Source organism: Erigeron canadensis, chromosome 1 (assembly GCF_010389155.1).
Source record: "Erigeron canadensis isolate Cc75 chromosome 1, C_canadensis_v1, whole genome shotgun sequence".
NCBI lineage: Eukaryota > Viridiplantae > Streptophyta > Magnoliopsida > Asterales > Asteraceae > Erigeron > Erigeron canadensis.
In genome coordinates, this window is record NC_057761.1 from 50,230,445 (window position 1) to 50,374,623 (window position 144,179).

At 31.9% G+C, this 144,179-nt stretch overlaps 10 protein-coding genes and 1 long non-coding RNA gene across 12 annotated transcripts; 6 read left to right on the forward strand and 5 right to left on the reverse strand.

Moving 5' to 3' along the window:
- Positions 1 to 2,384: 2,384 nt before the first annotated feature.
- Positions 2,385 to 11,091, reverse strand: LOC122601753 (beta-adaptin-like protein B). Its single transcript, XM_043774495.1, has 14 exons — positions 10,853 to 11,091; positions 9,158 to 9,355; positions 8,014 to 8,127; positions 7,652 to 7,902; positions 7,105 to 7,240; positions 6,856 to 7,035; positions 6,466 to 6,770; positions 6,311 to 6,374; positions 6,048 to 6,227; positions 5,586 to 5,678; positions 4,475 to 4,878; positions 3,814 to 4,003; positions 3,527 to 3,730; positions 2,385 to 2,928 (listed from the first exon to the last, which is right to left on the reverse strand). Exons 1-14 carry the CDS (start codon positions 10,937 to 10,939, stop codon positions 2,629 to 2,631), a joined length of 2,706 nt encoding a protein of 901 aa, XP_043630430.1. The 5' UTR covers positions 10,940 to 11,091; the 3' UTR covers positions 2,385 to 2,628.
- Positions 11,092 to 18,458: 7,367 nt separating this feature from the next.
- LOC122585440 (pentatricopeptide repeat-containing protein At1g73400, mitochondrial) lies at positions 18,459 to 20,537 on the forward strand. Its single transcript, XM_043757572.1, has one exon. It carries the CDS (start codon positions 18,556 to 18,558, stop codon positions 20,380 to 20,382), a length of 1,827 nt encoding a protein of 608 aa, XP_043613507.1. The 5' UTR covers positions 18,459 to 18,555; the 3' UTR covers positions 20,383 to 20,537.
- A 465-nt stretch (positions 20,538 to 21,002) lies between these two features.
- Positions 21,003 to 27,441, reverse strand: LOC122584669. Its single transcript, XR_006321576.1, has 4 exons — positions 26,851 to 27,441; positions 24,916 to 25,017; positions 22,443 to 22,506; positions 21,003 to 21,771 (listed from the first exon to the last, which is right to left on the reverse strand). It is a non-coding gene; the product is annotated as an uncharacterized LOC122584669 (long non-coding RNA).
- Positions 27,442 to 45,570: 18,129 nt separating this feature from the next.
- LOC122594252 lies at positions 45,571 to 47,436 on the reverse strand. Its single transcript, XM_043766729.1, has 4 exons — positions 46,825 to 47,436; positions 46,487 to 46,666; positions 46,187 to 46,321; positions 45,571 to 45,909 (listed from the first exon to the last, which is right to left on the reverse strand). The coding sequence occupies exons 1-4, from the start codon at positions 47,434 to 47,436 to the stop codon at positions 45,790 to 45,792; spliced, it is 1,047 nt and encodes a 348-aa protein (XP_043622664.1). The 3' UTR covers positions 45,571 to 45,789.
- A 4,343-nt stretch (positions 47,437 to 51,779) lies between these two features.
- Positions 51,780 to 53,627, forward strand: LOC122607518. Its single transcript, XM_043780510.1, has 7 exons — positions 51,780 to 52,040; positions 52,147 to 52,168; positions 52,388 to 52,526; positions 52,634 to 52,729; positions 52,826 to 52,950; positions 53,037 to 53,055; positions 53,160 to 53,627. The coding sequence occupies exons 1-7, from the start codon at positions 51,938 to 51,940 to the stop codon at positions 53,388 to 53,390; spliced, it is 735 nt and encodes a 244-aa protein (XP_043636445.1). The 5' UTR covers positions 51,780 to 51,937; the 3' UTR covers positions 53,391 to 53,627.
- Positions 53,628 to 60,727: 7,100 nt separating this feature from the next.
- Positions 60,728 to 61,523, reverse strand: LOC122607407 (brassinosteroid-responsive RING protein 1-like). The gene has a single exon (XM_043780377.1). It carries the CDS (start codon positions 61,457 to 61,459, stop codon positions 60,959 to 60,961), a length of 501 nt encoding a protein of 166 aa, XP_043636312.1. The 5' UTR covers positions 61,460 to 61,523; the 3' UTR covers positions 60,728 to 60,958.
- A 16,132-nt stretch (positions 61,524 to 77,655) lies between these two features.
- LOC122585732 (BTB/POZ domain-containing protein At1g63850) lies at positions 77,656 to 81,400 on the forward strand. The gene is made up of 2 exons (XM_043757859.1): positions 77,656 to 78,694; positions 80,298 to 81,400. Exons 1-2 carry the CDS (start codon positions 77,741 to 77,743, stop codon positions 81,222 to 81,224), a joined length of 1,881 nt encoding a protein of 626 aa, XP_043613794.1. The 5' UTR covers positions 77,656 to 77,740; the 3' UTR covers positions 81,225 to 81,400.
- Positions 81,401 to 90,208: 8,808 nt separating this feature from the next.
- Positions 90,209 to 93,785, forward strand: LOC122606761. Its single transcript, XM_043779620.1, has 3 exons — positions 90,209 to 90,562; positions 90,666 to 92,428; positions 92,510 to 93,785. Exons 1-3 carry the CDS (start codon positions 90,539 to 90,541, stop codon positions 93,699 to 93,701), a joined length of 2,979 nt encoding a protein of 992 aa, XP_043635555.1. The 5' UTR covers positions 90,209 to 90,538; the 3' UTR covers positions 93,702 to 93,785.
- Positions 93,786 to 116,675: 22,890 nt separating this feature from the next.
- On the forward strand, positions 116,676 to 122,253 carry LOC122585473. 2 transcript variants are annotated; one of them, XM_043757602.1, is made up of 5 exons: positions 116,676 to 116,916; positions 117,240 to 117,783; positions 117,874 to 118,167; positions 118,286 to 120,438; positions 120,518 to 122,253. In XM_043757602.1, the coding sequence occupies exons 2-5, from the start codon at positions 117,781 to 117,783 to the stop codon at positions 121,938 to 121,940; spliced, it is 3,873 nt and encodes a 1,290-aa protein (XP_043613537.1). In that variant the 5' UTR covers positions 116,676 to 116,916; positions 117,240 to 117,780; the 3' UTR covers positions 121,941 to 122,253. The 2 variants fall into 2 exon arrangements, with proteins under 2 accessions (XP_043613537.1, XP_043613538.1); XM_043757603.1 differs by having other exon boundaries at positions 116,676 to 117,783.
- Positions 122,254 to 122,365: 112 nt separating this feature from the next.
- LOC122585474 (phosphoglycerate mutase-like protein AT74H) lies at positions 122,366 to 124,826 on the reverse strand. The gene is made up of 4 exons (XM_043757604.1): positions 124,265 to 124,826; positions 123,161 to 123,280; positions 122,708 to 123,002; positions 122,366 to 122,622 (listed from the first exon to the last, which is right to left on the reverse strand). Exons 1-4 carry the CDS (start codon positions 124,722 to 124,724, stop codon positions 122,523 to 122,525), a joined length of 975 nt encoding a protein of 324 aa, XP_043613539.1. The 5' UTR covers positions 124,725 to 124,826; the 3' UTR covers positions 122,366 to 122,522.
- Positions 124,827 to 126,190: 1,364 nt separating this feature from the next.
- On the forward strand, positions 126,191 to 129,043 carry LOC122585785 (ubiquitin-conjugating enzyme E2-23 kDa-like). Its single transcript, XM_043757910.1, has 6 exons — positions 126,191 to 126,326; positions 126,416 to 126,495; positions 127,348 to 127,462; positions 127,567 to 127,619; positions 128,445 to 128,573; positions 128,867 to 129,043. The coding sequence occupies exons 1-6, from the start codon at positions 126,274 to 126,276 to the stop codon at positions 129,001 to 129,003; spliced, it is 567 nt and encodes a 188-aa protein (XP_043613845.1). The 5' UTR covers positions 126,191 to 126,273; the 3' UTR covers positions 129,004 to 129,043.
- Positions 129,044 to 144,179: the final 15,136 nt, after the last annotated feature.

Below are 144,179 nucleotides of genomic sequence, written 5' to 3' on the forward strand. Positions count from 1 at the left end.
AATAAAAATTTAGAAAACTAAAAAACATGTTAGAAATGTGAGGTGAATGGGAGGAATGAAATGAAAAATGGAAATGAAATTGGAAAACAAGAAAAAGATGTATTCAAATTATCTATGAAAAAATGAATAACATTGTTTTTGTTTTCTTGGAAAACATTCTTTGAAAACTATGATTATAACGTAAAAAAAGTAAAGTAAGGTAACTCCCAATGTCGTTTTCCACGGATTTTGGGTCCCAATACCGTCTTCGACGGTGTATGGGGATGTTGATATGTAGACAACCTTACCCTTACCAAATGTAGAGAGGCTGCTTCCAGGTTCTCCCATAGGTAGAAAAGGATCTTCAGCCTTGCTAGGCATGAGGATCGAATTCATGACCTCTGTTTCCAGAGGCATGAGCTCCAACCAATGCTCCAACCCAGTTGGTGTGTTTTCTGCAACCAAACGCCCCTTAATATTTTGTGTCCTGACAGATCTTGAGCCCTATATTAACTCTCCTGTGCACGGCCTTGCCCGATAATAAGAAGATTAGAACATGGCCTAGTGATCTATATGATTACGGTAATTAACCCATAGGATATTCAATATTAGTGGATAAAAACATTCAACTACTAAATGAGAAAAAAGTCCCAATTATCTGCATGGACTTAGGTCACGTATCAACCGTTTAACCCAATTTGGTTAACCCGTCAAAGTTAAAAGGTGACCCAAGTTGACCCATTTAGGGTATATGGGTCAAAATTGACACTTTTACACTATATGGTCGGTTGTACAAAAAGGATTTGCTCCTCCATTTTTCCCCTTTCTTTTCTAAATATGCCAAGTAATTATATATACAAAGCAACGTTACAAACTATTTTCAATGTTCAGTTTGACATTCCCAAACACCTAGTTAGACAACGAAAAACTCCTATGATATACATCAAATCCAACAAAAAAACAAATACAAATCAGTACTATATCTACTAACACCAATCCGACACCTATATGCCATAAAACCTTAACCAAATGATTTTCAACAAATAGCGTTCTTCACTCCATAAGCCCATGCCAAATCTTCACAATTTTAGCGATAGAACCCATAACCTGCAACCCCTTCCAATAGTCTATCCTTTCAATTTTCACACTGCGCATATAATCAATAGCCAACCAGTAACATACATTGCCCAGCTATGCCATTTTCCATTTGCTGAATTAAATCATGAAGCATCTTCAAACATATCGCTTTCTTTAATCATTTCTTACATAATTTCTTATCAGGATTTTAATTACATTCTAGATAATAATTGATTCCAAATGGCCAAGAGGGTTTGTTTCGGAACCAGATTTGCAAGGACGAGAACCATTCCCGTAGGAATCTGACAAACCCAAAGACAATTCAAATCTCTCCAAACCAAGCCTACCTTCACGGTTGGAGGAATTGATACAAATATTTTCTAACCAAAAGTCAATAATTGTATGGGCTAGTGGTTAGAAGGGACGATACATTGGACAACTCAAGAGATTGATAGGTCCACAAACTCAGTTCTAGACGGTGCGAAGAGTAGAAAGAAACATGTTAAGATATCTATACTTATGGAATCAATGATGAAGCGATGCAAGCAGTCACTTCTTTTATAAGATCGTTGACATTAAAGTGTACATATTGTTTAAACTTGTTTACTGGTTATTTTAGTTGAACACGGATGACTGAGTGCTCAGCTGGCAGTTAAGATTTCATACTGATGACATTGTCTTTAAGAATGGTTTTTCTGTTTTATCAAAAGCGAACGGTTTCATTACTCTAATTTTTATGCATATATTCGTGTAGTATTCAAAAAAAATTTGGACTGAACCTTCTAGGATGCAAAAAAATTTGGACTGAACCTTCAAGTACATAGATGGTGGCGAAGTGAAGATGATACTCTGTTTTGTTCAAGTTTTCTAACACATACATAAACACAAAAACAAAAACAAAACGAAAAATAATCTTAAAAATGAACCAAAAGACAATTTTCTTTCATATACGTACGGGACATGCCCACAACTAGAGGTGAACAAAAACCGGTTTCTACCCAACCCAACCCGAAACCGAACCCAAACATGTTTTTTGGTCAACGGAACCAAAACCGGGTTTGACCCAACCCGACCCAGGTTGAAACCGGTTTGGGGTCAAACTTTGATCGGTTATTGACCGGGTTTGACTCGGTTTTTTTGGCTAAAAACCGAACCCGACCCGATCTCAACCAGGTCTCTAACCGATAATCAAAAACGAAAACCCAAACCGGTTAGTAACCACCGGGTTGGGTCAAACCCAAACCGGTTTGGGTCAAACCCGGTTGTTGACCAGTTTCGGGTCGGGTTCCAACCCGGTTTTTTTGTACACCTCTACCCACAACGGTATGAGCACATAAAACAGATCCAATCAGCATCCCACAATATATATATGTTGCATTTCTGCCATCTCACTCTTCCCAATTCAGTACCACAGATATTACAAATCAACAAAATTCACCAAAAACACGGTGAGATAAAAACTTTTCATCACCAAGTCAGAACTAACTATGCCTATACATATACTAATACAGAAAGCGAAGACCCTGGGAAAGAAACCCAACAAGAAAATCCAAGATGGGGCCAACTGAGAAATCAACTCTTGAAGACGGTTTCCAGTGCTTCAAAAAATAGTGGAGCCATTTCAGGGTTCGGAGTTTTGATGGCACATTTAAGTCCAGGAACACCGAGAACTGCTGTAAGCTCAATCAAGAAAGGGACAGCTTGAGGAATTTTGGCTGATAAGTACAAGACATCTTGGTTGGCATTTTTACGCTTGGCAATAAAGAACATATTTGAAGCTGATAACTGTTCTAAGGTTGTATCAACATTGTTTATCACAATCCCTGGAATGTCTCTTGAAACCTCGTTGGAATCGGGCAATGACTTCCATGTCTGCAATCACAGAGACAAGACTTAGTTTTGTTTCACACAAGTTTCAAAAGAAAATCAGGTACACCTTTGACCTTTAAAGTCAAACGTAATTGATGCTATAAATTTGTCGTGATAGGACTCATGGCCAACAATTCTACTTTTAGCTTACATACAACTTAGATCATGACTATAAAAAGCAAACGGGTCACTGAATCTCGAATTATTTTACTTGGATACACAGCAGATAAACCACTGTTCTAGTGAAATTGTATGAAATTGACACCAACTGCCAAAAACAACTCAATTTTGGTAGGAAAAGTATTTTACATAATTACATTTCAGCTAGGATAGTTCCTATTAAGAAAAGCCAAGCACCATCATTCCAAAGTTAAACCATTTAATACTAAGATATTTTGATAGATGTATATGAACAAAAGCAAAACATCTAAAATTAGCCTAAAGATAAAGTGCATCTGAAGTGTGAGATCTAGAAGATACTGTACACCTAGTGATGATATACTAAAATTCATTTAATCTCCAAAGTCAAAATTTCGCCTTTATGTATTGTGCTTCTCTACAGAGTATATTTAAAAACCAAAAAAAGGAAAAAACATATTACCTCAAGGAAGGTGGTACGTTCCATTCTTCCATCCTCCATAAACAATGCAAGCAACGAGACTCTATCATTAAAGTACCACACAGGCTGTTGATTGTTCTTTACAGCAACTTGCAAAAGCGAGGTTGGGGGACCCGGTGCTATATTCTGAAACAGAACCATAGGAAGAAGGGTCCTTTCCAATGTTCCTGGTTGCACTTGGGGTACCTGATTACAGATATATGTCGTTCATTGACAAGATATAGAAATAGTAGATATACATATTGGAGTCAATACTCAATAATGGATACCTGGAGGGGTCCACCAGCTGCAAGACCAAATGTGTTCTTATTAAACTGAATCATAAATCCATCTAGTGGAATTTGTGTGTTGTTCTCAAACATTAAGCTGTAAAATATCTGACCATCCCTTCGTACCATTTGAGCACTGATTTCCAGACCTTGACCAGTTGCAGCTGGCAATAAAACTGGCAGTGGAGGCCTGCAAGGTAAGTGTTGTTGTAAGACAAAATTCCTATTGTTTGAACTCATTTAGAGGCAGCAAATTTCACCCCTTACTCATAAATCAGGCAATTTGCGTTATGTTTTTATCTCTATAGTCAAATGAGATGCTTTTCAGCTAAACAGAGAACAGGTCAACGGGTTGAAAGTCTCCGAAAGTGTATTCTTAATACATCAAACTTCCTTGAAAATTTATTCAGGAAACTAAACTATCATGTACATATATATAATATCATCTTGATAATCGCATTTCAAACGATTACTGCTTAGCAAACATTTTGAAATTTTAGCCAAAAATTTGTTTCAAATTAATACAACCTGACCAGTTTCAACCCAGGCAATAAAAAAGCCCGTTGTGACTATGTACCCAGCATACCCATTTTGCCATCTCTAAGTTCAATCATGTATTCTAACAAGCTGATTCTGATCTGCATCTGAGTGCCTAACTTACCCAGTAGGCTTTACTGGCTGGTCGACTGCTACAATAGCATTATCTCCACCAGCATCACCGTCAAGACCCATAAGATCAAGTAAATCTGGCACGGGAGCAGCAGGAGCTGATTGCTTTACTGCAGCAAACTGTGAGGTGCCTGAAGTAAGCGGCGGTGATGCACCATTATCAGCAACTTGTGCAGATGATGTCTCTGAATTCCCTCCCTCGCTACCTTCAGGAAACTCCTCTTCTTCTGTTTTCTGTAAGGTCCTCACACGTGTTACAAATGTTTCAGGGGGTTTGTGGTACACAGAAGACAAAGTAGCAATGTTGGCGAGCAGCTCATCAAGGAGTGATGAATCAAACTGATTTGAGTCATCACTTATCACTGGCTTTTCAGCTAAAACAACATCTTTTGCAGCCTGAGATATGAAATGCAGGTCATGATGTCAGATGGTAATAGCTTGTGAACTGTTATATTTAAGATATAGAAAATGCAAAAAACTGACAGTCAGCTACTAATATACATAAACGACACAAGAGACATGTAGACAAACATTCTACATCCCCTATAATTTCTCGTAGATGTAGCATAATGTGTGGGTTGGACAACTAGTGTAACCCGTCAAACAAGTATTTTTGGTACAGGTTAGAGTACGGTTTAGTTGCCCTTGAAAACTTTTTGTCCAGTTTTCTCCAAGTATTCATAAATATATAAATCTGAAAAAAACGAATACAAATATCATATTATCTCGGTATTGATCTACTATTCAAATAAAATGATTTAAAAGGTTTTATGAAATAAAAGTACACTATGGGTAACTTTTGCAGTCAAACACAAAAAACAACCCAAATTCGACCCACTTATAAGTATATGGGTCCAAATTTCCGACTCTAGTTTCTAGCATAAGTAATGATCACTTCATAACTGCTCGCCAGGTGATGCATACAATGTTGCAGGTTTTAACAAATTTAATTATGAAATTCCGTATATTTTGATTTAGAGACGATGGACATGAGATTTTTAAGATTTGAATTTTTGTATGTTATGGGTTAAAAGCAACATGGATGTTGAGTCAGTGGCTTAAGAAAATAATATCCAGCAAAATGTGAAAAACTGAAAACCAACCTCAGGATCTGTTGAAAGAAGACGCCAATATATATATGCCCGATCTCGTAGATCTGGATTGTCAGTCTCCACAGTGGCATTATTCAATACAACCTACAAAGACAAGAGTAGACTGTATACCTTGAAACTATACATATGTAAATAGAAATATATAAGTTTGAAAGATTCACTTGGCATGCTTTGATTAAGATATCGTACACTTAATATAGTTGACACCTTAAAGGAAACTGCCTGTTAAAGTTTTGAACTTTTGGGCATCTACCATTATCATAATCAATGGGTAAAAATTGAGGTTGATGTTTTCAAAGCAGCATGTCATGCCTCCATAAATATATCTAAAGATTACATCCTTCATTTCAAGAGGTCTTAAATACGATCATTCTCAAATAGACAAAGTCTTCTTGTGATTACTATAGATCACGTTTGCAATATAGCCCCATAAGCATATAACACGAAGAATACCTGAATCATCTGTTGGGGTCCCTCAGTTGGCTTCTTAAGAAATAGTTTGACAGTTGCAGTCAACAGCTGTAACTGGACTTGCGCAGGTTCTTCGGGGAAACTCTCCAAAAAGCTTTCAAGAAGTTCATCAGCATTATCAATTCTTTCTGCATATTCACCAATTATCCAAATCATGGATGCCTGAGAAAACATTAAGAAAAAAGTTTATTAAAGCTTGCTAAGTTTCTATCGTTGCACAAGACCTTTATAATTATCCACAATACCTTAGCCTCCGGTTCATCTAATGTGTCCAAACTCTCACAAAGTGTGGCGATGATAGATTCATAGCTGCAAGGAGAGATCCAATTAAGAGTCATATGTTATACTCACCACTTCTATGAGCATAGTGGAAAGACTGGAAACAATTTCAATAACGTACGTGTTCGGATATCTTCTGAAAATATCCTTGATCACTATAATAGCTTCTTGAACTACATAGTTAACTTTAATTTTAATCAGCTCAAGAAGAACACTAATGCAACGTTCAGCTGCTCTCTCTAACTTGATGGCACAACGCCCGATGGCACGCACAGCTTTTCTGACAAAATCTACATCTACTTCTGTGGCGTATTCTTTGAACTCCAACAAAACCTGGTCTATATTTCTATCTGAAGCGAGTTTAATCATGATCTCTAACTTCTCCATCTTCACATAGATGGGATCATTGTACTTACAAAAGAAGACCTAGAAAATAGGCAGTTTAGATGCTAACCTCTTCAACGACCAAGTCAACCAAAAACGCAGACGTTGAATCATTTCAGTATTATACCTTAATTTCATGGGCAAGGATTGTAGGCCGCTTTTGTACAATGAGGTTGATGTTTCTTAATGCAACATATTGAATCTCGGGTTCTGCGGAAAGCAATGTTACAAGAGGAGGAGCCATTTTCTTACACAAATTGCGGACAACATCGGGACTAGTGATGAGTTCCATTTGTTGAAGGATCATCTACGAAGATAATGATAATGATCAGGATCATGAAAAAGCAGAAATTTAAGATAATACAAAATAAAGTACCTTGACAGCTGAAAGAACTACAGCACAATTTGCATGTTGCAGCCTTGGAGTAACTCGTTCTACGATATTTTCAGCTTCACGGGCATCAGCTGCCTTGTACTTGGAAAGAGCATCTAATATGAAAACTTGACCCCACCTATATTATAGTAAAGAAAACTAAAAAATATATAAATGCACAGGTTGTGTAATGATCATAACAGGTTCAAGTGAAACAGGTCACTTCTAGTACTTGGTAGAAACGGTCGGTGCCAGATTGGGTTACCATGTGTCCTTTTTATATAATACGTTAATCATGAGTTTATATATAAAATGGTTACAAAAAAATCAAAATCTTTAAATAAAAACGAATTGGATGTTGTATACATTCAAATTGACTTTGGGTGAGTTTCACCTATTTGACCACTTCAAGTTTAAGCTATGTTATATAGGACCTATTTGAGATTGAACACAACCCAAAAAAAAAACATTCCAAGTAAATGGACTAAATTGTCACTTCTAATAAGAAAGGGACAAGCCATTTAGAGATGTACATAAGAAGAACACTCACTCGGTGCACTCGTTTAGAGCTGTAAGCAGCTTTGACAAAGTATGGGTAGTTATCTCGAAGATGGGTGTACTGCTGTTATCTTGAATTTCAGCAAGAGCTGCAACAGCATTTGCAACTACCATAGGATTATTGTCAGAGATTAGATCCTTGAGAGCATCAAGAAAACCCCTGTCTTCAACTAACTCAGCATTGATGTCATACAGTTTAGCAACACAAATAGCTGCTGTTTTTCGAACATAAGGATCATCATCCTGGTGATAAATAACACAAAAAACATAGCGTTAGAAAATTTCTAATACATTAATCATACTTTAAATCATTTAATAAATGAAGATGAACAAGATAAAAACAAGAACATTGACCTTAAGACACCTTTGGAGGGGATCACAAAGATATTCCGTAATTTTATCAACTCGGATGCATCCCATTGTTCGAACAGCCAAAGCCCGGATTAAAGGATTTGGGTCTTGTGTATCCTGTCAACACACATTTCATGCAATCCTCTTAGGAAGTAGTGCAAAAGATGTGCACCCTTGTTATTGCAACATATACAAGATGCAAATGCAAAGTAATTAAAAAAATAATGGGAAGTAACAAATGACACATTTTAGGAGTCAAGCAAAGAATTACAGAAGGCCTGAAGATATGTAGCTTGTATGCATAAAGCAATAAAGATGTCAAATAGTGATGCCAGTGAAACTGGTTAAAGGCACATACAATACAAATGGGAGATTTTGGTAATAGATACAAGCCCTGGGTATTATCAAACAAAGATTCAATCAACTTAGCAATTGAAAAAAGAAGAGAGCGAGAGAGAAAAGGGCAGTATAAATTTGAAATCATTCGCAGAGCTTATAAAATGTCCGATCTATACGTGTTCCATATATAGAAAAGGTTACTTTTTAGACTTGTCGACCATAAGCTAACGCCACAACAGTGAAATCCGCTAGACTAATTTTCCCTAAGTACTAATTGTCTAGCCAATCGAGTTCAGATATTTATAAACATGAATTAAAACCAGATATTGACAAGCACAGATATATACTAATTCTAAATTGTAAGGCCACTTGTTGCATAACTTGTCATTATTAAACATCCCCCAAACATTAAATGTGGTGTTCAACATGTTTTCATGGTGGAGGTTGTAATTTTCAACTTTTTATCACAAATTTCCCTTAGTAGGATTTCGAAGAATATAAGAAAAATGCAACTACCAAGAAAATAACAGATCTTTAATCGCACAGTCAGGAAACCAGTTGGGCTGGACCAAGAATGAAGCTCACTACAACTTATAAGATAGCAACACCTCTCGGCCTCAAAGGGTTTCAAAAAACATGAACAGCCTATGTCCAAGTAATCTTATGCAGAAGCAACTCATACGATATATTTCACTTGTTCAAGTATCTATAATTACTTCATGTCAAAGTTTGCCTAAACTGGTATCGACAACTCTATAAACGGAAACCACCGTGTGGAAGTGAAAACCAAATTTATCTTATTTCTTACCTTCACAAAAGTATTAACTGCGAGTATTGCCAGGTCAGGTTGACTCTTAGCATAATTAATGAGATACAAGTAGACAAGCTTCTTCAACTCTAAAGTTTCAGTCTGCATACAGTTCAAGACATCTGTGAAAAGTGAGGAAACATCCTTCCCAACCGTCATAGCTGCAATCACCTTCTTAACTGCATCCTTTCTCTTATCCTAAATAACAAAAAAAATTTAGATCAAATCAATGAGCTAAAGGTAACCCAATTTAGTCATCAATAAAATCAACTTGATATACAGTATCGGGCTGTATGCAATAAGCAGCAAGTATGATTTTTTTTTATTTGAATGCCAAACTATCCTACTCATACCCCTAAGGTAACTCGAATGCCTAAGATAAAACTTGGGACTTTCACAAAAATACTCGAATATATTATATATCCCCTTCACAAGATCTGGGCCCTAGTGGGAAACCCCATTGTCAGCAGCAAGTATGATGTGACACTCGCATTATAAGGCTTGGCCAGTTTCTTTACTTTCACATTTCTGATATAGTGATATGTTTATGTGATCTACATAGCAGAAAGTAGAAGTAAGCCACTCATGTCTAGGAGCCATCACAATCATCAAAATGTTAATGAAAGTCTATAATAATTATGTACAGGGCCAGTGATTTAAGAAAATCATGGAAAATCTACACAAAGTAACATAGCTTCAATCCATATTCACTTACTAACCTAGCGATCTTAAAGCTCCACTCATACAAAAGAACGTTACAAAAAGAAGCACACTTGATCTGGTTAATACATGACTTGATTCCGAAAAGAACGCATTTTAATTACCAGTTTATCTCACTCAAGTAATTTCAACTATGCTTTGTAAAAGGACTATTTATAGCGCTAAAAGGGCATGGAAGCCAGTGTCCAAATTATATAGCTGAAAGTTTAATTAATTTGCTGTTTTTGCTCCAAGATCCTGACACATACATGTGCCTCAAATCACATAAATGAAGCCAAAACACCCCAAAATGCAAAAGCTTTTCAATATACCAATACGTATATGCAAAGAGCTGTGATTGACATCTATGATAATTCAAAAAAATACAACAATCTAGTTCAACTTCCCTGTAGTTGCAATCGTTAATTACTTCTCTATGGATGAACTTAGAATAGTGCAGATAACTAGTGCAACTACACGTAATTAAGCCTGACGATGTTCCAGTTTCGCAATACCAATCCATCACACCTCGCAATGCACACCAGTACAGGCATTAAGAAAAGCCCGTTTCGTCTAAATTATGCGTGTTTTTACTTCACTGTGACATGTAAGCTAAGACTTTCGAACGACATACTCTTATGAAAAAAATAAGTCACAATTCAAGTTAGTCAAAATTTTGTTTTTAGATTGTATTAATCACATAAAGTCATTACATTACAATGTTTGAATAGCAAACCCGATTCTACTAAATACAACGTTTTGGGCCCAGAACAAACACTTGAAATGCATTCTCATCTATTAACTCATTAATCAAAATAACAGATCTGTCATTATAACCAGCGGATCAAACCAAATTTACAAAAATTCCGAATTCTAGCTAACAGGATATCGGATCAAATACATAAAAAAAAAATTTTATCATAGATCTATAGATATAGATAATTAGTCACTGTATACATCAAACATACGTGAATATATATATATATATATATATACCTTGTACTGAGAATTGAGTTCTTCTTTGAGTTCAGGTATTTCTCCTTTTTTGGTTGTTGAGAAGTACTTTGAATCATGGCCGCTCATATTTTAGCCGGATATCGGAATCGACGGAGCTGAAGACGATTTGAGAAAATCAGGACCGACTTAAATGTAATGAAAACGAAACGGGTTTAAAGTTAACCCGGTATGACGCTGATAAACAGGCTTGAGCCGTAAATGATTCGAGCGGAACAATGTTTTATAAATCGGTGTTTAATGCACTTTTGTGGCTTGGTAAGGGGTATTTTTAAAAGATTCTGGTGTTGGGTTTCGTTATTTCTTACGTGGAGAGGATTGGAGGTCCAGCAAATAGCTGGCTACAATTCTCTTCAACATGTCTGAATCTGAATCGAAACTAACTTTATAATAAAAAAATAGTAATAATAATGAAAAGGCCGGGTTCAAAAAAGGATAACCAGCGGTTGATTTAGATTGACCGCTAAACATATATTTTTAGTATTAGACTAGTACCCATGCGTTGTAGACACGCTAACGCGAGTAAATTTGTAACGGAAATAATTTACAAGTCGTTTAATTTTGTTCTACGACATGTGATAGTACGTCATTTTCAAGTGGCTTCAAACCGTCTATCATCATAAATATTAGTTGTTAGATTATATGTAATGGAGCATTCGTACAAAATGAATTAAAACATAAGATTCAACAAAAATGAGAGTTCAAACTTCAAGTAATGAAACATTCATACAAAAACTATTAATGGGAGATATTTATATGTATTTACTGTATCATATAATGTAGTTACATATTCATATATAAACTAAATTACAACATAAGATACAAGAAAAATACAAGGCAAAAATAATGGTTACAAATGTTGAAAAAGATGTAAACTTAGAACTAATCATTTGTGGTTCATTTTTTGAGGAATATAAACTAAATTACAACATAAGATACAAGAAAAATACAAGGCAAAAATAATGGTTACAAATGTTGAAAAAGATGTAAACTTGAACTAATCATTTGTGGTTCATTTTTGAGGTGAACACTCCATGTCCTGTAAAACTTTTGCAAGATTGACTAATAGCTTTGTATTTTGCCATGAAATCCCTCTTGATAACACCACATAAAGTTGTCAATGTGAAAATAGAAATTATGGAAGATAAACACAAACACGCGTTTGACTTTAATATTTATTAATCGTCATGGAAAAGTTAAGTCGACAGCTGGAACGAGAACATGTCATCTTCATAAAGACTCAAAGGGATTCTCGGCAAAAATATTCCTTTCCGGCATATTCACCCACCGCAAGTTTTGCATCAATAACATTGTATTAGAAATCTTTACATATCCATCGCGTCCATTACATAGGCCATGTGACAAATACTCTGCAACAACTTAAAACAAACACTATTTATGATTCTCAAAGAATTGCACAAAATTTAATAGGTTAACCTTCTCCATACATTTTTTGTTATCAGGATCCATACTTCTCAAATCAAGACCCTTTATGATAAAATGAGCTAAATGCATGTCAACTAACATACAAACTCCAACAAAACACACATATAAATCCTAAAAATAAAAAATAAAATAAATTCAAAAGTGTTCACATTATTGTACATTACTAATGAAAGAAACATCTAATTGAGACCAACCATATACATAACAAGATAGATGATTTTTAATTTTTTCTTAAACAGGAAGTGTTATATGTTAATGATTTAAACTCGGAGGACAATATGCTGGAAGTTGAAACACGCACACTCTTGCAGAACAGGAGTAATAACACGTATGCCCACACCCTCAATGGGTAAATTCATGAAACCATGGGAAATCAATATTCGATCTCAAGTCTCCAAGACTAAGGGGGTATTTGGTATGATGGAATGGAAAGGAAATGAGAAAGACTTCTCATGTTTGGTTACGATAAAGAATGGGAAAGAGAATCAAGAAGTGGGAATTGATTACATCCCCTCAATTCTCTATAAAAAGTAGAGAATGGATGGAAGTGGAAATATATATATATATATATATTTGTTTTAATGATGTTATATGTATTAAAATTAATTATTATTTAAATTTTTATATTTTCATATATTCATTCTCTGTTTGTATCAAACGACGAAATTCATTCTCTTTCCCACTATATTCATTTTCTATTACATTTCCATTCTCTTTGATTCACTCCTATTAAACACCCCGGGTTCAGGTCGGGTTAAGTAGGAACCGGTTTTTGTACACCACTAGTCGTAAGTTATCTAGTATGCAAAAGTTATCGGAGTCATGGATCATTACTGCCCTACAAGTAATAAAGTTTTGAAAATTTCCATTTTAGTTTTTTTTAAGCTTTATTATAATAAACTTCGCATTTTATGGCTGGTGATCCTAAGAATAAGGGTATGGTATAAAGTTTTTGTTCTTAACGAGACCCATAATTAGATAGATATTTTGTTTTATAATTAAACCATGATTACGAACCATAAGAACAATTGAAAACCATCAAATATATTGTTGTTTTCCGGGTTACGGGTTGGCCCGCAAAAAAATCGATCCCGCATGCTAACCCGGGCGAGGCCGACCCAATGAAACATGGGCCACTCCTCAGTCCACATATTTTGTATTTTTCGGGTCCCGGGCCAGGCGGGTTGAGGCTGGGTCGGGCCGGGCTGAGCCCATGATCAACTCTACCTCTTAAATACGAATTTAACATCAAAATAATTGAAACCCATAACATGATATCATATATAAATTCAAAATTCACACCCTTTACTCACAAGAATTCAGACTAAAAACTCACCAATATAAGAAAATTGAAAGAGAACACTACTCAACTTTTGTTAGATTATTGCCAGAGGGATTTTTCTTTCAACCTTCTTCTATATTTGTTCTCACCTGTAGTCTTGAAAATGGTTGTATATATGATATCACATGGAAACATAATTAAACAAAATTCCAAGACTAAAATTTGAATTTGAAATATTACATATAGGGGAAAAAATGAATGGTTGGTTGGATTCAATAAAAACTAGCATATTCGCAAACCCACGTTGCGGGGTTTGTAAGAAATCAAGAAATAACATGTAGTAGAAAACATGAACGGGATGTGGTGTGACAAAATCCAAATATTGTTACGGCCACAGGTTGTAACTTACGAATAGTAATTCATCATTGTTAAAAACTTTGACATATGAAATAATATATGTACTTAAAGGCACTACTACAAAGATTATATTGAAAGAGAAAAATATGTAAAAACCAAGATGTAACTTGTAGTTTCATACCTAAATAGAAAAATATGTGATAAAATCCGAATAGTGGTAAAATTTGAATGAAATGGGGTGCAACATAAGATAACCTGGAGGTGGATGTTTTGCTTTATTATAAATTGTTGTAGGAGACTAGGAGTAATATACGTAATTTTTTTATAAATTGTTGTAGGATAAAAATAACGGTTTTTAAAACTTAGTGGTTAAATCTAAAAGACCTAAAGTTTACTAATTTTATAGATTGTTGTAAGATCAAAAATAAAATTTAAAAGTTTTGTGGTTAAATTTAAAAAACCTAAAGTTTACTATTCATTCCTTTTTCTTTTTTTTTTCGTATAGAAGTTAATATAAAAGTCGGGCTTTTTGTCTTATACTTAAAAGGTCTTTGACTATATATATTATGTTTTGCACAGCCGAATATCACTATATCAAAACCATCATTTTAAAGCACAACAACCTTGACATAATACCCACTATTTTGTATTAGAAATTAGAAAATTAGAAGTATAGTTGACCAGAAATGAATCCTCTCCTAACTAATAGATGAAGCCATATGACAAAATCAGAAAGGTAAAATTAGAAAAGATAATTACTAGATAATACATGTTCTCTTCTTATAGTTTTAAGAAGATCAAGGATTTATCATTTTCAACGTAACCGTGATATATTGTTAAAGATCTATACACAGGCAAAAGGACTTCCACAACAACCAGTCATCGAAAGGCATAACACATTGATTGGAACAGGCCATTGATATAGCCTCTCAAAATGAGATCTGAACGTCTAGAACTGTTCTTTATGTATACAGCAATCCAAACCCGAAGTCATTGTGATACCTTTGAAATTACAACGACAAATCACATGGTTATCAATTTTACGTCCTTGTCTAGTTCCTGTATAAGTTCTCGTTTCTTTGTTCTTAATATTCAAGATCCCCGGTTTAGTACATTTTCCGTACTTATAAATCTTTATTGTTTATAGCTTTCTCCTAGACAGTGACATTTTCAAATTCATGACAAGTAAACTGGCACAGCCTAAATTTCAAGGCTAATGACTACTTACAAAAACTCAAACTTAAATGCAGAAGTCTTACAAATTCTTGAAACATCATAAACTAACCAAATCATAATCTAAATAAATTAAAATCTCTGAAGTAAGATAAAGTCTTGATCGTCTGCTAAATTGTCTTTCCTTTAAAAGTTTGACATCTTATCTTTTCCTGAGAATCTGAAATACATGCTACTAGATCAGCTAACGCTGGTGAGTTAACAGTTTAACTATAATAAAATACTTCATTCAAAAATATATCATGACGTTTTGAAAAACAGTTTAACTAGCATGCAATAGTATACATATCATTATGAACAAATATTATGTATACTATTAATAGTATACATATCTTATCTTTTCCGGTTCAGGATCGTGCTTTCATGTCCATGTTCTGGTTTCCTTTTGCCCGCTCTAGTACACCAAATTCCTGTCCTGGATCATGTGGTTCCGGTATAAGTTAACGGTGACTGGACTAAAATTCAAACTCACTCTAACCTCGAAGGGTTTTAAAAAAACATGAACAGCCTAGATCCAAGTAAATCTTATGCAGAAGCAATGAATACATACAGCGTATTCAAGTATCTATAATTACTTCATGTCAAAATTTGCAACACTGGGTTATCAAGTATCAACAAGTCTATAAACGGGCCACCACTGTGTGGATGTAAAAAAACAAACTTATCTTTATATTTTACCTTGACAAATCCAATATTAGTTTGATTACAAGTAAATCTACAATATTTGATACAAGAACAGTTCACGCATATAATCAGTGTTAATGTAAATCTACAATATTCACTTGCAATGTGCAAAATCCACTATTTGGGTATTTTTCGCAATTCAAAAGTTGAACAACTGGATCACCAGGACTAAATCATATGAAAAAAAAACTTGTATAAATTGATCACGTTATTCAAACAAAGTACGAGTTAATTAGTAGTAGTAGTAGTATATAAAATTTTTAAAGAAGAACCTTCAGAGAAATCATCACAAGGTCCGTCCAAAAGAAAGAAGAACGATCACCAGACGAATCAGAAAAGAAAAGAAAGCGAGCAGCAATCAATCGAGACAGATATATATATATATACACATAGAGAGAGATATAACAATATCATTCTTTTCTTTCTTTCGGATTGAAAACTATAACCATCATTTGAATTTAAGATTATATAAATTCATCAGCTATTTTTATCCACAAATTAAAAACAATATTATTTATCCCCCAAATATATATATATATACATCTTTCTTTCGATTGCTGCTTCCAGCCAACTCTTCCATCAATCGCCTGAAGCCGCTCTTCCCCTTTTGTTGAACCCTTTATGCGTCTCTTTCGATTTATATACGGAATAAATAAAATTAGTTAGGGTTTACCTTTTAATACGACTCATTGCAATTTAACACCCTTTGTTTATGTCTGCTTTCTATATCTGACCCCTCAGTCAACTCACCTAAGTCGGTCAATTAAAAATCATGTGGTATTTGTATTTCTCATTTTGAATGATGACGATAGTGATGGGTGACGGCAATGGAGGTGATGGGTGGCGGTGCATATGTGGTTATTAATGTAAAAATACTTGTATAGTATAGATATTAAATATTAGATGTATTACTCATAATATTTGTAATGCGACGAAATCATACAAAAAAAACAAAATGACATTTCAGAAGTATTATATGTCATCATCAATGCAATGTTGACAACCACTTTCGTATCAACATCCACGTCTTGAAGAGTGTGTTTTCTCTCCCCATCAGAGACACTTTTACGAAGACAACTGTTTTTGTTGGTCTTAGTATTTCTAACTGTAAATTCTTGTTTTACAATTTGCATTAGCTGTAATATTTATAAAACCAACCGGAGTCTTAGTACGTATATGACTCAACTCACTAATTCCATCTGGTGATTAAGTTAAGCTTTGTATTTCAGATAAGCTTTGACTTTGTTTGTAACCCTCATTCATTATATAAAAGCGAGCTCATGCAATTGCTTAATGAGTAATTAACTAATTTAATTTTTGAGACTAGTTATGTTTTAAATTTCTTTGACATATTGTATTCGATGCTGCTATTTAAAATTTTAAAGATATAAATAAAGGGAAAATCAAATATGCTGTTGAGTGTTGACTGCAGCTTCCATGGCTACAGTCACACATACATACAATTAAATGATTGATCTATTACAAAAATGTCCCCTAATTTTTATGGTAAAAACATCAACAGGATGCACCTTTCCCCATAAATAAATGGGCTTCTTTGATTTGGGGCGTTATAACGTGACAAATAAATTATGGGGTTTGATAAATTGACCCTAATTTTTTGTTCAGTAGACCCAAAAGTCAAGAATCAATATTTTATTCTATTATTTTCTTCGGTTTCTCTACTCCCCAAACTTACTTTTACTTTTTTAGCTTTTTCAATTCAAATACATTTTGCAGTATGAAATTTTCTTTTACTTTTTATTCTTATAAAAATCTTTATCCCCCAACAACCACCATCACCAACCACATCTATACACCACCAACTATATCATCCACCACCGCCAGCCACTTCCAGCCACCACAGACCACATATATACACCAACAATCACATCAACCACCACAGCCAGCTACTTCCGGCCACCAAACCCGAGCGCTAAAGCCCACTTTCAAACCCCAACAACCACTAACATTTTTACAACCATCAAATAAACACAAAAACCAACAAATCAACACATGATTTGAACAAATCTAGCCGACAAACACATAAAGATAAGAAAATAAACAGATGTACATGATTTGAAAATACATTAGTGTGAGGTGGTGGCGTCGAATGGGACATGCGCCGGTGGCTTGGGGGACAGTTTGGTCGGAGAAGAGAGAAGTGTGCGATAGTAGGGTGTGAGAGACGAAAAAATAAAGAGATATAAAGAGATGTAAATTCCAATTGCAAGATTATATGTAAGAGTGGTGTAAATTCCTTTACTGTAATTAGTGTATATATCCAATCTGTAAGTTTTTCCTATTTGATAGGGATATGAATTAATCAAAGTTACTGTAAAAACTAAAAAGAAAATGAAGATTGTGAATAGAAGAGAGAAAAAATAAACTATTGGTGTTCAAGAAAAAAATAATTAATTTTTTTTGCTTATAATTAATAATAATGTTAATTAAAAAATGAAAAATGGATTGACTTTTGGTACCATTAACAACACCCTAAATTATAAAGTAGTTTCTTTCAAAGAAAATCCAGGCTGCAAATTTGAATTTCTTATAACATTTGTTTCTTTATCCTTGAGGGTCAAATTGCCTTTTACTTCGATGTTCATATGTTAGACTCGAAAAATCCCCCAGCAGCTTGAAGAACAACTTCATTGATCATCAGAAATTTATACATACGCTTCAAATGTCAAGGATTAATATAAACAATCTCATTTCCAAAATCCATCACTGCAATATCTATACATACACTTCAAGATTTCATCATCATGTACTCTCACAATCTATATCTATAGCTTCATATATACCTCTATATAGTATCTATTTCAATGCACCCATCATCAATACGTCCCACAAGTTATTAATCTTTAAACCCCTATTCACCCACGATCCATTTGCACAAAATTTGACATCAATTAGCTCTAAAACTCTTATGATTTTCAGTCAGGCATTTCATCAAACATCTGGTGGGCATGTTTCAGATATGAGTGACTATGATGAAAAAGATTGTCACTTGAATTATAAAAGTGATACATTAGATAAAAAGAATACTGGGGTTTATCCAATTTCCTGCAAAGGCGAGATCTTGTATAATATTGTTATAGATTGTAAGCCTAATAACCCCGAAAATAGTAACATGGAGGTATCTTTAAACGAAACGGGTGTTGAATTGACTACACCGTTGGTTCTCGAGGTTTTGGGTAGTCTTAGATATCAGGAGAAATCGGCTTTTCGTTTTTTTACATGGGCTGGGAATCAAGAAAACTATAGTCATGAGCCCGAGACGTATAACGAGATGATTGATATACTATCAAATACTAAATATAAAGCTAAGCAGTATCGTATTGTGTGTGATCTGTTGGATTACATGAAGAGAAATGACAAGAGATCCGTGCCCGTTGAAGCTTTGTTAAAGATTTTAAGACAGTATGCAGATAAGCATTTGAGTCATCTTCATAAGTTTGCGAAGAAGAAAAAGGTTAAACTGAAAAAGATGCAGCCTGAGATCGATGCTTTTAATGTGTTATTAGAAGCTTGTTGCAAGTGTTGTTTGGTTGAAGAGGCTGAAACTATGTTTATGAAGATAAAGAATAAAGTCAAGCCCAATGCCAGCACGTATAACATCTTGTTTTTTGGTTGGTGTAGAGTTAGAAACCCGAGTAGGAGTATGCAAATTCTTGATGAAATGATTGAAATGGGACATACTCCGGAAAACTTTACATATAATACTGCAATAGATACATTTTGTAAATCTGGGATGTTATCAGAAGCTGCTGAGCTTTTGGAATTTATGAAATCAAAGGGTACACTCATGTCTGCACCAACAGCTAAAACATATGCTATCATGATCATTGCATATGCACGTAATGATAAAATGGATGACTGTTTTAAGCTTGTTGATGATATGTTGTCTAGTGGTTGCCTTCCTGATGTTTCAACATATAGAGAAATTATTGAAGGGATGTGTTCGGTTGGGAAAACCAAGGCTGCTTATAAGTTCTTGGAAGATATGGGGAGTAAAGGATACCCACCTGATATCGTTACATATAACTGTTTTCTTAAGGTTCTTTGTGATCATAAAAATAGCGAAGAAGCACTTAGACTTTACAAGAAGATGAATGACGTGGGTTGTAAGCCGAGTGTCCAAACTTTTAACATCTTAGTGATGATGTTTTTTAAACTGGGTGAACCAAATGAGGCTTTTAAGATTTGGCGCGAAATGGATTCAATGAGATGCGTTCGTGACACTGATTCATATTGTCTAATGATTGAAGGGCTTTTCGGGTGTGAAAGAACAGAGGATGCTTGTGCTCTTTTGGAAGAAGTCCTGAATAAAGGTATGAAATTGCCTTATCAAAAGTTTGATGCTTTCTTGATGCAACTCTCGAGCATTGGTGATCTACGTGCTATTCATAGATTATCTGAACATATGAGGAAGTTTTATAATCCTGTCATGGCCCGTAGATTTGCATTAAACCAGAAAAGGAAGAGTGTTAGTCTAAGAGGGAAATGATTAATTTTGTGGTTTCAACCAAAAAGTTTGTAAATTGTTTTTCTTGTTGAGTTGGTTGATACTGGGTTACATTATTTATACCGGCTAGTTTTCAAGTTCCAATGTTGTTTGTAGCTTATATGGAAATCAATAATGTTTACGATATTAATGATGCACATTAGAAGCCCGCTATTCTATTCATATGTCGTAGTCATCCAGTATGTGTAAATTTTTAGGGGCCCGTCCATATGGTTAAGCCCTTCTCGAGCTAAATTCTTAAATTTGAATCGATGTGTAACTGCTACTTTCCACTATATAGTGTATAAATCAGTGTAGCAGCATGTCAACATTCAGCATTCTCTTTTGGCCCCTTTTGAGAGCTGAAATCCCATATCTGGTGCACCGTGCACATTACCCTTAGAACACGATGTATGAATGTCAAAAACATGATGTACAAAACGTTGTTTCGGCTATGAACGCAGGGGTCATTGATTTGGCAAAGTAAACAAGTAGTTGGCATTTGGCAATATGGCATTTGTTCTAACATGCTGGGACACCAAGTAGTTGCCATTGAGATGGGCCCCGGGCAACAAGCATTGATTTTCATTTTCTACTCTTTCCAGCCCAAATGCCCAATGACATATTTTTAAAAGGGCAAAATGCTTTTATTACTATACAAGCAAGTTACTGGTACAAGGGGATCTATATTACAACAACAGACACCGGAGCATAAACTAAACTGTAAGTTATATCGACAAATTGGCTAGGTGGAAGCTTTTCCATCTATCCCATAATTGTAACCCAAACAAAACTTGATACTTTGATCTTACCAATAACCAGGAACACTTGCAACTTTGTGATTAAAAATCTGTTATTTCTACCCTTCCATAAGACCCAAGCAGCTGTGCATAATATTGTGTGAATATTTTTTTTCCATTTAGACGACCTGGAATAAATCAGTTGCGCAAGATCTTTTATCCCAGATAAAAAGATTCTACACCAATCTGAGATATTATTCCAAACATCCTGAGCCATTGAACAAGACACAAAAATATGATCAGCAGTCTCCACGTGAATGCCACAAAACAAACATAATAAGGAGTGCACCTGGATAATTCAGCTTGCTAGTGCGACGAGAGTAGGCAGCCTCTCAAGGTCTGCTCTCCAAGCCATAAACATACCTTTTTGGGCACCCTATTATTCCAAAAAATGATGCTTCAACAGAGGAACGTAGCTGAGCTTCCAGTTGCCTTTTGATGCTTTTCAGTTTTCACCGAAAAAGAGATGTCTTGATCTAGCTCCCAGCACCACCTGTCATTAATAAGCGAAAGCGGGCCAAGTATTCATCAGATACTTGCTGCACAGAAGGAAGACAGGTCCAGGAGAATCTATACGCAGGTCCATCTGTGGCTGGCAGTATGCGGTCAGCAACATGGCAATATTTGTTTGACTCTAAGTGAACAAGACTATATTGATTTATTATTTTATTTAATTAAGAGTCGCAGAAATTTCATGGTGTGAATTAAGCAAGCAAGGAATAAACCAATAATCATCACAATAAGTGAACAAGACTACAGAAAAAGAGCACGCTATTTCAAAAATTTACTCAAACAAAAAGGGGGCACAATCATACCATCTTTCTATAAACTACATTCTTTATTTTTCCTCTTAAAAATGATCAACTCGGTTAAATACATTTCCACAATATGTTATTAGCCATAACTCCATAAGAAACGTTACAATTTCTACTAACAATATCTGGAAAGGACAGTGACTCTTTCTTATAACCAATGGAAAGTGTACATACTACAAACAGGCAATTACGTGCGTCCCTTTTTATTACATGGATGGCCTTCACAAGGACCACCTACTTTTCTTTCAAGTGATACTTAATACGCAAAGAGTACTTAGATAGACTAAAAGACAGATGATACACATCAGTATATCCTCTATGCAACAATATCATTATCCAGGGATAATATAGGAAAGAAATGAAATTCCCTTCTTAAGCTTTAATTAAAAGGATATGTAGAACTTAGAACACGTATCTCCTTTCTTACATAAGATAGTAAAGGACTTACATTTTAATGATCTGCCGGCTCACATGATTTCCTCAAATTATTGCAAGTCTATCTCTATAACGAACTGAGATAACAATCTGATTAAAATAGTCTCAAAAGAAATATTTTATTGCTCAAAGTAGTAAACTTGAATCAAATGTACTTGGAATATGGAGAGAACCAGTTCAATACGCAGGTAAGTATCATTTCACATAATTAGCACAATAAATTCATTAAAACATGTGATACTAAAACTTGAAAATATCTTTCTTATTACTACCAGTTTACAAGTCAGCAACACTTCACTTGATAACATGATGTGACTTTCAATTTTCCATTTAAAAGAAAATGGGATATTATTGTCATTTTCCAATTTCATTGTTACGAAGGCAACAAAAATATAACTTTAGAAAACTATAGACTGTGTCATTCAGTTTCAACTACAACAGGGATCGTTTTGGTCCCTAACAAATAACGTGCACAATGTATGAGCAGAAAATGACCCAAGTAACCTCATCTCCCTCAACTAGAATTTGTACATATGTTGAAACCCACATGCATAACAATCAAGAAAACCTAAAATCAAGAACAATCATCTTCATTACGATATGTTAAGCTAAAATCAAGAACCAACCCTCCTTTTGTACAAGAAAATTCAGTAAGGGTTAAGTTTGATTCATGCTTGGCAGGTCTGATCAACATCATTACAGGCATAATATAGAGTGGAACTTAAAAACTTTCTGAGCAGTTTCCTAGTAGATTGGATCAAACTCCGGGAACAAATCAAGAGGAGATGGTAAACCAGGAAAAGATTCAGGAATGCCATTTGAGGTCAAAGCAAAATCCCAGAAATAGGCCGAAAATGATTTGGGTATCTTGGTCATTTTCCAGACACAATGGTACGCAAATGGAACACAGCTGGAAAAATACGGATGATCGTTGTAGCTAATGAAGTTTAAAACACGTATGATTCATAACTTTCGATATAACATGGCCATACTGAGACGAAGAAGTTACCCTAAGAGCTAGATTAGTAACCAAGCAACATACAAAGATGATGATCAAATCAACTCCAAGTATGTGAATTGTAGCATACACACATTAAATGCAAAATAGCTACAAACCACATCCTTTGTGTGGGACCATAAGATAATTTAGGGTCACGGAAATTTCAAGTACAAACAAGACCACTAAAGCAGATACCTAGATCTTCAATTTAAATCAATAATTTAAATATAAGTGAATAAGACTAGAGAAAAAATGCATGCTATTTTTCCACTAGATATCGAGTTATCGGACACAAAGGGGGCACGTTCATATCATCTTTCTATAAACTTCATTCTTTATGTTTCCTCTTAAAAAATGGTCAACTCGCTTAAATACATATCATGTAAATAGCCATAAGAAACATTGCAACTTCTACCAACATCTGAATTGGAAAGTGACTCTTAACCGATAAGTGTCATCTCCATATTCCTTCATATCGTGGACGAGCACAAGTGGTAAAAGAAAGAAAAACACCTAATTTTCTTTCAAGTGATACTTGATTGTCGAAAAATACTTGGATGGACCAAACAGGTAAAATATGTAGGCAAAGCACAGAGAGTCCTTGACATACTTGTGTATACTTCCACAATATACATCGGAATATCCTAGATGACACAACATCGCTATCCAATGTGATTACCATGGATCAGCTACCATACCATTGGGTTGACATGGATATTGTAAATCACCAATGTCATTGCCATGGACCATGGTGATAAACATATCAGTTTCTCTGACAGAAAGGGTCCATTTCTACACCTTAAAGCATACCGATTGATTACATTTTAAGATATGTTTATCTGTGGCCCATGGAGTCATGGAGACTAAAAAACAAACAAAAAACCTACAAAGAAAGTACAATGAACTGCATAATTTCGAGGGATGCCCAAAACAGATAATCATATGAAAAAAACGTATCCAAGATCACCATTTTATATCAAAAAAACCAACGAACTATCAAATGGCATCAAATCTATAAGTGGCAACTGTATTGCACATCAGGTGGCTGTTATTGATGGTTATTCAAGAAAAATGGCAATGATTGAAGATGTGAATACAAATGAAAATTAAAGAAAACTAACTGCATACAATAGAAACTGGAATAATCAATGCTCTTGTGGGAAAACAAACTGGAATTTACACAAAACTCAATTATATAATTTCAGGGGAAGCCCAAAACAGAAAATCACATGTAAAACACATCTCCAACATTACCATTTATATTAAAAGACCAACCAACTATTGAAAGGCATCATATTTATAGGTGGCGATTGTGTTGCATATTAGGTGGAATTGACTCAAGAATAGTCTCCAAGATTACAGTCTATATAAGAAAACCAACCGACTATCGAAAGGCATCAAATATGTAGGCGCCAACTATAATGCGCTGTAAATGATAGTATTGTGAATACTTTTAAGTTTTAAACCGAACAAATAAACGACTTACTGTTTGGGACAAAACTGGATATCGTCAAAATCAAGTCCAAACAGTCCAACATGTCTCATAACGGGTCAGAAGTTACGCTGCCTTTCCCAACTGGCCATCAACCTGTTGACTAAACGTGTTAGGGTCATATACAAGTCAAAAACACATGCTAACTTGTTTTATAAACGAGTCATGTTATTTCAGATATCTCAATAGCCCACTAGAACCACAAACCAGTTACTAGACTATGACCAAAACCAGTTATGTTTTAAAATTTTCCTTGCATTGTGCTAACCTCTGGCTAGCTGTATTTTCCAACAAAATTGAAATTTGCAGTTCACAAAAAAAGACTATGGCCAAAACCAGGTCGACACATGCTACCAGGTTTGGCTACCTTCACAACCCACAATATCCGTCAACCAGTTGACCAAACCAGTTAGGACCAAAAACAAGGGACCATCATAAATGGGTCAGGTTATGTCATTTTTCCAAACTCTAAAACCACTACCGGCTGAAAATGATAGGATCACAGATACTTTAAACCAAACAAATAAACGTCTAACCGTATTGGGACTCAATTGATAGGGTCATAAACGGGTCCAAACAATCCAAGACACGCCTTGTAACAGGTCAGAAGTTAGGCTGCCACTCCCAACTTGCTATTAGTAAATGCTAGCATTGCGTACACTTTTAAAGCAACCAAATATACAACTTACTGTTTTAGGACTAAACTAGGTAGGGTCAAAAACGAGTCTGAACAGTCTAACATGTCTTTCCCAACTAGCCATCAACCCGTTGATTAAACAGGTTAGGGTCATAAACAAGTCAATAACACATGCTAACTAGTTTCATAACCTGGTCATGTTATTTCAGATTTCTCAATAGCCCACTAGAACCGCCAACCTGTTACTAGATTATGACTAAAAAAACCTGGTCGACACATGCTACCAGGTCGGCTAGGTCGACCTTCACAACCCACAACATCCATCAACCTGTTAAACCAAACCAGTTACGACTAAAAACAAGGGCCGTGCATCATCAACGGGTCAGAGTATGTTACTTTTCCAAACTCTAAAATCACTACTAGCTGAAAATGCTAGCATCCCAGAGAGTTTTAAACCAAACACATAAATTACATTGTTTTGGGACAAAAATGGATAGGGTTAAAAACAAGTCCAAATAGGCAGACATGTCTCATAACGTTCAGCCAGATATGTAACTAGACGACAATCTCGTTAGAGAATTTTATATGGAAATTTAAATTCAATAAAGCAAAATCTGTCCAATTGCAACTACTTAGCCGATTGGTCATACCTAGATGTGTTCCAAACCATGGTAAACGACATCATATAATAATTGTAAAACATGTCTCCAAGATTACCGTTTTATATTAAAAACCCAAAAACTATCGAAAGGCAACAAATTTATATGCAGCTAGTGTATCGCACATCAGGTGGTCACTGTTGATGGTTTTTCGATATAAAATGGCAAAAGATTGAAGAAGTAAATACAAAGTAAATTAAAGAAGACTAAACACATACCAAAACAGATAATCACTTGTAAATTTGTATCCAAGATTACCGCTTTATATCAAAAAACCAACTAATTATCGAAAGGCATCAAATTAAAGGTGGCGACTGTGTTGTACATCAGCTAGTTGTTAATGATAGTTTTCCGATATAAATGGCATTGATTGAAGAAGCAAGAATACAAATCAGATTATATAAAAAGCCTAAATGCATACCAAAACATGTAATCACATGGAAAAATATTCTCAAAGATTACCATTTTATATCAACAAGACCAATCAACTATCGGAAGGCAATAAATTTATAGGCAGCGACAAGATTGCATATTAAGTGGTCGTTGTTGATGATTTTTTGATATAAAATGGCAATGATTGAAGAACAAATCAAATAGAAAAAAACTAAATGCATACCAAAAACAGATAATCACCTTCAATAGTAATCTTAGGCAGCATAAACTCTTGTTCTTGCATGCATCAAAAATCTTTTTAAGCATATAAATGGGTTAGGTTATGTCACTTTTCTAAACTCCAGAACCACCACCAGCTGAAGATGCTAACATGCGGATGCTTTTAAACCAAACACAATTTGGGACTAAACTGGATAGGGTCAAAAACACAGGTCAGAGACATCTCATAACAGGTCAGAATTAGGCTGCCTCTCCCAACTTGACATTGGTAAATGCTAGCATTGCGGATAATTTTAAACCAACCAAGTATACAACTATTCGTTTTGGTAAACAGGACATGGTGAAAACCAGGTCCAAACGGTCTGACATGTCTCATAACAGGTCAGAAGTTAGGCTGTCACTCCCAACTTGCCATTAGTAAATACTAGCATTGTGGATACATTTAAACCAAACAAATAAACGGCTGGCTGAAACGAGTCCAAACGGTCCACTAGGTTTCGTAACAAGTCAGAATTAAGGTTGCTTTCCTGAGTTGGCATTAGTAAATGCTAGCAATGTGGATACTTTTAATCTAAACAAATAAACGACTTCTAGTTTTGGGACTAAACTGGATTGTTTGTAGTTAGGCTAGCACCTTGACTTGCCAAGTTGCCATTGGTAAATGCTAGTATTGCGGATACTTTTAAACCAAACAAATTAATGACTTACTATTTTAAGTCTAAACTGGATAGGGTAAAAAACGAGTCCTAATAGTCCAACATGTCTCGTAACGAGTCAGAAGTTAGGCTGCGTTTCCCAACTGGCCATCAACCCGTTTAATCAACGGGTTAGGAAAATAAAAGAGTCAACACATGCCAACTTGTTAAGCAGGTCATGTAATTTCAGATATCTCAATAGCCAACTAGAGCCACAAACCAATAACTGGGCTATGATCATAGCCGGGCCGACACATGCTACCAAGTTTGGCTAGGCCAACCTTCACAAGCCACAAATTCTGACAAGGCGGCAACCCATTGACCAAACGAGTTAGGACCAAAAACAAGGGGCAACAACATAAACGGGTTAGTGAATGTCACTTTTCGAAACGCCAGAACCACAACCAGCTGAAATTCTAAAGAAAACAGATAAATGACTTCCCATTTTGGGACTAAACTGGATAGGGCCAAAAACAATCGAAGAGATGTCTCGTAACGATTTAGAATTCCCAACTTACCATTAGTAATTGCTAGCATTGCGGATACTTTTAAACCAACCACATACACGACTTAATGTTTCAGAACTAAACTTGGTAGGGGCAAAAACGGGTCGAAACGATCAGAAATGTCTCATAACGGGTCAGTAGTCAGGCTGCTTCTCCCAACTTGCCTTTAATTAATGCTAGCATTGCGGATACTTTTAAACCAAACAAATAAACGACTTATTAAAATAAACAACTTATCATATTTGGGACGAAGTTGGATATGGTCAAAAACAGGTCCAAACGATTAGACATGTCTCGTAACGGTTCAGAATTTAGGCCGCCTTTCCTGACTTGCCATTAGTAAATGCTAGATACTTCACAACCAAACAAATAAATGACTTATCGTTTTGGGACTAAACAGGATAGGGTTAAAACTAATCCAAACAGTCCGACATGCCTTGTAACGGGTCAAAAATTAGACACTTAGACTGCCCCTCCAAACTTGCCATTAGTAAATGCTAGCATTACGGATACTTTTAAACTAAAAAGAAAAAAAAAAAAAAAAAAAGGACATAGGAAAGACTTATCAATTTGGAGCTAAACTGGATAGGGTCAAAAGTTAGTTCAAACAGTCCAACATGGCTCAAAATGGGTCAGAAATTAGGCTGCCTCTCATGACTAGCCATTAGTACATGCTAGTATTGTGGATACTTTTAAACCGTTTTGGGACAAACTGGATAGCGTCGAAACGACTCCAAACAGTCAACGTCTTGTAATGGTAGGCTTCCTTTCACAACTAGCAATCAACCGCATTGACTAAATGTGTTAGGGTCATAAACAAGTCAACAACACATGCTAACTTGTTTCATAACCGGGTCATGTTATTTTCTATTTCTCGATAGCCCACTATAACGACCACCCCGTTACAGACTATGACTCCCGGGTCGAGACATGCTACCGGGTTTGGCTTTCACAGCCCACAACATCCGTCAACCTGTTGACCAAACCAGTTAGGACTAAAAACAAGGGGCGAGCATCATAAACGGGTCAGATCATGCCACTTTCCCATACTCTAGAAACAGGATAGTGTCAAAAACAAGTCCAAATGGCCAGACATGTCTCATAACGGGTCATCCAAATATGTTACTAGACTACATTCATGTTAGAGCATTTTATATGGAAAGTTTCAATTTAAGGAAGCGGAATCTGCTTACATTTGCAACTAATAAGCAGATTGGTCATACCTAAATATGTTCCGAATGGAAAACATCATTAAATTATTTTGTAAAACATGTCGCCAAGATTACCATTTTATGTCAAAAAACCAATCAACTATTTAAAGGCCACAACTTTATAGGCAACTACTTTATTGCACATCAGGTGGTCGTTGATGGATGTTTGATATGCAATGATTGAAGAAGTAAATACAATTCAAATTCAAGAAAACTAGATGCATACCAACACAGATAGTCACTTGTAAAACAAGTCTCCAAGATTACCATTTATATCAAAAAATCAACTATCGGAAGGCATCAAATTATAGGTGGCGACTGTGTTGCCCATCAGCTAGTTATTGATGGTTTTCCAAATAGCAATGGTTGACGAAGTAAAAATACAAATCAAATTTAAAAATATAACATAAATGCGTACCAAAACATATAATCACATGAAAAACGTGTCTCAAAGATTACCATCTTATATCAATAAACTAATCAACTATTGGAAGGCAACAAATTAATAGGCAGCGCAGTAGTGCACATCAAGTGGTCGTTGTTGATAGTTTTTCGATATAAAATGGCAATGATTGAAGTAGATACATATCAAACAAAAAAAAGAACAAAATGCATTCCAAAACAGATAATCACTTGTAAAACATGTCTCCAAAATTACTGTTTTATAACAAAAAACCAATCAACTATCGGAAGGTAACAGACTTGTAGGCAACGACAGTATTGGACATCAAGTGGTCGTTGATGGTTTTTCGATATAAAATGGCAATGATTGAAGAACTAAATACAAATCAAATAAAAATACTAAATGCGTACCAAAACAGATAATCACTTGTAAAACATGTCACCAAGTTTACCATTTATATATAAGAAAAACAATCAACTATTGGAAGGCAACAAATATTAAGGCAGCGACAGTATTGCACATCATGTGGCCGTTGATAGTTTTTCGATATAAAATGGCAATGATTGAAGAAGTAAATACAAATCAAATAAAAAACAAAATGCATACCAAAACAGATAATCACTTGTGAAACATGTCTCCAAGATTACCGTTTTATATCAAAAAACCAATCAACTATCGGAAGGCAACAAATTTATAGGCAACATCAGTACCACACATCAAGCAGTCGTTGTTGATGGTTTTTCGATATAAGTGGCAATCATTAAAAAAGAAAAATTACCAAATAAAATCAATATTCAAGTACAAGTGTTTCCAAAAAGATACCATTTACAGTATATTTCATCAAACTAATCAACAACTATTATTCAAATTTACAGGAAACAATGATCAGTGCAGATTCTGGGTCTGTTGATGATAGTTTTAATTATTTGATGAAATATATATATATATATATATAATTGGTATCAACTAAAAATTCATGCAAAATTTATGATCGAAATCGATTATATAAACGATTTTACAGAATACAATATGAAAGAAATAAACCGCACAATATAAACCCTAAAAATTACGACAAAATCAACAAGACTTTTAAAACCCTAAATAAAATAAAACCCTAAATAAAGTACTTGAAAATAGAAATTATAATCGATATAAGAAACAAGTTTCAAGTTATATAAAATTCGTTAAACATCCCCTGGAGAAATCTATCTATGTAATGTAAGGTAATAACATATCGCGGTTAATTTTTTAAGGCGGTTTTGATTTACTGCGTGGATGTAAAGCTACGCGCTTTACGCCTCTTTTAATTTTTATTTACCGTTTGGAATTATTTACGCGGTTTTTTTATATTTTGTTTACGGTAATAATATACTCATAATTAGAGGTATTATTTGTTTACGGGTTGTCGATAGTTTTCAACTATTCATTCTTTTAATTAATTAAAGCATAATTTCACCACCACAATGATGTAAGAAGCAAATGTGAATAGCCTTAGCTTTGCTTTTCGTTTATGGGTTTTGTTTAGATCTGTTGGTGCTTATTAGAGGCTCCCCAATTGAGGCCACAAATCCACCTCAGACTAGTCCCTGTCAGCGTTACATTAGCAAAAAACACTCTAAGGACTAATTCCCCCAAAATGAGCCCAATAGACTCATCCACCTAAGACTAGTCTTGGACCCATCAATTATTTAATTCTACCAATTTATCCAAACTTTACACTTTTAACCATCTAAAATTATAACAAACTAAAACATATAAAATAAAAAACATTTCATTAAAAATAAAAACATTACACAATCTATTAAAAAAAACACATTACAAATCAACACATTCGCCCATCATACCAAATCGCTCGTTAGCACCATATCGATCTCTTTCAACGACGCTACGGGGTATGTATGGTCTTGATGATTCACCTTGTTCAAGCAACTCAACACATTCGACCATCATACCAAAAAGCTTTTCATCATCGTCTGCAGTAGGAAACAAATCGGGTCTCATGTACGTTGATAAACTTGAATGAAACTGGTTGTTCATGATGATTTATGTATACGAAAGTGTGTTTTGGTATAATATAGCTGAATATATGCAAGAGTGGTGTGAAATGGTGGTTCAGATGAAGTGTATATATAGCCATTTTGAAAAACTAGCCGTTAAGGACTAAAGTTGTAACTTTTTTGAACCTGTTTTGAACCATATAACCGTTTAGGGGCTAAAGTTGCCAAAAGATGAAACTTATGTTTGTCTTCTTCCTTTGAATTTATAGCCGTTAACATTCCAAAAAAAAAAAGAATAATTAGAGGCGAGACTAGTCCCTTGAGGGACGAACGTGCCGGGCGAACGACCTGAACGAGAGGGGAACGAGTCCCACCCAACGGTGTGGACTCGTCCCTGTGAGCCGGACGAGCGAGAGAACGAACCATTGGGGACCTTCTTATTGTTTTGTCATTCATTATACGTTAATTTAAGGGAATCATATTAAAACCAACATAAACAAACTTTGTTAATTCAAAAGATTAAGAATGCGGTTAGCTTCTTTAGCATTTTGACTGCCTATACTCCTATAGCATATGCCTTGTGCTCCCTTGGTTACATAAAGCCATCCTCCCTTATTTTTGAAGACCACTAATTGAGCACCTCTATGACACTCTTTTTTTTTTTTATTGTCTAAATACATATACGTAAAATATATGTGTCCGTCAATAGGAGAATTGTGTAACCGATCAAAACATTTAGTTTTTTTTTATAGTCATGGGTCATGTAATTTATAACGTGGAACGACTTTAGAGTCAAGGATGTGCTTTGTCACATCACCACTACACTGAACCACTAAACTCAATAAACTCTTACCCACTATGGTTACAATGGTATTTACGGGTAATAAATAACTTCACACACACATACATATGCAGATTACATCACATTGAAGCTATCGACCCACCATGCTAAAACCCACGATGGTCTTGGAATGCTTTCACGCCATATTAGCTAGCTTGATAACGAGGACCACAACATGGGCAGACCCACACGGCCCATCTAAAAGTTTAAACGATAATAAGATATGTTCTTGTATATTTTAATGAGTAACTTACCACTAAAACTTGAACAAGTCGTAAAATACAGTTTTATTTTCATAAGAATAAACTATTACATGAATGATTTGATGATCACTTAATCATTAATTTGAGAGTTTGACTCGCCAAATAGTATTTTGTGAAAAATTATAAAAATGTCCGGAAAGACGTTATAATCATGAGCTACGTTTTAAAAAAATAACAAAAATCTTAAAGGTTTACTGGTTCTCGGTTTCCGGCGATATTATTTGGTTAATTTTTATAAGCTATATACACGTAGATCGATTTAGAATTCAATATTGTTTTATTAACTTTCGATGATTGTGGAAAAACACAGTATTTGGCTTCACATGGGGCACTTGGATTGCTAGATAGTGGGAGACAATATGAATTTTAAAGAATTATTAAATATTTGCAGTAAAGTTGGACTTGTCCTACAAATCATAGGAAGTTTTGAAAGCATCATTTTTAGTATTTGGGCTTTAAATTAAAAGTGATATTTTGTATTTTGGCCCACTTATTGTTTACTTTAGATAACAAGAATTTAGTATTAGCAAAGTTAAGAATTGAATCATATACATACATCCTCAATTCACAAAATTCTGTTAAGTAGTTTACATGAGCAACATTAGATGTAATAGCATAGTATCTATGTGTTGCGACGAAAATTTATAATTACTTTTTTGAATGAATACATTGGTTACAGAGTGTGTCAAAAATATAAATTATGAGATTTTATCGATTGTTTTAAAGTCATATAAAAAGATCAATGTTAATTAAATTCGAATCAATTACAAATTGATAACAAAAATAGTGAATAAATATAATAAAGCAAAAAACAAACCAATATAATATTTATACATACACTAAATAGTGTTGTAGTATGTGGATGAGCATTTTGAAAACTATAAATATAGGGCATTTTGGAAACAAAAAATATGCTTAAAGTCTAAATCCAATTTTCTTTATAAGAGTTAAAAGATAAAAATTAAAGATATAACAAATAACCGCTAATGGCTTTTTGATTAAAATATACGATATATCCCTTGTAATCATAAATTCTCTTAAATCATAGAGTAAATCATTTATCATTTATTCGTTGATAAGCATTTGCACCACATCGACTACTACAATGAAAAAAAAACAAGAAGAATACATTGATTTTCTACATTAAGTGATATTCCCCACTTGATTAGAATCAAAACCTTCATCATCATGACATACAGTTCCCTTTTACATTTATGCCATTCGTGCAAATAAACTAATACTAACAGTATTAAACACAATGATTTGATTGTGGATTTTTCAACAAAAGCAAGCATCGGTTTTATGTTACAAACAACGAGTTGGGGTTATTTGAGAACCCTTAAAAAAAAAAAAACTCAAAACCTCTCTCCATCCTTGAATAAAAAAAATGAATGTATTAGATTAAAAACAAAAAACTCATCCCAACACTAGAGAGGTATTTGTGTCACTCTCTTTACTTTTTTCTTTCTTACTTTATTAAATTAATATAATTTTATCTAATTCATTAAAAAACTTTTATCTCACAAACCGTAAATCGTTAAACGAAAAGAAGAGCATGGGTAGTCTTAAAATTTCGTCATCTTTCATTAGAGATGCAATTCGACATACTTTTGATGAGTTTTTAAGTTTCATTTTTTTTTCATCACGTTCATCTTCCACATGTGTAAATTATTATTATTTGATGTTTACATATGTGTAGGATGAACCATTTAGTGTTTTCCACTTGTCCTACACATGTGTAAGATGAATGAACATATGTACACAACAATCAAGGTTAAGGACGGAGCCCGTCAGTCCATGACGGAGCCATAGTAGCTAAGGGCGGAGCCCGTTAGGTAGACCACCCATCACCGGTCACCCCCTATGACCTATTACCCACTATGACCTATCACCCTATGACCTATCACCTCAATGACCTATCACCTCCACTAGCTTTGGTTTATGAATATCCTTAAGGGCGAAGCCCGTTCCGAATCATAATTTTTGTTCAACCTACACATGTGTAGGATGAACCTTTTAGTGGTTTTTATTTATCCCTACACATGTGTAGGATAAACCTACACATGTGTAGGATGAACGGGATGAGGAAACAAAAACGAAATTTAAAAAGTCTTCAAAAGTATATCGAATTGCATCTCTAATGAAAGATGACGAAATTTCAAGACTACCCATGCTTTTTTTTCGTCTAACGATGTACGGTTTGTGAGATAAAAGTTTTTTAATGAATTAGATATTTTTATTAATTTACTCCGTAATAAGAAGATAGAGAAAGAGAGAGATGTTGACTTTTTATAATGACAATCATACCCTTCTTGATCTTGATGAATGGAGGGCTGAGATTGGTTCTCGCGCTTTTTTTTTTTTTTGGTTCTCAAAATAACTCACTCCTACAAACAATAATGTAGCTTTCTTGTACGACAGTAATATCGTACTTAATAGACCTGTATACATTTTTATATCCTGTACTACTTTATAATAAAATTAATATGACTGTAAACAGAAATATAGAGTGAATGTAAATAATTTTTCATTATAAAAACTAAAGAAATATAGGTGTCTTGTTAACTCAATAACAAAAATATGGTTAAGTAGCATAGTTTGATTATATGTATTGTAGTACTATGTAATTGTTGTAAGAAAAATGGTAAATCAACCTAACTCATATGTTTAAGAATTAACTTAAAATCTTAAAAATTTAACACATGTATTCACTATTTCTGTTTCATAATCTTAACCCTTAATTTTTACATATGTATGTCATCATCCTATATTTAAGTTGATTTGTAGACATATTATTTAGGTTGATTCATCATCCTTATTGTAATCATACGGGCAATGATAGGTGATAACATATAAAATATACTTCTTTTACATATTGTTTTGGTCAAATATTTCATGTTGAAATCATTGTAAGTTGGGAGAGCCAAAATCATCAAAAGAATTAAGCATTCCAAAGTCCATTATCACTAAAACAAATATTTAATTAATTATTCTCAATCAAAAAGTCACATTACTAATATCTTTATACTTTTTTTAAAACAAACTTATATCATTATAATTTTTTTTCTTACATAATTAACTTGTATCATCGTACAAAATTGGTGCTCAACGAAGTTGAGAGTCCATCACCCCATCCTTTGCTACGTGTTATTGTTGAACGACTTGAAAAACGTCTAACTACTATGCATTGTGCGGACACGTTCCTAGTCAGCCACAAATCTATATACACTTATACATTTGCCTTATGGTTTTCTCTTCAAACACAAGTAATTAATAGTTAAATACTTAAATACACATTTTGTTCATGTTGGGGCTTAATTGATTAATAATTTATATGTAACAGAATTTGAATCCAGAACTTGTTAATTGTATTAGTGAACAAATCCGACATCACTAGGATAAAGACATGTTAATTGTTAGAATTTGCGGTGTTACCTTCTCTTCTTCTTGTTCTTTTTTTTTTCCTTTGAATACTAAAACTAATAAAGTAATAATGATTAAACTGGTAAAAATCAAAAAGGAATAATATTGGAAGCTATGAATCAATGAGATTCTTATTGGGGTTTAGTGCAATTCCAAGTGTCAAATTGGCACCAATTGAAACTAGTCCTTAGTTTTATATGATTTCTTTTTGTGATTCTTTTACTTTATGATTCAAGAATAGGTCATATTGAATGGTTTCTTTTCATAAATATAAGCTTTCTATCTTAGGGATATGTTGCGAATTAAAATGGAAATGAATTGGAATGAAAGCGAATCTGTTAGGATTGAAGATGCTGTTATACTATATGTTATTTTATTTTATTGTTATATATATATAAGCTAAGACAAGAAGTGTGAGTATTTTAGCTTGACAATCAAGAAATTGCTGATATTAGATAAGCATAGAAGATAATAGAATGTATTCCATCGTAGGAGATATATATGTTTTTTTCTTCAGAAATATCGAACGTGTCATTAATTGCATATGATTTTCAAAAGTCCAAAAGTAGATTGGTTTTTGTATTGTTTCACATGGTCAAGCTCGAGGTCAGCATATACAAAATGTGGGTTATAATAAGTCTTGAAGAATGTCATCGCGAAGTCACCTTGGTCGGGCTTATCATTTCATAGAACAACAATTTTTAACAATAAGATATAACAAATTAGTAGAGCAAGCTAGCTAGGTTGAGGAGACTCAACGTAACCGATATTCAAAAGGTACAAAACAAAGAGAGGATTCCTAATTCACTCGTGTCATGAAACACTGCAAATTAATCTTGTTCTTATTTGAGAACCAAAAAGGCGACCTACGGATAACTGTAAATAGTATATCATCACGTCGAATAACTAGAATATTGGATGAAAAGTCTCTTTGTCACGAAACATCTATAACGAGTAGCATGTGGTGAAAACAAGAGCTTTTGCCAAAGAGCGTTTAGTAGACGAGCTAGAAAACATCTATAAATCATTTTATCCTCTCTTTTTAAGGGATTTAGACGTTTCAAAATTTCTTTTTAGAACGACAACAATAATCTTATTACTATAATAAAGGACTAACTAGCAAGATACTAGCAGTCAAAGGTACAATTACAGTTTTACAACATTCTAGATAAACAATACTTAACACTATTTAGAACCGTCCCAAAACTTTAACTGTTAAGATTACAAAAAGGTTGAAAAAAACTTGCATCAATTCTTGTAACTTGAGACACAAGAAAAAACCTCATCAAATTTTAGAATATACATAAAATGTCATCTTCCGTAATATACCCCTAAAAGAGATACAATAATCTTTCAATAGTACAAATTTTTATTCTTAAATCACAAACCATACCCACAACTCGCCACCTTCTCCATGGCTCCATCGCCGCCACCACCATCAGTTGTCACTATTGTCTCATCGCATTACGCGAACAACTTGCCAGTCATTTAATGAATTATTAACCAAAGTTTTCAATCTAAAGCTCCAATTCTTGTAATATATATATAAACAATTATACTCTGTAAATGTTTTAACATAAATAATTTAGATTATATTATGTATACACGAGATTTAGATCTAGCCTAATTAACATGTATTGTATATTGTAAAAGTGCCTGGAATTGATTTTGAAATCAAATGAAAAAAATTTGATTTTAGCATATAGGTGACATTAGCAAACCAATTTTACTACTTCAAGTGTTTTTCTCACTGCCTTCATGATTCTTGTCATTGTTATTCTAATATGGTCATGGAGCATCATGATGGAAATATTTGACTAACATGAAAAGGTTACAAGCACAATTAAGTGATTAAACAATATATTAATCACTCCCTCCTAGGGTATAGGTTTGGAATTCCTTTGACTAATGCATTTTATTTACTCGTGGCTTTTAGTTGAAGACAATGACAACAAAGTTTTGGCTACTTTTAGGTTATATTCTTTAGCTAATCTGTTCAGGAATTTTTGCTACATTTTTGGTTAACAATTTTACCTTACTCTTTATTAGTTCAATTTATTACCGTCCTAGTTTATTTTCAATCTTCACTTAAATTCTTATATCTTCACCCCAGTTCTTCAATCTTTATTTAATTTTCACTTAGTTTATGTTACATATAGAAAGTTAATAATAATTAGGGAAATGCTAAATACAGCCCTAAGGCTGTATTTGACGTGTATAAAACAACTTGTACCTTCCATATTAAAAGTCCACCCCCTGATTTTCATGGTAATGTACAAATAATTTATGCACCTTAAACACAGCCCTAAGGGCTGTATTTAGTAAACCCCTAATAATTAAAAACTTACATTTTAATTAAGTATCACTTTCCGTTTTATGATCCTAGATAGATATGATGCCCGTATCATGTGGCGTTGGTCATGGCTCGGCAATGGTGGTGGTGGTGACGTGTCGTGACGAAGACAACAAGTAGTGTTAGTTATTGATGAATAAAGGGGTAATATAATTATTTTAAAAGTTAAGAAATATATGTTATGCTGTTAAAACAAACAAAAAAATATTGTAGATAAGTTTATTAAAAATATTTTCGATATATTATGTCGGTTAGGTACATTGGTTCATGAACTTTATGATTTGAGAGGAAGGGTCAAATGTTTTAATAGGAAATAAAAATTTGTAAATTCCTTATAATCACTAATTGCTTATATATTATACATGGTGATAGTGAAGTTATTAATATATATATATATATATATATATATATTAAAAACAAAAGTATGAAAAAACGTGTAAAAAATAGTATATTTTTTATTCTTTTTATTTTAACCACATAAGTTTCAATATTTACATTTTACGCACTAAACTATATTATTTTTTAGGCCAGAATAGTATACTTTTTATTCTTTTTATTTTTACTATAAAAGTTTCAATCTTTACACTTTTAATACTAAACTATAATACTTTTTAGTAAACTTTTTATTTTTTCTATTTTCACCACAAAACAAAAGTACGGAAAAACGTGTAAAGAACAGTGTACTTTATATTCTTTTTATTTTAACCACATAAGTTTCAATATTTACACTTTGCGCACTAAACTATAATACTTTTTAGTAAAGAATAATATAATTTTTATTCTTTTTACTTTCACTACAAAACTTTCAATGTTTACACTTTTAGCACTAAACTATGATACTTTTTAGTAAACTTTTTATTCTTTTTATTTTCATCACAATATTTGAACTATTTACACTTTAGCCCTAAACTTTCATACTTTTTGATTTTTCTTTTATCTTAAAGTACGGGAAAACGTGTTAAGAATAGTATATTTTTTATTTTTACTTTTTATTTTCACCACAATTGTTTCACTCTTTACATTTTTAGCACTAAATTTTCATAATTTTTAGTAAACTTTTTATCTTTTTATTTTGATCACAATATTTTAACTCTTTACACTTTTAGCACTAAACATTCATACTTTTTGATAATCTTTTATTTTAGTTACAACATTTTAGCCTCTTATATATTATGAACAAACTTTTTAACATATATATTAAAAAGAAATATACAAGAAAACGTGTAAAGAATAATAAACTTTTTATTCATTTTATTTTCACCACAATATTTGAATTTTTTACATTTTTAGCACTAAGTTTTTATACTTTTTAATTTTCTTTTATTTTCACTACAACATTTTAGCCACTTACACTTTTAGCACTAAACTTTTATGCGAACTACTTTTACTTTCGCACAAAACTTTTACTATTTATTTTTTAATTGACAGATGTCAATTTTGTTGTATTTTTAATCATTTGAATAATACATGTTTTCTTCAAAAAGTTTGTGGTTTTTTAACCTCGGTTCATGAAAGCATGCCTATTTGTAACGCATTATCTCTTGAATAATTCTTTTCTATTAAATCGTTAACAAATGTAATGTCTCTTGGGACAACGCCCGGGTGATATATCTTGTTCATATCTATTAGAGCACGATATCATCCAGTGTTTCACAAAGTATATCATATACAAGATGGTCAAGTTGTAAGGATGATTTAGCCATTAATTTAGGTACATTGAACATTTAAAATGACAGCATTAGTCACAAGTTGAAACCCGAAAACGAATATAATTAACTTTTTTTGGCCTGCAAATAGGTGCTCAAAGGCTACAAATAGATCCGGTGGGTAGAAATTTATCATTCCATTTGTTTCATTTTAATAATTGCATAAAGGTTATACTCCTCTTCTAAATGAAAAAAGGAAACTTATTAATTCCTTTTTGTTTCATGAAACAATTGTAACAGTTGAATATTTTACCATCATATATGTTCATATTTATAGTTAATCTGGTAAAAGCAAATATCATAACTTGATGTGAATATGGTTAATTAGATTTGCAATGATAACTGAAAATCTATTAACCTTATATTCATAATTCATAAAAAGTACTAGCAATTGAAAATCTATTTTAGAGATACTTGATAATTATTAATTACACATATACAATAAAAACATGCATAATTTTGGGGCTTTAAAAATCTTAGGACCTAAAGCGATTGATTTGTCCGCCATAAGGTCAAGACGACTTCAGATTAAAAACATATAACATATAATAAATGGAAGTGTTTTAATTGATACATCAGATGAGCGATTTTGGACATATAGTTTATAAATGATAATATATGGTGTGGTGGGGGTTTAAGAGGGGCCAACTTTCATTTCAAAATTTAAATTTTGTCATATAATTTTAAATTTTTTATTGATTTTTAATTTTTTTTTTACAGGTTTTTAACTTTTTGCCTTCCTATTAATTTGTTTTTCATGAACCTTTTATATCAGCCCATTTCAGATTTTTTTTCAGTACTATCTCTGTATATGGTTACAAGTTTCTTGATACTCTATTGGTTTTACATTCTTTTCAAATCTCTATTTGGTGCTTATATATATACTTTCACCCTAGTGAGACTTGAAGAGTTACGTTAATTAGTCAAAACCTTCTAATACCGTTGTTCTGCAATTCGCTAAAGCTTTATTAGAAAGACAATACTTAACTTCATCACCAGCTTAATTAACTACGCATATCATGGAAGAACTTTACATCAAATAGACATCTATTCTATACAACCAAAGGCAAGGTAGGATGCCCTTTGTAAATTAACTAGTACTATTCAAGAGAGGGGATATTTAGCTTTTAGAAGGAGAGGGCATAATCCCCACTGGCCTAATTGGGTTAGACAATAGACTTTGATTAATTATATATCAAAATTAATCAACAAGCTAGTCTTTACAGGCTTGCTTTCATGTAAAGGCTTGTATTAACAGTTTTAAACAATTCTTGTACGTTGTTTTAAGTTCATTTGATTTCACCATTTTCTGCTTCTTTTTTGACAAGAATTCTAGGAAAGTCAACATTCTTAAAGATAATCAGTGGCTTTCTTATATTTATATATATATTGTCTTTGCCACTGATTTGATTAGCCTAGGTGATTATTAGAACATATACCTTGATCAATATATTAATCATTCTGCATACTCTATAGCACATTCTTACATTAAGTGGACTAAAAGTACAAAGGTGTGGCATGAATTCGTATATTTAAATATACAAGCTAGAAGTAAAATATCTACTGCAAATGTACAATTGGTGCATTTGTAGTTATATAGGTATAGTAACGGTAGATTTAACATAAGGACATACCTAATTTCAATTTTCAATAGGTATAAGCTTTAAGCTATATCTTTATTTACCAAAAGTTATTTCAAGTAGGTAATTTACTTTTTCATGAGCTACAGTTATAAAAAAACCTCTTTTTCAGATGGGTTGTGGTTTATGAAACAGTAAAAACATAAATATTGATTGTCATGGGCCAACTAGTATCAGCCAAAAGATACTGTTTGGGATTTGTATTTTAAAATGATTATTTAATTATTGTGTTTACATAACATAAATATTATAAAAAAATGTTTGATACAAAACTTGATTATTTGTGATTTCATTAAAAAAAAAACCATTTAGAAAAAATTGGTTGAGACATACATCATTTATTAAAATACGTTTTTAAACGCAAAATCAATCATACAAAAGTTGTATAACGCAACCAAATACGTATAAATACCACAAAGGTACAATGCACACTGCACACTGCACACTGCACACTGCACCTCTATATATTGATTGTCATGGGCCAACTAGTATGCCCCCTGCTTCATGTAGTACACAATTGAAAATGAAACAACATATGAAATGCATTTAGTGCTTAAAAAGCTCATTATCAAATGTATAATTCATATACTTTATTCCCTTTTTGGTGAAGCTTTGACTGAAATATCAAGCAACTATCATCTCTCTCGTTGAAGTCAAAACATAATCAAGTTATCATTTACCATGGCAGGAAAAAAAGAAGATTAAACAACTAATACTTACTGTTTAATTAAAGCAAATGTTAATTAGTTTTCTGATAGATTTTATAACCATTTCTATTCTTATTTATAATATATTTGACCATGACATTTTAAAGTTTTGATATTAAGTCAAACCGATCGGAATAAATATTTTATTTAAGTTAAATAGTCAACTCGTTTTGCGAGCCGACTAATTTTATAACTAATTTCAACCGCCGGTAAACATCCACGGCTACAATCATGTATATTTTTTTGTTATCAGGATTTGAATTTAAGATTTTTAGGTATCCTCATACTTAGAGACCAAATCGTTACCATCAAGTCAGCACCCATGTGATTCTAAACAAATTTAAGCGAAAATTATATTTTTGGTATCTCAAGTTGACAGCTTTTGTACTTTTAGTCTCTAACTTAAAAAATTGCAGCTTTCATGCTTAAAGTTTTGTGTTTTTTCCAGTTTTGGTACCACGTTCATACGACATTAATTTTTGTCGTTAATGCCCTCACGTGACAAACACATGAGGGGTATTTTAGTCTTTTGGCCCCCTTTTTTTTGAGAAAATTACACTTTTGATACCTCAAGTTGTCAATTTTTTCACTTTTGACAAACATCTTTTTATTACACTCTCCAATTTTTATCTCACATATTAACATCTATCAAACAACACACTAAAAAATATACACATATTTTATTTTTTCACGGCTCTTAAAAAAATGCCCAATGGTGTGTATCCATTCTTGAAATATTATATATTTATATGTTGTTGGTGTAATTATGGGTGATGGTGGAAAAACTGAATGCATTGGTGGATTGATGGCGGAAAAAACTTATGTTGCCGAAATACGCACCCACCATCGATCTATTTTCTACATATTATTGAAAACTCTCTCACCCCTAAATTACCCTATTCTTCAATATCTTTTCTGGTAGTGTATGATTCATATAAGAGATTTGATTTTATTTACGCATGTTTATGTATTGGATTTAGTATGGTATTGAGATATAGGTATACATGGATATATGGATGATCGCAATGTGTGTTGATTTTTAAGTGTGTGTTGTTTGATAGATGCTAATGTGTGAGATGAAAATTGGAGAGTGTAATAAAAAAATGTTGTCTACTTGAGGTACCAAAAGTGAAAAAATTGACAACTTGAGGTATCAAAAGTGTAATTTTCTCAAAAAGAGGTGAGTCAAAAGACTAAAATACCCCTCACGTGTCACGTGTTTGTCACGTGAGGGCGTTAATGACAAAAATTAACGTCGTATGAACGTTGTACCAAAACTGAAAAAAACACAAAACTTTAGGTATGAAAGCTGCAATTTTTTAAGTTAAAGACTAAAAGTGCAAAAACTGTCAACTTGAGATACCAAAAGTGTAATTTTCTCCAAATTTAATTAAATTTTGATTGATGTTTCTAAAATCTGCCTCCTATACAAATGCTAAATATTATAATGGGGTTTTGTTATCCACATTATTCCGTCGGACTAGTTTATTTAGGGCGCATTTGATTCACAGAATGTTTTTAAAAAAAATGGAATCTATCAAAGGAAATGAAATTCGAAGGAATAGAATTTGACGGAATGTTTTTGATTTTTTGCAAATTCAAGTGTGTGAAGGAATGAGATTCCTTCAATTCCTCCATCCCTAAGGATTGAAGATTCCATCAAATGATGTAATGTTTACATTCCTATGGAATGTGATTTCTCTTTCTTTGAACAACCAAATGCACTAAGGAATGAAATTCAATTCCAATTTTATCAAATTCTGTTAATCAAACGCGCTCTTAGTATTTATAAAAGAGAAGAAAGTCAAGGATTGGAAACGAAACTAGGTAGAAGCTAAAGGTTAGAACAATTATTTTACCATTCAAAAAGTAAATTTAAATGGTTAAAATGATATGATTATTGAATCAAAGTTAGATGATAATAACATTAATCTTATTAACCTTACAAAATAAAATACACTTGAACTTTTTTCGTCCATATGGTTAACTTTAAATATTTTAATAATTACTTGATATTATATATACTGGAAATTTTTTATATACATTTTAGGGTGAACAATTTAACAAACTTTTTCATATATATTTTCTAAAAGTATAAATAACAAGATACGAACAAATGATATCTTAATTGTAGTGTTTATTGCTCTTTCTTTGTGTGTCGACTCAAACATGCATATGTATTATGAGCATTCCTGAGTACTTGGAGTTAAGGACACTTTCCTTTGCTTAATTTTGATTTACATACGAGACATGCTACAACCATTAACAATCCTATAAATATTTTAAAAAATGTTATTGTTTGTAATTTGTGTGTGTGTGTGTGTGGGTGGGGGGGGGGGGGGGGGGGGGGGGGCGGGGGAATTATTATTAAGGGGGTGTACTTTTGAGGTTGTATTCAACAAATTATTTTTTGTTTTCAAGACTTCATTTTAAAAAATCATGTGTCTATTTTTTTTAAAAGAGCGTTTCCACTTAATGAAAAAAAAAGATAATTATTTTTCTCCAAATACTTTTATAAACGTAATCATAAGATAAAATAACATTAATCGCTGTTAAACATAATTCTAAACCACCAAAGAAACAATAATTTGATTTCTTCAACTAGAGTCATGCATATTTTGGAAATTGCATATAGTTGCTATGGAATATTTAAAGCAAGGGAAACAGGTATAAATACTTACAAAAGCAAAAATTGGCCTTTCAAAAAGTTGTGTTATTTAGGAATGTCGCCTTTACAAACTACACTAAAAGTTGTAAAAGAAACCAATATTCAAGAAAATAATTGATGTAGACTTATACATTTGCAACAAACAAAATGTTTCGAATAATTATAGTCATGGTATATATATAAAGTTACATGATACAATAACGGGAAGTGATATATTCACAACAAAAATTTGTCATTTACAACAAGTACAGACATTTAACGCACAATGTACAACTGTTTGAAACAAGCAATTGTTGTAGATGGCAAATTTGAGTTGTAAGACTTCCCTACAATAACCAATTGGATAAGCTTTATTAATTCCGTTCGTTAAGAACGTTTTAATCTCTAAATTCTTTTCTTTCTTTTTTTTGGTTATTAATTGAGATGGGTAACAATAATCTAAGTATACATTTTTGGGATCCTATATATATGGAGCTACTTCTCGAAAAAGTTAAATATAACCATCCTAAGAATTCGTGAAACAATAGTAGTGATCAATTGAATCGAATCAGTTCTGAATAAAGCTGAAGTGATGAAATTGGCCTGCTATTATTGATGGGTCGTAAGTAGTACTGAAGAATTGTCCCCGTCCTTGATGATCACCTTCTTCATATAAACCCTGTTCCATCTGAATAAGAAATCACCACTATCATTAATTTAGTGTGTAGGTACTACTATTGTGATCGATCAAGAAACGCGCGAATTTGATTTGGCTATCAAAAAAGGGAACAACTTTGCCTATCGAATTAATAGATCAATTGGACGACAAAAATAAAATAAAATGTTTTTTGGAGGGATGACATGTAGGACCTCATATAAGATTCACCTTTTGATTAGTATATAAATTTGTATGTTTTTTCGTTCATTTCTAATAGTAATAGTAATAATCATGGTTAAATACGTACCCAAAGTTCATCTTCGTCTCTACTATAAGGGTTATAAGGTGTGGTCTTGGGAAGCTGATCTCCAGGCTCATCATTGCGTGCAAATCTACCTCTTATTCTTGGACGATTGTCAGCAAGGGTTTTTCGACATGCATACTACATCATATCAAAGTTATTAGATATATATAATCCATTAATTAAGCTATTTAACTAATAGATATCATACCATGTACGAGTAGTTAAACAAAATGTTTGATAGGCCGGGTTGCATTTAGCATTTTCTTGATAGTAAGTGAAACGAAGATCAAATTAAACTGTTACCTTAATTGTCTTGTTGAAATTTCTTTGTGTTCTCTTTGCTCTATACCTCGAAATCTTGTCTTTTCTTTCCTCTGCATTGTAACGTCCCACTTTGAAATTTGCTTCCTCCATGAATGAAGTACTTTTGGTTGCTAATGGGCTAGTTGACAACCTTTGGCTTGTTTGGCTCACATTTGGACTCTAATTAAAACAAGTGATCGAAAAGCCGCCATCAATTTCAAGTACCAACGTAAAAAGATTAATATGAAAATCTTGTGAAAATCTTGAGAACTAAATTATTTGGAGTGTTAGCAAGTTTTTTGGACTACATATGGATGAAATAATTAAAGAAAACTAACTTGTAAATCACCAGTGCTAGAAGCCCTTCTCATATGTGTAGAGGAGAAGCTATGATCATGTGAGGTAAGGACTTCATTTGGGAATGATTCAATCAAGCCATCAAATTTTGGTTGATAAAGCTCAATACCATTAATATTTGGTTTCTCTGCTTGTTGGAAAGAATTGCTGCTATAGCTCCTTTGCATCATCTTTAATGCATTATTATGAGGCCCACCATAGTAATTATTATGATCATATAAAGGTAGTCGTTGTTGACCTTCTTCTATTTTCACATCCAAAGAGCTAAAATCAAGAGTTTCATCATCATTTGATGAAGTTACAGAAATGCCCATTTGGTTAAGGGATAGGTTTTCAAGTTGGTTGCTTGGTGGGGATGAGGTAGAGTGTTGTAGGGAGGAGGTAATTTGGTCAAGTTCATCAAATGGGGTAGTGTCAAAGTTTTCTTGGGTGGTCAAAGGTGGCGAAGATGTAGATGATAGAAAAGGGGTATAATTGTAGTTGTTGTGTTCTTGGAAAACTTGAAGGATGTCAATGGTTGATGAAGAATCATTGAATGGTGAGAAAGGATCACTAAAGAAAGACCCTTCAAGCTCATAGATCTCCGAAGTCATTGATGATAATATGAAATCTTGGAATACCTTTCGGCTGATAAATAAAACGTTACTAAAAAAGTTACACGTTTAGAATCAGAAAACTCTACTTAAAAGACAATGGTCTCTTCAAGACGTACTCTATACAACAATCTAGCTATCTGCTCTCCAAAAGTTCTAAAAATCTCTAACAGTCTCTCTCAGAAAACGCTTTCACAAAGTTGAGAAGAGGACTAGTTGAAAAGTCCAGCCTCTTGTCAACTAACAACACTCAAAAATAACTCCAGACGTTAGTCCACTTCAACTATAAATATAGTGTGTTTTTCTAAACAACACCCTTGAACTATTCGTATTTTGGCAAAACTTACCCTATGTTATGGCTTTATGGGTATAGCTTTCCATGCCCTCAAGTTGTAAGTTGCTTTCCTACTCTCTATAGAATTCGCGAACGACCTATGCATGAGGCTATGAAGGCATCTCTTAAAAACTAATTATTTAACTTCTTTTCTTTTTTGTGATTGATATATAAGTAATGAAAATAAGGAATTAGGATTACTTTTACGGTTTTCGTAAAATTTGGTTATTTACTTTTAACTTAATAATTAAAGAGAAACGATATTCGGGAAATAACAAAAATAGATGTATGTTATAATTTAGAATTTCTTAATATTAGACCATCTATAACACAAGCCTTTGCCCTGGTGTGCTAGCCTCTAACAGATTGAACCGTGGCGTTTTAACCATAACAATTTAAAAGGGATTAGTATTTGTGTGTGTGTAACTTATGACCAGCTACTATTGTATGAAAGAAATTTTAGTCGGGTTCATTGTATGTAAGTAACCTGCTAAAACTGAACGAATCGTGTAAGAAATCGACGTGGCACCACCAGACATCTGATACATGGCCCAATGAGAGAGACCTCCTTATCAGCTTGTTTACACGATTCATTCAGTTTTAACAGGTTACTTACATACAATGAACCCGACTAAAGTTTCTTTCATACAATAGTAGTTGATCACAAGTTACATACACACACAGATACTTTTCCCCAATCTAAAACTATGTATATATGTGTATGTTTTACAATAGTCTATACATACATTTTTTTCATCATGGAAACGTCACTTTCAACCTATTTGGCCATCGAACAACAAAAGGCACGAGGCACACAATACCTAACTTGACGACTAGCTACTATGTTATGTAGCTAGTTATTTATTTAAAATAATTCTTGTGCCTTTTATTTACATGTTAATTACTTGTATAGATCAAGATAGACAAATGTATATTCTAATTAGTCAAATATCCTGGTTCGTGATATTATCTTGAATTCTTGAAACATATGATCCATTTATCTTAAAACTTAGTGGAAACATTTACCAAATGAGCATATTTAATTAAATAGTAATTTTTGCTGCACAATGAGTGAGATTACGATTACAATGTAAGAATGTAACATAATTAATTCTTAGAGTATAAACTTTATAAAATCAAAAAATATTGATTTGGCATCGATTCAAGTTTTGAGAATTTGACACTTCATCGTTTTAAACCTTTTAAATAAGAAAATAGAATTAAAATAAAAGATGAAGTTTTCAGGAAGACAATATAAAGCTAACCATACTACTTTTATACGTTTTAAAACAAAGTACTTATCAATTAATGGCATAGTTATATATGCTCCCTTTAACCTAATCAGATATATTCTTTCTTTGTTAAAATGTTATTCGTTTGACCATAATTTATGTACTCCTGCAAAAAAGTATGCTTTTTCATTACAAAAATGTTCATTCGTTTCAATGATATGTTGTGAGTCATAATGAGTTAATGATTGCATAAAAAATGTACTTTTATTTTCTCTAGTTACATATAGTCAACTAAAGAAATTTAGACGTGTATGTCTTACTTTAGTTTTGCGATGAGAAATGTTTTTGACTTGATGTATATTATATAACCGGAATAACATTGTGACCATTTTGAACTCTTAAAATCCGAGTATAATTTAAGGGTGATAATACGTATACAACTTACTTTTAGCCGTACATAACCAAATGTTTTTAAGGGTATTGTATCGTATAATAACTTGAAGCATATTTGGTGGTGTACGGCTAAAACTAAGTAGTGTACTGATAATTTAGTAAATTTTAGTTAAAAGTTATATACTAATAGAAAGTTTGATAGATTATTCATATAAAAGTTTGTTTTTATTCATAACGCATTTACGTTTAAACTTTAAAATATCCACCAATATCTAACCATGGCTTTGAAGGTTGACCAGTTCAGGCTCTTTAGGGCCCAGAATGATAGATGTGCTGGACCAGCCCATCTAATTCTGTTAATATATCATTCGGCCTAACTAAAGGGTTGGTTAGCCTCCAGTTCTTGTTAATTAAAATTTTGTTTTATGTATTGGCTTGTTTTACGCTTTGCTTTACTCTAGTTAGTCTCGCCTTTATGAATATCACCGTTGTGGAACAGAAAATAGATGGAGTACTACCTTAGGATTACATTTATCAGAATATGGTGGGCTATTGAGTCTGAAGTACGTAGCTAGGGACATACCTTGAGTACAGAGGTGTTCATGTTGTTGGGAATCTGGATTTTGATTCCCATTTGGTAATCATGGCAAACTTTATAGGTTTCAGCAGTCTCGAAGACATTCAAGAAATGTCTAAGGGTAACTAATTTTCCATATTTGATTTTAATCCGGGATTTTAAAATAAAACTAAAGTGATCAACTTTCTTCTTCTTCTTCTTCTTGATGTTGGTGAAGTGGTTTGAGCTTGTCTGAAAAAAGATCTGAAAGGATGGGGCTTTAAGTGGTTTGCTGAATAAGTTTTTCTTATGTCCTAGATAACTTAAACTGGTTTCAACCCACAACAAAATGTTCCTAGATAACTTAAACCGGTTTCGACTTGTTACCCACTCCGTCTGCTTGCCCACTCTATATTATCCTTTCGAAGACTAGCTAGGTGACTAAAATTTATGGATCGGTATTTTGCAGAAACAACTGCAAACAGTACTTGTCTAGTCTCTGTTACTTAGCTTTGATTAGTATAGATGACTTAAATGGTGTAAGGTTCTATATAATTACCTTTCCTACATGGAAACAGTTTTATTATTAAAAGGTTGCACCTTTAATATGTAAAGAAAATAACTTAAAGGAATTGTGTCAATTCGGTCGAACCAATTCTACATGTCAAAAGTCACCTTAAGTCTTTAAGTGATTTTCTTATAAGCTTCTAAATCATTTTAGTCACAAACTTATATTATTACAGAGAATAATATAAGTTTTGAAGTTGTATTTGACAACTACTTATTCATAAAGTTTGAAATTGTTGGACTAGATACTTAAAGGTTCAACCAAGCCTGTTTTGACCCAAATCCAACCCGCCACATTTACCCATTATGTCACTATTAACTAGTACTCTTAGTATGTGTTTATCGATCTAAACAGAAACATGCTAATTGTTGCTCGTTTCAATTCCACAGATACTACAATGCCTCAGGTTCAAGTTGCAGTATGCTTAAGAATGGTTAAAGACATTTAGTTCTCAGTTTGGGGAACTACATTAAAGTTAATCTCAAGGGACCGTTCCCAACAGTGAGTTCTGGGATTCCTTAAGGCTTGCTATGCCAGAAATCCGTTTTCTTAATAGTTGTCAGAATTCCTTTTACCTGCCTATAGATCTCCTAGAAAATGTCCTGGGCATATTTTTATTGCTTGCTTTTCAATATCGGAGAGTTGGGTATCTCAGAAAATGTTATGTTTATCTCTTAAGTATTTGAAAATTTTGGACAAAATGCATTTGGGTCGATCCAACTCGTTTTGACCCATTACCCAACCTGCCCATTTTGTTGTCTCTACCTTTTGTTGTTATGTACTTATGTAGTCGTGTAATCTTTAGTTAAGCAGACCTTTAATTCAAGGAGGTAAAAAGCTGCCAATATTCATAAGATTTCAAGCTAGATGATCTTGTGCAGATGTTGTGAGAGTTTTTTGAAGGGAAAACAGCTAGTAAAACATAATTTTGCGTTTTTTAGAATCTAAAATTGCAAATAATATAACATTAATTAAATAGGTTAAAGTGTTCTTATTTGTTTCATATACATTTCTAAGACAACTTCTGTTCCTCTAAATAAATCTCTCTTGAACACAATTGAAAAAACCCAACTTAATGATAATAAAGAAAGAACTTTGCAATTTTGAAACTTCAACGCTTAATATTGAATTTGTAAATAAATTGAACAACATTCAACTCTATTGCATTAAATCAACGTCAATTTTAATTAATGAGTTATTTCTAGAAACTTTAGCGTTGTATTAAAAAGTCATAAAATGTGTACTCTTATTTTTTATTTTCCAATATACTTTTCTCCTACTATAGTTCACAAAGTTTGAAGTCCAACAACATTCCACCATATTCATTTCATTTTTTTTTCCCATCAAACTCTACTTTTTTCATCTTCATTTCCATCAAAACTGTTTGTTTGTTCTTCTTGAAGCTCAAATACTCAACTATGGCAGCTTCTCAAGCTCAGTTAGAAAAGATGCAGCTTCGTCAAAACTACCGTAACGTTTGGCATACTAATCTCATGAGCACCATCACTGCTGACACACCATGTACGCAACTAATAACATTTCATTCATATAATCAAAGTTTTTCCTCTTAAATAACATAGTTAACTCGAGTTTAATACCTTTTTATGCGTGTCTTGATTTTTTGTAGATTGCTGTTTTTCGTTATTCTGGTAAGATCCTTATTATACTTAGATAGGAATTTTTCAGTTTGTGTAGACTTTTGATGATGATAACTGATTAGGGTGTTTTGACTTTTGATACTCTTATAAAAAGTTTTAAGTACACTGAGAATAATGTCTACTACTGATACTGTTATTAAGATTTGAGAGTTTTCTCGATGTGGTTCGTTGCAAATACCTATCTATATATTTGTCATGAAATTTTGGCAGTGGACCTTGTGTATCCTACTTGCTTCGAAAGCGAGCTCTGTACAATGATATGTCAAGGTATACTTGTTGTGCTGGATACATGCCCTGCAGTGGAAAATGTGGTGAAAGTAAATGTCCTGAATTATGCCTCTGCACAGAGGTATGCCTAATTGCCTAATCTATGCATATTTATAAAAATATAATTCTCCTTCAATTATTTCACATTTTTGCTTATCATAACTCTTTGTTGAGTTTTGTGATTATTAGGTGTTCTTATGTTTTGGGAATTCGGTTGCATCGACTCGCTTTCTATTGCAAGATGAATTTGACATCCAAACAACACAATGCGATAACTGCATCATTGTAATGTGTTTTATTCAACTCTACTATTGTGTTGATCGAGCCTTTTACGTTAACTAGTAACACTCAGTCTTTGAATTGACTGCTTATGTTATGAAGGGATTCATGTTTTGCCTTCAACAACTTGCGTGTATTTGCTCCATCGTTGCTTGTCTTGTTGGAAATGATGAACTTAGTGATGCTTCTCAGGCTCTCAATTGCTTAGCCGACGTGGTTTACTGCTCGTAAGTTAATTAATTATCTTGATACTTTTTACTTAAGCAGCAAATGGCCCTTTATTTAACATGTTTATTGTGCTTTAATCTCGCAGGGTTTGTGCATGTATGCAGGTAAATGATAATTCATTCCTAAAATTGTCCGGCTCTTAAATGTTTTATGATTATATTCTTTATCCGAGGACTTCATTTAACCAGTTTTGGACTTAATTCTACAGACACAACACAAGGTTGAAATGGACAAGCGAGATGGTAAATTTGGACCACGCCCAATGTCTGTTCCGCCTGCTCAGCAAATGTCAAGGTTTGATCAGCCATATCCTCCCAATGTTGGATACGGACACGCTGGTTACCCACCAGGGCCGCCTCCTCCTGCTCCGCAAGCTCAAGGCTACCCACCAGCCGCCTATCCACCACAAGGCTATCCAGCTTCAGGTTACCAGAGGTGATGTGTCATTCTTGAATGGCAGGTAATTAACCAGAAGAAAACACATACTTTTTCATTTGAACTTATTGATTACTGAGACTAATTTTTTCGGTGTGCTGTGGATATGATTAAGATTGCATATGTTTGAATACTTTTTTACGTTTGGAACATTGTTTGTAAATAAAACTTTCATTTTTGTAGACACATGGGTTACAATGTGAAAATATATATCTTGTTAAATAAAAGGATGGTTAGTATATATATGGGACGTCGTGATCCTACCAAATATTTTGCAACTACTTTGGCATAAAGATTAGAGAGGTATTGGATATCAAAATTGTTTGTATTCGTGCTATCATAAATATATATATATACTAAAAACTAAAGTTGGAATGTTAGGGAAGTTAGTGTAGTTAAAAGTACTCCCTTTTAGCATAAGGTACAAGCCTTTAAAGCATCCAACATAATTAACGGACTTAACAACGGTTAGGTAACAAACTTAACGACTGTTAGGTGACGGACTTAACGACCCTTATTTTCTTTTTTTTACTGTAGCTAAAAGTACTCCCCCTTTAGCATAAGGTACAAGCCTTTAAAGCATCCAACATAATTAACGGACTTAACAATGGTTAGCTAACAGACTTAACGACTGTTAGGTGACGGACTTAACGACCCATATTTTATTTTTTTTACTACATAACTTTTACTTTTTAAACTTTCCACCAAATTTTTTTTTTTTTTTACATTTCTCCTTTTACCTTTCGTCACATAGCTCTTGCTTTTTAAACTTTCAACATACAAACTTTGTTTTTAGGTATAAAGTTTATTAACTTTTGTACTTTTTTCATATAACTTTGTTTTTAAACTTTGCTCTGAAAGTTTTCTTTTATTTTCTTTTACGATATAACTTTTGATTTCTAAATTTTATTACCAAAGTTTCATTTTCTTTACTTTGAACCACAACTTTTATTTTCTTAACTTTTGTCACGCAAATTTTGTTTTTCGGCTTAATGTTTTTGTAATTTTTATCACCAGAGTTATGTTTTTCTCCCGGGGCAACGCCTGGGTAGAAATACTAGTTTGATCAATAATGTAAATAAACAGGGAAAATAATAGTCCAGCATTAGCCGTACCCACTTGGGTATTGTTAAAGCCATTTCTAGAAACGGAGACCAAACTTTTTAAAATGGGAGCTGATATTCGTACCACAACAGTCAATAAATCTACTATAACTGTACAATACATTTATTGTACAGTATGTTATAAAATTTATACATTGTTGTATATTTATCATATTTTGTGCTATATTTATCATTTCCCTTTTAAAATATACAAAAACAATTTATCATTAAAAAATTTATAAGAATGACAACAACTAGCTTAAAAACAAGTGTGGTGCAGATCATTTGCCTATAAACAAATGTTCTAGAGCCAATGGCTTAATAACCTGATAGTATGTTGGTGACCATAAGACTAGAGAAGTTTTTCCCATATTTATTGAGTTTCCCCATGAATTGGTGCATAGAGATTATACCTAATGGGGATTGATCCGGTGATACCATTGGTAACATGACGATACTCTAGTGATTCAAATTTTTCGTTAAAAAAAACAAAACAAATGTCATATACCACAATTACTATATTTGTCATTATAATTTAAATTATGTTTTAAGATATGTGTATTTAAAATAAAAAATGAAATAAATTATGTCAATTAGATTTCCTTTAAGATATAGGTTAGTGAATAGATATGACAGTTAGCTCGATGTTGGATTGTTGAGTAAACAATTAGAGATGAGTACTTTGCTTTAAGATCACAAGATCCAAAATTATTGTAGTGTATTATTTACATAGATTGGAAGTATTAATATATTGCCAATAGATTAATTCTTTAGAATTTATGTCTTTACAGAAAACAAAAATCTTCACTCAAACCAACTAGTTGATTGCCTTCACGCATTAAACGTATATCGAAGAACATGGTGAGATACATGATGATATGTGCTAGTGATGAAAATGGGTTATGAATGTGATATCTATATTTATTTATTTAAATAAAATGATCGAGGCTCATGTCAAGGTTTCATAAAGTATGAAGCACAAGGAATTGGCTTTTCATTTTCTGTTTTTTCAAAAATGAAAATTCTATCAAGTAAAAACAAATGAATGGCTATGGCGAGTTGGCGACTACATTTAAGAAGTAAAATCAAACGTAGAGAGGAAATTTCTTGCAATTTTTTTTTTTTTAAAAAAAGAACCTTATTAGTTATGTTACCATTATGTATTAGTCTAGTACTCCGTATATTTCTTAGTTGTGTAAATTTGTGATATCAAAATATCAAAAAATTTATTATGGTTTTTGACACGAACAAGGAAATTTTATTCCCGTACAGATGGATCGATATATTTTAATAGGCCCGAGCTTCACTACGACTTTGAATACTAATATATACGAGGATAAATTTTAGCCCGTTAAACAAACCGATAACTTCATCTTAAAAGATAACAAAAAAAGTTTGTTTAGAAAAATAGGCAGTCAGGTTAATAAGCAACGCACTAGAAAGGCTGGTTCACTCACTATTTACTTTAGGAAAATGATTAATCATTTCAAAAATTAACCTAAAAATTATCTTAAAAACCTTAAAACAAGACGAGTGTTATCCTTGCCACATGTTTTCATCTAATAGTTAAGAGGATTTTTAGCTATTATTTTAAGATGATTTATCATTTCTCTTTACTTTAACTTGTTTCCGTCTTTTGCATATGTAAATTGATGTAGTTAGCAAAATAATAGTAATAATAAGTAACAAATTTATTGCATAGATACAAGGAGAGAAGGTTGGGTTAACATTTAATTGGAAAATTGTTGTAAATTTGTAATTGTAATTGTAGTTGGCCAATATTTCAAAGTCCTGTAATGATGCTTGGATCATGTGAGACCAGGGTTCGAGTCTGAGCAGGCTAGATTTTACCTCTAATTTAACGTCGTGTCTTCTGTAGCGGTTAAATTGGTGGGTTTTTCCTCTCCTGTGGTCCCTGACTTTGTCGATCTATAACGGCTAACCGTCTCGTGACACGAACATTATAAAAAAAAATTGTAGTTGTAAATGAAGGATATGAAAGTGAGTTTGTTCACATTTCAAGACAAGATCCTATTAAACCGGTTGGATTCAAGCAACACTCAACAAGCTGTGCTTTGCGTAGGACCATATAACATTTTGTACTCTTTTGTATATTCCTAAGCAAGTTCGCAAATTCAGATTCTCAAATACTACAAAAGAAAAAGTTACTCCTTAACTTAAAGTACTTAATAATATTATTCTTTTTCCCAGCAAATTACGTACATAAAGTACATGACAAAATAACTAAAACTGTGACTATGGAAGTCATTTTAAATAAGATCACAATTTCAGTTTTGTACTCTACTACGGCCATTGATTAGTTTGCAACATATAACAAGTTATCTGGCTATCAAACTCATTAAACTTTACTTAGGTGATACGAATAAATTTTCTATTTTCCATATTGTATAAGAGGAATTATTATTTTTTTGGTTGTATATGTACTTGCATTAGTTTCATTGATCATTCTTATGGTGTCGCTTCTTTAAAGAGTAAAAATCATCTTTCGGTGTCCTTATAAATATTGGTCTTACTTCAACTAAGTAAAAATGCATTGTTCCAAAGGTAGAAAGAAAAAAGAAAAGAAAACATACATGCCTATCTTTATTAGTACTCCATGGATATTGTTACTAGGTTGGCTTCGATGTGACACATTAACATGTCTTTGTTACGAGTTTGGCATACATGTTACTATGTTAGCGATGTTACTTTGCTTTTTGAAAGTGTGCATTTGAGTCTTAATAACTTGGGCCAAACTTGTAGGACCATTTTTACTTTTCTTTACAAAACATTTATTGATTATCAAAATATATATATATATATATATATAGAAACATATAATTTAGCGTTTTTCAATTTGCTACTAGAGGTAATAGTTTTTTTTCTTTTAAAAAAAAAATAAAAATAAAAATACTTTTAACTTTAAAAGAGGAGACTTGAGAAACTATCATGTGGCTGGGCTTGAAAAACTAAACCAACCATGGGAATTATATATGGCATCCATCCAACCCATGACACACTACTACGTTCTTTGTTTCAAGACTAATGCGCTAAGCATTTAATGATTAAAAAAAATATTATCTTAAATTTATTAAAAGTGACAAACACGGACTAAAAAAATGCATAAGTACCAAATAGACTTCTTATAAGATACAAATGAAGGCATGAATTAGGTACTATCATTGTATACACTACAATTAATGTTGTATTTGTCCATACTTTTAATTAGTGTGAATAAATTTAAAATTGTCACGTTTTATGTGTGTAAAAATATGTATAACTAAAAGTGTGTATCCACACTAAACAGTGTGAACTTGTGGACTTTCATAATTATTTTATAACACCACATTTGTCCACGTTAACTTTTTCGTTAGTGTGGACAAATGGGGTGTTACAAATTAATTATGAAAGTCCACACTAAAAAGTGTGAACTTTTAGTTCTACATACTTTTTAGTGTAGACAAACTTCTACACAATTTTCATTCCGCATATTTTACACACATAAAAACGTGACAAAATTTTTAATTTGTTCACGTTAATGAAAAGTGTGAACAAATACAATATTACAAATAATGATAACATACAAATGGAAGCAGACTAGACATACCCATCTTTCACCGTTTAAGCTTCGACTTTTGCTTCTATAATCTATACGTATGTAGTACATTAAAGAAATATCCATTGGATACAAGGGAACATATGTCCATCTTGAATGCTTTGGACTGCCTAATCATGTTAATATTAATATATATATATATAGGGGTGAGATATTTTGAAACCATTTCTTATTTTAGGACTAACTAGGACCATTGATTTTTGTACACCATCATCATCTACTACGATATACAAGACTTTTTTGTAAAAACACTAAGACTTTTCGGCGACGGGCCCACAGAAAAATCATGTTACACATGTGTAAGTTACACATGTTACACATGTGTAAGTAACTTACATATGTATGTGTAACTTACACATGTGTAAGTTACCTACACATGATTTTTCTGTGGGCCCGTCGCTGAAAAGTCTTAGTGTTTTTACAAAAAAGTCTTGTATATCGTTGTAGATGGTGATGGTGGTGTGTAAGTTACGAAAATCAATGGTCCTTTTTTGAACTTTTTTTAGTCGGTCTCAAATTATCTTTCCCTTATATATATATATATATATATATATATACACAATGTTATTCCGCCATTTCCATATAGCCCATATAGCCAGTTCCGAAACCCCATGGAAAGCTTTGTTTGCAGCCGTATTACCCAAGAATATGTATGTACATCCACAATCTGACCGGCCCAAAAAAAGCTTGTTGGTGTAGTTTGTTTTTAGTAAATGATAAAACAAATGTTATTGTTGTCAGTGGCGAAGCTAGGTTATTTTTAGTGGGGTCAGAATCTAAATTTTTTTTGTCCATGACGCTATTTTTTGGGTAAATGGGAGGTCGAAACCGAGTATATCAAAATTTTTCTACACGAAAACAATATACCTCTTACATCACAAAAAAAAATTCGGGGAGTCGGACGCCCCTCCCCGCCCCTTAATAGTTGCGCCCCTGATTGTTGTTTAACAAAATGAAGAGATAAACTTGGCTCCTATTCATTTATTTATGTACGTGAAGCTTAACTAGTTTACGTTTGCTTGTGTATGTTCATAATTATAATATTTGAAGTTTCCTTTTTGAACTACTTAAATGTCTTGTAACATTTATTGAGAATCACAATTGAGCATACTAGATAATTATTTTCATGTATAATGTGTGGGTTTTGCTAAACGAAGGTTTAAAGAATTGTAGTTAAGAAAATTAAATCGTTATATATTTAACATAAAATTTAAAAGGTATAAATAACTATTAATATAAAAGATACAATTTTATTAAGGGTTGCATTTTAACTTTTTTATAATTTTTTGAATGTGCATCATATTTGTGTTCCGTTGTTTCCATTTTTGTCTGCATTTGTTTATAAATAAAGACTATATATATGAGGCATGCGGAATGTCGGTCGTAACCGTACTTCAGAGGTCAAAACTTAAATTTATGTGTGTGACAAAAATAAATTGAACACCAAATATATCGACAAATAATACTCTCAAGTGAGAACCTTAGAAAAGTAGAGTAACCATTAATGTCATTATCCTGAAAATCACACATACTTTCTAAAAAAGATAACAAAGCATATTAAATGAACTAATACCGAACGTTCACCGGATCAAGATCACTAAACAAAGGGAAATGATATCGTATTATAATCACTATACTGGATGAAAGAGTAAGTATATGAGAAAAAAATGGATTTGAATACTACGGGCCACGGGGTAATAAATTTCAACATTGAAAAATCAAATTTACCATGATAAGGTATAATAGAAGATAATAAAAAAAGACTGTTTAATATAATTCAAAATACTTTATCTTCATAAATTAATATTTGAAGATTAGTTTTATTTTAGATTACAGGAAAAAGATAGATGTTATTCAAAGATGATTTTCGAAACTAACAAAGGTGTTTCTAGATTTAGAAGATTCTGAATAGAAATGTGATAATATGAGAGGGATCAAGAGAGAAGAGAGAAATGTTGGTAACCATCGAATCCATCACTATTTCGGATAACATTTCCATGGACATTACGAGTATTTTTTTTATTTCTTTTTTAACAATCAGTCGGTATGCGACATCAGATAAACCCCACCGTATAATGGTGAAGTCTTTAACGTACCCTAAACAACGAGATGTTGACCATGGGCCGTTACAAGTATTCGGAGAAAAAACCTCAATACTTGTCCTCACTAAGGATAGAATACATTTACATATCAAATCCAATATCAATAAACAAAACCATGTTTATCATTGTTAAACCCAAACCCCATTCATGAAAAAAATTTTAGCAAACAACACCCTTATCGTTTATTTTCAAAAGCTACATGTTTCATTTAACAAGCTATGTACTATGTTAATCCATTTTGATAAGCTAACTTTTATCAACCAGTAACATTATACATTTACCATTTATTTATATATGTTATAATTAAGTAATTAACCATCACTGTTGTTTTCCTTTTATATTACCGTACTATGACATTACGCTTAACTTGTCCAGTATTAATTAATAAAGATGGTAATTTGTGCATTCATACAAGATTTTCTTTATCCTTTTTGAAACAATATATTTCCATCCAATAAACTTGTACAGTATCAGAAAGGGAATAATAAACAACCCATATCAAAAAGTAAAAAAAATAAAGTGGTAAAAACGAACAATCAACATTTCCATTAACTCTTTCCAATGTCATACAGTAAGTATGTCTATACAATATATATGTAATATGCTTCTCTCTGTTTTTTTTTCCTCTCTCTTTTCATCTTCTTTTGATGATACCCAAATATACATTTCTATCCACATAACAAAAATATCAAAATAGAAAAGAAAAAAAACTATACCTACAATTATACCACTAATTACTTTTTATATGTGATTATAAACTAGTACTAACCAAAGATGAGTCAGCATAGTAATCAGTAATCCCAGAAGCAGCCCATAATCTTTCATTAAAAGAATCTTGTAAATCATCAGAAATAAAAGGTGTCCGACAAAGAGGGCATGTTTTTTGATCATGATCCATCCAACGGTCCAAACAACATCTATGAAATATATGTCGACAGTTTGTCAGCCGTCGGATCTCATCACCCCCTTCAAACTCATACAAACAAACCGCACAACTCTCTGGTGGGTCCACCAGGTCCGAAAATTTGACAACGGGTAGAAGCTCACGTATTAATACAGCTGATACTGAATGGAAATGGGTCGTGGATTCGGTACGGGTCGGGTCATGTGAGAATTCGGGTTCTAGGAAATCGCCTAGGCCCACAACGCGAAAAAATGTGGAGATGAATTTGCGAATGAAACCGAGACATGTTAGGAATTGGAGAAATAGTTTTGGGAGGAAGAGATCTGTGTAGCCAACTGGGAAACCCATATTTTTTGTTAAAGATTTATATATATGTTATACGTATGTGTATAGATTTTGTGAAGATGAGAGATTTCTAATGGAGATGGCAGGGGAAGAGAATATAGTGTATTTATATATGAAGGATGAAGGGTGTGAAAGTGAAAGGTGAGAAAGTTGAGGGGTAACAGATGTAAGTCGACAATGAAATCATTGAGATTGATCATGATTGTCATGCCAAGTAACTTTTAACTATCAAGATCATGTGAGGTAGTTTACATTGGTAAAAGGAAAAGAACAGGAAATGATTAGTTACCTTAATAAAATAGTTTAAAAATTTTCTAATTATTAGTGGAAAAATCAGAGATAAAATTAAGAAAATAAATTTGTGGATAACACATGTCACATTTTTAAAGTTTTAGGAGAGTTTTTAATCTAATCTTTAGGAGGATTTATTATTTTCCATATATTAATGGTAGTTTTTTTATTTCTTTTTTTTTTTATCACAGTTTTATTTTTCTTAACAAACTGTTTGAATAGATAATGCATATAGAGCTATACTCCTTTCGTTTTAATTGTCCTAATTTGACTGGTCGAATCTTTTTATTTTAACTTTGACCGTAAATATATGTGTTTGTGATATATCAGTTGAGGAAAATTATATCAATAAAAAATATATTTAAAACTCAATCAATTCATATATATTAATATCAAATGTTATATAACACAAACAAAAATATTTATGGTTAGAATGAAAAAAAGACTAAAAAACTCAAACTAAGACGGTTAATATGGGATAAATGAAGTAGTACATATCAAATATAGTGGTTTCGATCTCTTTCCATATGTGTTTCACTTTGTCTATGATTGAATTATTATCATTTGATTTATTTGTTTATTATTTGAAAAAAGTGGTTCCGATAAAGCTAGGAAAAAATTGGTTGTGATAAAGCAAAAGAAGAAGATAAGAAATTGGCTTATTTTGGAATTAATAACAAGCAACACTTAAAGTGAAAAGACATGTTTGTAATACGTTTTTCAATGTTGTTATTATTAACTTAAAAGTATCTATATCTATATATTTTATAAAACAAATTGACCTTTTTTATTTTAGAAAATTTAGCATTTTTTTATATCCAAAATATTCTTATTTTTTAATTCTAATTCTCCTAAACAACTCTTTCTTAACATTTTATATGAAAAAATTATATAAAATACTATTAATGATTAAATTACACTATCAGTAATTTATCTTTTAAAATATTTTCATTAACCTTTTAAATCAATTACTTTTATATCAATTATCAACACCACTCGACGACGTCTTCACCACCGCACCATCACCGTCACGACCACTGTCGCATTGTGCGGGTACCGTGCTAGTTTAGATTATGTAAATTGCCCAAAACAAGCAAGTCTTATCTTTGTTTAGTTATTGTTGATCTAGAGTCAAATCAAACATCATTTGAACATAGCCTATGACTTTGTAATATTCGTGTTTTATAATTTTTCGAAAGGAAGATAAAAGTTTGAAAAAGATCCAAGAATACTTATCTTATAAATCATGTACAAGAAAACAACACAAATTCATAGCAAGACAGCTGGTGGGTCAAATCTACCATCAAACACTGGAAAATCTATAAATTACTACCAAAATTACCAACGATTTTCAAGACATGGGACCATATGTTACAATTCATATCTATTTGTAATTTTGTATTGCAATGTGTAATGGCATCTATGGTGGTGGGATCCATTGGTTCCACCGTGAATCATCTTTTGCATGAATGAATACACCCAAAAATAAAAATTATAAATACTGAAAAATTAGGAAGTAAAAACAAACAAGCCAAAACAAATGGAGCATGGCTAGTGGGTTTTCGTTCATTTATGGTGTCATGGTTGGTCCATAAGGTTTGGCTTTGTTGCATCCATATTTGGTGGGTCTCTTGCCAAATTATTAGGTTTGCCCTTATTTCAATGTTTCATTAAAATTCTATGCTGAATTTCCTCTATTTATTTATTATTATATTTATAAATAAGTTAAGGATAATGATATATATGTCTAATTTATATGTCTAAAAATATGCATACCCTAATCAGATACACATATTTTCTACTTATTCTTTTTCATAATTTTTACCTTTGATCTTGTCACCTATGTAGCACCGAAACGGGGACGACAAAGGGGTACAAGAACGATACGGGAACAGGGAACGACAAAACTAAAAAATCAAGGATACGGGTACGGCAATAAAAAAAATACAAATATAAATTATATCAATTTTTTATAGAGAAATACTTGATACTTGAGAGATTATGTATAATTATATATGTATAATTCAATAATACATGCTTGGTTAGTGATCACTCATTGAATGTTTAGTTTTTAATTTTTAGAATAGAAAAAATTTAATGTTGATCAAATTGTATACAATATAACCTGTTTGGGTTTGGGGAATGGAAAAAGTTCATTAAAACCTTGATATTAATTAGAAACCGAATGAAAACTTCAAAGAAACGTTTCGGTATCTATAGAAAATTCAAGGGAGTGTTTCATATATGTTTCGTACGCGAAAACGTTTCTATGGAATTTCAGAAATGAGTACGGCTACCTGTTTGAAGTTTCGATGCTTCATAACTTGTCACATGACTTAAACTCTTTTTTAGACCTAGTTTTAGAAATATAAATTAATATTCATGTAAAATCAATCCATGGGGTCGACAAGTGCAATTATCATAACGCTATTCATCATGTAAGGTACGGACGGACCTATGTGGTCGAATAGATACCATAAACATTCTCACTAGAAAATTATTATTATATTATATACTACATTATTGTAAGATAAGATAAAATTAAAATATAACACGTGTAATTATTATTAATGTTTTAAAAAGCGGTATTTTAGTCATACCGGTGTGGAAAAAAATTTTGGTATTATTGAAATTATCGAAAATACCGGTCGGTATGACTATTTTAGTTTATTTTACTATATTATTATTTTACAAAATTTGTAACAATTTAACGAAAATAGCCAGAAAAACAAATATAATTCACTCAAAAATAATACTAAATACGTATTTTATAACAAAATATAAGGTTTAAATTCCACAAATAACAAAAAATAACATTAAAGTATCATAAAAAAATATTTAAAATTTTATTTTTAAAAAAATGAAAATACCGAGAATACCGGCCGGTATAAAATAGTGAAAATACCAAAAAAAATACCAGGATTAAAATACCGGAGTACTCTAGGATACCAGTAATTTACTGGTATTTAAAACATTGATTATTACTAGTACATAGTAGATGTATTTACCAAAATAAATTGTCAAATTGATAAGCCATATAAGACCAGGGTCGTCTCATGGATTTCAAAGGCTATGTTTTATACTAAAATAGGCCTCATATTTTAACAATCATTAAAACATAAGCCATAATTGTTCATATTCTTTTTGTTTATTTCGATAGATAAAAACATCATTACATAATAATGATAAAATAAAAATAAAGTAAAGATAATAATGATAAATAAACAAGAAAAATTAATAACAAACTCTCTTGACATTTTATTGGAAATAAAAGGAAAAGATTATGTAATTAAAAAAAAAATCACACTAGTTATGTTAGGTTCGAACGCATATGATTAAAAAAACTAGAAGAAAAAAACATTATCAATAGGCTAAATATAACATTTGGTAATATCCTTTTATATTTATTCAGATATATGGTTGAACCAAGAAAATTTTAGGCGTTTATAAAACATTGGGCTCTGCTCGTTTGTGCAAGTTGCACGTGTCCAAATCCGGCCCTGTATAAGACCAAAAGGAGTAGCCATTTAAGGGAATGTCCTCCCACCTATCATGTGGTGACATGTGACACTTACCAATCATGAGGGCATTCCACCCATTTTTTTTATATATATAATTTATATTGATGATATACCCTATATGCAGCCCTACCTCTGCATGTAAATCTACTATTACGAAGACTGCTTAAGGATGTTTTTGCCAAAAATACGAAGCTCACCTCAGTCAGGATAACGGAGATCAACTCCATCAGAATAACGGAACTCATCCGTCAGAACAGAGCTTGATGGTATTTTTATTATTTTTTTTGCTTTTAAATTTATAAAAATGTTGTACAAGTAATTATCTAAAAACATGCACACACTTACGAGCAGAGAACCCGGTCAATGTAGTATAGTTTAAGTGATAAGTTATAGGATCGTTTGCAAGGACGTTTGCACTACCTAATCTAGTAATATATGTAATTCTAATTGTTTTGGGGGTTGGTCACGATTTCCTAATAAACTAATACTGAAAAGTAAATATCCGGTATTACCGGGGCATGCTGTTTTTGAAGAAACAACGTAAATAATTGGAAAACCTAATAACAGTTTTAAATTAAAATACTTGTTTGGCATCTCCGATCTCATGGTACGACCGAATACTATTCTACCCGTTTGCTAGACTGTTGGAAACTTAATCACGACTCAGATTCTCGTTAGATTCACTTAGGCTAATTACCAGTGCTATCGTTAGACTCACACTGACCTATAAACAAATTCTCGTTAGATTCATTTTTTAAGCAATAATGACATAAAGTTTGTGTTACTAATTCATCTTTTAGTTACCCGACTTTTAAGCCATGACCAGATAATAATTATCTTCGGTGACCACAATGCTCGTTTCCAAGTCAAAAGATCGCGTCTAACATTGTTAAGTATCGTGTTCTATTCATCCTAATTACTATGGTTCTGGATCCCTCGGTTACAAGTGCATCACCTTTTACAACTAGTTATAGATCGACTAGTGTTTTCCATCCTAGCATATTAGTCCTAGTGTATGATCATAGACAATCATCAGAATTAAACTACTCCCTCCGTCCCAATTTAAATGTCATAGTTTGACATTTTGGGTCTTTCGTGCTTAACTTTGACCGTCAATATTTTTGTTTTTGTTATATAATATTTGATATAATATATATGATTGGATAGGGTTTTAAATGTATTTTACATTGATATGATTTTCATCAAGTAATATATAACATAAACAAAATTATTTACGCTCAAAGTTATGAAAGAAAGACTTGACAAGTCAAAATAAGACATTTAAATGGGACGGAGGGAGTAATATATTTAGATATAGAACCGATAATAATATGAAGAACTAGTAAAACATAGGTCTACGATGAACAGTAAAACACACTCCAACAGATTCTAACAAACAAAGTAAAACATTAAACGTCTACATGATCACATTGATCCAAACAAGTATTCATCCTACTAGTCTGACATTATTAAAGGAATAATAAAGTCTGAAAAAAAAGCAAGACATTGTTTATCAAACGAAAGTAAAATAAAGAGTAGATCTAGATCGCGAATGAAGATCGTAAGGTGTTAGAAGCTCCAAAACCTTTTTGGAATCTGCAACTACGAACTAGGGTTGAACAGGGGCGGCTAGGGCTCCTGAAGTGACTTAAATAGTGATTTAAGTCGGTTGCTGATATGGGCCTCCCATCGGCACTGGTTGGGCTTGACAGCAGCGCTAGGACCGGGCCAACGACGCTGGATGAGTGGGAGTGGCGCTGGCTTGGTTGCCAGCGACGCTAGGGGCTATTGTTTCATCTCGTACGTCTTTGTTTGGCTCTCGAATCACCTCTTTGTATCTTGTAACTTCATATGCCTTCATCTTGGGTTACTTGATGTCATTTACCCTCTCTCGCATCTTCCGTTAACCTACGTAAACATACGACTCATTAAGTACCCAAAGTTCCAGAATAATAAATCACTTTAGACATAGAAATGACTCAATGAGGCCTTTCGATAGGGATTTTTATCACAATTTGGATGCTCATCAGAGCTCCACCAAATATGGAGGAAATCTCTTATTTCTTCCTCCTAAATAAAAGGTATGTGTCAATATCCCTTAACCATTGTAAAATATTTAATTATATGACATGTAAATCCCTTAAACATGTCCATCGTATCTTTTCCTAAACTCTAGGGTAAAACCTCTATGACCTAACTTATTCCCCAAGGTGAGTTCCCCCTATAAATAGAGGTTCTCATCATTAGATGGAGACATGTTCTCTTCACCCTGAAAACATCTAAGGTGGTCGGCTTCTTTACCATAGGAAGTCTCCATCGCCAAACACAAACACCCCTGATACAATGGCGTAAAGCGGCTCCGTAGCACTCTAACCCGAAGGGAATCGCCAATAAATCATTCAGAACCCCTCCTTGTTCCTTATCGAAGGTCTATTCGATTCTTGGATCAAACAATTATTTTTAAAAAACTAAATAAAAATACTATTCTTTATTAAATAAAAAACACACCACACTAAAAAACTTTACATAAAACATAAAAGAAACTAATCAGAGTCGTCGTCGTCGGTGCTAACATATTCCCGGAGATCTGCGAGCGGATCGGCTGGAGGCTCGAAGTCATGTGGTGCGTTTGCCTAAAGTTGGTCAACCAAATCTGTCGTTAGCATGTTGTGGGTTTCACGGTTTTTTACGGCACACGGATTTTTGATTCGAACTTCCATTGGAGTTTGGTGCCTCCAATAATCCGGATTTTGGCTCAGTTCTTAGTCGTTGTAGTCTTGGCATACGGCCTTGTTTTCGTCCCCTAGGATCATGTTATGTAAAATGATACAAGCATAACAAACATCCTGTATAGCTTTTTTGTCCCAATATAGTACCGGCTGTTTTAGAAGTACAACAAAATCCAGCTCAATACCCTTCCATGCCGACTCTTGATTTTTCTTAAAATGTCTTCTTTTTTCATCAATCAGGTCGGAAAAGGTCTTCACAAATGTAGCATATTTTGAATAGATGTCGTCTGCCAAATAGTAGCCCTTCTCGTAATGGTTTATGTTTGCCCAAAACGGTGTTGCAAATAAAACATTTATAATTAAACACTTAGAATTAAACATTTAGAATTAAACATTCGAATTAAACATTTACCAGTGGGTGTCAATCCGTTTATAACTTCTTCAAGAATCGGCAATGCTTCGAACACATTGATATCGTTGTGCGAACCTTGCTATCCAAAGTACGCATTCCAAATCCATAGATTGTTGGATGCAACAGCCTGCAATATCAATGACGGTCTAACACATGCCCGCTTGTGTAAGTACTTCACCACGCCGCCAGATACATCTACCATGGTCAATGCATACAATCGATACTACCAATCATGCCGGGAAAACCAATAAGTTGTTCATGGATATCGTATATACGTTGCAGATCGGTCGGAGTTGGTCTTCGTAGGTATGTTGGTCCATAAATTTTCCAGATACCATTTTATGATAAAATGTGTTATATATATATATATATATATATAGGGAAAGATTATTTTGACAACTCTTAAAAAGGCAAGAACTTTTAGGATATGTCGCCTTTTGAAATTTAAAATTTAAAATTTATATACCATTTATACCCTTATAAGCATATGCCGCCTTTTCTTTTTCATTTTATTAACACTTTTCCCATTGTTAAATCTTGGCCCTTGGTAAATACAATTAATGGTTTGGATTTATTTAAAAGGTTTCTAAAAGTTCTTGCCTTTTTAAGAGTTATCAAAATAACCTTTCCCTATATATTATATATATATGTGTGTGTGTGTGCGCGCGCTATATATATACATAAATACGAATAAGTATATATATGTACTTTAAATAATTAACTATATATAAGTATATATTGTAAAAATATAATTACCAACACAAAATCGTAGGCATGCTTCCTTTGATGTTCGCTCAAACATCTGCAAATACTCTTCAAGAAAATCACTATTCACGTCGGATGCCAATTGACGATCTGCAGATGTACACTTTTGTACCCCGACGAAACCTCATCTCCCAGCACAGTCATATCTGGTCTGAAAATATGGTTACCTAGCCTCCAAATCACCGACTATCCGCTCGAATAAATTTTTTTGTCATACGAAACCTTCTTCTGAAATGTCTTGCGTTGTATCGCGGTTCATCAGCAAAGTAGTCATGAATCAAACGCGTGTGTGCTTCAATATGATCACGATCAAGTGGTACCATTCGGTGAATGATTTGGGCAGGTTAGTCAGCAATCCGCCATCTAACTAGTTCGGCAGCTCGAAGAATCACAATCTGGACATGGTTTTTGTAATCGACAGACCCGTTAGAAGTTGCAGATGATTCATCGGAATCCATATGGTGATTTTAGAAAAAGATAAAGAAAAAGATGTGTAAATATGTATGTAATATTTGTTGGAAGAACAAGATGAAGAAAGAAGATAGATAGATAAAAATGTGTAAATATGTGTAGATATATATATAAAGGTGGATGGTTAATTTTTCTTGAAAAAAACATTTTTTTGTGTTTTCAAAGGCAACCAACGGCCATATGGCCACAAAATGCCAAGACTCCGATTCAGACGCGTTTGAAATGAAACTGGGCACACGAATTAATGGGGCGGAACGCCCCCGGGACCGAAGTGGGGCGTTCCGGACGAAAAAGACAAAGAGGAATGGGCTACTCCGTTCGGTCTAATGTTGAAATTTACGAAATGTCTTTGCCTCTGTGAAAAAGTGAAAGTAAAACTTTTTATGAACGTTTTGTATATTAAATCTAGCTAGGATTTTGTTAGGTTTAGAACTATGTTTTTTATTTTTTTTAATAGCGAGTTAGTAGTTAGCGTTAACATTCGAGACACCAACTGGACAGTATGCGAAACTCGAACTCTGCATGCCTAGAATGAAACTCATGACTCTCGTGCCCCCCCTATATTCATTTGGTATTTGTATTTTGACATAATAATATATATAAATTACTTATACGTATGATAATTACTACGTATTTAATAAGCAATGTTCGGATCAAGTGGTTGATAATTATATATATATATACTAAAAACTAAAGTTGGAATGTGAGGGGGAGTTACTGTAGCTAAAAGTACTCCCCCTTTAGCATAATGTACAAGCCTTTAAAGCATCCAACATAATTAACGGACTTAACGACGGTTAGGTAACAGACTTAACGACTGTTAGCTGACGGACTTAACGACTCTTATTTCCTTTTTTTTTACTACATAACTTTTACTTTTAAACTTTCCACCAATTTTTTTTTTTACATTTCCCCTTTTACCTTTCGTCACATAGCTCTTGCTTTTTAAACTTTCAACATACAAACTTTATTTTTTGGTATAAAGTTTATTAACTTTTGTACTTTTTTTCATATAACTTTATTTTTAAACTTTGCTCTAAAATTTCTCTTTTATTTTCTTTTACGATATAACTTTTGATTTCTAAATTTTATACCAAAGTTTCATTTTCTTTATTTTGAACCATAACTTTTATTTTCTTAATTTTTGTCACGCAAATTTTGTTTTTCGGCTTATTGTTTTTTTAACTTTTATCACCAGAGTTATGTTTTTTTCCCGGGACAACGCCCGGGTAGAAATACTAGTTTTATCTAAACTCTAGATACAAAAGTCACGAGGTTTATCCTTACTCTTTGTAAGACCAAAGTTTGTTTTCGTAAGACCAAAGTTTCTTTTTACTTTTACCTTAGGTATACATTGAAAGTACTTTGTCTACCACATATATAGGTAAGACTGTTTCTCCTACGTTGTTAAAAATCATATTATAACTCATAATCCATAAAAAAACGATTAATTACTTTACATAGCAAACCCCATATAACCATGCAACTAGTTAATTACTTTCTAGTTATATTTTGTTAAGTTCAAATGATACTATGCATTTTTATGAAATTTGGATTTTGGAGTATGCGAGATTGATTGTGTGTAGGAAATAAGAACCAAGACACCTCACCCCATGGGGTCCGATCTAAGATATGTCTAATAAAACCAAAACATAATGACCCACATCAACCGATAAAGGTTAAGCGAAAGTTATAAAGGCATTGATTATTGATTAAATGATATATAATAATACGTGACATATAATAAAAAAAATAGACTGTACATGGATACCTAAATCTACATCAAATGCCCGACCGCTTGGACCGAAGCTCATCTTACCACTCCACTCCACTCCACCGGTCCACTCACTTGTGCTTCCTCTTTCTTTTTGAGTTTTGTCTTTTCCTTTGTCTTTGTTTTCATAGTTCCATACACATGACAATGGAGTGGATACGAAATGAGATGGTTTTTTATGTGATTCTTGTAGTATTCTACATATGTCCTTTAATTTATTATATTCCATATATATCTATACTATATAATAAAAGAAATAGCCTCTTTTATTTCACTTAACACCCCTTAAAATATTTTAACATATACTATCCCATAATATTAATGATTAATTTACACTACCAATCCTTTATTCTTTAATATATTTTCATTAACTATTTACATCAATTATCCACACCACTCGACGCCGTTTTCACCACCAACACTCAGCCCCCCACTACAACGGCATTGTCACAACCACCATCGCATTGCGCGAGTAACGTGCTAGTAATCTTTAATGTGAATTGACCCAAAATCTTTGTTACATGGTTGATAACTTGATATTAGTAAAAAAATATTATCTCGCTGGGTTTCTTTTATAAATAGGAGAAATTGTTAATGGCTTTAGTAATTTTTTTGTGTGTGAAGAATTATTGAGATTTGAGAATTTTTAGATTGTCGAAAGTGAATATCTCTATAATTGTAATCCAACGTTATCAGTGATATTTATGGCAGTTGATAATCAAGTCAAACCCAGTAAATCATTGCACTATTTGCCTTTTGTTGTTTATTTAATTATCAGTCATATATTTTCGTGTTGATTTTTTGTTTGTGGTCATTGATCCCAACATAATGTAACCATGATCAAGATAATTTAGTGTTCACACATCTTTTCTTTTCTCACAAGATTCAAAGTCGATATATTGTACGACAAATATATGAAGAGTACGTGGAGAAAAAAAATTATCCGAAAATGATTACGACGACACTTACTTAACTAGCTAGATTGCTTACATGTGAATCCGAAAATTATCCCAGATAATTCCTAAACTAGAAAAATTGATCATCACGTACACATCAAACTATACAGCATCTATATGTACTAGCCTTCCAATATATATAGCATTGAATGTATCTGGGATAGGCGGGCTGCAACCAAACCAAGTTTTAATCGACCAATTGAACTTGAATTATTATCTGTTAAAGTCTAATTAATACTCTACTCTTTATTGTTTATTTTAGTGTTAGAATTGAGTTTGAGAATGTTATTAGTATTGATATTTTGAAATAATAACATTATTATTGGTGGAGAATAAATTAAATATTTTAGATACCTCGTCCCAAAGAGTAGTTGGATTCTAGGGTACGTTTTAGACTTATAATTCTAGTATTTTTTTTTTTTTTTTTATCATAATATCTCCTTTTTCGTTTTAATTATTTTTGTCATAATTTTTGTCGAGTGTCTTATTTTTTAATTAGACTCTTACTTTTTGTGACTATCAGGTGTCAAAAAGTGGTTTCATTTCTCAAGGTGACTTGAGGATTTAACATCGCACACCACCTATACATGGTTGGTGATTGAAGGGCAATATTTCGTTTCTAGGGTGTTTGTTAGGGTGGAATGGAAAAAGTGAAAATGGAATGAGAATTACTTTCTTTGTTTGGTTACACAAGAGAATGGAAATGAAGAGGTAGAAAGGGGAATCATTTTCATTCTCATGATTCCTCCCAAAATGATGAAGAATGAAATCAAATTACCTTTTTTTTCTTTTTTTCTTATGTATTTAATTATTAATTTTAATTATTTATATTATGATATTATAATTAGTTTTTGTTAAAAAAAAAAAATTCATATTAATTTGTTTATTTTTTATATTTCTCTTATTATGATTATCTGTTGTTACCAAACAATGTAATTATTCTCTTTCCAAATACTCATTCTCTTTTCTACTATTTATGTTCTTTATTACATTTTCATTCTCAATGATTCCCTTCTACCAAACGCCCCTTAAATCCACCCTATAAAACAAATAACGTAATGGTAAACCATCTTTAAATGTAATTATAACGACGTTATAATAACCTTTAAAATCTTTATTTGCAATATTGTTCATATGTTATATCGCATGTAAAGTTGGTGGTAAAAGGAAATGAAAAAACAAAAATAAAAAATGTCACGTTGAATGTGACTTGGCTAAAACACTGTTTAAACATCATGGCAAGTAAATAACATTATGTAATCGTGTTTTTATCTTTTTACAAACCTTGCTAATTAAAAAGTTAAATGAGCAAAACGTTCTTATCTTGATTAAGTAAAAAAGATCCCACTTGCTTAATCTTAATTAATATTGTTCGCTTTCCAGCCATTGAACACATGTATAATCTGTTTATAATTATAAACTAATTAAACAAGGTTATGTAGTTTGTTTACTTCCAAAAATACCCCAGCTTTTTGTTAACAGGGTTTGCCTGCCACACCTTAAACTCTGTAATCAAAACATGGCTTAATTGTCATCTGCTAATCCAGCTTAGTTCACCAGAAGTTGTCTCACCACATGGATTAAATTTAATTGCCACCATATATAGTACCACTAAGTACCAAGTTGCTTGGTAAATGATGATTAAGCATGGATAATGCGGGGTAATAATAAGTACATACAATATTGATGCATTCTCTACGAGAATGAAGAACTAACTTTTAGTCTTATTATTATGTGTATTAGATTTTGGTCATGGTATACACACAGGTAAGATTATACTAACTATATATGCTAACATGTTTATTGTTTAACAGTTTGATCTATTTTTATCAAACGTGTAAGTTAACGTATAACTTAATCAACTCTATATTCAAATTAATAGTGTAAGTTCAATACATTATATATAATTTTTTTGAAATTTTAATGTGAATTGCAATTTTTAATTAGTTCATTGCGATATAGATTAGAAAATATACAAGATACTGAAGATGCCAGTTTTTTAAAGATTCTTCAAGAATCTATCGATATTTTGTAACATATTCAACATATATGTATGTGTATGCAACTCATAATGATACGCTACAAACATAAATAGCATTTAGTGAATAGTTTTTTACTATGACGTCCATTATTTGGTAAAAATAATCTTATTTAGTGGTCACTTGTCACAAAAAAAAAAGTTGGTGACTACAAAATAACCTTTACTTATCTATAGTGACAATGTATCAATAGTGACAATGTAAATTAATTAACAACTTAAAATCTGATCGATCTCAAAATAAATCACTTCCAAAATAACATTTTAAATATCAATAGTGACAATGTATCAATAAATCACTTCCAAAATAAACACATAATCATGTAGATACGCATTTTACAAATATTTCGACTAATTGTCATTTTACTGCATCTCTGTTTGACTTAAGCATTCCAATATTATTTATTGGGAGATGATAAATGTATCATATATTTTTATTAATTTACCATATTGTACAGGTTTTGTAATAGAATGTACAAATAAATAATGCAATAGTGTGGTTGATTTATTAAGTTGTATAACACGAATATTATTTCCCTTATTTATTTAGTAATTAAACAGTATGCAAATGATTAAAAATAAAACAAAATTATGCACCAAAGAACTGTAAATTAAATTCAATGCATTACGAGGAAATGAGTCAGAAAAGTCGGTTAAATGGCCATTTCTCATGTGAGCATGTTTGGTGTTCATCCCTACTGAGCCCTACCCTTTACTGAAAGCTTCCCACTTCACTTGTCTCTATGGCAAATTGGCAATCATATGACAATGGTTGTCTCTAACTAACGAAATTATTTATGGGCTACGTGTTTTTTTTTTAAATGAGTTTATTTTTATTTTTTAAATTAAAGTTAGATATATAAAAAAATATGATGCTATATCCACATATATCATTTTTGAATAAAATTGATAATAATAATAATAATACGACAAAATAAATCTATTATTACTACAATTCTACAAATATGATCATTTATATGTGTTACGATTAAAGCCCCCTCACACATTCTAATCAAATTTTCTAAAAGTCTATTCTTCTTAGTTTTTAGAGGTTGATGTTTTATTTTCGAGCTATCCTAAAAAAGAAGTAGCTAATTAACAAAGCCACATAGATCAAACAATGAAATTAAGAATTTTGTTAATCTTAACCTCTAAGACTATTAGTAAAATAAAATGTAGTATATCAACATACAACTATCTTTGAAAAGAAAGAACTATAACCACCATATATGATATTTTACCTATATGTAGCACTGAAACGGTACGGCAAATAGGCACGGAAACGATACGGGAACGGAAAACGGCAAAACTAAAAAATTTAGGATACGGGTACGGCAAAAATACGGCAATAAAATATATAAAAATAAAAATATATTTATTTTATAGAGAGAGAGAGACTTAATACTTGAGAGATTATGTATAATTATATATGTATAAAGTTATAATATATGCTTGATGGTGACCGGTGATCACGAATGAAGTTTTTACTAATCAATTTTCGAATAGAAAAAGCCTGATGGTGATCTCAATTGTATAACGTAGTTGGTTTGTGTTTGGATGTATGCATAGTTGCAAGCTAACAGTCGTTTTTGGATCATAAATAACTCATTGAAATCCTAATATTAATTCGATACGGTATGGAAGCTTCACAGAAACGTTTCAGTATATATGGAAACTTCAAGGAAGCGTTTCATAAGCGTTTCGTACAAGTTTCCGTTCCCATGGAGTTTCCGAAACAAGTACGCCTACCTGTTTGAAGTTTGGGTGCTTCATAGTGTTTTACTGCATTTTATCCATAGATTGTGGTGAATTATAAACTCTTAAATTAGTTAATAGTAGTTGGTAGTTACTAGCACATGATCTATCCCAATCTAGGGGAAATACGAACACTATTTTTTAGGGAAATTTTGGGCTGAAATTGGTCTAAAACTCCAAACTCTAATAATAAATATAATGGGCTTTTGTTTTGTTTAAAGTTGGGCTAGCTAACTATTAAGATGGGGTTTGCGTACATCTTGTCACTTGTTACTGAATCAAAGCCCACCAGGCTACTTAAATTCGAATAATAGCCGCATATTCATTTTATATAAACAGCCCAAGCACTCCAACTTCTTGCAATTCATCGAATACATGAAAATGAAAAATCATACAGTTCTAATTAATTGTTGCACATGTTTATGGAAGATTATATGTTTTCCTATGTTGCCTTTTAATTTGTTTTATAATAAATTAATAATAAACTATTATTGATGAATAAGTTGTAGTTTGTTCGGTTGGTTTCATCACAACAAATCGACTAACAACATTACATATACAATGGAATGGAAAAGGTGGTGGAAAGAGAAAGAGACAAACTTTTCATGTTTGGTTGCAATGGAGAATGAGAAAGAGAATCGAGAAGTGGGAATCGATTCCATTCCCTCAATTCTCTATAAAATGTAGAGAATTGATGGGAATAGATTTTTATTTTTTTTTTGGTTTAGTGATGTTATATATATTAAATTTAATTATTAAAATTTTGTATTTTTTGTATATTCATTCTCTGTTTGTACCAAACGACGGGATCCATTCTCTTTCAAAACACTCGTTATCTTTTCCACTATATTCATTCTCTATTACATTTCCATTCTCTTTGATTCACTCTTACCAAACGCCGCTTAAGACTAACAACATTATGGAATACCTCGCCTTTCATGTTTCAAATATTACATCTTTCTGGGTGACGAAATTCTAGAGGGCATTCTGAGCTAGAAACATACTACGAGTACTACGTATTACATTGATGAATCTTTCAAGAAAAGAACGTACTGTATAACTGTATTACATTCATGTAATATTGTAATGTATCTTTGATATTTTGTAGCCAATTAAATGCTATCATAGTATTTTGTAACCAATTGAAGTAACATGATATCTATTATTTACCCAATTGATATCCCCTTCATGACTGAGCAACCACCTTGGCACACTTGCACACTCACTAGTATGTGTGCGGCACCACCACCATCAGTATCAGTGTATCACCATCATCATAGCTCACACACACTATGTGACTATGTGTATTCATACTTGCAACAACAATCCTAATGGCTTGGCCCCCACCAATATAACTGTGACCTCTGAGCTGTCAGTGTGTCATTGCTTTCTCTCTCACATACAACTACCGTTAGAACACACACTACTACTATCTTGTATAAACCGCCAAATTTCCCACGTTATTATTAAAATAAGAAAAAAAAAAAAAAAAACCTAACATTTCTTTATTGGAAGCACAAAACAAATATACTTAAATTATTACAAACCTAAAAATAAACAAAAAGCCCATATATGTCTTCAAACCATCATAAAATTCATCTTCAGAAAAAACCCACAAGCACTATCAACTTCCGGCGCCGGCGACCTAAAGAAACCACCATTTCCACCACCACCGCCGTCGTAAACCACCACAACCACCCTTCTGTCGTCTCGCCAGAAAACAGTTCTTGGTGTTGTCCATCTGCTATATCTTCTCACAAACCAGCTCCCCAAACACAACCCGCTTCGTATACTCCGGTACCGGAATCTATTCCCGGCGAAACTCCGGTAAGTACTGAAAAGCACCAACTTTCTGACACCGTTTTAAATCTTGATAACAAAAACATGATTACTAATCATCAAGAAACAACATTCCCATCATCTTTTTCAAATTTTAACTCTGCTTTGACTGCCGGACTTTTGAATCCGATGTCTCCGCCGCTGCCGCCGTCCGCCGGAGATAAAACCCGATCTAGCCCGACCCTTTTTGAAATGATGGCTAATGAGCCTGAATGTAAGATCCCCAATAATAATACAAATAATTTAAATGGAAATAATATTATATATTCAAACATTAAAAAGTCCAACAACAATGTGATCCCACAGCCCATTATTGTTGACAAACAAGCACTGTTGCAACAAAGATTGTTGGATCTTTTATCTATTCGGAGCCCCGGGAGTCAGTTCAATGACCCGAATTCGAGTGATGTGAAACTTACATTGAGTTCTAAAGATGGTTTGAGTGTTTGTATGAATGCCCATAGGCAGATCTTGGTGGGCCATAGTCGGTTTTTCGCAGTGAAGTTAGCCGATTATAGGCGGAAAATGGGTCAACAAGGTGGTCAACCAGGTCAACCTTACATTGTTGAGATTGCTGATTGTGATGATATTGAGGTTTATATCGAGTCCATTCGATTGATGTATTGTAAAGATTTGAGAAGGAAGCTAATGAAGGATGATGTTCCTAGAGTACTTGGTATCTTGAAGGTAGATTGGACTATATTTGGTTACATTTTGTTTTGCTTACTTTTATGCTTAATAGTGATTTGGCGTTACCAGCTTAACTGTTATCTGCATAATATGTTTCTTCAATGTATGCAATTTCAACTGCTTGTGTGTTACACATAATTGATATTAAGAACTTATATGCCTGTTAGACTAGAATTATGATGTGGTGAGCTGATGATGATAAGATACCCGTGGAGATGGGAGTGGTTAATCGTAGACATATGTTCTTGTAAAGAACTCGAATTACAAGAACCTAGTATTCGCCTGATTAATTACTAAGCAGCCGATGTTCGAGGCAAGTAGAGCCTATCGGGCCTTGTTTCTTGGTCTGGTCAAAATCAGTCAAATTTGAATACAAAGGGATTAAAATTAGGTCAAAGATTGTTTAGTAATTCATGTAGAATAAGTAGACACAAGTCACGCAACCATGTTTATAAACTTTTTTCTTTGATTAAAAAATTATATATAAAGATTCCAACTAATTTTCGATATTTACATATAAGAATTGCAATCCTAGTACTCCCCGGCTAAGCCAATTACTAGCTACAAGGTCCCCGACCCCTCAACTATTGCTTAGCGGGCATTATAAAGCCAATTTGTTTGTGATAGGTGGAAGTAAAACGCTTTGCTATTATACCGCTATAGTTCATGAAAATTATAACCATGAATTTAGGCAATTTGCTTATGCGTTTTTATTCCATCTTTTGCATATCTTTCCCACACCCCGCTTATGCCTGGAGTGGGTGCAGTTGTTGCATTTTTTCACATATCTTTAGTTGGCAAATGTGTAAGGGCTGGTTGTTATGCACATTCTGCCCCCCAAAGAGGAAACATTTCACTTGACAGATAGTTCAGTAAGAGTTTTCATGAGAGATCAAAAACCTAAAGCATTTCTTTGGGTTCTGGTTGTTTTGAAAGTGGGAATTCCTTCAAACTGAGTTAATCCATTTTAGATTTTACGAATTACTCCTTTTCCATGAGAAATTGCATTTTATGACTTTGGGCATAGTTTGATTAAAAGTATGAGTAAATTGGTTGTTTCATTTGTTCTCCAGTTTTAAGGCTTGAATTGCGTACATATCAACAATCGCACAGTAGGATGGTATTTTAACACATAAACGGAGATTATGTATATGTGTTTAAAATTAGAGGTATCATAAATTCATAATGGGTGGGTTGGGTATTGGGTCAAAATTTAAATGGGTACTTTTTTGGGTATAGATTGTAATGAACCAATTTTGTCGGATTAACTTGACACATTTTTTTGGTCAAGTTTTTGATATAGATTATTAGCATTTAAAATTTGTTATAAACATTATATTATTTCAATAATTATAGTTATGTTATTTTGAATAAAAACTGTTTTACAAGGTACACTTTCAGTGATTTTTGACCATTCAACCTGTTTCCTCTCAATTTGTTTTTATCTACCAGGTTGACTTGGTGATGAAACATAACCTGAGTTGGCCCCTTAATAAATCATAAGAAAATGGTTTGAAATGTGCACATCTAGTTAAAAGTTAGCCTGTTTTATGGTTGTTTAGGACATCCAATAGGTCTTCTAAATTCAACTTTAACACAGGTGTCAGCAGCGATCGGATTCGATGCCGGAGTTTTATCTTGTTTGGAGTACCTAGAAGCTGCTCCATGGGCCGAAGATGAAGAAGAAAAAGTAGCATCTTTATTAGCTGAGCTTCATCTTGAAGGAGCAGGTGCCAGTGAAGTATTAAAGCGCGTTTCAGTTGATTTTACATCTGGGGTTGATGAAAGTAACAACAATGAAGAGGTTCTTCTTAAACTGATACATATCGTTCTTGAAGGAAAAGATGAAAAGGCTAGACGAGAGATGAAAGTTTTGGTTGCAAAAATGCTTCGAGAGAATTCGTCACACAACGATCTAAGAAAAGCATCTTTATATTCTGCATGTGACAAATGTTTGCTTTTGTTAAGAAAACATTTCTTGAAAGCTTCTAATGGGGATTTACAAGATGTTGTCCAAATCACACGACAAGCAGATAATTTACATTTTCTTCTTGATATTTTGATAGATAGACAGATTTCGGAGGATTTCTTGGAATCATGGGCATCATTGACTGAATTATCTGAAGTTCATTCTAAAGTACCACCACTTCACAGATATGAAATCAGTAGAGTAACAGCAAGATTATTTGTGGGAATCGGAAAAGGTCAACTTTTGGCCTGTAAAGATTCAAGATGTTTACTATTACAGACATGGTTGGTTCCATTTTATGATGATTTTGCATGGATGAAAAGAGCATCGAAAGGGCTAGATCGTCATTTGATTGAAGATGGGCTGGGAAATACTATTTTGACTTTACCATTATCATGGCAACAAGACATATTGATGACTTGGTTTGACCGATTTTTGAATTCTAGTGATGATTGTCCAAATATACAGAGAGCGTTCGAGGTTTGGTGGAGACGTGCATTTTCAAAAACTGGTCAACATTGTCCTGATAGGTCACAGCAGTTTCGTATTACAAATTAAAATTACTAGATTTGTTGAAATTGAGGATCGCAAGCAGCCTGTTTTGTCCGTGTGTTCTTCCTTTTAACTGGTGAGTATTTGCTTTTAGTCGAAGATTAACGTTTTATGTCAAATAGTTTGATGTAAAAATTCCATTATTGATCTTGATTCTTAAAAGAAATTTGAGCTTCATTCTACTTTTGCATTCTTAGAAGTATACTTATTACTCTTAGTGGTGGACAAAGTTCATATTGGCTTGTTTTGTGTGAGATTGAACCAATCCATTTGGGTTTATGAATCAGAAACCACCTTTCCTGACTTCCAATGCCATTTGGCATAGTTCTTATAGAGGTGGCAAGATGGATGGGTTGGAAGCATTGGACAATAGGTCAAAATGGGTTATCAGTTTAAACATGTCAGCTTTTTATATGGGTTGAAACTTGAAAGTGGGTTATCAGTTGAAACATGTCAGCCACATGTTGCGAGACGCCTTTAGGAGGGGTTTCCAAGTAGGATTAGTTTCCTGAAATGTAACTATCTTTGACCGAATGTCTATATTAGGAAAAAACTAAAGTTATGTGTATTGTATGTAAGCAACTCGAAAAAATGTTTATTGTAGGTAAGAAAACATACATGGCAATCATATACAGATGCCACTTGTCATATTTTAATTTGTTGAAACGAAATTCTTACATACAATAAACATTATTTCGAGTTGTTTACATACAATACACACAACTTTAGTTATTTTCTACTATGAACATTCGTTCAAAGTTTCTTACATTCCAAGAAACTAATCCCTTCCGAGTAATGCATCACCCCGGATACTCTAAGCGCTAGTTTATAATAAGGGTTAGTTTCCTGAAATGTAAGAAACTTTGAATGAATTTCTATAGTAGGAAATAACTAAAGTTGTGTGTATTGTATAACAACTTGAAATAATGCTTATTGTATGTAAGAATTTCGTTTCAACCAATTAAAATCTGACAAGTGGCACCTGTATATGGTTGTCACGTATGTTTTCTTACATAAACTTTTTTTTGAGTTGCTTACATACAATACACGTATAGTTTTTTCCTACTATAGACATTCGGTCAAAGATAATTACATTCCAGGAAACTAATCCCTTTATAATATAACAAATCAAACATATTTATTTAGGCCGTGAGACGGATACTATAGCTAAAGAAACCAATGATGCTTCACACCTACATTGTTTATGGCATTAATCTTCCCTTCCCTTCCATTTTCTTTTATTATTACTCCATTTTTTTTTTTAAAGGTATTATTATTCCCTTATTGCTTAAAAATTATCATCTCCATTCTCCTCCAATTTTCCTATAGTCTGTATTCAAGGAAGAAAAGGAAAGGGCAATAACTGCTATGCTACTTGTGATTTTTATACAATCTGATTTAGTGATTCTCTTACTCATCAACCCTAGGTAAATAGCTTAATTATTTTCTCATCATGCATATATAATGGAAATGAAATTCAAAACATTCCACCAATATTCTTAAATTAGAATTTGAATTCCATTATTTCTTATATAAAAAGTAAGTAAGTAACTGTTCAGTGCCACCTTCCGCGGGTTTGAGCCCCAATACCTCGACGGTGTATGGGGAGGTTAAGATGTAGGCAGACCTTACCTCTACCAAAGTAGAGAGACTGCTTCCAGTTTCTACCTAAATGGTAGAAAAGGTCTTCCAACCTTTGCATGGGATGAGGATCGAACCATGACCTCTGTCTCCAGAGTCATTAGTTCAACTGTCTTTTAATATATATTAAAATTAAAATAGTACAATTACTACTAAAATCTTAATATATTTACAATAAATTTAATTTATTTTTATATAATTAATTTTATATATATGATAGAACATATTATTGGATATATATTAGTTATTATTTTATTAGATAAATATTAGCTATTATTCTATTGGATATATATAAGCTATTATTATTTATTTATTATATTAAAATTATTGGGTAAAAAGTGTAAATTTGTAACGAAAAACAAAAAAGTGTAAATTAAAGTTAAAATTGAAAACAACAGTCAACGTTAAGAAATCATAATTTTATACTCATTGGATATATATTAGTTACTAGGTTTTTGCCCCGTGCGTTGCGCGAGTTAAGCTAAATTTCTAATAAATAACTCAAACAACCTTAATATATAAAAAAAAAAACGTTAGTGTAGAACGAACAAACCTTTTTTTAATTTCTTGTAACCTTAAACATATTATCCACGGAGATTCCAGTTATGGTTGTTACACATATTAGTAAAAATAAATAGTTACACCTACACCATATGGTTACAACAATATTCACCTTCACAAGTAATACATACCTATCATAATGCATTCATGTGTATATATGAAAATGTTTCATGTAATTATTAATCCTTAATGTTAATGGAGTATGAGTTATACGTAGAATGTATCATTGGATACCCTAGTGTTAATGAAAATAAAAATATTTAGGAAGAAAATAAAAGATATATGTTTATAATATAATCTCAACTAAAAGTAATATTATGGTTATGAAGTAGTTATAAGAATAACATATCTTATCATACATATATAAGATTATGTATGATGTATTTATTTTTGTAATCATGCGTATATTTAAAATAAATTTCAACAACTTAATTCTGAAAGAGTTTTTCACATATGGTGAGCACATATGAGCCTCTCAGATATTTTCTTTCAGTGGCGGAGTTTCTCATCGAGTAACTTAAATTGAGGATCTATTTTGTGAGACACTTTCTAACGCGGAATTAGTTAAGACAATGTCCGCTAAAGCTCTCATCATTCGCGGGTATTTCACACCTTTCAACAAAATAACCAAAAGTAATCATCATTTTCGATAAGTGGTCTAGTGTATATCTGAATAAAACTTTGTAATCGGTTTTTTAGAATGATTATTATTATTTATATTATGTTAACTATAAATCATTCTTATTAATTGATAACTTGGTATGAGTATATTTTTATTAGGTGAAAGTTAAGCTGGAAAATACTAAAAAATATATATTGTTGTATTGATTATATTTTAATTAGGTGGATGATGAGTTGTAACAGGATTATAGAAAAACTTGTCAGGTCATCAATATCTTACTTCTCAACTTTTTAGATTGCTACATAATCAAAATTAGATAGAGAATTATATAGATATAGCGAATTTACCTGGGTTCAACCCGGACATTTTAATTAAAATTACTAGCACGGTACCTGCGCGATGCGCCGGTAGTCATGGCGGCGACGGTGTGATGGTTAGGAGACGGTTGGGGATGGAGCGACGTGGAGTTGTGTATATAATTAATGTAAAGGGTTAATGGACATATTTTAAAGCATAAAGGATTGATAGTGTAATTTAATCATTAATGTTAAAGAGGTAGTGTATTTGAAAGTATTTTAAGGGGTGCCAAGTGAAAATATTACATATTTTCAACATTACCAAAAATAAAAAGGGCTATTTTTTTCATAATATAGTATAGATAACACTAAAAAAATGCAAGTAATTTTTGGAGATAGTCAATTGAATAACACAATATTTATATATTGATAAATACCTATTGCATTAACAAAACATAAAAGAATATTATATACTATAGAAAATAAAAATTTTTTTGTTTGTAAATAAAAGATTAATAACTTTAAATAAGCATTAAGTGACCTATTTTTAATTAAAAATAGTGTAAATTATTTATGACATCATAATTAAAATAAAAAACTTTTAACTAAAATTGTAGACTTGCCACATCACATTTTTTCTAAAAATACTTTTGAAAGACAATTGTCTTTTATTTATTATAGAGATATAGATTAAACTAGATTTTAGACCCGTGTCCAACACTGGACATGAAATTTACGATATTATCAATATTAGATATTCATATATTAAGTCATAAAAGCTTATAATTTTGAAGATATAGGGTTCTAAGTGTTATACTTTGCAAGTTGTAATACAATAATCATATGTTCGTCACTGTTATTATTAGTTTAGACATATTAATGGAATTGTTTGTCATATTCGTTCCACAAGGCATATGTTATAATAATTTCTTTATTATATAACTTTTTGAAACCAGTTGTACTCATAATGTGATATTATTATGAAAAATAATTAAGAATTAAAATATATACATAATTTTGATCTTATATTTGACATTCAAGTATATGTATTTGATCATGATGCGTACCCATAACACGCATAGGTTTATTTTCAATCACATGTCATATGATAATTTGATAACAATTAGGATTGTGTTCATACTCTTTGATAACAATTATGACTTTTGATTTGAGTGACAATTGTAACTTTAAACATTAATACACAAACCTAATATATAAAAAATGAGAAAATTATGTACCTTTTTTATTGAGATATATAATGAACCTTGAATGGAATTCATATTGATTTAGATTTAATATCCAAGTAACCTTTTGTTGTAAATCATGATTTGTTATGTGATCGTTTCATGTTTTGTGATACCTATTGTGTTTAAGATAAAAATGTTGTATAGCGTCATCTGTTATTATGTTTGAGATATATATCTAGAGTTCAAATTGTGTTTATATTAAATTAATATATTTATAACTTATAAAAATCTAATCTAATATTTGTTAATAAGTCATTATGTATTGAAATAAATTTTTGTAGACAATATTTAATATATTGAAATTTTTTAACCAATTAAATGATTGTAAATTTTAAAAATTTCTTTCAAGTTGATGGCTAAAAGTAGATATAAACTAAGTATTCAGGGCTAAAAAGTGTAAATTATTGATGGAAAACAAAAAAATGTAAATTAATGATTTTTTATATAATATAATATAAATACTAATATAATAATATATTTGGATAATGATTATTATGATTTTTAATTTATAGTTAATCTAAATGATGACATAAGCGAAAGTTAATTTAATGACATTGAACGATTTGATTGGTTAATAAGTTATTAGTTTAATTGTCTTATAGTATATATTAAGATTAAAATAAGATAACTTTATCCTATTTTCGTTATTGCTATGCGCATGTAACTTACTACAAATATTAATTTTTATATGGTAATATAGTATAGGTTCATGTAAGTTAATGTAGTTTAATGTATTTTTTTTTAAGTTATCAGACTTCAAATAATAAGGATTACTTAAATTTAAATACACCTATTAAATAGTTAATATTAATTAAAAAAATATAAAATAAGTAATAAAATTTAGATGATCTAAACGTAAAAAAAAATACATGTATTGAAATATAGTTCTATTAGTGTTAGTACTAATCTGAATGTTGTTACGGTTAGAGAAAAAGGAGGAAAAGAGAAGTTTTTTAGCCATTGAATTTGACAGGTTTTTTAATGACATGTAGTGTCCACATAAATTTTTTTACTGATGTGGCAAAGTCAACTTGAAATTTAACGGAAAGTTGGTATTAAAAACTAACGGCATACATAATTAAATAGGTTCTCCTTATTAGGAATTTAGAATAAAAATCTTACTTTATTTTATGGATTTTTCCTCATTTATATTAATTTTTAATAATATATTACCAAATTCAATCTACATACAAACTTATGTGAAAAAAAGAGTATATTTAATTAAAAGCTATGTTCTTTACGTAAGGGATAAACGTTATTAGTCATGGGACATTTACATATTAAAAAAGACTTTTTATCTGAAAAGTACCTTAACTTGTCACTTTTTACTTTATTGAGATACAAATAAAATTCCGGCTTATTGTAGGGATAAAAACCGGCAAAACCATCTATATTGGGATTTGACCGGCTGAAACATGACATGTAACAGGTAAACACTTACTTGTCAGCCATGTTTCAATAGAACCCCACTTAATCAATCCAAATCATAATACACGTAATAAACTTACATTAAAATCTATATCTAAAATTAACCCCCAGCTCATTTGTTAGTCAAACATGAAGATCACGATCATATCTAAAATGAAGATGACGATCTATATCTAAAATGGAAGTCATATTTCTTCCAACAACAGCATGTACAACATGTACTGCAATAACATTAACCCAATTCTTTTTAATGGAAATGGAAGTGGTCGCAAAGGTGGTGTTGGGTAGTATTGGGGGTGTGATGTTTGCTGTTTGTTGCTTTGATGATGAAGAGGCTATTTTTGTAACATTTTGAGGTATACCTTATTTTTCCGGCAAGGTGGACGGAGGTCCGGCAGTTGGGTGGCCGGAATCTGAAAAAGGAAAGAGACGGGGGAAAAAGAATCGTATCTATATGTAACCTGCAGAGCCAAATTTGTCATTATAGTATCAACAAGATCTCGCCTATCTGATCTTCCATTCACACTTGGATACAAACTCCAATCTTTCTTGATTTTTCCATCCATTCGTGTAACAGGAGATTTATATTTGTTTTAATAGTCTTTTTATTTTTCAGTGGCTTTGACTTATATATATATCAATATATATGTATATCTATAATTAAAAAGATAAGGTTAGGTGGAGTGTAGTGTAGTGTACACATAGCTGCCACGTAAGGGTTTACCTGCACATATCATGTCATAGTCGGTAAAAATCCAAAATAGTTGATTTAGCCGGTTTTTTTCCCCGCGATAGGACAGATTTTTGTTTAGATCTCAATAAAGTAAAAAGTGACAAGTTGAGGTACTTTCCAAGTAAAAAACCCTTACTATAAATACAAAACATGCATGGGCGGCTAATGCTCTTCTTATTTGTTTTTAATAATAGACTTTTAATATATGAATGCCAAGTAGGAAAAAGATTATGAGGCGAGCTCTGAGTATGTCACGTATGTGCTTTGAGATAGAGATATAGAGATTGTTTTATTAGATAAATATTAGCTATTATTCTATTAGATATATATATATATAAGCTATTATTATTTATTAATTATATTAAAATTATTGGATAAAAAGTGTAAATTTATGATGAAAAATAAAAATGTGTAAATTAAAATTGAAAATAAAAGTCAACATTAAGAAATCGATGGTTAGTGAGTATTATTTATACTTTATGTAACATTCTAATTTAAATTAATTTTTAAATAAGATGATATATGTTTTTTTTAAGTGTAAATCATGGCATGGGATAAAAAGTTTGCAGGACACGTAAGTTTGCAGGACACGTGGTTATTTAAGATCAATTATATTTTTGCTTTGTCATTTATAACCACGGCCGACTTTCACGTAGCATTTTTTTTATGAACTAAAACATCAAAATAAACCAACTATACGTGGCTGGCTTAGTAAAACCTTTATAGACTTATAGCTTATATGACTCATCAAACCAATTGATCCCAACCTCTTAAAAACTAAGATGATAATATAAGTAAATTCATTTTTACATTTTTACATCTGATAAATTGATGATCAAGTAATTTAAAAATAGTAATAATAAAAACTTTGCCATTCAAGAAGTTGAATCAAAAGTCGATGATGGCAGAAGAATTTTAGAACCGACTTACATGCTTAAAAGTCAAGATGGTTCAATTTGTCTCTAAATTAAGGTAAACTTAGTATATTTTCTTTATCTAAAATTATTACTGTAGTTATTTTTGTTAATAAAAGACAATATAATGATGGAGTCAAAAATTAAAATAATAAAGTAGCTAGTGATAACGATACTTATAAATGTTGTTTGCCTTAAAGATAATAATATTGATTTTGAAATAAGTTTGTTGGATTACATAAAAAAAAATAATAATAATAAAAATTCAACAAGTAAGATTCTTGGTCACCTGTAGAAAATGATTTAAGAATACGATTACTGAAGTGTAGAATGGTTGATGTCAATGATAAAATTTAAGTTATAAGAATAGAGTACTTATAATGGTTATCATATAATTAAACTATATATTACTGACAATGATCTTTAGAAATGAAAAAAAAAAAAAGAGAGTAAGTAGTGATGATTATATAAATGGGGTTATAATAAGATATCGGCCAATAAAATAATCGTACATTAATCAATAGATAACAAAATGAGAATGGGTATTAGCTTGAATGAATGCTAAATGGTAAAGTGACGAAAATGTTTGATGTTCGAAATAGGTAATGACGATCGCGGGGTTGTAGTTGTTGTAGCTAGAGAGGATAACCAATTTGACAGGTGAGTTTTACAAGTATAATTAAAAATGTCAGGGTACAAGAAAATGTAAAAGAGTCAAGGGCTCATGTTGTGTGATAAATTTGGTGTTATAAAAGCTGTGTGATAAAAGTTGTGTGATAGGGGCCACATGAAGTGCTCAGATGACATAAAAGTACCGGAGGTACATGAAGTGACGGGGCCACATAAAGTGTCAGGGGACACATGAAGTGGTGAGAGCACGTGGAACGGTTATGCCTGTAGATTAGAACTCACTAAGCATTAAGCTTACGTTTTAATTGTTAATATTTTTGTAGGCGGGAGATAAATAGGGAAGTAACCCTATGATGAATTAAAATGATGATTTTGAAGTATAGAAATAAAGTACCTTGCAAAGGACCGACCTATGGTAATCTTTCTTTTGAATCGAGCTCTTGATGCCGGTGTGATAGATTTTGTTGAGGTTATTAAATGATAGTCGTTATATATAAAAAAAGAAAAGTTATAAGTGGTGTTTAAAAAGAAAAAAAAAAAGAATTGTTAAGGTCAAAGTTGTAAAAAAGGATTGGAATGTTACACTTTATCAAGATACTATAAAATTTTAATAGCAAAAAGTAATTTTATCATTTGTTATAATTTCAATTCATATTCTTTAACTAAATTTCATTAAATTCTGTTAACTAAACACATGATAAGTTTTAAAACCTTCCAATTATAATTCTTTTAACTTCTTAAAAAACATTATGAATACCAAAACGCCTTCGCTAAAAGTTTTAATCCATTTCTTTTCATATACTTTACTTCCTTCCTTAAAATAAAAAATAAAAAATTATACGATAGACGTAGTGTAAAAAAAAGTTTGTACTATAATATAATAATACATGTATTATCTCTCTCTCTCTCTCTCTCTCTGTTTTTTTCTTTTTCCAGATCTACTTTTTCTTTCTTCCTGAAATTTCAGTGACCACCACCGGAGACCACCACCATCGACGACGCCACGAAAACTACTAGTCAAGCTTTGATCTAATCACCTGATTCTTGACCGATTTGATCGGTTTTGAACACCGCTGGCAGAATCCGAGATATCGGCGCCGATATATTTACAACCTTGTTAATAAGTTGGCAGAAGTATATCCTGCAAGAAGTGTGGTGGCGATTGATGGAAAGAAGACAACAAGTAGTGTTTTGGAAGTTTGATTAATTGTGAGTTTAGCTGGTCGGAAAAGTTCATCTATCAAGAAGATGCCTGTTTCTGAATCTGAAAAGGTGGTGTTTTATAATTTATTAATTTTATTATCAATCAAATTTTTGAATTTTTTTTTGCTAATAATTGTGTTTATTTATAAATAAATATATGGAAATGTAACAGTTGGGAGGAGTATCTGTTGTTGGCGTGGGGGGTGAAAAGGGTGAACAACAACACATAATACCGATCAAGAAAAGGAGAATATTTTTATCTCCCCCTAGCCCCACAAACAATTTGTCATTTTTGGGGGCTGCAGAAACACACAGCCCTAAAGCAGCTCATGGGGAGCTGCTTCTGTTAAATCCAAATTGTCTGCCTAGTATTAGTGGAAATAATAATGATGACGATGAAAAGAAGGTGGATGTAAAAACAGATGATGACTACTGTGAACAAGGGTCATCATCATCTGTTGTGACCACTAAGACTGATGAAATTTTTAAAAAGCTGGATGTTACTACTAGTACTGTATCTGAACAAGTAGTTACGCGTATTAGTGGAAATGATGAAAAGAAGGTGGATGTTACTACTAGTACTGTATCTGAAGAAGCAGTTACTCGTATTAGTGGAAATGATGAAAAGAAGCAGGATGTAAAGACGGACGATGATGACTACTGTGAAAAAGGGTCATCATCATCATCATCCGTTGTGACCAAGACTGATGAAATTTCTTATGTTAATGAGTTGAAAATCATAAAAGAAGAACAAGAACAAGAACCACCTGATTCCACAACTCCATCCAAAGTAGTACTAGTAGCCCCCCCTTGTTTGGAATTACTACAACTAGCATCGTTTACTAGTAGCGACACAAACAACTCCCCCCCTCCTGTGCGATTCACCTGGGACTTGAATACTGTTATGCTGGATGCTGCATCCGAGGAACAACCACCTTCTGTTAAAAATGACAATCGGACGACACTCTTTGTGGAACAAGAGAAAAAGAATAATAATGATTATACGTCTGCATCACAAAACATCCTGAAAAGCCACTTGGCTCATGAGACATTCTCTGTGGCTGTGAAAACCGAGTCCAGTGATGCAATAATTCCTGTTACTATAACAAACCTAACTGTGCCTGTGAAAACCGAGTCCAGTGATGCAATTCCTGTTACTGACACGGTCATGCCTAAACATGATTTATCTTCAGAAAATGGACCGCTTTGGAGGAGGAAAATGGAGTTAACTACCAATGTGGTCATCAAGGAAGAAGCTGTGGATCATATTACAGTTGGTTATGCTAATTTGCAGAATGATAAAAGAGCTGGATATGGGGTTGATGATAAACAGGACAAGCATGATCCTCAATATGAAGATGGACAACTAAGAGAATCAAGTACACATGCTTGGAAAGAATGCGAGTTGAAAAATAATGAACAATACGAATACGACATGGAAAACACAAGACCAGATGTGAGTGTTGTTGTTGATCATGCCCTCCGTGAAACTAGTTCTCAAAATGGACAAGGAGGAGGAGGTTCCTCAAAAGTCACTGAAGCTGGATTTGGAGGAGATCTAACATCTAGTTTGGTGTTGCCACAGAAACTTAACAACAGTGATGAGATATTATCTGGTTTTTTGGTACCAAATGAAAACCGTGAAACCCAGGTGCAGAATGCAAACCGCTCAGAGTGGAAGATAAATGTTTCATCAGGATGCGATATTTTACCTGAAAATCAACCAATTTCTTCAAATATATCCACCAAAACCAAAAACTTCACTGGTCGAAAGTTCTTCTATGGTGAACCAAAAGACAGATTTGAAACCGAGGATGTTGAGATGACAGCTCAAGGCTCAAGATTCTATCGAAAAGAATCACTAACGCGTATTGCAGGTCCATCAACTCGTGATGAGTATGTTAGCAGGGATAGATTCTGGATGCAAGGATGCAGGTAGTATTCTCTATATTCCTGTTGACTTAGAGTTTGGTCTATAGCTCAATTGTTGCTACTAAATGATGTTTGTATTTACAGTTCCAAGGCTGACGATGGTTTTACTTCAAGACCAGAGAGGGAATTGGATGGATTTAGATCTTTTAGACGGGGTAGATACTCGCCTCATCATCTTTCTAGTGGCCGGGGAGTTGGTATGTGGAATCGTTCCCCAGAAAGGGGCAGGAATCCTAAGCGTCTTCTTTCGCCATCTTACCAGGGTCCATCTTTCGCTCGTCCTATGCTAGACGATTCTGGAACCGTGGATAATATGACAAATGAAGGTGGTATGGATTCAAGTCGCCATGCCAGATCTAATACTTCATCATATGTTACCCGTCGACCTTTTAGAAGCAGGTCGCCATTGAATCGGGAAGCACAAGATTTTCGTGCACGGTTAGGTTTGAGACCATCTGGAGACATGGGCCATGATAGGTTTGTGAATCTGGGTCGGGGCAGGGGACAGGGGAGATCTGTGAGATATGGTACAACGCTTGATGACGATGGACCGCGGGGACGATATCATGGACCTGCAAACGACGAATGTGATGAATATCTGACAGAATATCCACGTCCCTTCCCAAGGAGACGCCGCTGCTTTTCACCTATAGAAAGAAGAGGAAATACTAGTACTTATCAACATCACCAATCCAATTCACGATCGCCTTCAAGACCTCGAACTCGTTCTCCAATTGGTAATACTGGTTTTAGACGCCGCAGTAGATCTCCTGATTTCAGACATGATACTAGAATCTGGCGGCCCAAATCTCCCAATTGTCGAGATCATGCAAATGAATGTAATTCAGGACCTCGAAACAATAATTCATCTCCAATGAGTTCCAGATGGGTAAATTACAAGGAGCGGCCTGTTTTTGACAGAAGATCACCTCCACCTGGGAGGACTAATGCACCACAGGGGGAAAGGTTTAGTATTTATGATTCAAGAAAGAAGCAGAATGAGTACTACAGATCTGGACCTCCAGGACATTTCTCTGACCTAAAAGAATCTGGGAGAGGCCGGCCCAGGTATGTGGAAAATGACAGTGATCGACCCGATAATGGCTACAGACGTGGCAGGTTTGTTAGGCAGTACAACATGGACACGCCTACAAAGCGCTTCCACTTTGATGAAGACGAGCTTGGCTGTGGGTTTGATGCTAGTGACCAACATGCTTTGGAACTCCTTGCACGAGAAAATCTGAACTCTAATATGTTAGGTAAGCATATTTTTTGAGTGTTTTTCCATATCCATATATGTATAACTGTCTTCAAAGACATAAATTTCTAGCTTAAATTATGCAAAGGGAATTGCTAAAAATACCACATGTTTTAATTATTTTACCACAACACTGTAGTAGCTATTGTACAGAGAGAGCTACTTTTACATAAACTGATATACTGTCATATTATTGTAGTGGTAAGCAACAAGTCAATAACAATTTAAAAAGAAAGAAATAAGCCGCAGACATCCAATGGTTTGATGAAGTTCTTACACACCTCCTACACTATCATATAACTATATAAGCATTTTACGTTTCCCTCAAATCTGGTCATTTTTGGCTTTTTGTGTTATGTCAAGTTCTGTGACTCATATAGCATGACCAAACGTAACCCCTAATAAAATGCACATGGCTCACCTTTCACACTGTTCTGTCTGCAATCGAGCTTACATCGCCTCTCATGCTGCAAGGCTCACAACTTCAGGTGGGTAATGGACATTTCATGAGCCACGTACGCTCATCTCACCTGGTTTTATCCCTTAACCTGCCATTCTCTCAAGTAGACAATATGTGTACTGATCTCAAATAGTCTAACATTGTCACTGTCAGCATTAAACATTTTTTACTCACACTAATGGTATAAGTATGTGGCTAACGGGCATGCAGCCTGTTTTGCCCGTGTGTTCTTCCTTTTAACTGGTGAGTATTTGCTTTTAGCCGAAGATTAACTTTTTATGTCAAATAGTTTGATGTAAAAGTTCAATTATTGATCTTGATTCTTAAAAGAAATTTGAGCTTCATTCTACTTTGCTTTTGAGTTCTTAGAATTATACTTATCACTCTTAGTGGTGGACAAAGTTCATATTGGCTTGTTTTGTGTGAGATTGAACCAATTCATTTGGGTTTATGAAGCAGAAACCACCTTTGCTGACTTCCAATGCCATTTGGCATGGTTCTTATAGAATTGGCAAGATGGGTGGGTTGGAAGCATTGGACAATAGGTCAAAATTGGTTGTCAGTTGAAACATGTCAGCTTTTCATATGGGTTGAAACTTGAAAGTGGGTCGTGTTGACCTGTTAACACAATATTCAGGAATGTAATTGTGTTTAGTAATCATTACATGAACAATATTATTGCACTAGTAATCATTCAAACCATTTAGGATGTTGTATGCATTAAAAATAGACTTAAAGACAACTTTCAACCCCTTTAAACCTAATGGGCTATGGCGTGTTCCCGTTTTAGCCAAACACAACTTGAATTAGCTAGTCTCTTCAAAATTGCTATCTCCGACTCTTTTAAGTTTTTGTTAACATGTATCTGCTTGTTCATAATTGTGTTCATTAACAACATACAACTTATATCAACATGCAAGCATTATCTTTATTGTTTCCTGAAAGTCCATTTCTTAATTATTTGCAATAGAAGATTGAACTACCTCCAAGATAACTTAGTAGGCAGTTCAATCTTCTATTGTTAAAACACTAAGTTATCTTGGAGGCACTTCAATCTTCTATTGCAAATAATTAAGAAATGGACTTTCAGGAAACAATAAAAATGTTAAAAATTTTAACATTTTGATATCTTTACAAGAAATCTCAAGTTCATATCCCGCTAGGTATAATCTTGGGGCGACCATGAAAAGGCCGGAAACAGTCACATGGTACTTGCATTTGGCTGCTTACATCCGAATCAAAAAAGACCTATCTGACCCGAATATAGAAAATCTGGTTCCATTACTGTTTGCAATGGAAAGTTGCTAGTTTTAAGCATTGAATATCTTTAGTAGAGAACACTTTATTCTCAGATTGGTATAAAAAGGGTTCATTGTTCCTTCAAGAATATGTGAATACTTGATGCTTTACTATAGGAAGAATATATGGTGGTTACTTGTTGGCTTGTTGGTGGTGAGTAGTTTTCAAAGTTCCCTAATATTAAGCCGGGAAATGATTAATCCTCTTAATAAAATAGTCTAAAAATCCTCCTAACTATTGGATTATGACATGTGGAAAAATTAGGGGACAAGATTATGAAAGAGAATTAATGGACACCGCATGTCATCCTCTTAGAGTGTTAAGAGGATTTTTAGGCTATTTTGTTAGGAGGATTAGTCATTTTCCTATTAAGCCTTGTGTCATACATGTGACCCCCACCCCCCACTAGCCATATTCTTTTGGGAAATGATGTTTGTACCACTATTTCTTATTAATTTACCACAAAATATAAGGTTTTCAGCATATATTACAAGTCAATGTTGCATGTGTATGGTAGATCTATTATTTGTGGTGGTACAATTATCACTTCCCTATTCATTTATGTATTTTATGTATTTATATGTTTTAATATGAAATTATTCCTACTCGACATTTAATAATACTCGTAACTTTTAATATATCTAACGGTTTGTGATGTTGATGATGATGGAATCAACTATTGGTGACGAATTTCCATTTTTATATGCAATCACATGTGAATGCATGTGGGTCTACAAGTAGCATAAGAATTGCATAGAAACATTCATATATGTTGAAAGGTTACATCAACTTTGTTTCGTTTCTTGTGGGTTATGTTAGGTAAGCATAGTTTTTTGAGTGTTTTTCCATATCCATATATGTATTACTGTCGTCAAAGACATACTACATTACTATCTTAAATTATGCAAAGGGGAATTGCTAAAATTACCATATGTTTTTGATTATTTTACCACAACACTGTAGTAGCTATTGTACGCTAATGATATAAGTATGTTGTATTATAAAAAAACATGTCTCACACACAGCTTACGTGTTATTAACATTTATAAGCCATTAAACATTGAAGCGAGACCACCTTCTTCATGATGTGAGGGCCACACAATTAGTCACCCCCATACCCTTTTTTTTCCCACAAGTTACAACTTCATCGCTTTTAATGGTCAAGTCAATGACCTATGTACCTCTTTTTAAGTCTTCTTGTGGTGTAATGCAAGTGCGAACTATAAAAACTAATTCGAATAAACATACCTGTCTTTGTTAAGTGATAAACCAAGTCCCTCCATGAGGGCTTGGATTCGAGAAGACTTAATTTCAAATATTAGAGGACAAAATTTTTCTTTAATATATTATCTTATTTTTGGGTAAATTATTTAGGGTTTTCCTCCAACTAAGTATATGGGTGAGAGGATCCCTAACGTGAACCCGATTAATTTAATTAATTTCGTCATGCATTGGATAGCTCCTTGTTACCATCTGGTAATTTCATCATGGTTTGGAATTCTTAACTACCGAAAAAGGTAAACATTTTTACTTGGAGATTGTTTCGTGACCGCCTTCCATCCAAGATCAACCTAGCTATTCGCGGTATTCCAAATGTATCTTTAAGTTGCCCCATTTGTTTCTCGGGTCTTGATATGTTAGAACATACATTTAGCAATTGTAGGATTGCCAGCGAAACTAGAATTTTACTCTCTCGTTGGCTTCATTTTACAATTCCAGAAGGCAACCCTATGGATATACGCATTTGGATTGAAAATTTACAAGATTGCCCTCCTTCGTATAAGCAGATTATTCTTGGCATTCTATCGAGTTGGTGGTAGCTCTTATAGAAAAATAGGAATTAGGCGGTATTTCAGTCAGAGTATGACTCTAGCAAGATCATATTTCACTCTACTGTTTCTATTTTCTTTTTATGGCTTTCGTCTCGTTGTAAAAAGTTTAGTTTATCATGGCCCTCATGGCAGATTAGTCCTTCGTATTTGATGTAACACTTCTTTTTACTTTTTCGGTGTCTTCCCGAAGAGTATTTTAATAAAATTTATGTTGTTCCAAAAAAAATAATTTAAATCATCCATTATAATATTCGATCCGCACCTATAAAAAAAATGATAAACAAAAATATTTGTTATGAGGTAAAAAAAACCTTTCGCTTTCTTTTTTCACCTTTGTTCCTATTAAATAAGAAATAAATAAGAAGAATATGAAATGAGAAATAAGAGATAAAATATAATAATAATAATAATCTCTATATAATAAGTATCTTATTAACTGATCTTGTTATTATTAGCTCTTTATTGTAGACCTGTTATGACAAAATAGTCTAAACTATTTGTTATGATATTCTATCCATATTTGTCAGGAAAAAAAAATTCTTTTAAGGAAAAATTATTTAAGAAAGGGTAACTAATGTTTATGCATACAATTAAAAAGGGTGCTATTATAAACCACCGTAAACTACAACACTTAAACATTGTGATTTATTCGATTTACTTAACCATTATTAAGGAATTTACAAGAGGTTTTAGATAAGGGAAGTGATATATACCCATTTATACATACATTTATGCACACACAAAAAAAAATCATCCTTCCCAGATCACCTGAATACAAAAAAGACCACATCTATTTATCATATTTTCTTGATTTAGTTATGTCGATAGTTTATCCAAATTGCCTAGTGCATGGTCACTAATGTCCAAATAACTCAATCTTCTTTTGTGGTTGAAAGCTATTGATAACGCGGTTGAAGAAAAAGATACAGGAATATTAATTCACTTTGGAAAATAAAAGTATATTAAGCGGTCAAGATTTTGAATATATATCCTCGATAGGTGTATGTTTGGACCTTATTAAAATCAACTTGTAACAATAATTTAATAGGTTTTGTATTCTAATTGACTTAGACTTATTTAATTATAAATTATGAATAGGAGGAAAACGACTCATATGCGTCTTTTAGGGGCCAAAAAAGGATAAGGAAAAAATGTACAGTAAAATCTCTATAAATTAATAATGTCGAGACTGAGGTTTTTTATAAATTTATCGAGATATTACTATATTAATAAATTAATAAATTATTAATTTAAAGATGTTCATGTATGACTTTTAAAAATTCCATTTTTAACTTTCATTTTCAATTTATATTCACACATTAAATTAAATGAACTTGTCAAGTGCATTGTTTTAAGCTAAAGATAGATAGTTCAATGTACATGATTCTAGATTTTTAATTATAATATGTCAAAGGATAAATTTTAAAATCACATAAATTATGACTTATTAACTAAAAGGTGTAAAGAAATCAACCATGACCAATCAACAAAGAAAATTGTTATGCAAGTATAAGAGAGATCATCAAGGGTGTACTCAACAAGATTTGGTGTAGTGGGGTGACAAAACTTTCGATCAGAAAGTTAGTCAAACTACAATATCAAAAACTCTCAAGAGATTATTGGCTACAACACTTCACAACTTTTTGTTACAATACAATAAGACAATGGCTCAACTCTTAAATGTAATGAGAAAAATTTAAAGATGAACTCAATATAGATTCCAAGTTCCAAAAAAAACAATCTATAGATTCATTTTTGCTAGACAATGTTAGAATTTATAAATATTTAAGTAATTATTAATTTATAGTTTTATTGGACTAATATATTTACATTAAGGTTTCAAAAAAATTATTATCTTATTATTTTATTGATTGAGGTCCAATTTTGTATTGGTCCCAAGTTGGGACTGGACAAATTATTAATTTTATCGAGGTTATTATTTTATCGAGTATTAAATTATAGAGGTTCTATTGTACAGTACTTGTCAATTTGTCATGTGAATTGAACTTATGATAGGGTCGTTAGAGCATTAGGTATAGTTACAGAACGTAGAACCATTCAGAATGTCATTTCAGCTCCATATCAACTTCCATCATTTTATCAATTTTGAATCGTTATGAATGCAGAATAATATAGAACACATAACGTAACTTTTTTTTTTCATCTTTATTTAACATTTATAAATGATAAAGATATAGATTATTACCTAAACTAATTTTATTTAATAGTGATATACATTAATGAATAACAAAACATTATTATGAAAAAATACATTAATCTTCGAATCATCTTATTTACAAACTTGGTGCACCCATTTAATAATTTGCAAGAAACTTTTACATTTTAATAGAAAAATGGTTAGATGTATGTATTTTTTCTAAAAACAAAGTTTTTTTTTTTCCATCGTTTGACATCCATAGGATTTTTTTTTTTTTTTCATTTACTATGTCAGAGACTCACAATGTCACATGATAGATAATACATATCCACACAATACGGTTCAGTATTTGACTAAAACTGAAAATCAAACTGTTATAATCTGGTTTTTGAAAACTAAAATCATTGGGTTTCAGTTTTTTCGGTTTCGATTTTAGTCGGTTTTTAACCACTTGTGATTTGGGTCAAATTGAGCTTAAAAAGTTAATAAATTTATACCTTATAATTACACCATAACTAATTTCAACAAGTTTTCAAAACAATATTAGTAACAATAACACTACAACAATGACAACAATCCATAAAAGTAAATTGTACAAACATCAAACAAATTTTATATATAACTATTCATATGTTTTACGCGTTGTTTAATTATAAAATTATTAAAGCAAATCAATATTGTTGTATATTTTCACTTAAAACATATAAATGATATTATTATATACACTTAAAAATGCAAATATATTAACATATTTACCAAAAATTAAAAATAAAATGATATAAATATGAAAAAAGTAAATAATATTTTTGGTTCGGTTTTTCATTAGAAACCAAAACCGAACCATAACTTTCGGTTTTTAGAAAACCAGAACCAATGGTTTTTGTTATTTCGGTTTTCGGTTTTTTTAGTTCGGATTTTCCGTTTTCATGGCTTTTTTCGGTTTTCAGTTCGGTTTTTGCTCATCCCAAGTATTTACAATAAAAGACAAAAAGAAAACATACAGTCAATCTTCTCCATATCAACAAACTGTATAACCTTTTTATATCTTTTTTCCCTTTTCATCTTACAAACCAACAAACCAAGAAACATAAAATCAAAAATAACAACCCTGATGCTTGGCGTTAGAATGCCTCATCAAGAACCAAGAATCAAAAACCAAGAGGGGGGTATGGTAGGTGGAACGGCACCGGACTTCTAGGTAGGATTCGAGGTCGGCATGAGAGCTCCAAACCCTATGATATTAGGCCTCTCCTTATAGGAACCCATATTTTCCCCTATCCTTCCACTATTCATCAATTTTTCTCTCTTTTAAAACACCCCAAGAACATGCATCTAGAATTGTTTGTTGAGGTATTACGCATAAAGGGGCAGACCCTCCTTATAACCCCATATTCTTCTTCTATTCTTCTCGCTCATAGATGAACGTCTAAAGTTAGAAGAAACACTCTAGACACTGCCTTGGACGCACCCCGTGCTAATAGCGTCTTCCCCTCCTTGACATCGACGCGGAGGAAGACTTATAGGACCGGCCTTACAATGCCTTCTTGCATAGGCCAAACATGATAAACTATTTTAACATATTCAAATGCCACTCCATACTGAGTACTCGTACAGTCGTATCTTTTTATCTTGAAAAACATGGTATAACTAGTGCACAATTATTATTCAATTTATTGTATATTGACAAACTATTTCAATTTTAATCTATAAACAAATACATGAACTTTGTGAGGGTTATTAATCCGCTACGAATGGTCTATCGTGATGAGATGAGAAAAAAAAAATAGTATATAGATAGTTCTTGTCATAGTTGTTAAACTCTTACGAGTTACGAGTGAAGTCGATTTATACAAAAAACTAGTTGACTCATTAGGTGATTCGTTTTTTTCAAAACTCTTACGAGTCGTTATGTGAACTTGGACCGAGTCACGAGTCGCAAACTTAAAAATTACAGTAGTTTGATAATATGGTTATATGTTATATATTATTAGTTATAATCTCGTACGATGTATGGTAGCTATATAAATTATATCATAAGAAAATTCGAATATGCCTCATACATGAATAGTGAGTAAGAAATAAAGTGTGGTTAAAATAAACCGATGATCGAAGCTAAATTATAATAAACAGTAATAATAAATATAATATATGTTTTGTTAGAGTTTTGGATTTATCTTAAATTTTTTAGAATCACATCAAAATCGGAACTTGTAACCATAGTGGATGACGGCAAGTCGGCAAATAGCATTTTGACTTCGGATCGTAAAGTTTATTTTTAAGTCTTCATGTTAATAACTTATTATAAATAATATACGTAATAGGAGTTGAAGAATTGAGAAAGAAAAATAGATAATTCATTAATGAGAAAATGATCAATCAAATAAGGTTATAATGTCTTTTATATTAATATGTTAAGGGTTAGAGTTTATTTATAAGTCTAATAAGAAAACTGAATCTATATACAAATAAAAAAACTAACTTAATAGAATAAATAAACTAAAATGACACGTGTCGATCAAAGATTACGCCACGTGTTGTTTCAAGAACATCTCAATCATGTTTTAGTTTATTGGTAGATACTTAATTTGCTACATTATTTTGTGTGTTATCTATATAGTTTGACCAGTTTATTGCGAATTTGGAGATAATTTGTAAGTTTATGCTTAACACTATTGAATATGTAATATTCAAGTAAATTATTAAGATAACCAACTTATATTTTCCTTTTAAAGACGTCACATATATATAATTATTTTATATTATGTAATACTTAAAAATATCATGACTTTACAAATCGAGTCATGAGTTAAAAATCATGTTTTCAAGTCGAGTCAAAAGTTACAAGTCGACAACCAGGAGTCTTGCTACAAAATGAGTTATTGATTTAATGGTAAGTCATCAGGTTTTGAGGATTAATCTTTGCCAAGTGCAGTGTAAGGAAGTCTATGTGGTTTTTTACTTGGTAACCAACTTTGTTAATTAGAAGGGAGCAAGATTTAATTTAAACAACCGACATTCCAATTCTAATAAAGTCTACTAAAAATGCCTTAAGAATAAAAGGTTCGAACTATTGTTTATATACTTTACATATAATACTGATGGAATTAACTAACACATTAACAAACCAACTTCACTTAGGTGGGTTGGTCAGAGTATCTTCTAAATCCACTATGTAGGTCCCGGAGGTGAGTTTTTCCCAAGGTCTCGGGTTCGAGTCTTGAGTTTCTCATCTCAAGATATTTTTCATAAGGAGGGGATTGGAGGTCCAGCGAATTGTTGGTTAAAATTGCCTCCAGCACGTCTGAATCGAAACTAACTTTACAAAAAAAACTAACACATTAACAAAAGGTTCGAACTATTGTTTATACTTTTTTAAGGTAATTTAAAGACTGGTTTCTTACTCGTATATATGTGATTGTTTTTAAACTTTTTTTTTCCCTATACTTTTATGATGTACCAGTTAATTAACATGGGTATTCTAATTAAAATTTTTAAAACCAAAAAATTGTGAAAAAAATGTATGTAACTTTTGTTATTGATATATTATAACTTGATATTAATATAAAGATAGTGAATCGACTAACACAAAAATACATAAAATAAACATACCAATTCCATTAAAATGAAAAGACTTTTAATAAATTTATATTAAAAAAAAAATTTATGATTAAGAATTTTAAATAAGCATTTAGTGGGACATCATAAATTAAAGAATTTTCTTTTAAAAAAAATATGTGGGTTTGTCACATCATATTTTTTTCTAAAAATACTTTTAAAAGACAATTTTTTTTATTTTATTATAAAAAAATATCTAATTCAAACTTAAAATCTTTTGAGAGAAATTCACGTAGTCTAACTACTAGACCACTTTGATGATAAATATTTTTTACAACAACATTTTAAAATTTTAGTAGCCAACATTTTTATAAACATTTTTGTCATACAGTAATAGTTTTCGGTACTCGGTATTTACGTCTAAGTTACCGTTAAATGATATTTAGCACTCCAAGTAATAATTTATGCATAAATTATACTCGATTATCAATGAGATTATTATACTTTCAATTTTAATATTGATTGATGTACACTTAGAGTTAGGAATGGGGAGCATCTGATGTGAACATTACAAAACACAACGAGAGTTGTTACAGTGTCGTGCACAACCACAGATGGTTTACACTATGTGTGGTCGTAGTTTATGTTTTCTAATAACTTTTTAAAATATGCGTGTTCTAAATGTAATGTTTGATTCCATGATCATTGGGATAATAAGATAAAATAAGTTATACAAATCTGTTAATCAAGCTCATCATTACTACTAAGTTAAAATAAAAAAAAACTACAGACTACTAATCTGTTTTTACTTTGACCAAAATACATATTAACAAAGTTGTGAGTAAATATACATACAAGTCCATTAAACTTAGAAGAATTATTTGTTGTCTCCTATTTATTCTCTATATAGTATTTAAATTGTGTTTTAATATTTGAATATTTATGTATACGGATTTTAATATTTACCTTTATATTTAAACTTTTAAACTTTTAATATATGTATATACTAGATTATTTTCCCGCGTAATACGCGAGTAAATATATTTTTATAATTATATATCAAAAGTATAATTTTCTTAAGTAATAATTAACGAATTAGCAATAATTAACGAATTAAAATATTCAATTTCACTTTATTAACATTTGTGTTTTTGACCTTGATAATTTTACAAAAATTTATTCTGTTGTTCATTAAGTCTTCCTGATTCAATAAATTATTCAATACCAAAAGTTATTGCTTATCCATGTCATTAAAAATTATCTCGATGTCATTTGGATTTCCATGTCATATCATAAAAAAATATCACACATGAAACATTTTTTAGATGGTGTCAAGGCATACAACCTTCTAAACCGAGTTGCAAGATTGCCACCATTAAGCCAATGATCATTCCAGAATCTTGTCTTATTTTCACTCCCAACTGATATTTAATAACATCTTAAGGGGCTAGCAATCGAGTGTGCTTCGGAGAATGAGGAACATATATTTGCCCATATATTATTACCATTTGTTTTACATAGGAACGCAAACTTAGAACCATGAATCACATGGATGATTTTAAATCTCACGGCATCCAAGTTTTGAGCCACATGTCTTATATATATATATATGTGAGAAAATGGAGTATATGTTGTTAGATACCCAAGCTTGTGTATAGAACCCCTCACATACTAATATTTTAATATATATATATATATATATATATATTTATAAATGCTTGGGCCCCATGCTTTTCATGGATTAAAAAAATAAGATGCGAGGGGTTCTACACCCAAGTTGGATATCTAACAGCCAAATACTACATACCCTCTATATATATATATATATATACAGGGGTGTTACAATATTATTAATATTCAATTTTACTTTATTATGGTTTAAAATATAGCTTATTATTTTTATCAATAGAAAACTGGTCTATATATTTTAAATGAAACATATATCAATTGTGTTTTTTTTATATGATATTAACTATTATTTTATTGGATAAAATATAAGATAAAGAGTATTATTTTATTATCATTAAATATATATTAAAGAGAAACCTTAATTTATAATTGAAAAGGTATAGACCCTTAGATGAATTTTAACTTTTATTTAGAGCCATTAGATCAAATGATGATGTCATATATCTTATTTAACTATTTTGGATTTAATTTAACTTTATTAAATTTAAGTTATTACTACTTCCTTATTTAAATTTGTAGACATTAAGAATGAATGTTTTTAATGATATAATTATGGAAACTAATACTTTTATATTTTGCATCATTTTTTATCTAAAAATTTAACTTTTAATGTTATCACAATAATTTTTTTTAATGTGATACGTTTATATTAAGTTATATTTTTGTATAGGATTTTTATCATATAACGAATAAATTTTGGTTATAAGGATTTTTGTATAGGATTTTTATCATATAACATTTTTATTAAATCAGTGTTTTAAAAACTGGACCAAAGTCAAACCGGCCTTATTAATAAAAGACCAAAAAACAAGTATGGAGTCTATAGTAAGCTATGACAATTATATATCAAAAAAATAATTGTGTGGAAATTGCAATGATATTATGCATAATTTCAAGTTATATTAACACAACATGCGATATATAGATTGATAATTAAATTGCTTAGAAATTTTAGTATATAACTAAATTATTCGAGCAAAACGTTAAAACACAAGTGCAATGACAATGCAGACATATCCAGATGAATGGAAGACATCTAAAGAAACGAAAATCTTACTTAGCGAGACCTCTAATAGATGATATATTCATTTTTCATAACTGTGGTTAAATAACACACAAATATATATGAGAAACAATGACTAAGGTTTGTTACAAAAGCGAACTTCGTGCCTTAAAGCGAACTGTCTGGTCACTGTTAAACAGAATCTAATCGACGACTAATGTAACTTCATGTTTTCTAGTGGTTTAATTCTTACCTGGTTAAATATTTGTCAACTTATGATATTATAAAATTTTAACATGTCATTAATTATATATGTTTCTTGCGTATTACGCGAGTATTAATCTAGTTTTTAAGTTATATTAAATTAGCGTTTTGCTAAACAAAGCCTTGGAGGCTTTCGTTAATGTGTCCCCGAAACTTGTTTGGGATTGCATAAATACATCACGGAGTGAAAACCAATGGCTCGGACTTCGTTGATGAGAATTTTTCTTGTGTCTCGGGCTACTGTAATCGACACAAGTTTTTTCAACATTTTTGCAATTTTAGCCGTTAAAGTTTTCGGGAAAGGTCTAGATATAGCGTTTTGTTTAGCTAGATTATTGTAATTGTACCTTGTAAAAGTGATCATTAGCAATTTGCTAGTGGTCGTTGTTTTTAGTAATATATCTGTTGCCGTTTTAAAAAAAAATAGTTGTACACTTTTTGATATAAAAAGATATAATTTTTTATGCACGTGAAGCCTTAAGGGCTTCTTTTAGCATTTTCATTATTTTAATATTCAAGTAGGTGATATCCAATAATATTATTATGATAAAAATTATATTTGCTAAACAAAAATGATATGAAAATCGAATGCACTTAAAATATAAGTTGATCTTTACTGTGTTGCAATTTGTATATGGAAAGTTAAGAAAAATAAATCATCACGGCAAAGAAAAAGAAAAAGAGATATAAACAAATAATACATTAAATCTTTATTCAATGTAAGGAGACATCTAAATTTAGTCTTACGGTAAATACTACGAGTAAATTCATTATTTTCCTAATAAAAGTATGGGTTAAGGGGTAGTTTATAATAACTAAGTGGGGAATTTTTATTTTATCTTATAAAGTATAAGTATTAATATTGTCATTTAACAAAGCTGAAATACTTAAATTTGATCTAATGATCATAAATCAAAGATGGAATTCATCCAAGGGTTCTTATTTGTTTAGGAATGAATTTAGGACCTTGTTATATATATATATACTAGATTATTGTCCTGCGTAATATGCGAGTAAATATAGTTTTTTACTTACATACATCAAAAATATAATTTTTTTAAAGTAATAATTAACGAATTAAAATATTTAATTTCACTTTATTAACATTTGATTTTTTGATCTTGAAAATTTCACAAACATTTATTGTATTGTTCATTAAGTCTTACTGATTCAATAAATTATTCAATGCCAAAAGTTATTGTTTATCCATGTCATCACAAATATCTTGATGTCAATCGGATTTTCATGTCATGTCATGAAAAATGTGACACATGACACATTCTTTTGATAGTGCCAAGACATATAACCTTCTAAATTGAGTTGCAAGGTTGCCACCATTAAGCCAATGATCATTCCAGAATATTTTCTTATTTTCACTCTTTCTTTAATAACATCTTAAGGGGTTAGCAATCGAGTGTGCCTCAAGGAATGAGGAACATATATTTGTCCATGTATTATTACCATTTGTTTTACATAGGAACGCAAACTCAGAAACATGAATCACATGGATGATTTTAAACCTCATGGCATCCAAGTTTTGAACCATATGTCATATTCATGATATATAAGCATGGATAGAGTCCGACTCCAATTTGGTACAATGTAATCTTTTTTAATGGTATATTTGTATTTTTTTTTCCTACAAAATATTAATAAATAAAGAATACATACAAACGTTGACTTTCTTGTCATAAGCCTCTTATTTAAAAGTACATCACTTGGTTGGAAACATTAGTCTTGAGATAAACCTCTCTATTGGTAGAGTAAAAATTTTGAAAGTTTTGATTTTTAATAGAATAGGGAAAAAAATGTTTTTTTTTGTTTGGGTAAATGTACACTACATTGATAATATAGTTGTATGTAAAAACGTTATATTTTTTTCAAATTCTTTTATAACAGTAATCACAATAGTCATGCATATTTACAAGCTAAATCATACATCATTAATTTCGATAATTTATTTTACTTTGTTAAAAAGAGCGCAACTTCTCCGTCACCATATGCTCCAAAATTGCTGATCAATGTTAAAAGTTGATGTTCCCAAAGTTTTCACTCACCTAAGCTAAAATTGGCCTTCTAAACACTGTCGTTGATAATTTGACTAACCTGAACATTAGATATCAGGTGTTACGACATTATTAATATTCAATTTTACTTTATTATGGTTTGAAATATAGCTTACTATTTTTATTAGTAGAAAATTAATTTGTATATTTTAAATGAAATATATCTTAGATATTTCAATTAAAATATGCTTTGTTATATATATATATAATTATTAAAACAGTAGAATATATATATATAATATTAACTATTATACTATTGGATAAGATATAAGATAAAGAGTATTATTTTATTATTATATTTTAAAAAAATATTAAAGAGAAACCTTAATTCGTTTTTTAAGAAGTATGGACCATTATATGAATTTTAACTTTTTATTTACATCTATTAGATCAAATGATGATGATGATGTATACCTTATTTAACCCTTTGATTTAATTTAATTTTATTAAATTTAAGTTATTATTACTTCCTTATATAAGTTGTAGACATTAATAATTAATGTTTTTAATGATATAATTATGAGAACTAATATTTTTGTATTTTACATCATTTTTTATCTTTAAAATTAATTTTTAATGTTATTTCAATAAAAAAATTTTTTTTTAATGTAATACGTTTCTATTAAGTTATATTTTGTATAGGATTTTTAACATATAACGAATAAAATTTTTTATAAGGATTTTTGTATAAGATTTTTATCATATAACGTTTTTATTAAATCAATGTTTTAAAAAGTAGACCGGAGTCAAACCGGCCTTCTTAATAAAAAAAACTAAAAAGCAAATATGGATTTTATAGTAAGCTATCACAATTATATATCAGGAAAATAGTTTTATGAAAATTGCAATGATATTATGAATAATTTTAAGTTTGATTAACACAACATGCGATATATAAATTGATAATTAATTTTCTAAGTAATTTTAGTGTATAACTAAATTATCTGGAAGAATGAAAGATATTCAAAGAAAGGAAAACCTTATTCAGCGAGACCTTTAATAAATGTTGTATCCAATTTTCAAAACTGTGGTTAAATAACGCACAAATATATATGAGAAACAATGACTAAGGTTTGTTACAAAAGCGAACTTTATGCCTAAAAATGAACTGTTTGATAACTGTTAACCAGAATTTAATCGAAGACTAAAATAACTTCATGTTTTCTAGCTGTTTAATTCTTACCTGGTTAAATATTTGTCAACTTATGATATTTTCAAATTTTAACATGTCATTTATTATATATGTTTCCCACGTATTATTCGGGTATTAATCTAGTTCAAATATATATTAGCTATTAATATATTAATATATTGAATATATAATAATTAAAATTATTGGGTAAAAAGTGTAAATTTGTGATGGAAAACCAAAAGTGTAAAATTAAATTTAAAGGGGTATTTTTTGTATAATCATAAAAAGTATAAGTATTAATATTGTCATTTAAGAAAGATAAAATATTTAAATTTGATCTAATGGTTCTAAATCAAAGATGGAATTCATCCAAGGGTTCTTGTTTGTTTAGGAATGAATTTATCACTTTGTTATATATATATTGGTAGATTGGTAGATATAATAATATTTTAAAAAAAATATTTTTATACTCGTATAATATATTTCTTAAACCTAAAAATATGTTTAAAATGTGATGCTGAACATAATTTTTACCAAATTTTTTTTAGCGTAATCTTAACTTTTGTTCTAATCAACATCAAATTTTTAGGCATGGTTGTAACCATAGCAAATTAGTAACATTTATTATTTTTAATAAATTTTAATGCAAAACTGATTAGCCAAAACAAGTTTAAATTAATATATTATAATAAATTAAAAGATCAACATAAAAATAAATATTAATAAAATTCAACTAAAATTTTGCTTTGTCTTAATACTAACGGCGTCCTCAGAGGACATAAACTGATATAATCACAAAGCTTTCAACGTATCAGGGCTTCAATTTCAATAAGACTGTTTTATTAGTAATCTTTAGATTGATTGTGATTCATCTATTAGTAAAAAGAGGTACTAATTGTTAAACTTCATCAAATAACTAGCTATTTTGAAATTGACGATTAACTTAATTTACACATTATAAAATAGTTGAATGTAAATTTTCTATATAGGTTTAATTAGTTAGACCTTGAAACTTCATTCTTTCTAGTAAACTATCAAAATGTAGACAATGTATTGGGACCTCAATTTCAATAAGACTGTTTTATTAGTAATCTTTGAATGGATTGTGATTTATTTGTCTAGTGTAAAAGAGGTAATGAGTGTTAAACTTGGCCAAATGACTCGCTAATACGAAATTGACGATTAAGTTTACACATTATAAAATAGTTGAATGTAAATTATCTATATAAGCTTAATGAGAAGGACCTTGAAAACTTCATTATTTCGAATAAACTATCAAATTGTAGATAATGTTTTATCAAATTGGGACCTCAATTTCATCAAGACTGTTTTATTAGTAATCTTTGAATGGATTGTGATTTATCTGTTTAGTGAAAGAGGTAATGATTGTTAAACTTCACCAAATGACTAGCTAATCTGAAATTGACAATTAACTTTAAACATTATAAAATAGTTGAATGTAAATTTTCTATATAAGTTTGATGAGAAAGACCCAGAAAACTTCGTTCTTTCGAGTAAACTATCAAAATGTAGACAATGTATTGGGGCCTTAATTTCAATAAGACTGTTTTATTAGTAATCTTTGAATGGATTGTGATTTATTTGTTTAGTGAAAGAGGTAATGCTTGTTAAACTTCGCCAAATGACTCGCTAACTTGAAATTGACAATTAACTTTACGCATTATAAAATAGTTGAATGTTAATTTTTTATATAAGTGTAATGAGAATGAACGTGAAAACTTTCTTCTATTGAGTAAACTATCAAAATGTAGACAATGTATTAGGACTTCAATTTCAATATACTGTTTTATTAATAATTTTTGAATGGAATGTGATTTATATGTTTGGTAAAAAGAGGTAATGATTGTTAAACTTCACCGAATGACTAACTAATTTGAAATTGACGATTAACTTTACACGTTATAAAATAATTGAATGTAAATTTTCTATCTATACTATCTTGTGGGAAAAAAAAAACACTTTTATTTTGAAAGTGTTAAAATGTGTAATATTTTGACCTAGCACTCTTAAAATATTTCCACATACACTACTCATTAACATTAATATTTAGATTACATTATCAATCTTTAATCTTTTAAAATATCGTCATTAACCTTTTACATCAATTACTTTAACATTATTATCTACATCACTTGACACATTCTCCACCACCAAAAGCCGCCCCTACTACCACATCGTAGCCACCACGACTGCTGCCGCATTGCACAGTTACCATGTTACTATAACTTAATGAGAAAGACCCTGAAAACTTCATCGAGTAAACTATTAAAATGTAGAAAATGTATTATATGTTATAAGACATATATGTGTTCGTAACAAAACCATTTTAAATGGTAGAAGGTCTTAAAAAAGATTGTGAGATTATCTTCAGAATTGATGATCTCAATTGATGATAACGTTACTTTAGTTGCAATAGATTTCAATAAGGATTATTTGTAATTTTTTTAAATGGAATTTTATTTAAATCATGTTCTTAGGATCTCCATTATAAAATTTTCGTACGAAGCCTCTAAAATCTCAGGGATGACGTTACATAATTAATACCACTAGAACTCTTTATCTTACAAAACTATTGTACACTTCGACTGTTGGAATAAACATGATTCGATTCGAGTGATAAAACATCCCCAATCGTCCTGTGGAACCTGTAAGAGCATAAAACATAATTGCTATTGATTTCGGGTTCCTATAACAAGGTGATTGAGTAATAATGGGATGAGTAATTCGGCTGAAACATGATGCACGAATTAGAGAGGAATACACACACAAAAATTAGGGTATTATGTGTGTAGAGATTAACCTTAACTTAGGGTTAATTACCCTCTATTTATAATGAGAGTAATTACATATTCAACCCTTTAGTATCTACACATTCAACCCTTCTGGTGTTTAATGTGTGTACCATTAGTCCTCTTAGTTATAATCACCTAATGGGAAACCCTATACTACGTCTTTAAGAGTAAATACGCCCATCATATATTTACTTAGACATAGGGATTTCAGTTATCGTCAATTATCATATCAAGAATGATACATGATCAGTGATGGTCACACTAACGTGGTTCCAACATTCTCCCACTTGACCAAGCGATCATTTATCTATGAGTATTCAAATAAGTTCCGGAATAATACTCATTTTGTTTTAAACCGAAATCATAGCCAATAAGTACAGTCGTAGAGAAGAACATCAACTCAGGACCCCCACTAGTCAAACTATGACTCAAATTTAAAATTAATAAGCAATGATTAATTGACTAAGACAAATTTTGTTATATAATGTCTTTACACTGTTATGAGCTCGAAGTGTAACTAATAAACAAACAAAATCTGAATAAGGAGGAAAAATTTTCATTAACATAATAATGACCAATAAGTACAACATGCTATCATAATGGGACTTTTAGTAAGCCTCATCTTCGACACGTGTCCTACGAAGATTTTAAGAGGAAGACCTTCGGTCATTGGATCCAATAGCATATTATGTGTACTTATGTACTCAATACAAATAACATTTTCCTCATTCTGTTAATGTAAAACAGAAACTTTGTATCGAGATACATCTCAGCGCCAGTTGAACTGTTACTTGTTCAAAATTACGGTAGCTGAGTTATCACAGTAAAACTTCAATGGTCTAATAATAAAGTTGACGACTTTCGAGTCCACTAACCAGGTTCTTTGACAACATCTCATGACATGAAATTATGAACGTTCAGACATCATAGTAGACGTTGCAGTCAGTTTCTACTTATGACTCCGTCAAAAGATAGGTTTGCCAGCTAATCATAAATATACATCCAGAAGTAGATTTCTTATTGGAATTAAAACATCCCACCACTTCCAAGTTGTCACCTCTTCTATAAGTTAATATGTAGTCTTTGGTCCTTTGCAGATATTGTAGAACCTTTTTAGCCATTTTCCAATATGCTAATCCGGGATTATATATTTAATTCCCAAGCATAACGGCAATATGAGCGATATCTGGACGAGTACAGACCTGAGCGTACGTAATGCTCTTAACTACTTACGAGTAAGATATCATCCTCATTTGCTACTTATTAATCTCAATGTTCGGACTTCAGAAACAATCACCTACGTCTCCATTTACTAATAGATCTATAGTGGGTGTGTAGTGTTGTAAGTTATTGCGTTCTAAGATGTGTTCAATATAAGTCTTTTGAGAAAGAACTAGAACATCATTACACCTATCCCGATGTATTTCGATACCTATGACATTAAAGGCATCACCGAGATCTTTTATGTCGACATTCTGTGAAAAGTAAACGCTTCGACTCATGCAACATATCCAAGTTATCATTTGCAAGTATGATATCATTCACATGCAAAGCAAGGATTGTAAATTTACTCCCACTGATCTTGAGATTGGTGCATTAATCCACTTGATTCTTCAGGAAGTCTTGTCCTTTTTATGACTTCGATAAACTTAAGGTACCATTTTAGTGATGCTTGCTTCAACCCATATATGGACTTATTTAACTTGCAGATCATGTGCTATTTACTTTATGGAACTTTAGGTTCACATAGATTTTGTATTAAAGAAGAAAAAACAAACTTAATAATATAATTTGTTCCTGTTATAGTTATTTATAAATTTTTTTAACTTTGATTAATTTTTATGGGAAGCAATTATTTAAATAAATTTATTGATAAACATTATACAAAGTTTTTTTCATTTTTTATTAAAAAAGTGACCCATAAAAACAAACTAGTTACAATATATGAAGCCTAAAAAAAACATTTGGCATAATCTTATTAGATATTACTATTTCTTACTAAGATGGTTAGGTGGTAAGGAACACATGATCATTGTGGTAATTTTTTTTGTAGGTGTCCATATTCAGACATACATTCTCAAATTTGACCATTGTAATAATTTTCCTAATTTTAAAGAACAATAGAGTAGTTTGATGTTATCTTTTGTAATCAAAGGGTTACAGGTTTTGCCCGCTCATATCTTTTTTGTCTTTTTCCTTTTCACGCTACATGACCATCTCTTTTATTTTTACACTAAAACTTTCATTTACTGAATATTGAACACCAGACTTTCACCACTTTTGAACGTGGTTGGTTATTGCTCTTAAATAAAATATATTTCTTTTTATAGTTAAAATCGAACCTTTTTTTTAACATTATGTTCATTTGTGATTTTTCAAAGTAAACACATCTGCGATGTTCTATATGTGACAGATATGATTATTTCGATCCGCAACGCAGGGTTTTGAACCTTCTAATTTATAACAATATATGTGTAATTACTTAATTAAAAAGTAGTTTCAACTTGGAGTTAGCCACTTAGCCTAGATTCGTGTCTCTTAATTTGTGTTGAAGTCCAGTTATTTATTTTTAAATACGTGTAGTTAGGTTATTAAATAGTTTAAAGAAGATGGAATAAAATTAGTTTAAATTTAAGTTTGAAAATATTACTCCGTATTAAATTAGTTTAAAGAAGATGGCAAAAAATAGTTTAAAAATAAGTTTAAATTTAACGTTAGAAAAATATTCTAAAAAACTAGTGCAACATACCAAGTTCTCTAATCACCATATGATTAAAAATGTACTACCTAATTTACAAACTATAAGGTCGGAGGGAGTACCTCTCGGGTAGGAGTTGGTTTTGCCGAACCTGATCGGCTACACCGTCATCGGCGATCAGGTAGGCGTCGGGTAGGGCAAATCGGGTAGTGATTCAAGTAGTAAAACCGATTGTTAGGTAAGGATTTTCAAAAGTTGGAAACGTGGTTCCCCTCAATAATATTTATAGTTTGACCGTTTCATAAGTAAAAAAAAAAAGTAGAAAGTTGCAGGCGAGTTACACAAGAAGAAGAGGTAAAAACATTTACATATATGATATATCACGAGATAAAGTACCTACGCATTGCGGCGGTTAAATGATTGGGGTGATAGGTCTTAGAGTATGATAGATAATAGGAGGTGATAAGTCATAGAGTGTGATAGCCAAATGCCTTAGCCGTCCAGGTTCCGTCATCGGATTTAAAAATTCGTCGAAAGTATATCGAATGACAATTATTATAATTTATTGATGTACAGTTTTTGAAATAAAAGATTTTGAATAAATTAGAGGAATAAAATGATTTATGCAGGAGAGAAAAAAAAAATAAGTGGTTGAGATTTCAGGAGAGATAAAAAAAATGAGTGGTTGAGATTTAGTATTAATGTTGAATGTTGAAAAATCGAAAGTTTAAAAGTAGATTTGCTTTATAATATATTTGTAGTACGAGAGATAATGCCCGCGTGTTGCGGCAGTGAGATGGTGGGGGTGATAGGTCAAGTCATAGAGTATGATAGCCAAATGCATTAATCGTACTGGCTCCGCCCTCGGATTTCAAAATTTGTCGAAAGTATATCGAATGACACCTCTAATGGAAGAGCATGAAATTTTGAGAACACCCATACCATTTTTATAATTTATCGAAATATGGTTTTTGAGATAAAAGATTTTGAATGAATTAGAGGAATAAATTGATTTATGGATGAGAGAGAAAAAATGAGTGGTTAAGATTTGAGGAGATAGAGAAAATTGAATGATTGAGATTTAAGGTTATTATAAGTATATTAGGTAGAGATGTTTAAATTGGTGAATAAATAATATGTGTAATTTAGGTAGTTCAATTACTTAATTGAGATTTTAAAAAAAAGAAGAGCAAAATGCTTTATAAGATAGATAATTTCAAATATATGAGTTTTATATGGCCCCTGAACTATTGTTATATCTATGAGTTTTATATGACCAGTTTGAAAAGTTTTTTTTTTACCCCTAAACTATTATTTCTCATTATTTTTATGTTTTACTTTTTATTATGTTTTAATATTATTATTTACGAGTAATATTTATTTTAGTTTTTAATAAAATGTTTTAAGTTAATAATATATTAATGTAATAAAAAAATATAAGAAAAAAATTGGGCAAGAATAGGGTATGTTATGCCTAAAATTTAGGTAAAAATTGGATAAATTTGGATAATTGTGAGTTACAATGCTTTGATTTAAGAATTAATTGGATAATTGAGTAGAGTGAGTACTCCCTCCACCCTAACTAAATCTCTTACAATAACTCCTTCCATGCTTTAAAAGTCAAATAAAATTGACCAAATACATCCAATAAACCAATCATTCAATTTAGTTTCAGAAAAATAAACATTAATGAACCAAAATAAATAAATAAATACATACAATTATTTACTTACCACACATATACAAATAGATCTAAATCTACAAACATTATTATAAAGCCTTATTTAGCCTTATCATAATTGTATGTCGGTTGACTTTTTAGACAAAAAACTAGAGAGGCTAACTTAAACACGCTACTCCCACAATGGTTGGTGGTTTTTTAATCAGGGTGAAAATCGTCATTTCATAATTAAAGGGCAAAACCGTCAAAAAATTCGTGGCGACACATACATCTATACACATATACATACACACTATATCTATACATATAGTGTGAGTGTATATATATATATACACACACATAATAACACAATCGAAGCAAGGGATCGCGTAATAGAGTGGCATATGAAGAAATGTGTGGAATATAATCGTTAGAAATAAAAGATTGAGATTTATCATCACCATATATCTCTATATCTATACATATAGATTTTAGTGAGAGAAAGTTGTTTAGAGAGAGAAAGAAAGAAGGTTTTAAGTGGCCGCCATTTTTAATATTGTGGAGTTAGATTCATTGGAGGTTTTTGAAATTTGATTCTAATCAGGTATTTGAAACCCTAGCTTGGCTTACTTGTGTGTATGTATATGTGTGTGTATGTATATGTTGTATGTATATGTTATGTGTTTTTGATATATTGTTGAGATTTGATGGTTGTGGATGGTTATTAATGATTTGGAAGTGGTTTTGTTTGAAGAGGAAATTTGAGTTATTCAAGAAAGAAGGTTTCTTGAATCATTGAAGAACTCGTTTTTTTCGGAATCTTGTTAATGCTTTATATCTTGCTTGGTGGATCTGTGGTTTATGTCTACTTAGGGTTTTAGTACATTTTGGGATCTAATTTGAGTTATTCACCAAGTGGTGTTACAGGTTAAATTAGGGTTCTCTAAATCTGAGTTAAGTAAGAATAGATGGGTTCGAGGCGAAAAAGGATGGATGGAATGGCTTTTACTAGTCAGGTTTCTGTCTTAATGGAGATTAGGGATCTGGCAACTCTGTTGGATTAAAGTCTGATCACATGTTATGCTTTGCCACTTAGATGATTCACATGATTGTGATGGAATGGAAGGCTGTCGATCCGTCACATGTTGCAACGATTGCCTTAATAGAGTTGACTCCCTTTTGTAGAAAGTTTCTCTTTGCTTTCGAGCTGATTTATGTTTGTATGTTTGACTTACAATGCCATAGGCTATATGTTTTAATACAGATCTTGGGTTGGTTAGTTATATTAAGATCTAAAAATAGATCTTTTGAAATATAACGGAAATATTTTTGGCGGCGACATGAAATCACTTTTGCATTAATTGCTTCGTGTGTAGACTTATTATGTTTGTTATGTATATGTCTTTGATGCTTTACAGACTGTGATTTTGAGTGCTTACCTTCAAAGACCAAACAATGAGGGGCTCTAATGGTGGGAGTTGAAATCATTGAAAGTATTTTGTTATGACGTTCTTCATGTTATAGGACTTTTTGACGGAGCTTATTGTTTATGGACTTGCAGATTCATCTATGTACCCCGGCTATTGGATCAAGCAAAAGCAGTGGCAGAACCGTATCCTGCAACTGTGGTGAAAGACCTGCAGTTGATGGAAAGAAGTCTATAAGTTGTGTGCTTAGTACTGTTTTGGAACTGTCTAGTTTGATTGATTCTGACTTTACCTGGACAAAAGTTTCTAAAGGTTGTAGAAGTTCATCAACAAGACCTCGTGGGTCAAATACAATTGGTTTAGATTGCGGAGAACTGTTTAGTAAAGGTTTCAAAGGGTTGGAAATGCCTGTTTCTGAATCTGAAAAGGTGGTGTTTTATACATTTATCAAATGACTAACAGCTTGTTTCGTCTGAAAATAAGTACGCTTTTTGCTAATGTTTGTTCTGTTTCTTTTTTTGAAAATTTATTTATGGAAATCAACAGTTGGGAGTATCTATTCTTGGCTGCCACTTCGGGGAAAAGGCTGAACACATACCGATCAAGAAAAGGAGATTTTTAATCAGGGCGTCATCTCCCCCATGTAACGACCCTAATCTGTCACTGGGGGTTGCAGAAAGACATGCCACAAGTCCCAAAGCCTCGTGTCATGGGCTTCTGTTAAATCCAAATGCAAATTGTCTGCCTACGGTATCTGAAGGAGCTCATATTAGTGGAATAGGTAGCAATGATGAAAAGCTGGATGTAAAGAAGCTCGTGAAGGATGATGACTTCTCTGGCATATCTATACTTGCTGCTGCAGCATGTAGTAACAGTTTAGGAGCTGAAGCGGATCACTCTGAGGGGTCAGGAATTGTCTCATCTGTGAACAAGAATCATGAAATTTCAACGGCTGCTGAAGTTAATGAACAAGAGTTGAAAGTCAAAGAATCTGATCCGCATATGTCCACAACTCCATTCAAAGTTGATGAATCCACATGTAATAACTCGGCTTCACAGGCCCCTCTGGAATTAGCATTTAGCAAGACAAATCAGGATCCAAGCATACAGAAGTCCCCTGTCCGAGATGCCAGATTCAGCTGGGACTTGAATACTGTCATGGATGCATGGGAAGAACCGATTCTGAACGAGCATGAAGTTTCTGCACCTGATGTTGCAAATGACAATGACCCACGTGTGGAAGAGAAAAAGAATGGTTATACGAAAGACATCTCTGAAAGTAAATCACAAAACATCAGCTGTCAAAATTTATCCATTCACCTGAAAAGCTTGGTTCATGAAAATGAGGAGTTGAAGCTAGGAAAATGTGAACCATTCTCCTGTGGATTTGGTAATGCTCAACATGCCATGGCTGTGAAAACCGAGCTCAAGAATATAGATAATGTTGATGATACTATTCCTGTTACTAGAAACCTTACCGTGGAGAACTCAACACATGGTAATTTTTCAAGGTGGGTGAATTTCCAGAGCCAGAGCCCCAGTGGTTTTGGTAGTGCTGAAGTGGACACAAAGTTGTCAATGGATTGTTCTGTACCTCCTGGTTTTGATCATTGTCTAACGTTGCATTCTTCTAAAGAGAATGTTGGTTTTTCGCCTACAATTGTTGACTCTACTGCTACTGCCACAGAAACGGTCATGCCTAAACATGATTTATCACTTGCAAGTGCAACATCTTCAGAAAATGGACCGCTTTGGAGGGAGGTCACTTTTAATAAAGTTGATGATGAAGCCATGACGAAAATGGAGTTAACTACCAATGTGGTTGCTGTGGAGAATATGGTCATCAAGGAAGAAGCTGATAAAGAAGGTTTGAAACCGGTAGATCAGATTACCTTTGGTGCTCAGCTTGTGGGACCCTCATCAGTGATGGTGGAGGACCAACCTGCTGCAATTTCTTTCATGCATGATGCTGCTCGCTCTGATGCTGAGGCGCCATTGGAGAATGGATTTGGTTATGCTAATTTGCAGAGTGATAATAGAGCTGGATATGGGGTTGATAAACAGGACGAGCTCTCAGTGGGATATGATTCCCAATACGAAGATGGAGAACTAAGGGAATCGAGTATGCATGCTTGGAAAGGATGTGAGTTAAATAATGAAGAATACGAATACGATATGGAAAACAGAGAAGATGATTATAACCTGCGTGTTGTTGATCCCCGTGAAACTAGCTCTCAAAATGGACAAGGTGGTTCCTCGGGAATGGTAAATGCCATTGAAGCCGGATTTGGAAGAGAAGCAGATTTAACATCTAATTTGGTGTTGCCAGAGAAACTTAACAGCAGTGATGGGATATTATCTGGTTCGGTACCAAATGAAAAAAGCAATGGTCAAGAAAACCGTGAAAGACAGCATATTGTGCAGAATGCAAACCACTCAGAGTGGAAGATGAATGTTTCAGGATGGGATATTTTACCTGAAAATCAACGAATTTCTTCAAATAATTTCGCCAAAACCAGAAACTTCACTGGTCGAAAGTTCTTCTATGGTGAACAAAAAGACAGATTTGAAACCGGGGATGTTGAGATGAGAGCTGAAGGCTCAAGATTCTATCAAAAAGAATCACTAACTCGTATTGCAGGTCCATCAACTCGTGATGAGTATGTTGGCAGGGATAGATTCCGGATGCAAGGATGCAGGTAATATTCTCTATAATCTTGTTGATTTGAGTTTGGTCTATAGCTCAATTGTTGTTACTAATGATGTTTGTATTTACAGTTCCAAGGCTGACGATGGTTTTACTCCAAGACCAGAGAGGGAATCGGATCGATTAAGATCTTTTGGACGGGGTAGATACTCGCCTCATCATCGTTCTAGTGGCCGGGGAGCTGGTATGTGGAATCGTTCCCCAGAAAGGGGTAGGGATCCTAAGCGCCTTTCTTCGCCATCTTACCAGGGTCCCTCTTTCGCTCGTTCTATGCTAGAGGATTCTAGAACCGTGGATAATATAGCAAATGAAGGTGGTATGGATTCAAGTCGCCGTGGCAGATCTAATACTTCATCATATGTTACCCGTCGACCTTTTAGAAGCAGGTCGCCATTGAATCGGGAAGCACAAGATTTTCGTGCACGTTTAGGTCTGAGACCATCTGGAGACACAGGTCATGATAGGTTTGTGAATCTGGGTCGGGGGAGGGGACGGGGGAGATCTGTGAGATATGGTACACTGCTTGATGATGAGGGACCCCGGGGACGATATAATGGACCTGCAGACGAATGTGATGAATATCTGACAGAATATCCACGTCCCTTCCCTAGGAGACGCCGCTGTTTTTCACCTATAGAAAGAAGAGGAAATACTTCTTATCAACATCACCAATCCAATTCACGATCACCTTCGAGACCTCGAACTCGTTCTCCAATTGGTAATACTGGTTTTAGACGCCGCAGTAGATCTCCTGATTTCAGACATGATACTAGAATCCGGCGGCCTAGATCTCCCAATTGTCGAGACCATGCAAATGATTATAATTCAGGACCTCGAAACAATAATTCATCTCCAATGAGTTCCAGATGGGTAAATTACAAGGATCGGCCTGTTTTTGACAGAAGATCACCTCCACCTGGGAGGACTAATGCACCACAGGGGGAAAGGTTTAGTTTTTATGATTCAAGAAAGAAACAGAACGAGTACTATAGATCTGGACATCCGGGACATTTCTCTGACCTAAAAGAATCTGGGAGAAGCCGGCCCAGGTATGTGGGAAATGACAGTGATCGACCCGATAATGGCTACAGACGTGGCGGGTTTGTTAGGCGGTACAACATGGACACCCCAACAAAGCGCTTCCACTTTGATGAAGACGAGCTTGGCCGTGGGTTTGATGCTCGTGACCAACATGCTTTGGAACTCCTTGCACGAGAAAATCTGAACTCTGATTCCAGCCCTAAACCAAGCAGCAATGGAACAGATAGCAGATTTCGTGACTTTCCAAGGCGGGTGAGGGAAGATAGTGACTTGAAAAGGCGGTCTAGAGAAGGGAAAGATCCAAAAGAAAGTGAACACACAGAGGATGATTTAGCTAAACACCCTAAAGAAGATAAAGACCAGTCTACTACTACAACTAGTACTACTAACCTTGACTCAATGCCTAATGAAGCCGTGAAAGGTGATGATATTAAAACCAATGTTGGGCCCTAACTAAGCCATCTGATCATTCGTTTTGTGCTTGTTGCCCTTGCTGTATTTAGGGAAGAGGAATTGGGAATACACATACATTCCTCTAGCATTAAACCTTAGTGAAATTTCTACTTTTTCAGCTTGAATCTTGCTGCTCTCTGGTTCTGGCTGGCTTGGGTTTAATTGGCATTCAGATTAGTCTAGTCTTTGTTTTGCATTCACTTTTTTTTTTTTTTTTTATAGTTTTTTCCCCCCGAATAGATCTCTCCTTATAGCTCCTAGAGGCTACTATTAGTTTACCTTGAAATCATGATATAATTTCAAATTTCTTTCATACAATCTTGTTGGCCGGTGTGCCTGTGGATTTTGAGAATCTTTCTTGCTTGTGTGTTTAAAGAAAGTTACAGGCGTACATATACCTTGGAAGATTGCACTGAGCCGAATCATGCAAAGAATTGAAGTTACATTAATAAACTCTATAAACATTCTTATAAACTCTTGACATCTGTTCGTTGTAGTCTTGATATCACATGCACAAACCATAGTAACTATTTCAGTAGCTATTGAAATTATAAAATTTGCTACCGCCTAAATCTTTAGTGTTTAGCTGAGTCTTCCATTGTCATTCTCTAAATGGGTGAAGAAGGATGGTCCGCTGGTTAACCATTCATAGTTTAGTTCGCCTGGCTTTGCTGATTTTTGCCTTAAAAACCACGAAAAATAACATTTGTAAGATAGCAACTTGGAAATCTTATTTATTTTGTACAGAACTAGAAGAGGGATCTTACCATTCTTGATCATCGAGCATCTCTTGAGTCAGACCGAAGTCTAACATTTGTTGTTCAGTGTGATGCACTAACAAACTGTATCTTCCACCCTGGCCGGTTTGCATCACAATCATATTCCCATTCTGCATATTGTTAAGCCTCTCAAATTGCTCAACAGTCCATTTGTACCATCTCATTAAGAACACTCTCAATGTTAAACCATGTGAAACTATCACCAAATTCATATTAGGGCTTTGTTCCCCTGGGGGCTGAAATCTTCCAATGTCTATATCCGTTCTCAACGTCTCCCGAAACCCTGCGCCGTTTTTGACAATTTACCTTTGGTAAGAATGATGTAGTTGTCATTGTACACCAAAATTTTGGTTTTTGCCTCGAGTTATATATATTGTGTGGGTCTCTTATCTTTTGCTTTACAAATGACATGGAAGTAATTAATATGGATGGAGGGCTAACCAGTGATTCGATCATAGACATCTGCTGCGGATTCTCCGTTTGGAAACCGGTAGAAAAATCGACCATACCGAACACGAGCTGCTTTTTGAATCCTCATCTGTTCTTGATCTTGGAAGTTCCCTGTAATATGGACAATACGGTAAGAACTAACAAAATTTAATCTTTATTGGCACTAGAACTAATCTATAATTAACCTTGGTAGTTTATTAACATGACACCCAAGTTACTTTAAAAAATATATACACCACTTGAAAATAATATATCGTAATTTCTAAAACAATATGTATTTCTGGCCTAACCCGAAATTAGAGTAGGGAAAATATTTTACCTAAATTGAAATATTAGTTCATATTTTTACCATATTATAAAAAGTTAAACATTTAAACCAGTTTAGACCAAATGGGGTGCTTAGATTAGCTTACTAAAAGAAGCTTATTGTGTTTGAAAAAACCTAGGTTAACAAGATATATTTTCTTAGACCAAATGGGGTGCGGATAATTTGTGAGAGTAGAAAGATAGTGAAACCTTAACTTTATTTAATACTGTAGTAGATCTAAATAGAGAGAATCTGGATCCATATAAAAAGTTACCTAAAGGAAAACCGGCACAAAGTGGGGTTGGCGGTGACGGCGATGAATAATGTAAGTTATTCATGTAAAGGTGGGTAGTGTAGTTATTTTAGAGCAGAATATATTTTTAACTTATTTCATTAGGGACATCTAAATAGGTGTTATAATAATAAGTCAGGAGATATTTTAGTTTTTTTGTGAGACTTGTTCTTAAAAGGTCTTAAAAGGTAAGTAATATGCATTATAAGCGAATATAGATAAACATTTTTCTTAAAAATATTTGATCATGGTTTGACACCAGAATAACTTAATAAGCACTTTATAACTACGTACCTAACGCAAACACCTTGAAGTCCTTGATAGAAAAATGTGGTGGAAAAGACTTGTCGAATTAGTATATACTTGTACAGTACAGCTCCTAAAGCATCGTGTCTTAATAACCAGACATGTGTTGCATACCATTAACTATAGCTAACTAGAAACAAATTTTACTCAAGATAAGGATATGATGAAAAAAGGAAAAACGTTTTAGTACCGAAATCTTGTTCGCGCAATCTTGGTTCTTCTCTAACCCCAGCAATCCGAGACTTATCAAACGCTTTGCCTAACCCGCGAAGCGTTTCGATAGTTCTCCTGTACGGGGAAACATAGAAATAAACTTTCCAATCATCCACGCCTTGTTCATTTTCAATCATTTCGCGTATTCTTATCCCGCATTCTTCAGCCTCACGTTTTCCTTTCTCGGTTATTCCTATTTTTGGGTCCGCCACACGGGTATAAACGCCCTCATCCACGTTTCCCTCACTTTGTCCGTGTCGAACGAGGATGATTCGACGCGGACGAGGCGGCTTGATTGTCGGGGCGTTAAGGATGAGGTTTTTTTCAGGGAAACATGTTAGGCTTTTTTCGTCGATTGAAATTTTCTTGCGACGACCCACTGTGTCTTCACAACATTTGATGTGATGGATTATCGATGATGATATTGTGATGGACATTTGTTTGGTATAAATGGGAGTAGGTGTGATGTAGCAAACTACTAGTGTGTGTGGTGTGGTAATTATTAAATTAACTAATTGTTACTACTTGAGAATATTCTTTCGAATGAATAGATATAGTCATATATATATATATATATATATAACATGTGTCTTATACAATTTGCACCACTAAAGTAAATGTGATGTCAAAAGGAGAAAAAAAGAAGCAGAAATTGATAAAAGAAAAGGCTCGTCACTTGTCACTCTATTTGGTCACAAGTCATCACCATATACTATACTATTCTATCCACGTCACTAACATAAATGTAATATAGCTAGAAGTTCCCTTATACATGTTGGTAGCACTAAAATCAAGTTCGAACTAATTGGCTAAGGATAGTGATGTTAGTCCTTAGTACCATCAATTTTAATATATTTACCACAAGATACAATGATTCATGCATCTTGTATAACTGACTAATACACAATAATAATAAATGTATCAAAAACATGATACAAATATCATTAACCATTGGCTAAACTAGTGAATGTCAGCTTTGCTTGCGGCCCATTGTAAATTAAGAACTTCTTTGTCGAAAAAAGAACCTAACGTTACACGCTAATAAAAAAAATATAAGCTACTACTATTATCGCACTATTCAAAATTTTGTACTGGAAATTAAGAACCTAACGTTACACACTAATAAATTAAGAACTTCTTATGTCGAAAAAAGAACCTAATTTCACATGTCAATCAGTCAATGTCTATACTCTATACGCTAATATGAATGCTCGCATTTGTGAGAATTATGGATATAATCTTGGGCTTGTATCACTTCTTAAAGCCCATCTTTGTTTAGCATTTTCTTTTTAAATATATGCCACTTGTGTTTTTAACTATTAGCTGTTTTTATGACAAATTAACACCAAAAAGAATTTGATGTAGGTCTAACTTGAATATTTGGGTAAATATACTTTTCTGTAAGTGAGTATGTGAGCGACTATATCATGGGTATATACAGGCATGGGTATATACAGGCATACAGCTCAAGACTTAAAAAACTAACTTAACAACCGCATAAACTAACTTAATCAGGCAGTTATTTAGTTAGTTTTACTTTACTACTTCGCCCCTTAATTATTAATATTTGACACACTTTTCTCCCCTACTTTGTATATTTCATGTTTTCTTCTTCTTTATCAATTCTAACAAAAATTAACTACGTAGAAGAAGAAAGGGGGTGTTTATGAAAATCTTGACTTTCATTTCACGAAATTCTGTAAAATTCAACTTTTCAAATGATTAAAAAGACATAAAAATTCGTTTTAGATATAGATTTCCGAAATCGTACTTATTTGTCTTTTCTCAATAATCAAGGGGGTGTTTATGAAAATCTTGACTTTCATTTCATTTTGTCCAGTGTAATATATAAACACATTATATTTCCCTCTCTTCCATTTAACAACTCAATAACAATCAAGAAAATATCCAACCCACCCACATTGCCATACATTTTCGTTTACTGAAATCTTGAAGAAAAAGAAGAAGAAGAAAAGGAAAGAAACCATGGCGGATCCTAACTCTTCAAACAAACGCAAACAAACGGACTTGATGAAACTGTTTGTTACTTGATAACTTCTCTTCTGATTTCTTTTCACTTCTACTTTCGTCTTCCACTTTTTTAATCTTTTGTTTTTATAACTTGCAGAATGATGAGTGATTACCACGTTCAGATGAACAATGATGATATGAAAGAATTCTTTGTGCGTTTTCATGGACCTCCGAACAGTAAGTATAACTAATGATCGGTTCTTTTTTTGTATGTGGGAATCTGTTGAAATCAATCTTGATTAGTTTTGCATTTGATTCTTAATCGTTTTCTTGCGATATATGGCTGTATGTGTATACTATCGCTACTTTATGTTGTTAAACTGGTAATATATATGACTTTTTTTTGGGTCAAATGGAGTTTGATTTTTGGGTCTCGAAAGATATGGATAATTGGATATGTTCATTAGTTCATATTCAATAAAGTATATAGATATTGTGATAGTATTGTTTCTTAAATCTTTTTATGTAAAGAATAATAATAACGATTTTATATAATGTATCCCATTTTCTGATCTGATCGAAATCGGTTCATGGAACTGAGAACCTGAGAATCTTTCTTAAAGAGAATTTAATGTTCCGTTACTTCTTAAATTGCGCATCATTTTACTCATTCAAAACATGATGTTCTCGCTTTTTCCTTTTGTACTTTTATTCGCCCTTTCATGGTTAAAATGCCTCAAAGAATCGGTTACATATGGCAGTTTTGACTTGTTTTCGTATGTGAATCTATTGGTTCGGGTCATTTTCACTGATAAAGGGTCAAATGGGGTAAGTGGGTAGCTAGCAAAAAAAGAAACGGGTCAAATCTGTTAAACGGGCTAAAGTTGCCCAAGTTGTTCTTATAAGGCAACCACTTAAACTGTTGAAACTTTTTTCTTTTCGTCATTAAAGGTGTCGTCATTACTTGTATCTGAACCTCTAAACTGAATCATCACTCTGAATGCATATCCAAATGATTTATAATCTTTGTAGCATGATTATCTGCTCTTTTATCTTAATTTTCTCGAATTTCATCATGAAACAATGCAGCTCCTTACTCTGGAGGTGTGTGGAAAGTAAGGGTTGAGCTTCAAGAGGACTACCCCTATTCCTCTCCATCCATTGGGTTTGTAAACAAAATGTTCCATCCAAATGTTGACTTTCTGTAAGTGTTCTTCTTTTGTGAGTGGCATTATGAACATATTGATGTTAATCATGAAATTTAGTTGAAAATTCTAACATTTTTGTGCACATAATAACCTTTTTCAGGACTGGTGCAGTGTGCTTAAATGTGATCAATAAAGAGTGGAGTCCCATGTTTGGTATAGAAAATCACTCTCCTCATACTCCTTCATTCTCATGCTAAATACAATATTTTCATATTTAGAAAGTCTCTGAGAACAATTACTTATCTTTCATCATCAACCTTATGAAAACTAGTTGAGTTTAGAGGTGCATGCCCGCTAACCGTTCAAAAAGTGTGATTGCATATAACTAGCTACTTTTTTAATCGAACCATTTAAGCTGTTAACCAGTAACACTTTGACTCTTTGAGTGATGTTTGACCCATTTGACCTTTCAGTCTTTTAAGGTAAACTATTTTGATTTTACTCACGGGACCTATTAGAGATTGAACATAACCAAGCTTGACTCGTTCACCAGTTAAATACAGAAGTATCTATTTGGTCGAACATGAAACCTTTAATGCCATTGATTCAACTCGTTTTCTATTATGCAAGTGCTTTTAGTTCTATCCATTTGACCCGTTATAATTCAAACATAACCCAAATTGACCCCTTTATAAGTTTGTTTACGAAAGTAAATTGTATGAATTTGCCACATTAAGTCCATTAAATTTAATAGTTTGGTGTTCTAAAAAAATGTCAAAATGATTTTCTAAAAACCATGTGTTGGATAAATTGTGGTTATCATGGGATGTAGTTGCATTTCTTTATGTATGTTCTAATAATCAACCATGTGGTATTTGAAAAGTGTGTGTAATTAAAGTTATTACTGTGACTTTCAAAAATGATAACTCTGAAACTTTTGTAATTAAAGCTATGCTGGTAATCTGGTATAGCCGTATAGGGTTAGGTCTTGGAGCACTATGATCACAATGCCTAATAGTTGTGTCTGCCTTATTACAGAGTTAAACCATGTGTTTGACATCTTCCTTCCGGTACTTTTGGATGACCCGAACGCTGAAGATCCAATGAATGAAGATGCTGCAGCCCTTTTTCTAAATGATCGGGTGGCTTATCAAGATAAAGTCAAAGGTACCTGATATATTAAACTCCTAGAATGTAATATTTGTTCTCGTTTGCTTTCTACTATATAAACTTAGGTTAATATGACTTATAGTTAAGTAAACTTTAAAGTCAAACCTATGATATATTGATATGTATTGATGTATCAAATAAATTGTGCTGGAGCATATATATATGGTGTCATATGGTGTTGGGTTTAGTTATGCTTCTCTACATACTGTAGAACAGTTTAAACAAGTTCATATGCTTTAGGTTTTAATGTTTTTGAAACTGATATATTCATGTGTTTTTTGCATGAAAAGAGTACTGCCAAAAATACGCCAAGCCAGAAGACATTGGTATGGTTCCAGAAGATAAATCGAGTGATGGGGAGCCAAGTGAAGATGAGGATGACTCGGGAGATGAGGCAACTCCAAGTGCAGGCCCTGTCAACCCATAGCCAGTAGTCCAATCATCTTATCTTTTATGTTCCGTACATTAGCTTTGAGTACATGTTTTACTAGGGAAGATATGAGACGAGAATACCTGGTTCTCAATTGGTTTATAGAGTAACCAGATGACTTACTTGAAGGAACAAACCTGAAGCAAAACTGATGATACACTAGGTACAATTCATCATTACTCCGTGGAATTAATGACTTTAATCTTTCCGTATTTGAAGTGATACATTATAGCTACAGCTGTCTATGTTTGTAAGTTGTAACTCATTGCAGGCTATCTGAATTTTGAATAGTCAGTCTCAGGTGTTCTATGTGAGTAACAGCTAGATGTTACTGCTTTGGTATTTTGGTTAAACATGCTAGTGATGCATATTATCAATAGCCATAGCATTATTGAATTGGCAATTTATACTGCGTAAGATACAAGATACATATTCTTAGTGGCTTGTCTAGTTCATATGCCCACCTAGCCGAATAATTCTGATTTACCTTACAACTCAATGCAGCAAGTTTAAAAGGTATTGAGGGTAATTTTTTATATATATATATTTTTCACTCTGGCATGCATGATTTCATGTACTAAACTAGTCTGGTACAGTGTTACTAATAATCAAATTTTTTAAATACTGTTATTTTCTGTAACAAACATTTGGGTTGCAAAGTTTGGGAAAAGTATTCTGATACACGGCATTCAAAATATTAAAATGAATTACTGATCAAGATTACAAAGGCCAGACCATGGAAAGAGAAAGTAAAGTGTACACTGTCAAAGGTTAAACTGACACTTCGGGTTATGGCTACGTTTTAGTAGCATAGATACTGAAACGCGACATAATGGACCTCCCAACACTCGCATCTATACGTACATATGCATATATATGCTAATTAGGAAGAAAGTAGGAAAGCATCATTTTAACAGTTAAAGTTTAACTTGTTCTTAGAACTCCACTTTCCTATGTGGTAATCTTTTTCTATTATCTCTTAAGTAGCCCAATTTTACATGAATCAATTTCGTAAATATTTGGGCCATTCAGCTGACTTAAGCCCAAATCTCATTGTAAAAATCATATAGAGGCCCAATAACTTTCTTTTCAAGCAACAATTCATATTGACAAACAGATTGAGTTCGATCATTTTGCATTTACTAGACATACAAACAGATAGAAAAATGTCAACCTACACTTCTCTACAAGCTAGTAACATTTAGCTGGTTTGTTTTTTATTTACTTTTCTTTTTTTTTTTTGTATATGGAAATGATCATTAATAAAAACAAAAAGGAGTGTCGATGATATTGAGGACAATAGAATGTTCCTATCGATCAATTAAGAAATTCCTGAGGGATCATATGTCCTCTTTTGTTCTTTGTCTTTCTACTTAATTCTTTTTCTGTCATATTTTACAAAATAAATAAATAAAGTAAACTCACAATATGTATTCTAGCAAGTCCTATATCGCTTAGTTGATATAAATATAAGCAACCACCTAACGTTAATCAATTGGTCTTAGTCTCCTACAGATTTTAGTTATCGGAGTTGACATGCACATCATAATTTTCATCCCAACATAGACGGTCTACAATGCTAAAGGTTTCTTTAGACGTCCTTACTCTTTACATATCTTTAAAAAGAAAATAATAATAATAAATTAATAATATGTGTTTTTGATATCAAGAAAACATCAACCTTATTCTGATCGGCTTTGTTCAAGCACACCCCCTACTTATACAAATAAATTTATTCACTTAATTATTGTATGCCGATTTGTTTATATATTGTTAAATGTTAATTACTTGATTATATACCTTTTTTTTCTCTCTGTAATGGATAGTCGTTCATAGAATATCCATGCTAGTATATTATATAATGTCTACAATCATAATATAGAGTTTTGTTTCATTTAATAGTCAAGAGTTTTGTAAGTTTTATTTCGTCTTCATCCTTCTCTTTTTGTTTAATAAATAAATAGATAGAAAAACAAATATTCTGACATGTATATCTTGGAATTATTAGAAGATCTCAAACAGCATCAACTGATGACAAATGTAACATACAATATTGTTTTTAAGCCCAATTAGAAGTATAGGATTTGACAGACGTTAGACGTGTAATAAATTAACATGCGTACGTACCCACAGGATTTGTTTTGTAAAATAATTAAATAAAAAAAATAATAACTATTTACACCATAAGAAATGCCATCAAGATGAAGATGAATTAGCAAACAATTAAAGAGTAAAACATGCCACCCGTAATGAAGCAAAATGAATCTATGAAGTATGTGATAGTTCCAACCTCCAAGCCTAGTGAATGTTTGTTTTTTCTTATACTTATTCTCCAGTATACAACAAAATTTCATCTTTTAAAAATATTTATTATATTATAACGAAGAAAAGAAAATGTTTTTAGTACACCTTTCTTTATTCCCTTAATTATCTGTCTTTCATGTCTTTGTTCTTTTTGTCCCTTTTCATTGGATTCAAAAGAAAAAATAAAATGATTTTATACGTAATCAGATATCACCAATGTTAGACGGTCATTGTTTTACTTGATACTCTAGATTCACGGTTATAAAGGGATCTTTAATTTTTGTTTTTCTTTTACTAAATTGCAAGTTATAAACTTCGAAGCAAAAGAACAACTCTTACATTATCGATCAGGTATAGCACAAAAATATACAAAAAACCGAAAACAGCTCAACTGTTGAATATTGTCCGAGACATATATTAACAAAAGAAAAATTCAATGGATTACGTAATTTTTGTTAGAATATGATCACGTAAAATGAACGTATGTTCGGAAATGATTTAAGCCTACGGGGTCACACGAAATGACACGGTAACTCTCTATTATTAATTAATATATTAAAGTAATATACTGATTAGTTTGATCACTTAAATAATTAATTTAAATAAGTTAAATGGTTAGTTGTATTTAATTAATTAAAAGGAGGTTAAAATGTGAAATAAGGAAATTAGAGTTGGACACTAATTCCTAATATAAGGGGCTGAAAATTTCAAGGCTTTTAGGCCTTAAGATTACTTGGTCACCAAGATTAAAACCCTATGAATTAGTCCTATAAATAGGGGCTTAAGTTTAAGGGTTTTATTCATTCAATTACACAAACAATTCTCCTCTCTTCTCTCTAATGATCGACCGAAACCCACAAAGGGGTTTTCGGTTTTTCACTTCATTCGGCCATACATCATATATATATATATATATATATATTAATACTTTGCATTAATTGCTTAGTATTAATTATATTATGAATGTTACACGACAACTACATGGTTTGGTTCCAAGGGGTGTCGAATGGAATGGAGATTAACAAAGGGTTGTTCGATTCATGATCAAGGTATTAGCATACGATATAAGAGGTGTCTAGTGTGCGATCGTAGAGAGATTTACTTCAAATCCTTTAAAGTTCTTCACTTTATTCATCTACTTTATAAGGTAATCCTTAATCCTATTTCAAGGTTAATTATTTAATACATACTTTGATTTGCTTCCGTTGCGTACTCGTGTTTAAAGATATTTAGTTATATATTCCAACAATTTTAATGTTTATCTAAAACTCTTTTTATTATAATGTATGGTAGAAATTAGGTAATATTCAATATATTCTATCACATGTTATGAGTCCCAAAAACATGTATATATGGAGATGTTGGGGTGTATGTAGACAGTATGACCCATACGTAAGGTAAAAAAAACTACTTCAAAGTTATAACTAATTAGTTAGGAAAGGATCTTTGATTTTGCAAGGATAAGAATTAAACGCTTAATTATACACGGATGTTTATTTTTTTTCGAACATTCTGTCGGTATACGACATCGAGAAAGTCTCACCGTATAATGGTGAAGCTAGCTGATGCAGAGGACCCGTGACCCGTCCCAACCCACAATATCCTTTATTTTAATAAGTAATCTTTTTATATTATTTGTTATCTTTTAATTTTGTAAGTTATATTTTTCAATTATGGATCGATTTGTTTCCTATTTTAGGGGTGTTAGGATTAGTATAAATAATGATTTTGATTAATGTAAAATTCAGTTGAATTAATTATTATTGAGTTATAAGAGAATTGACGTTTTGTCAATGATTTCAGTCTTTGATTAATCTTTTAGCATTGAGCCATTTGAATGCGTATGAAACTGCATAACTAGCCTTGCACGTACTTTAGACAACGAGAAGTTGACTAAGAGCCATTACAAGTAGGGATGTGCATGGTTTGGTCCAAACCGGCTAAACCATTTAAACCGGGGTATTTGGACGGATTGGTTGGTTTTAAATCAAAATTTTAAACCGTCGGTTTGTTTTTTCCGTAAACCATTTGTATGGTTTGGTTTTGGTTTTAGATATTATACAATCTGGTAAAATCAAACCGGACCATTTACTTTTAATAAATGTAAGTTTATATCTATATTAATAGTTAATAATGTAAATTGTATATACTTATTATTTGTCAAAGTTGTAGACATGATATATATCGAATCCTAAATTGTTATGTTTGTTTGTCTTATAAGACTTATGAATATTTTGTTATGTCATGATATCGAATCTTAGATGCTACGTATTATTTTATGCTTTTGTACATTTAATTTCAAAAAATAAAAGACCGCTTAACAACCGGATTAATTGGTTTTGGTTGGTTTGGTTCGACATAACAATTTGGACGGATTGGTTTGAAAAATCATGAAACCGTATGTATTGGTTTGGTTGAGATTTTTGGCTAAAACTGTCCAAACTGGACCATGCACATCTCTAGTTACAAGTGTCCAGAGGGAAAAACTCTAAGGTTTTGTTATCCCTAAAGATCGAAGTCAAGACTTTGGGTAAAACCGAGAATACCTCTGACCAGTTGAATTGACCTTCATTGGATATTTTACACTGATGTTAACCATTCGATTTAGTTGTAATTGCTTACATCATAATGGTATAAGTATATATTGATAAAAGTAGTTAGTACATTTATATGATGCGACTATCATATAAAGCATTTTGTACTTGATATCCCAAACGTCTAACACATTTTAAACATTCTTCGTTATCATTATGAACATATAGAACATGGCTATAAAATACGTTGGATGAAATTGAAGTCTTGGTATATATTAGTTTCTATATATGCATGACATCATTACAAGATAAGAAACAAATATTGTATACGGTCAAACTTCTATAAACTAATACTCGATAAATTAATACCTCAATAAAATTAATAATTTGTCCAGACCCAACTTAAAAGAACTAATGGAAATCAACACTCGATAAATTAATAACTCGCTAAATTAATAAAATATCGATAAATTATATATTTTGTAAACTATAAACTATACAAGTATATTGTATTCTCTAATATGATATTATTGAAAGCTCAATATTTGTCATTTGTAAATAATTTATTAATTTCATGCTCATCCAATCAATGATAGATATTCCAATATAATTATGAAAGGAAAATAATACAATAACTAGATTTTAGACCCGTGTCCAACACTGGACACGAGATTTACGATATTAACAATATTAGATCTTCATACATTTAAGTCACAAAAGCTTACAATTTTAAAAAAACACGGTTTTAAGTGTTATATTTTGCAAGTTGTAGTACAATAATCATAGGTTCCTCACTGTCATTATTAGCCTAGATATATGGATGTAATTATTTGTCATAGTCATTTCACAAGGCACATGCTATATATAATAATTTCTCCATTATAATATATTTTGAAACAGATGTACTCATAATGTGATATTATTAGGAAAAATAATTAAGAATTGAAATATAAACATATTTGTGATCCCGAACTTGACATTCAAGTATATGTATTTAATCATGATGCGCGTTCATAACACGCACATGTTTATTTTCAATCACTTGTTCTATGATAATATGATAACATATAATTATGAAAGGAAAATAATACAATAATATGACTGCCAAACACATACGATTACTAACATTATTACTATTCTTAACATATTCAAAATTGGCAACTTTTTCAAAATTGCGTTTCGATCTTCTTCCCTTTGATGACTTATCACACGATTATTTTAAATAATTATTTGAATTGTGTTAACTTCACGTTGAAAAAATTCATAGCCTCTCTGAAAGAACAAGTCGTATTATATTCTTTTTAAGCATTATTTTAGAAAAATAAATTTAGTAATATAACAATGAAAACTAGCACTTCAATTACTAACACTCAAAATCAGTAACACTTTAATCACAATGTTAGTAATATAACAATGAAAACTAACAGCAAATCTTAAATTGAGATATAGAACAACTGTGTTTAGTATCATAAAAATATAAAATTTGTAAATATATATTAAAAGTTTTTTATTGTATTTTTAGTTTATAATGAGTAGAGATTGAAAATTTGGAGTGTAAAAGCTCAATTAAAAGAAAGGATGGATGGTACTAGTATGGTCCATGGTGGATGAATGGACCCCCATCTCACTTGCCATTATTGATAACGCTTCTATATGACTACAAGTTTCAAAAAACTCCCTAATTATGTGGGTGATTCTTTTCTTCACCTTTGTTACTTGCAGGTGTAAATGGTACCATGCTATAAATTCTACTTTTCAGTGATCTTATGACTAATTTCATTTTCTTTTCACTTTCTCTAAAGAAAGATGGATATATAGGCATATACAAAATCAAGCAAGTACGTACGTAATCATTTATCAAAGTATCAAAGCCTTAATATCACAACCATTTATTAAATAAAAAAGAATGACATTTGATTTGGCTTTTATGTTGTGTTTTAACCAAAGTCATACAACCGGTGATTTTTGCTAGCTGGATATATTTTCTATATATAAATCAGCATAATAATGTATTTAACAACTTAATTACATGACAAACGTAATAATCTATTAATTATCACTCTTAATTTTATTTTTTTATTTTAACAGAAATCATGGTCAAGTTGTTAAAAGGATTAGTAGGCTATTTTTTTTTTTTATTAAAAATATGTCATTTCCTTCTCGAATAATTACTTAGATTTTTCTTGTGGTTTTAATTTGGTTCTTGTGGTATGTGCGGGGATCGTTTTCAAAAATGACAAAAAAAAAATAAAAAATTGACACTTCATAATAATCAATTAGATTAGACATATTATATAAAAAACTCAATGATAAAGGATAAGCAGGATAACTAGTATTGTACAAAACTAATATTGTTTACATATCTATACTATATTATAAAAAGAATAACCCTCTTTATTTTTGGTAATGTTGAAAATATGTAATATTTTCACTTAGTACTCCTTAAAATGCCTTCACATACACAATCCCCTTAACATTAATGATTAAATTACACTATCAATCATTTTATAACTTAAAATATGTCCATTAACCTTTACATCAATTATATACACAACTCAACGCCGCTCCACCACCAAAAGTCGCTCAACCATCACACCATCGCAGTCACGGCCGCCGCCGCATCGCGTGGGCACTGTGCTAGTTTAATTTAAGTAGATTATGAGGCTCGACTCAAATTTTCAATAGCGAATTTTTCCATCACTTAGTAACCGATGCCTTCCAATACTAAATAAACCTACTCTAAATTTTTGGATAGCCTGTCTTTGGGATTTAGCCCAACTGGACATTTAATACCCTTTATGTCTTTCAGCCAAATGTACGTTGGTCACGGGTTCAAAACCTTTGAAAGACATATTGGGAAGTCTTTACCAATGAGGTGGAGCATGAAGGTTTTCTCTAGCATTAGCTAGTTTCCTCCAGAACGGTAGTGGGACTTCCACCGTCAGTCATGCCCTCGGATTGACTGTGCTGGTGACGTGGTTGATCTCTACCGGACGATGAAAAGGCATGCCGCTGAGTCCAATCACCACTGTTGTTCAAAAAAAAATATTTGGACAGCCTACCAATTTTGGGTCGCTTGGCTTAGAACCTTCTTGCCCTCCCAAAGAGCCGATTATAAGTTTATAACTATCAATTTATGATTGTGAGTTATACTAGTGTCATGACGGATACTTAATAAGGGGTTGGGTATTGTAAAATAAGTATTAAAGTAAAAAAAATAAGACAATATCTTGACCTTTAAACTTTTAAATCATGGTTAAATTTATGCACGAAGATTTATGAAGCAATTGATGTCCGATGATTTTCATGATGCACGGTGATTTTCAGTGAAAAAAACTTATTATTTTATTTGTTTTACTTTAATGTTTGTTTTATTTTACCTAAAATATGTGAGTATCAACATGCTTTTTCTTTTTGTAATTATTAGGTTTTCTTTAATAATATGCATAAAATGATTAAAAAAAAAACCCTTAACATTTGGCTATAAATAGTTTATGTAAATGATAATTATTTTTTTCAGAAAAAACAAACTAATCTACGGGTTCACTAATCATTTCTATATATAAGTAATTATTAGACTTAATTCAATTCTAATAGCATAGTGATTGCGCAATGCAACAGAGATGATGGTGGCGTCAGGTAGTAGTGGTGACGAATGTTGTTGGTGGTGGATTGAGATACTTGATGTAAAAGTTTTTGATATAAATGGTTAATAAAGATATTTTAAAGACTTATGGTGTAATTTAAATATTAAGGGTATACTGGTAAATTTCTTTATCCCAAAATATAACTTTCTAACATGGATCGTGTAATCTTTATAAGATTTCAATAAATGGATTGGTAAATGATTGAGCCTGAGACTGAGAGTTCCAGGGTTTAAATACTGGTGTGAGCAAAATGCTCTAGAAATGGTGAAGGGGTTTTTCTCATAATGGGTTTTCTCTGAAATTTAAATTAGGTATATGAAGTGACATGTCGCTGAATCCAAATTTGCTGTTCAAGAAAAAAAAATCTATATAAAAACTATGGTTAGTTATCTGTTAAAGTTATGGTATCTAATATCTTGATAAAATGTTTTGATTAATAGTCACATTTTCAAAATTTAATAACAATGTAGAATTTTATTTTGCATTATTTAAATTTATATGCAACAATTTATCTACTACCGCTGTCCTTTCGAATTATGCAACTTTTTATCAAAAAATTTTTTCGTTTGCCTAAAAGGATAGTTCATTTATTATGAGTGGAAACTAGAATAGAAGGATGACACTCATTTTCAAATGGATAGCTAGATGAGTAGATATTCTAAAATATATTCACACAAACTTAAAATATTGAATAAAAAATAATTAATTTATATATCATATATCATATATGAATTATTATATATGTTCATATCTTTACTCATTGTTAAATGTATCAATGATAACTATTATATGAAATATATTTAAAACATACAAAACTGATAATAAAAATTCTCGGTGATATACTGTAGTTCCATCATATTTAATTATTAAAAAACTGGTGAATCACTAGTTTACAAAAATACACGGAGCACATCGTGCCAAAGAAAAACGTTGGTTTACGAGGGGCCTAGGCCACCGGCTCTATTTTTTCATTTTTCAATTATATGTAGATAGCATATTATCTATGCTGCATTATAAAACAAATTATTTATTCTTTTTTTAACTTTTTATCTTTAAAATATTAAAAATATTATTGATTTTTAACATATTTTCAACTAATCACATACTAAATATATCTAAAATATTCTTAAAATATTTTTTAATCATATTTATTTAAACTATTTTTCTCCATTATTCATTAATTTAAATATTTCCATTTAATATCCCTATAAATTCTTAATAAAATTATATACAAAAGATACATCCCTTAACCATAAAATAACTATACTACCATTTACATAATTACTTTTAGATTAATAACCACATCGTCACCAACACCCGTTGTCGCCATCACCGTTGCATTGCGCGTGTACCCATCTCTTTCAGTAAAACTTTTGTCATTTAAGGAGTTAACTCCAGTGTTTGATTTTCAACATAAGTTAGTTTACAATTATATGCGATAATTTAGGATTATAAAAAAATTTGTCGTTAATACATATAGATTGCATACGGTGTTTGCTGTTATTTATTGAGTATAAAACCCTTCTGTATAAACCAAATCTACTTGAAACTGTATTTATCAAAGACATTTAAGTCTAACGTAAAGTACTATATAATGAGGTCATTGGTGCAATATAGACATATAAGAATTGTGTAATCTTTTTTCTTTCCTAAACTATTACAATATATTGATTAAAATTTTGAAAATTGATTCTATGGAAAAGTTTGATTACGTTTTCATTGATATGGATAAGAAAGTATGACGACCTCATTCAATAATGATATCATTATAGTCACTCAATCTATTTTCATTGTTGATAAAATAGCTCTAAGTAAATCAACTAATCATTAGAGAAAATTTCAGTTGAGGCTAGTTTATTAAAAGTTTAATATCAGAATATTTTAATCAGTTTGTTTGTTTTTTTTTTTTTAATGGGATTTGTTAACTAGTGCCCTTAGTGCACTAGTTAAGAAACATTTAATGAACTTGTTATTTCTTTATTAATCAAAAATTATATTTAATGTGTATCAATTTAACCTAACAATTTCTATTTTTAAATGAATAATTAATACATATTTTCATATTTTAAGAAGATTGGACTTCATTAAATGTTACTTAACTGGTGCATTAGGGGCACTAGTTAGCAAATCATTTTTTTTATTAATCCAGGTAATGTAGTTTAATTCAATTCGTTTCTTTTTAACGGTAAATTTTGTATTGCATAAAACTAGCTTTGTACCGGCGCGATGCGGCAGGGCATAGGAAAAAAATATTGGTTAATTAGTGGTACCTGCGTAATTACCGGATCACCGTACCTATGGCTATGTGTGTTTTAGACGGCGCAGACGACGACAGTTTTAGGGGGCGGTGGCTACGTGCGTTTTAGAGAGAGGCGGTCCGAGGGGATGTATGTGTGTGTTTTATTCTGGGGATGTATGGGTGTGTTTTTTATATAATATGTGAGCAGCTTCAGGGGAAGGGAGGGAGACAAATCGGGTGTAAGGTTTTCTTAAGGACATTTTTGATATTTCAGGATTAAAGTGTTTGGTGGTAGTGTAAATTAAAAAGGTAAAATAGAAAATTTAAAGGTAGAGTGTTTAATTTAGAGAGATGTAATTTGTTTATATATGGAGTATAGAGGTATAAAGAAGGATAATACCATATATGATACAACAGGATTAGTCGACAACATTAATATTGAAGGAAAAAAAAACCCAATAATTGTTATAATAACTAAATTAATGAAATTGAAAAAATGTATCAATTAATTTTCTATTGGTCTAAATTTATAAGCACACAAAATTCATTTTCTATGTATATCGTAACTCTATTGTATTTAGATTTATATATAATTAATTTTGCACGTAACAAAAAGAAACTTAATTTGGAAGATTTTTTCAACAATTATAACATATGACAAAACTTAGATCAAATGTCTGTGTATATGTGTGTATGGTCCCATTTATAAAGATGAGGGTGGTTTGATAGATGCTTTAATTAAAATTAGTTGGAAATATAGGACCACGTACCCATCGTATGTTCATTTCCAAAACTACGTACGTGTTTTAGATTCATAACATTAAAGATGTTATTATTCGTAGTCTAAATTCTTAAATTTCATAAGTAACGTACGTACATATTAAAATATTATTATACATAAAATAAATTTTTTCTAGAAATAGTTTTAATTACAATTTAAAATAACTTACTAATGTTTAACTATATATCAAAAGAGTCATTATTAGCAAACTCCTGATACTAATGTTATGTATATTTGATTGTACATGTTTAATTACTCCGTATTATATTGTAAAATGTACACACTTATAGACTTATATTTGACATATAGAATGGTGTACGTATAGCGTATAGGGGCACATAGGTGGAAGCATATATCATTGACATGTTACGTATATAGAGGCATATATTTGACATATAAATTGTTGGCTAGACACTTTATATACTAAATTAATATAAAGTTATACATAACATAATGTACGATGTTTAGTAGGAAAAATGAAATGGTTAACTTGACCTTCCGTAGATATTCATGATACAATATATATGGAGATGGAATCTAACTCTGTGCGATATGTACTTGTTTGATACTTTGATCTGAAAAGTTGTTGCAGGCCCACCCATCCCTATGTCACCTGCAAAAACATTGGAAAAATAAAATAAAATAACGTTATGTTAACTTTATTACTTTTGGAATTCGTGCTTCCACGACAGAACTAACTACGTACGTACACCCACACATAGCTCTTGAATTTTGCAATCCCAAAATTTAATTTAATTTGTACTCCAACTATGCTAAAATAAACCGTATTTTTAACCGCATCAGTTTTATCAAGTCAAAAATTGTGTTCCACTTGTTTTGTCATTAGACTATATCCAATTGGTATGTGTTTGGGTGACTTTGAGTGCTTTTAGGTGCCCTTGGACATCCTTTGCGGTTGAAGATTGTCTAAAACTAAATTTTTTTTGATACATGTCCTTACCCAAGGGGATGCACATACTTATATATATATATATATATTTTTTTTAGTGGAGTTAAAGGATATGTAAGGATGTTTGTATGGTTGGAGATAAAATTATAGGATTTTAAGAATTTATAAAGATGTGTAAGGATTTGATCGATGTGGCAGCTCAAGGATGCCTAAAAACGTCCTTAGCATTGGAGATAGCCTTAGGAAAGAAGGAAAGCTCGCGCGTTGTCATGGTTTTTTCATTGGTAATCGTCACATATTATATTTCTGTATAAAATAAAATACGACACTCATTTTATTTATATACAACAAAAAAAATATTCGTACACTAATTAGAACTCGACAATAACTTATACAAACAATTATAAAAAACAAACGAAAATTATTAGTAGTTACATTTGAAAACATACCCGGTGAAAAGCAAAAAATAAAACTCCAAATTCAAAAAAATAAAAGAAACAAAAAATTGGTAATAATTTGCATAATTCTTGTGTTAACTTTATATACATATTGTTGCATAAAGTATATTACATAACTCTTGCGTTAAACGTGTATACATATTATTATTGAATAACAACATAAGATATAAGAACCATCTACAAAATTAATTGCAAGAAACAAAAAATAAATAAAATCATATTAACTTTATATTTATTTTTATTCCCTTATAAAAGAAATAGTTTCTTTTTATTTTAGGTAATTTTATATTTATATTATCAGAATTACTCTTGACTTTTTATGTTTTGTCTTTAATCAATTATAATTTACACTCTAAACCTTTATTTAAATAATTAACACTTTAAGTCATTATCTTTTAAAATTTTCCACTATTGCAATTACAACAATCTACACCACTTAACACCGCCACCACCACCAATAGTAACATTACCGACACCACGAGACCGTTTTCCCCACCACCGCTGCCGCATTACGCGAATACCATGCTCATGCAGTTAATTTGCCTTATACGAAATGCTAGTTAATTTGACCATTTCCACAAGTTGAGACAAAATATCTCCTATTTAATAAATTAATATATATAAATATATATGAAATAATCATTTTCATTTTGAGTGATTTTACTCAGTACTCATACTAACTAATTTTGTATTTGTATAGAGTATTTATCTTTTATTTGATTTATAAACTTATGCAGGTAATTATGGCATGACATTTAATTTTAATTTATACGTTTGTGATTGAAAATTTTCTTATAATCAAACAAATTGCAAACTTGTTGAGAAAGCTTTCTAAATGGTCGTAGCGATGGTAAAATTACCAGTTAGGAGTGGCAAAAGCATTTGATTTTGTTTATTTTATTAGTAAAAGTTAATTTAGTATATTAAAAATTTTAAATTTGTACATTACTTTTAAGAAATTCGAATTCAAGAGGGTTATTATCTACCAATATATATATATAACAAGGTCCTAAATTCATTTCTAAACAAATAGGAACCTTTGGATGAACTCCATCTTTGATTTAGAACCGTTAGATAATATTTAATTATTTCATCTTTTATAAATGACAATATTAATACTTATACTTTATATGATTTGTTAAAATATACCCTTAATATTAAAAATAATATGTGCTAACATTCCTTAAATTGATATATACGTAAATATATAGAATTGCATATTAAATAAAATTAGCTAATTTAGGAATCTTCCTTAATTTTATACATACGTAAATCTATAAATCTATACATAAAATTATATTAGGTAATCTTCCTAAATCTTTTATACATGTAAGAATATATATATATATAAGGGGATGGTAATATATATATATAGGGGATGGTAATATAAGGCTGTCGGGTATTCAAGCTTAGGTGTGAAACACGCACATACTAAATTTTAAACCATAAATATCATGGGGACCTAAGCATTTGTTCATTAAACAAGAAATAATAAAATATTGGTATGTGAGGGGTTCCACACCTAAACTTAGGACAACCTTATATTCCCTTTTCCTATATATATATATATATATATATATATATAGGGACAATCAAAAAAGAATAGTTTTAAAATAAGAACGGTGAGAACACCTTAAAAACATTATTTTTTATGCATTAAAAGTCTATAAAACTGACATAGTGCATAACTAATTATCATTATTTAAGTGTTTAAAAACACATTAATTCATCGAAATCGAAAAAATCACGTTTTTTGTTGGATGCATTATTTTGATGAATATGCATCCAAGATGGATGCACAAAACAAAAAACATGATTATTTCGATTTTGACGGATGAATTTGTTGTTAAACACTTAAATAAAGATAATTAGTTATGCACTATGTTATTTTTATGGACTTTTAATGCATCAAAATGATGTTTTTAAGGTGTTCTCACCGTTCTTATTTTAAGAGTGTTCTCACCGGAGTGTTACCATATATATATATATATATATTATAGTATTTTGATTTATTTCATAACTATATCTATACTTTATTCAGCATATTAGCCGGGAACCTTTTGTTTAATAACATATGTTAGATATTACTGTTTGAGCCCTAGCAGTGACATCCAAGTTGGGTAATATGTTGAAAGTTGAAACTGACGCACTATTGCAGAACGTGAGTGATAACATGTACGCTTACAGCCTCAAGAGGCAAATGCCCGAGACCACAGGAAATCAAGATTCATTTTTGGGTCTCCAAACCAACATCATTTCCGCCAATTTCTCCAAAGAGGGCCTCAATTGGCCATTTGATC

Bases quoted from the DNA above. Each gene is read 5' to 3' on its own strand.
- LOC122601753 (XM_043774495.1), bottom strand. From the start codon at position 10,939: ATGAGCGGCCATGATTCAAAGTACTTCTCAACAACCAAAAAAGGAGAA. The intron at 5,679-6,047 runs GTATTCTTCGTG...TTGTCTTTGTAG, and splicing joins GACCCCAACAGATGATTCAG to GTTGTATTGAATAATGCCAC. The intron at 4,004-4,474 runs GTAAGTTAGGCA...CTTACCTTGCAG, and splicing joins CAGCCAGTAAAGCCTACTGG to GCCTCCACTGCCAGTTTTAT.
- LOC122585440 (XM_043757572.1), top strand. From the start codon at position 18,556: ATGTCAAGGATTAATATAAACAATCTCATTTCCAAAATCCATCACTGC.
- LOC122594252 (XM_043766729.1), bottom strand. From the start codon at position 47,436: ATGACTTCGGAGATCTATGAGCTTGAAGGGTCTTTCTTTAGTGATCCT. The intron at 46,322-46,486 runs GTAACAGTTTAA...GATATGATGTAG, and splicing joins ATTTCAACAAGACAATTAAG to TATGCATGTCGAAAAACCCT. The intron at 45,910-46,186 runs GTACGTATTTAA...TTTCTTATTCAG, and splicing joins GAGACGAAGATGAACTTTGG to ATGGAACAGGGTTTATATGA.
- LOC122607518 (XM_043780510.1), top strand. From the start codon at position 51,938: ATGGCAGCTTCTCAAGCTCAGTTAGAAAAGATGCAGCTTCGTCAAAAC. The intron at 52,169-52,387 runs GTAAGATCCTTA...AAATTTTGGCAG, and splicing joins TGCTGTTTTTCGTTATTCTG to TGGACCTTGTGTATCCTACT. The intron at 52,527-52,633 runs GTATGCCTAATT...TGTGATTATTAG, and splicing joins AATTATGCCTCTGCACAGAG to GTGTTCTTATGTTTTGGGAA.
- LOC122607407 (XM_043780377.1), bottom strand. From the start codon at position 61,459: ATGGGTTTCCCAGTTGGCTACACAGATCTCTTCCTCCCAAAACTATTT.
- LOC122585732 (XM_043757859.1), top strand. From the start codon at position 77,741: ATGTCTTCAAACCATCATAAAATTCATCTTCAGAAAAAACCCACAAGC. The intron at 78,695-80,297 runs GTAGATTGGACT...ACTTTAACACAG, and splicing joins GAGTACTTGGTATCTTGAAG to GTGTCAGCAGCGATCGGATT.
- LOC122606761 (XM_043779620.1), top strand. From the start codon at position 90,539: ATGCCTGTTTCTGAATCTGAAAAG. The intron at 90,563-90,665 runs GTGGTGTTTTAT...GAAATGTAACAG, and splicing joins CTGTTTCTGAATCTGAAAAG to TTGGGAGGAGTATCTGTTGT. The intron at 92,429-92,509 runs GTAGTATTCTCT...TTGTATTTACAG, and splicing joins TTCTGGATGCAAGGATGCAG to TTCCAAGGCTGACGATGGTT.
- LOC122585473 (XM_043757603.1), top strand. The intron at 118,168-118,285 runs GTGGTGTTTTAT...GGAAATCAACAG, and splicing joins CTGTTTCTGAATCTGAAAAG to TTGGGAGTATCTATTCTTGG. The intron at 120,439-120,517 runs GTAATATTCTCT...TTGTATTTACAG, and splicing joins TTCCGGATGCAAGGATGCAG to TTCCAAGGCTGACGATGGTT.
- LOC122585474 (XM_043757604.1), bottom strand. From the start codon at position 124,724: ATGTCCATCACAATATCATCATCGATAATCCATCACATCAAATGTTGT. The intron at 123,003-123,160 runs GTTAGCCCTCCA...AAAACGGCGCAG, and splicing joins TGTCTATGATCGAATCACTG to GGTTTCGGGAGACGTTGAGA. The intron at 122,623-122,707 runs GTAAGATCCCTC...GTGGTTTTTAAG, and splicing joins ATGCTCGATGATCAAGAATG to GCAAAAATCAGCAAAGCCAG.
- LOC122585785 (XM_043757910.1), top strand. From the start codon at position 126,274: ATGGCGGATCCTAACTCTTCAAACAAACGCAAACAAACGGACTTGATG. The intron at 126,327-126,415 runs GTTTGTTACTTG...TATAACTTGCAG, and splicing joins CAAACGGACTTGATGAAACT to AATGATGAGTGATTACCACG. The intron at 126,496-127,347 runs GTAAGTATAACT...GAAACAATGCAG, and splicing joins TTTTCATGGACCTCCGAACA to CTCCTTACTCTGGAGGTGTG.